We start from the raw sequence: 136850 nt of genomic DNA on the forward strand, positions 1-136850 counted from the left end.
AAAAGGTCAGTCCTACCTCGCAGTCATTTTTTCTAGCATCAGGTTATGTCGAATTCAACTCTAAGTTGCACAAACGTCATTTTTTTAGGAGGCTGGGTTGACTCTGAGCTCAGTGTGATTCGGGCCAATGCTGGCTCACATGGTGACCGCAGCTTGAAACCTCTTCTTGCCAAAATGGACCAGGTGTTCAACCACTGGTCCTAATATTTAACTCTTATTACAACTCCACAAAACTGAGATTAACTACAGCTGTGTCCCCCTGTAAATGTAATCAGCTGTTTGTGATAAAGCGTTGGGTCCAAAACACAAATAGGGGAGGATAAGGGACGGGAGGGATGGTGGTGAGTGTGTCCTCTTCAGATACAGCAGCCAGGTGATACACACTGTGTGCAAAACCCCTGCTGCTACAGCACAGTGGAGGCCCATGTTTATTGATGTGTCTGGCTGCCCCTAAGTTCACAATATGGCTGAGAGAAACAAACACCAATGTACAGAAAGCTCTCGGAGCAAAGAACAGATGAACAAACAAGCAAACAGATTACGGACTGTTGGGTTTACCCTCTCAGATATGTTTTCCTACCAGCTAGGCACATACTGTATGTATAAATATATTTCAACACAGTCTGTTTACCTACAGTTCGTCACTATGGGTAACCATAGTAACTAGTCATTTATTAGTAATGAATATACTTTATATATCTTTCCTTACATCTGGGGCTGTAGCACCCACTGTGGACACTGAGCTTTTGTCCTCTGCAGCAACATTGGGAGTAGTTAATTATTTAATTGGGTGATTTCAATTTAATAAATACATTTGACTCATTTTAAGCCAATGAATAAATAAATACACAGATGAAGGATCCACTGCTTTCCCACCAGACTTCTATTCCTGGCAGTGCAGAGATGGTTTGAAAGGGCGTTTAGACCTTTATGAAGCTAGCACTTATTTACAGAAAATATAAGATCAGTTAGCCTAAATACAAAAATATGAAAAATACAAACTAATACTATTACAAACTATTAAACGTGCCGCGGGTTGTTCTCTGCAGGCTGTCTGAATGCAGTGTACCACTTATTTTTGTTCACCTTATCCACAGTCTTTTTTTCTCATATTGCACAGTTGGAGAGAAGTCGCAGATCAACAGAGACAGCGAGAATAAGACTGGGTTGTGTTTTCAAATAATTTCATTTCATTGAGAAAGTTGCATTGAGCATAGGCTACGTGAGGATTGCTCATTGGAAGATGTGTGTTGAACTTGGCGCTTCTGTCCCTGCGCACTGGAGGCTCTCCCCTCACCACTCCTTTGTGTCTCTGTGCTCAGCAGCAGCGCTCACACCTGAAGTGACAGAAGGGGGGGAGGGGGGGTGACGCTCAGAGAAGCTCAGAGAAGCTGTGATGAAGGCAGCGCACGGTGCTGCTCAGCCTGCTTTCACTGTAAAGCGATTGCGGGGCACATTTGGGGAAAAAGTCAGAAGGAAAATATCCAAAGGGAGGGGGACGCGTGCGTGTGACAGGCTGTGGACGTTTCCATTTACACCAGTCGGGCAGGGAATTGAATCTCTCCATCGGGAGCTGCGTTATTAAAAAATAAATCACTGGCGAGTGGCATTTTCTAACATTGCACGCCTCGTCCGTCGCCTGCGGATCGCCACAGCACCATGCGAGCAGGAGAGACGCGCCCTAGTGTGCCATGCTGAACGACTCTCCGACGCTCCTGCTGGCTCTCACCGCGGTGGCCGGACTTCTCCAGCGATGCCAAGGCTGGAGCGACGAAGACCTCCTCCTGCCGCCCATCAACTCCTCCAACAGGTTCCTGGCCAATCTGGAGGTGGACGTGCGCTTCTCCAAGAGGTCTGTGGAGGAGAGCGAAGCCTCGCCCGACGCCTCCTCGCTGCAGACCCTGTCCCAGTGCAACGTGAGCGTCCAGAGACTCCTGCCCACCTCGCTGGTGGCCCGCTGGGACAGCACCTTCGGCTTCCAGTGTGATGTGCTCATCTACACCACCAACAACCACGGAAGGGCTTTTTTTTCCGCATCGATCAACAGGGCGATCTCGCCTGTCGTCATCGAGCACCTCGGGGTCGCCGGGGGTCAGCAGGAGTTGCGGCTGTGCGTGGGCTGCGGGATGTCCCGGTACCGGAGGTTTGGTCAGGGCAGGTCGAGGGGCCAGCAGACCGGGGATCAGGTCACTTTCTGCTGCGTGGATTTCAGCCTCGACGAGCTGAAGGGCGACAAAAGTTGGAGGCTGAACAGAAAGCCCATCGAGTCGACACTTGTGGCTTGTTTCATGACTTTGGTCATCATTGTGTGGAGTGTTGCTGCTCTCATATGGCCAGTCCCGATCATTGCAGGGTTTCTGCCCAATGGGATGGAGCAGAGGAGACCGAGATAATTGAAATTATCTTTATTATAATTAGCCTGTGCTGCCTATACTATAACTGTAGCCATCCAACTGTTTACCTGAATGAATGGTCGAGGAGCTTTGGAGACATTCTTGATCAAATGCATTAGTTTTTGGGTGTTCTTTAACCCTTATTAGAGCTCCTCCTCATTAGGACAACCAAGGTAAAGTATGATGGATTATACTATCCAATAGTAATCTATACACCAATGTGTTTTGTATTCCCTTGTAGGACTTCCCATAGATTATGTCAGCGCAAACCGTGCAAACTTTTTCTCTTTAAACAGTGTTTGTATAGTTTTTAATCTTTCTAGAAAGTTGTTGCCTTATCCCATGTTTAGGACTTTTGCACTGAAAACTGAACTTTAAAGTGTGCCGTTGCATATGTAACCTATAATTATGTTCAAAGTAAATGTATTAGCCTCCACCCCCCATACGTTCTGAAAAAAGATGTTGTTTCTGATTGACATAGAGAGGGTTTCAATAATTATATTGTTATAGATTTATAATGTCAAGTTCAATATGCGTGCTTATTTGTATTCATGTTCCAACGGTTTCAATGAAAAATAAAATTGATTATAGGCTATATCTCAGATTCTCTCTGACCTGCTCTCTAGCCCAAATCAATGTAGTTATTTCAAGTGAACACAGCATGTGATCCAAATTTCAAAACAGACTTTAAGCTAACACTGTCAAAGACTTTGGAAAATATACACTCAGTTGCCAGTTTATTAGGTACACAAATCTAAATGCAGTCTGACACAACAGTCCTGCAATAAAATCTACCTCTATAATTGGTCATAATGTTCCGTTTTTATTGAAAATGTTTTAGAGAGGTGTTGTGTGATCATTTTGGAGGATGTAGTTTGTGGTGCTGTTGAGCTGTTGAGCTGTAGCTACTGTTGTTCCTATTGTTTCTGGTATGTAGCCTCATTTAAATAAATTGACAAAATAATAGAAACACCTGTCAGTATAACAATTCAATAGGACCACAAGCTGAACCCTTCAAAATGATCAAGTTCATCGTATGGTAACATGGATGAGGTGCAGCTGCCCAAACAAAGGAGCTATTGACACTGATATTTTATTATCTCAATGTTTAAAGGTCCCATGGCATGAAAATTTCACTTTATGAGTTTTTTTAACATTAATATGCGTTCCCCCAGCCTTCCTATGGTCCCCCAGTGGCTAGAAATGGTGATAGGTGTAAACCGAGTCCTGGGTATCCTGCTCTGCCTTTGAGAAAATGAAAGCTCAGATGGGCCAATCTGGAATCTTGCTCCTTATGAGGTTATAAGGAGGAAGGTTACCTCCCCTTTCTCTGCTTTGCCCGCCCAGAGAATTTGGCCCACCCATGAGAGAGAGACATCATGGCTTTCAAACAAGCAAAGTGGCAGTTGGTCAAGGCCACACACCCACCCTCCACCTTGCACCCCCTCTCTCCTCAATAGCTACAGACACAGAAATGGCACATCCTAAGGAAAGTTCATTGTGGGACTGGCTCTAGTGGCTGTAATTCTGCACCAAGGCTGAATTTCGGGAAAGAGACTTCAGATACAGTATTAGGTGACCAGTAAGGTCTATATAAAAGCATCCAAAGAGCACCATGTCATGGGACCTTTAAAAAAGCTCTGGCAATATTACTTAATAGAACTTTAATTACACATTTTGCTAACTTTTGGGTGTTTTTTTTGTCTTAACTGTAGATGTGGAATCATAACCAGTAATTCAATATCAAACCTTTTGACAATGGCCCCTTTCAGAGTGTTAGATTATTAGCAGCATTTCAATTGTTTAGCTGGTTCAGGTAATGTAGTACTGTTTTGTATTTTAATCTACAGCTCATCATTCTGCAAAATGTGTAAAATCTGCATAAGTAAAATATGTCAGGGTTAGGTCATCTCTCTGCCCTCCCCCAAACCCAGTCATGGTCTGTGTAGATAAGGATTTGGAGACTCACCCGTTATCTATTACAAATGGTTGTTTTGGTGTATATGTTGACATTTTCAGACACATGAGTTTCTTTGCCCCCCAGAACTACATACAGTTCCACCACATATAACCTGGCCTTTTCTAATTTTTTAAAAGGAGTTTAAATGTGGTAATTTAACTCTTTCTGGTATCAGTGCATGTTATGTTGCCCAGTCAAAAGAGACTTCATCAGCCTGATCTACCAACAAAACAGTTTGTATCCAGCTGAGCTGAAAAATGTAGTGCATCTAGTTATTATTATTATCTAATACAACAGCCCTGAATAAAGCCTCCCTTCATTTGGGTTGTAGGCTAAGTGGCGCGGACAAAATAACAGAAACCCCTCTCAGTATCAACAGCAGCACAAGTTAAAACCTCCAAAAGGATGATACAGTTGAAACAACATCTCTCTAAAACAGTTTTACATTATAGGCTAACCGTCAATAATGTAAGATTTATTGCTGGACTGTTGTATTCTGCATTATTTTTAGCAGGCTATATTCGCCTGTAATAATCCGACTCTGAAGTGGAGTGTATCATCTCGATAAAGAAACATTAGAAAAACATGTCTTTAATATTTGTACGGGAATCTATTACGAGTTCATGTTGACTTTGACTGGTACTGTATACCACTGGGCTATAGGCTATAATAAAGTATAATATAATAGTAGTAGGCTATATATTTGTTTGGTCTTTCAAACTTTAATTGTATTTTTAATTGTAAATAATTATTTGTCGACATTAATTTGCAGAAATAACTTAACTCTAGTGATTTATTTTTATTTATTTTTTAATCATGGATGTTACAGGCAGTTTTATAATACATCCATAGTTACAACGCATTCACGAGCTTTACCTGCCAAAATGGCCGATTCTCGGCCACGCCTTCACATTACCTGTGCCTGGCAGTACGCACGCACAAAAAGAGGAAGTGGGGGGGTTGTGTCTCATCAACAACTACGAGCTGAACTTCACGTCAACGAGAGGAAAATGTGGCGCATGAAGGTCGCATGTCTGGACGAGAAGCAATGAAATATGCGCAGATCTCCACTGATTTCCCTCCGGATCAAGTAGAAGTTCACTGTAGCACAGCATGTCCTCATCAAGAGTCACGCTTCATCTTTTACTTCTTACATTCGTCCCCTTCGCTGTCACACTATCAGGTAAGTTACAGCTTCATTATTAACCATGATGACGGAAGGCATTATTATTAAGTATTTCAAGGCTGTTGGATGTTGAGAGTTTTTGGGACCTGAATGGCTTTAATGAGTGCATTGGTTAGTTGGGTCAGAGTAAATAAAGTTAGGCAGGAGGATTAAGACGAGGACAAAAATAATAATAAAAAGGCTCTGTGGTCAGTGTGGAGCTTTTGTTGTTGACTGAACTGTTGTTTGTATATATGTGTATATATATATAAAGATAACTAATGCAGTGTAAACCAGGATATATGAAACAACAGAGAGTTGATTCAAGCTGCACATCAGGGGCTGTTGTGTGTGAACATGGCTCTGTTTGTACAGGCCTGATTAGTCATAGAGAGGGAGTGAAGCTAGGCTGTAGGCCTCATCTGTCAACACAGTTGGTCAGTGGGACTTTGTTAACGATAAAAGAAGTAACTTACTTAGCAAGACTTCTTTATATTCTGATTTTCAGTGACATGTAAGCGGTGATTATATTGTGCTATTTTGTGTTATTTAGCACTGGACAGCTGGTGTTTTTAATCACTATTTCTGTCTGTTTTGGTTTTCAAGCCCACAACTCTAATGTTTTCGTTCTCAGTCAGCTGTACACGATCTCAGAAAACAGCAGACAGACACCGTTTGAGACTAGCTGGTGAACATAGTGGAGCATTTAGCAGCTAAAGAGCCAGATATTTCCCTCAGGAGCTGGTAGAGACCAAAAACGGAGCTAAAAGAGAGTGAATATTAGATTCATCATGTGGCCATGAACTCGACTCCAAATGGATACTTATGTTGCTTTCTGTCTGCTGGATGTATAATCGGGCAACCTTTTGCTAACATATTTGCCATATCAACTTTATAAGGTGATAATGTCAGTGTTTACAGCGTGTTCTGCTGTCGCCAAGTGGTCAAGAAATCAAAAATTTCTTTAAAGTATCACGTCAAATAAGTATTAGTTACCAACTACAGTTCAACCCACGAAACTGTTCAGTCTGTTAGTGCCAAATTATTTATTAAATAATGTTATGAAATGAAAAAAGAAAGCTAATCGTATAATCTTTTTAAAGTTGCAAATGTATCACGTTTGAAAAGTAAAATAGATAAAAATCTGTCTATCAACTATTCGATTTATTAATCTGTAAATGAAAGCAGTTTTGGGGCACAGGAGCAGCAGCATGGAGTTCAGTGTTGGTGGAGGTTTTGCTGTTCAGAAAATAGTTAAGAGGATGAATGATGTCTCCTTTACATGTTGCAGCAGGCATGCAATTACTAAATATAAGCAGTCCTTATTTCCTAATTCTTTATTTCCACTTTTCTTATCATGTTACAACTAGGGTGCAGTTTCATTAGTCAGGAGTGTAACAGAAATGTCCCTGTTTTTTGAGACCGCTTTAGTGTGGATGAGTAAAAAGTAAAAACCGAGAGTGGACCGCATGGCCTATCTGCGCCCTCAGGTCTGAGGTTAGGGGAACTCTGAGATGGCCTAATCGCTGGGTCAAGAATGACCGCAACAATTGGGAAAGACTTTCTTCAATGATCAGGGAATCACGTGCTGCTCTATCAGTCAAATCAAAATTAAATTTCCTGTTCGACATTGGTGTGATTTGAAATGCAAATGCTCACACATTTGCATTTATGTTCTTTAGTGTGAGAAAAGATGGTGAACAGAAGAAATGCTAATATCTTATTGTACTGTGTTCTGTAGGGTCGTGTAAAGTGGATCCGAGCAAAATGGAGGGCCTTTCTCTTCACATCAAGAAGTTGAGGCCGGCCTCTGAGTGCAAGATGAAAATAAACTCAGTGTCGAAGGAGAAGATCACAGTCACATCAAGCAGTGAGCTGACTTTTCTGGACTGCCTTCCTGAAGATTTACAAGTCACCGCCACAAAAGTCATAGGTAAATCCAGATTTGAGTGTTAAGTGCAGGCTTTCCTGGGCCTGGAAAATAAGCCTTGAATCATTTGTATAACTCTCCATAATGGATTTATATATCATATCCTAACAGTCAACATTGCTTTATGGAAACGGTGTCCCTCTTAATCTGGATAACTCAGTGTTAACAGTTCTCATAGGTACTATTTCTTGCAAAAACCCTTTTTTTTGTTGTTGTAGTTTTGGTGAGCTTACCCTTTCATGGCTGTAGCTCCTGAAGGCTAATTTCCATTTTGATTCAAACTACCTGTACTTTTATGTCAGAGTGTAGTCAACTCAAAGACTGCCAGAAGACTCCGGCCCCTTTGTCGGTGCCCATTTTGCCGACCTGCCTCCCCGCCCCTCTGAGCAATGTGACCTGGACTCTCCGTCCTCCTCAGTCGGGTTCCGTGGAGCTGACCTCTCCCACTGGGCCCCTCAAGCAATCCCTACCTGGGCAGCAATGCAACGACAGCATCATTATCAAAGTGGTCGGAGACGATGGCTCTACTATCGGACACTTCTGCCATCAGGGAGCCATACAGAATGTCCAAATCCACACCAAGGTGTCTGTCACTGTGTCTGGCATGGGGGGTAAAGCACTAACGGGGCCTTTCAAGCATGTGCTGAATGTTGTTTTAAAAGAGGAGATATCGGGTAAGAAGCAGCTTTAACTTTAGCTTTAAATATTTGAAATGCATGTGTTTCAGTGATATTTAATATTCCTTTCTTTCTAATCATATTCAGAAAGATATATATTCACTGTATCTCCAATGAGAGACACTCCTGTCCTTTTGGCTACTCCTGGTTGGCCAATAGGAATGAAGGCTTACTCCACCGTCTCCTGGATCGTTTCTGTTCCCCCGAAGATGGAGGCTCAACTGATGTTTGTCAACCTCAGCCAGCCAAAGTGCAGCAACCGCCACACTGACATCAGGGTGCACAGAGTCGGGTGCCCAGAGGAGGACTACAGCCGCAGGGAGGACGAGGAGGCCAAGAGTGAGATCACCGTCTCCGATAACTTCTACCTCAACATGTCCAACTGTATGCCTGAACGAGGAGACTTCAGGGTCCTCACCAAGATCACCCTGCAGGAGAGCAAGAGTAAGAGGACAGTTTGTAGGGATACAATTATTACATTATAGTTTTGTGTAAACTGAGAAAAAAATCTTGGTCCAGACTGAAATACCTCAACTAGGACACCCATTCATGTTCCTCAGGATTAATTGTAACAACTTAATTAGTCCTCAAATTAAAATTAATAATGTGTAATTGTCGAATACTCTGGTTGATGACCAAACACTTCAAAGTAATAGCATTCCCATCATCCTTAGCTGAACTTTGTGTTCAGTGCCAATAAGATTAAATTAAATTAAATTAGCATTTGCAGCCTTATTTGCTAGCATGGCTCTAGTCTAGAGTGTTCTTGTTCAATGACTGACATATGCCCAAATATAGTCTCGCATTGCCAGACCTTCCTCCACAGCGCGGAGGAGGAGGGTCTGGGGAGTGTACATAGCATTCCGGGATGGGAGAGAAACATGCTCTGGTTTATTGGCATTTCTTTAAACCATTCACAGTCGTCATGGGTCGCGCTAAGCGCCGTACGGAGCGACAGTGCCTCTGCAAAATAGCCTCGGGAAGGAACTTGTTTTGGTGGAACGTGTACACTTAAAAGTTGTTTTAGTCGTGCAACAGAAAACTCAGATTAGACAGATAGTCTAGCTAGCTGTCTGGATTTACCCTGCAGAGATCTGAGGAGCAGTTCACCATAGTCCTCATAAATCCATCAGAGTTTAGAATGCCAACACAAAGGAAGCCCAGGGCAATGGATATCTGGCCTAATTGAGTGAAATCTGGCGGAATTTCCATCGGCAACGGAGCAATCCCGGAAGTGGAATGTTGTGGATATAGACTATCCTAAATATAACCAAGAAACAGAACTATTACACCCCCCCCCCCCCTTCTTTTTTTGTGAATCATAAGAAGTTAATCAATATTTGTTAATCTTTAGGTTTCAGAAGCTTTTATTTTAGTATTTTAGAGACAATATCAAATTTTCATTACAATTGATTATACACTTAATTTAATGTAGCATACAGTAGGAAGTATTAATGAAGAATTGTATTTGTTTTCTCTCATTTAGACTTTCTGCAGACTACAATCCTGAGTGTGGTGTCTGCTCTGTTGGTCATTTTTGCCGTTGTGCTGGTAGTGGTCTGTGTGGTGATTAGGTAAGTGCAACTGCTTCATGTTTTATTCTTCAGTGTTATAATGTCTGGTATTTTTTAAATTGCTTACTTTAGGTAATATAGTAAAGAAGAAGTGTCTTACTAAACCTCAAACTGCTCTTCATTTAAAATGTTCTTAGTTAACGGGTCAACTGATAGTTTGATGCTGTATATAACTCTAAAGCTCTCATCGTCTTGTCTCTCCTGCCAAACAGGAAGAAGAAGAAGAAGCTGAATCCTGAAGTGTCCATCTACAATCCAAACGGCATCAGCTTCCTGCCAGCACACAACGGCTTCCCCAAAACACGTGAGGACAACGAGTCCCATGTGTACGCCTCCATTGAGGACACGCTGGTCTACACAGACCTGCTGAGACAGGGGGCAGAGATAGGGGTCTACGGAGAGTTTGACACATACCGGCCCTTCACAGGGCAAACAGACTCACATAATCCATTGGTCTCTGAAGACGCTGGTGCAGACAACATGCCAGTCGGGGCTTACCAGCAGTTTCAGGCTCCTCCGCTTCCCATCAGGCCCAAGAGCCACGTCCAACCCCTGGTGGACAATGAGATTTACCAGACTGATAACCAAAGTGAAGAGGAACACTCTCCGGATCTGGGGCCCCGGCTGGAGCCAGAGGGAGGGAACTGAGGAGAAGATAGGATTCAGCTTTGTGCTTTTCTTTTGACCTACTTGAACTTTGAGATATTCATCCCTGGCATCTTTGTGATTACCAGCCTTGCAAGAAGCCTTTGTTTTTTTCTCTTGAGTGTGGTTTTGTACCCAAGCCAGGCGCACAAAATAACCCTGCTGTTACCTTGTTTTATCTCAGATAAAGGCAGTACATAATCATCCTCTTTATACCAGGCTTGCAATTATAAAGAGATCCTGCAATACTTTTAGGCAACGAAAAAAGAATTTTGTGCTTTTGTATTTTTTTTGGACCCATACTTTTATGATACTCAAAACTGGTCTGCTGCTGGTTAAGTGATCTGTTTTTCTGGTCATACAAGGACTTTTTTGTTTTTGTTTTCTATTTGTGTTTAATGATGAATGAAAATCACTAGTCAGAGGCCATATTTCCCTATTTGTTTTAAGGACCAGTCCTTATACACTTGATTGCAATCTGTGAGCAAAAAGTTGCTCACCACCAAACAGTATCTTTGTCAGTATCTGTGTTGGTTGACTGAATTTAATATATTAATTATTAAGATATTAATAACGGGTAGTTTTTAAAAGAGAGACTATGTGAGGAATGTAATTTAACATAAGATGAGTGTGATGAGTGTTCATGAGTTGTAAAGACAGACTCAGTTGTTTGATGTGGGTCAATAAACCAATCTAAAAGGTACATGGTACAGGTCATGGTACAGACCAACTGTTTTCTAAAATTCAACAGGTTATACATTAACTGGGATAGAAAGCAATAACACAGCATATTAAAATCTTTATTTTTTATCTTTGATTTTGACATTGGGCTGACCTACATGAACATGCCAGAATATTAACTTGAATATTAAAATATGATTCCAGTTTTACAGTCAAACTGGTGAAAAAGATAGAATAAATTGTGTTGTTTGTTATGTAAAGCCATGTCGCCTCCTGCCGTCCAGAAAGTGAACAGCAGGAGGGGAACACATTTTAGAGTTGCCATAAATTTGTTCTCACTTCAGAGGAAATAAAGTGTCCGCTGTAAAACAATGCAAAAACTCTCTGAATATGAAGTTATTTTGGTTAGAAAGCCATGTAAAATATAACCATAAACAATTTACAGTCTGATTGACTAAAGGGACATTCCCTCTACTAACATGCTGCTGCCGACATCAGTGGACGTCCAATGGAGACATCCACACATGTTGATCTGAACCCTTCTTTGGGTGAGTAAACAAGTAAGAGTGCCAATACAGAAACTAGGTTTGCTTGATGGAAAAAATTGTGGGTAGGGGTGGAGACACAATAAGTTATTGTAGGAAACCTTTGAAAAGGAAATTTGAAAAGGTTTCATGGTTTTTATGGGAGGGAACGTTGACATTTTCCATTGAAAATAATCCCTGCACACTTTTCCACCTGCACATCCTCCTCTCTGCTTATAATATATATCTTTCTGACTTTGAACGTAGATTATTGAAAGTGGTGACGATGTCATCCTCATTGTACTCGTTATCTTAGTCCTGGCCTTCTTGTTGAAGTTCACCATTTCTTTTGTCCAGTGTTTTTGAGTCTTATTTTGAAAGGAAAACTTTGGCTGGGTGTGACCCTTTTAACCCATTTGGCCCTGTTGTAAAAAAGACAGCAACCTAAAACCAAGAGTTTGTTTTGTTATTACTTTTGGTTGAAACCTTCCTTTTTCATGAGCTGGTACATAACATTTTTTTAAGCAAGCATGTCTTCCTTCTGATAAGCAAATATTCCATTTTATATCTACTGAATTTGTGAGCAAGAAGACAATGAGTACAACAGAGAGGACACGTGTTGATTAACATTTTATAACGTAATATAAGCAGCATAACTTCAGAATAAAGACAGTGCCTCATTAAAGGCACTCATGATGATTGCTCTTCAGTAAAAACGTGTTCTTGCATTGATTAGCAGATGACATAAAATACATGTAACAAAGACAAGCCATCCAGTGGTGTTTACCTTGATGAATACCTAAAATGCTGAAGTGTTTGAGAACACAAGTTTATTGAATGTATGCAAAATGTTTAGCTTATACAATGACATACTGTATCCCAGACCACTGTGTGAGGTCAGTGCACATCTGAATGGCTTGGTCAAGAAAAAGGGAGCTTAAGAAAAGATGATGTACTTATGTTTCAATGCGTTGCATATCTGATACTCTACAAGATTCATTCTTTTCTGCAAGCAGCATTTGATGTTTACATGCATGTTTTTCTGCCCAGATTGATGTTAATGTCAGACAGCAGCCCTCAGACGATATTGAACTCACACACAGAAGCCTTTAGAGCTCGGCAGTTCTCATCAAACCACTTCCCGTTGGCTGTGGTGGAGAGGATGCCACAGTTCTGGCTGCGCCCTCCGTCTGGCTGCAGGGTGATCTCTGTCTCCCAGTTCTTGAAGCGCACGCTGGAGCCTGATTGGTCCACCCACTGGCCTTCGGTCATCATGTCATTGATGCCCAGCCAGATGTGCTCCTCAGGGCTGATGCTCTGACGTACGTAGCTGTAGAGTTGGTCGTTCTCGTCTCCTGTCAGAGGAGTGCTCAGACTGCCTCCCTTGGCGATGCAGTCATCACTGGCGGCGTGGAAGGTCTTCTTCACTGGGTCAGCCAGGAAACACTTGCCGAGGATCTTAGTGCCTCGCAGACAAACTTAGGTGGAAATTAGGAGAAGGTCAGTGTGGCTCAGGTGTTATTGTTGTCTATTTTTGGTTCTCCATCACTGGAAAGCTGTTCAATTCTGTTCTATGTTACACACAGCATGTTGGTACTTTAATGGATTATTGAGCTGTTGGACAGCATTTCTTCTATTGTGATCTATAAACTGAGCAACGCATTCTTTAAAAAAAATGTAATTGTGTGGTATTTATGACACTTTTTGCAGGACAAACCTGCGTGTAAAGCTTGCTGCTCTTTCAGCACATTCAGCTCTTGAACAATGTCAGTAATCTGTTTCTTCAGCTCCTCAATCGCAGCACTGTTTGCAGAGTCTGTTGAAAACAATGTTCAAAAAATGAAGAATTTATTCCAAAGCACAATGCATTCAGTCAGTATTATTGATGAACTCCCAATACAGTAGTTCAGTGGTGTTATTCTCAACACAAATTTAACAAGTAAGGGAATTGTTTTCATTTCCAATGTCAAGTTACAGTAATAGCCTACCTTTCTTGCCATTTCTTTTCGTTGAGGAGGTCTGCTGGAACGTGCGGCATGCCAGCAGGAGAAGGCAAAACATCAAGAAAACTCCTCGAGCATCCATGATACTTGGAGAAATACTTTAAATCCACCGCAAAGAAACTGTTTTGGTGCAACAGCACAAAAGAAGCTCCTCACAGCACTGAGCGCTGGTGACTGTTTTGTTTTACACGCCCAGGGTGGCGGCACAGAGTTGAATGAGGAAATCTTATGTGAGAGAGAACAAATTTTTTACAGATGTTTAACAGACGTTTATGGGACAAGCGTGACTTGAGTTCTGTATGTTTGTAGGTTACTTATAAATTACAGCAGGTCTGTCTGTCTGTCTGTCTGTCTATGTGTGTGTGTGTGTGTGCGTGTGTATGTTTGTGCGTGCGTGGTGTCACATTTATTACATAAACTGAATTTTAATTATTTACATCTTTACGTCTGTGCTATCAAGAGCAACAAACAGGCTACAAACAGGTTGGCCTTTTCATAGTGGCTTGCTCAATGAATTATGGATGAAGGATCTGTTGTGTTTCTGTTTGCTGAGGGCTCCAACAGGCCAGAGGTTGGATGTATTCTTTTATTTTTTTATCCACAGCACTGCATCTGGATCTCCTCAGTGAGCTGGAGGAGGTGCAGCTGACACGTGGCAGAGACTTATATAATGAAGAAACAGTGTTATGAATTTAACATTTGTTAATATTCATCAATCTCTTTTCTGTAAGAGGCTGTTCTTTACCAGAGAGTTTCAGTGACCTCAGGCAGCAACAAGAAAGCTGAATGTCCATGCCTCTAAATGATTAGTGGTCTTACATTTCACTTTCTGAATACACACACACACACACACACACACACACACACACACACACACACACACACACACACACACACACACACACATACCTCACAGCCAAATAACACATTAAAGTGATGCAATGAAAACTCTATTTCCAAACATGAGCAAAAAGACCTGCAAATAACTATAAAAACTGGAGAATAATACATGTTTCACCTTATAATATTCAAAGACAAACAGCTGATTATAAAGACCACCTCCATTTTTGTCATCAATATTTACAGTATTGATACATCTGAATTTAAACCTTGGGAGAAAGCTTTGTTGCTTGCTTTTTTTTAAACGTTTATATCGTTTGGTTGTAGAAAATGAAATAATATAGAGGGATTATTATTATATGTTTCATCATTTCAATGTTTTACTTATCTATAGAATGGGGCTTAAATACAGTTATTGTATTCACTCATTTTGCATTTATATTACTTGTTTTGTGTGAAATTAATAAAATACATTCAACAAAGAGAGTGTGATTCTTTTCAATATATTTGAAACAAAATATTTACAAAACAAATTAACAATGAAGCAGGTTCTAAAAGTAGTCCAGCAGTTTGACATTCATTGAAAATAAGTTATTTATAATGTAAAAAAGTTCAGGCAAAGACCAAAAGGCATGTGTGTACATATACAAGAATACATACAGAGTAACAGGCTGCCCTGTGCGCAGCAGGCACGTCGACGCTCGCGTCCCTGATTCAAAGTTCCAGTCAGCGTCACAAAAGTACAGACAGTGCATGGGTCATAATTAAGTATTCAATCAAATGCATAGTTAGTAAATCAGTTCATTTCAACTCGACCATCAACACTTTATCTTCCACAGAATAATAATGATGTATGTATGCAGTGTGCTGCTGAGATGAAAGCAGATAACACACTTTGCTGCTACATGGAAGGCTGTGTTGAATTATATGATGGTTTTACAATATGTTTATGCACACAGGTTTAAGGTAACTAACTATATTATTTATTTATTATCATTACATTATGTTCTATGTGTCTGTATCCCGTCCCTTTCTGCTTCTCTGATCTGCCTCATGTGCTGCTGTGATACATATTGATGTCTCTGTGTACGCTTTACAGTTTTGATGCTTGAAAAGCTCTTTTTATAATCCTCTATTACTGCAACTTTAACGTGCTTTGTGCATTTGTTCATTGCTCAGTGAATAGTTAAGCACTTCAGATAAATACAAAGCCCTTTGCATTGTAGCTCGGCTATTACTTCTAACCAACAAGCAGAGCTCAGTTTCCAAACAGTTCAGCTTCTATCGCGGTATATATATATATATATATATATATATATATATATATATATATATATATATATATATATATATATAAGAAAGATACCCCATATATATATATATATATATATATATGGGGTATCTTTCTTATATCATTTATCATACTTAAGATACTTTTTCACAGTGCAGGGAAATTAAAAAACATTGAAAATAAGTCAAAACTCACAGGAACACAGGGTTTGCAAAATCACAATGCTCAACACAAAATAAATACAACTAAATTAAGAAACGAATACAGAAAAAGATACATCTTGAGGTAAAAACATGCAGGAATAAATTAAGTGTGCTTCATGTCTGCAAAAAATACAATGAGTCCTCTTCATCTTGTTGCCATGGTAAACCATCTGAAGCCTCTGCAGCGTGTTGGGCACCGTCCCTCTGGTCTACGTTGGGCAAAGCACTTTAATAACAGTAGAGATGAATATTAGCAGAGTTGAGTGTGCAGGGATGAAGCCTCAGCATGAAGATCAGTACAAATTGCAAAGTAGGAGATAAAGAAAGGAAAAACAAATGGGGAAAAAAAATATCAAAATTTTGGCACACCCGTTAGTGCTGATGACAAACATATTTCTAAAGTAGGGTGAGTCAGTGAGGATAAATACTTTCACTCTTAGCAGTGCTAGATGACTAATGATCATAAAACTGTGTTTAATGTTAACTGCAGGGTAAATAGTGCTTTAACGTGTATGGCAGTGAGTCACTGTCAGTGAGAGGGATCAACCATGCTGCAGACAGTTACCGTGTGGGAGAGGGGGTGTAAAGTGAAAAGGAAAACATCAGGGTCAGACTGCACTACAATTCAGTGGTAGAGAGGGGGCGCTCTCCCAGTTTGAATGGCCACAACCACAACAGTGCACATCACATGTGAAACAAACCTCTCTTTCCATCGCTCACACCAGAGCTAGTGAGCGCAAGGCAGCGACAAGTTAGATCATAAGAAGTAGAGAAAGAAGACGTGAAAGAATGAAAACAGAACATGTGTAGGACACCAACGAGATCAAAGATAGAGCGCCAATGTTTTAGCAGGAGGCACTGCTATAATACAGACCGTGCAATGCAGTGCCGAATTGTAATAACTGTTCTGAGAGCTCTTCTTGTTCATTGTTGATGCATTTAAAAGACCTGCTCTAAACTGCAATACCAAGCAACGGCAATGTAACTTCACCAAATGTGACTTGATTGTCGATATCAAGAATGTTTCGAGATGTTTTTATTTTTTTAGAATGAACTGAAACTCTTGACTGAGATGTAGGAAACAAAATCTAAACAACTACATAATGTGATAAGATGGCCAACAGTAATGTGAAGCATAAATGACTTAGAGTAAATGTAAAACCGCGGCTGTGGTTCTTTAACTTGCGGCAGTCACAATTGATCAGTCATTGATCCTTTGGTTTCTGTGAAACATCATTTACAGTGCAGACACACTACCAACATATCACACCAGCAACTTCTAGTGTGTTAAAAAAAAAGACAAAGAAAAAAAAAAAAGGAGAAAAGCTCACCTTTGAGAATATAGTCTGTTAAGAGACTGGGCACCTTGTCACTGTCGTCTCTCATAGCTTGTAGGACTGCAAGGCAGCAGAAACAGAGGAGTGAATGGATCAATCACAGTCACTAAAATTCAAGTGCTGCTGGTGCAGATGAAGAAACATACTCTTAGTCAGGATCTGGAGGTCCTCAAGCGACGGAGGGTGTCCCTTTTTCTCATAGGGGATGACTGTGGTCAAATACTGTAAACCGACATGAAGACAGGGAGAGAGAAAGATAGCTGAGATAAATAGTTCTGTGGGATGATATTCCTGTAAAAGTGTGTATTTTCAGTGCAGAAAACAGGAAGATAAGGTTCAGCAGCGGAGAGAGAAATACAAAGTAAACCTGTCTTTCACTGCACCCGCTTCCAAAGGTTTGCCGGAAGCTGTTCTGAATGACAGAGGAGATTCCCTCCATGCTGAAGCGCTGAGGAGGAAGGAAGTAAAGTGGAGAAGCATAAGACGAGAGGGGTGACCAAAGATGGGAAAATATTCCAGGGAAATACAGTTTGTTGGAAAGCAAATACAGCAAGAAATGCAAACAAACAGCGGAAAAGAAAAATCTTAATGGTCCCATGACATGGTGCTCTTTGGATGCTTTTATATAGACCTTAGTGGTCCCCTAATACTATATCTGAAGTCTCTTTCCCGAAATTCAGCCTTGGTGCAGAATTAAGCCACTAGAGCCAGTCCCACAATGAGCTTTCCTTAGTATGTGCCATTTCTGTGTCTGTAGCTATTGAGGAGGAGAGAGGGGGGGGCAAGGTGGAGGGTGGGGGTGTGGCCTTGACCAACTGCCACTTTGCTCGTTTGAAAGCCATGATGTCTCTTTCTCATGGGTGGGTTAAATTCTCTGGGTGGGCAAAGCAGAGAAAGGGGAGGTAACCTTCCTCCTTATAACCTCATAAGGAGCAGATTCCAGATCGGCCCATCTGAGCTTTCATTTTCTCAAAGGCAGAGCAGGATACCCAGGGCTCGGTTTACACCTATCGCCATTTCTAGCCACTGGGGGACCATAGGCAGACTGGGGGAACGCATATTAATGTTAAAAAAACTCATAAAGTGACATTTTCATGCCATGGGACCTTTAAGATGGAAAAAAAAAAGAAAAGTGAAACAATAAAAGCACTCACTGATCCGAGCGTCTTCTCCGTGTGGCCCTGCGACGTCCCGGCTCCACCTTTAAGCTTCTTCTTCTTCTTGAGCAGCTCTCGGTGCTCCTTCTGTCGGTTCTGTACATCAATGAGCGCTGAGATGAAGCTGTTCTTCACCTCTTTCTCAAAGTCCAGCTCATCCCTGAGAGCCAACTGCTGCACCAGCTCCTCTGAGAACCTCCTGATGATCGTCTCCGTCTCCTCCAGACGTTCATTCAGCTCGGCAACACTCAGGGACCTCACCCCTGGACCACCCACCCACACACACACACACACACACACACACACACACACACACACACACACACACACACACACACACACACACACACACACACACACACACACACACACACACACACACACACACACACACACACACACACACACACAAAACACAGCTGTTACTGATGTTATTGATCCTTGATTCATCAGTTATTACACATGGACCGATCAAGGGTTGCAGGGTAACTTATGACACCATACAATCATGAGTCCATTGCCCATTGATAACATTAAAGGTTTGCATTATTTGAGATGTATTTATGTCAACAAATCCTATTAAAAGACCAAAGCCAGCGATGCGTTATTAGTCCTTCTCTCAATAATTTCCCTCCCTGGTCTGTTGCTCTCAGTCCATTCATTCCTACTGAAAACATAAACCGTCAAACACGGATCATGAATATTTAGTTTCATTAAAAAAAAACAGCTGGGCACTGTAGTTTTTATTAAATGTTATTTAAACAGAAGTAAATAACGTATTTGTTGTGGACTATTTTTAGCCGTGGATTTATACACAAATGGTGCTGAAGTTAGTATTTATGTCAGCAGGATGGTATGTGTCTGTGTGGGATTGAGTCAAGACAAACTACAGTGCCCAGGCTCATTGTAATAAATGAACCTGTTCCCTGGTGCAATGGTGTGGCTCATTGTAACAATAGGAGCTAATTGGTTGCCAATAATAAAACTATACCACTAGGGTTATGCTATAAATTTAATGAACTTGTACTGAAGCTCACACTGGTTTGCACCTCACTTTTTATGCATTCTCAAAGTTACAAGACACATATAAGAGAATGCATCATGATATTGATACTGTACCACTGACAAAAGTGAAGCAAAGAATCTTAAGAGAATGTATCATAATTTCAAAAAGACTGCAATATACTGCTTATTTGTCCCACCCCAAATCCTTATTAGACACTAACTCGACTCATAGCTGGGGCTCCGGGTGGACCACTGGACGTCCAGGGAGAGCATCGAGAGGTCCGACTGAGAGGGATTGTGCCCTGCCTCCATGTCGGGGGAGTCCTGCATCATCTCCTCTATCTCCTCGATAACCTGCGCAGAGCACCAACACACACATCAGAGAGGCAGCACTCGAAATAACCTAGCAAACATCAGTTATGTTGTGGGAAACACAGAGTGATTTCAGCCCATGTTAAGCTGCTGCCCTGCATTCATAGACTTGATACTGTTTGGCTACATCTGGAATTAAGAACACCTGAGGTTGATGTTGACATGTCACTTACCTGCTCTGCTGTGAAAAGGGGCTCCTCTGCGAGGCAGGAGACGATGATGGAGTGCATGTCCAGCTGCTCCCTCAGCTCCTCATCGTCCGACAGCTCTGCCGTGACATCAGTCTTTCTCTAGCCAGGAACAGAGCAGGGGGAGGGAATTTAATCAAAGCTAAACCCTGGCACAATAAATATTTGAGATTTGCGAGATGAACGGAAAAGAGATTTGGGGAAGGAGGGGGGCTGGGGTTGAAGGGAAAGTGGGACAGAGAAGGGATGGGAGGGGTAGAGTCACGCACAGGCTTCTCCTCCAGGTTGAATGTGGGGATGTGGAGGGAGCACGTTCGAGACTGTTTCCAATCCACCGGCATCACACGGCCATAGTTACTGGTCAAAACCTTCCAGATTCTGTGGAGGACCAAACAACATTTCAGTCCAAAATATAAATGATCGTGAAATGATTTAAGTTTTGTTTACTCTTCATATTACTCAGCCTGTAAAAGCAGTCTGGAGAGAGTCCAAGAAAGTAACCCTGAGACTTCAGAAACTAAAGGCATGCAGAGTTTGAGAGACATTTATCAGGCAGAGAAAGTCTAACAAAAGGTGCTATTTAATTGCATTTATTTATTTTGACGCATACTAGTCAGGATATCTTATTCAATAGCAACACTTAATATTCAGACCTGGTTTAATAACAACAATTTATGGAAAACAAACCTATTCTAGCCAGGGCACTGGTAGTGACTCTATATACAAAGACACCAAAAAAATATTTTCAGACATCACATCCACAAATGTCACAATCAGATTAAACTGTTTTGATGCAGAGGTTGAGTGTAATCCTCAACAGAATTTATTAAGTTGAAAATGTCATAGATGATGACATTTGAAGGCATCACAGAAGCCCAGAAGTGCAGCATGGTGTCTCCTGATGGAAAACTGAACTTATGTTTAGTGCCAGTTTTTTTCACACTGTTTATTACTAAAACGCATTAAATGTCTTTGGAATGGCAATGTGCTGATATGAAAAAATCAAAAAAAAAAAATCAAATATATATATATATATATATATATATATATATATATATGTATCATTAAATTTTAATTTCTCACCACTTTCCTGATTACTGAAATGATTAATAGATTATAAAACATAGTTGCAGATTAATTTCTTGTGATCAACTAATCGATTAATCTAGAGCTGCAAAGATTAATCGATTAGTTGTCAACTTTTAAATTAATCGCAAACTATTTTGATAATTGATTAGTCGGTTTGAGTAATTTTAAAAAAAATTTAAAATTCTTTGATTGCAGCTTGTTAAATGTGAATATTTTCTAGTTTCTTCTCTCCTCTGTGACAGTAAACCGAATATCTTTGAGTTGTGGACAAGACATTTGAGGACGGCATCTTGGGCTTTTGGGAAACATTGATCCGCATTTTTTACCATTTTCTTACATTTTAGAGACCAAACAACTAATTGATTAATGGAGAAAATAATCAACAGATTAATCGATTATGACAATAATTGTTAGTTGCAGCCCTAGATTAATCAACTTTAGCTCTAAATAATCATCATATAGGGTATTTTTGCAATACCAATAGCCTATTCATGAAGATTTATGATACAATATAAAACAAACACAAATACAGCCTACAATAAAAGTGATCATAGAAAACACAAGTGCAATCAAATAAGTAGCCTATCGGCTGCAAAAGCAAAAACATAACTTCAGTCCACTCATATCGACCAATATCTGTTTTTAAAAGCCATTTATACTATGCCGATATGAGTGCGCCTAGTGTGTGTGTGTGTGTGTGTGTGTGTGTGTGTGTGTGTACATTTCCAGTCTGTTATTTTAGTGGCAAAGCAGATCTATGTTCTGAGTTTTGATGGCTTGACAAAAGATGGTGGCAGTGTCACTGTAGCCTATAGCCCCATCACATCCTCAACATGATTTCACCATTTCGAAGAATCATTCCTGATCTAGGAAATTAAATGTCCCATTTAAGATAACATTTGTAGGATTTTTTGTTAGATAAAGGCTTAACATCTAGGCTATATTATTAAAAACAACTAGCCTGCCTGCGGACAGGCCGGAAACAAAAACACTCACTCGTCTTTCTCCAGCAGCGAGTCCTCGGTTATCACATTCACAAGAGCGATGCTGTCCGTCTTGGCGTTGAAATTTCGGAAGCACACGGATAACTTCTCGTCAAAATCGTTCACTAGGTCCTCCATGGACCTGAAAGCGACGGTTTCCCCCAGGGAGGAGCTGCTATCTCGCAGCTCCGGGATATCATCATCATCATCGTCCAGGAGAAGCTGCGGTGCTGCTTCCCCCGCGGCGGAGGCTACAGTACGGCCCTTCTGCGGCAGCAGCCTCTGGCCTGAAACCATGCTCAAATCACCCAAGATCGGCCAGTCGTCGTCGAAATGTGCGATAGGTGCAGCCATAGCCCGGACCAGCCTAATAGCCCCGGGTTAACGATGGATGTGTCGTGGGACTGGCAGGCCTCAGCATCCTCTCTGAATACCCGCTCGCTTCCCACAGCGAGCGATGCTGACCCGGACAGTTAGCCTAGGCTATGGCTGCACCGCACCGGGCCGACTAGTGGCTACAAGTAACCAAACCAGAGCACCATGATAGCATGGTGACCGCTATATTCAGACTTAATGAGCGTTTGGATATCAAGATACGTTTTCAAAAGCACATAAAAACATACTACATAAACATTATTCATTTCATCAGTTGGTCCCATTGTATTTAATATTTTTTCTTCTTGTTTTTTCTTATTCATGCAAAAAAAAAAACGAAATAAGTTCATGTGTGGTGTCGCAGGCCTGCAAGCCATGTGTAGGCTACATAACTGATGAATGAAGGATAAAAAAAACAACAGCTTTGTTTTCTGTGTCTGTGTGTGTGTATGTGTGTGTGTGTATGTGTGTGTGACACAAACAAACCGAGAGATGACAGCGACCTTCTGCGGATGAAACAGGAAGTACCCAGCCATCACGTCATTCTACAATATCAGCTGCACGCTGCACGCTCTGCGTTGCTAATAACAACGGACTCCAAACAAACTGGAAAAAAAAACCTCGGGTCACCCTATGAAGAGGCGCCGCCTGTTAATATTCGAGCTAGTTTGGGATATTTATTCTTCTAGTTCACTTGCAGTGCCTAACCTGACTCAGGTAAAATGAGCTCACCTTTGTCGATGCTGAAGAAAACGAGGCGCGCTCCACTGCAGGGCCCTCTGGATGACCAACGGTAGGTTATGGTTATATTCACTGGGAACCATCCAAGTGCTATAGCTCATACAGGAAACATTCTATACATTCAACATGTCTTTGACCCGCAGGGGCAGACAAAGCGTGCCTTTCAGGAGGAATCTGTTCAAAGGTAGGTTTCTAGTCCAATCTTATACTAAACATATACTGCACTGACAAGTCACTGGAACAGCACTCATCACCAGTGGAGGAAGCTGATCCTTTACTTAAACTTAAAGCACTAATAGCACACTGTGAAAAAATAAGTAAATTAAAGTAATTCTAATAAAATAAAAATAAGGAAATATAAATAAGGAAACCAATGTAAGGTATCAAAAGTAAATTTGTGATACAGTATATCATCACATTATTGTTATTCATGCATCAATGTGTAAATAGCATTTTACTGTTGTTGTTGGCTGAGGTGGAGCCATTTTTTTTACAATTTTATATGAAGCTGCAACTTATGATTATTTTAATTATGGGTTATATATATAAAATGATAAGAAAAAAGCTCTTATTGGTGGATTGAATAAGGTCTTCATATGTTTTGTTTGTACTATACGTTACATTCCACTACTGGTTACACTACTCTGACAAACAGATTTTTGACTTTCACATTTTGGGATATTTTTCTGCCAGAATTTCAGGCTACATTGGCTGATGATGATAATGATGATGATGATGATGAATCCTCTGATCTAAATCCTCCCCTGACATCTCACACTCCAGCTAATGATGCCGCCACTTCAAAGTCAAAAGCCCCTTTGAAGAAAGGTATGAGGAAATACAAAGTTTTTGTAAATTCCAAGCCAAGTATATCTTCTTTTATTTATTGGTACACAAACTGAATCTTTTAGCTTACTATATATATATATATATATATATATATATATATATATATATATATATATATATATATATTTAAGAGGGCAATGTATGTTTTCACGTACTTTAAGACCCTGATATTTAGGTGCTCCACCAAGCGACTTTGAGCTAATGTCTGCCATGATGCAGCGATTGAGCCTGCTGGAGAAAACAGTGAAGAGCCAAGCACAGGAGATCAAGCGCAAGGTGAAAACACAGCAAAATACAAAACAAACATCTTTCAAACATGTCAAACTCACTTTAAATGTCTTCTTAAAGGATACAAGGATTTCTGTCTTGGAGAAAAAACAGATACTTCTGAATACATCAGGTAACATCTACAGATATTTGTTTTGGATTTAGATTTCATTTCTAAATAAATGAGTTAGATTTTTGACTACATGTGGGCTGTGTGTGGATTTAGAGAGTACCCACGATCTGAGTGGCAGAGACGGCCTTAAAAGAAGGTGCCAACAACTGCAGAATCAAGTGCGTGAAATGGATGTAAGTTGACTTAATAAAACATTTGATTAACATGTGATTACACCATACTGAATTCTACTGATCCCTACCTTGCAGAGCTTTCTGAATGACTATGGTTTGATCTGGGTGGGAGACGGGGAGAGCAGTGACTCTGCTGAAAGGGAGCAGCCACGTAACTTAGAGAGAGGCCTCTGGCAGCCAGGTAGTTTCCATCTGCCGTCATTTTTACAGGCTTCTGAAACATTTACCTTTTCAAAGAGCAATAATATCGTCGTAACATCTACCTAAAATGATACTTAACATGTTGGGTATCTTTATTTTGCAAGATGGCTCTGTGATCAGGAGCTTCCACATGAACTTTGACCTGGTGCTGCAGAGGATCAAGGAGCTGAACATCCTGGCAGGGGAGGGAGAGTGTTTTGTGCAGTCGACAGCCACTAGGGGACAGTTGGCAAAAAAGGATCTTATTCAACTGAGTCTCTATAGCAACGGCATTGTCATGTTTGACGGTCCTTTCCGCTCTTATCAGGAGCACAGCACCCAGGTGAGCTTACTAACTAAAGTTGCACTGGAATGAATGTAATACTTGAACCATGGATTCTTTGGTGGCTCAAATCCTCTTTCTTTGGTCTTTGCAGCGGTGCATGCAAGATCTGATGGACGGGTATTTTCCATCTGAGCTTCAAGAAAGATTTCCAGATGGTGTGCCTTTTGAGGTGTGTGTCTATTTGTCTGTGAGCAAATGTATGTATGTGCAACTTTGCTAATTCGTAGACATTTTTTGTGCAGGTTCATGACAGACGAGATGAGGACTTCATCGTACCGTGGAATAAGTTTCCTGGCGAAGGACAGGCTGTTCGTGGGAAGAAAGATGAATCATTAAATGCCGTCAGCTCTCCATTACCTGGTCTGTTCTGCAAAACGTCACACCGATACAACCAGAAGTCGGACTTGAGATGGAACTCTTCATTGTTATTCTTGTGTTTTCTTTTGGTCATAGGCAAGAAGTTGAGCATGGATCGGTTCCTGAGCAGGTTACCAAAGGTGGTGGTGAAGGCTGGTCGTGTGATTGATATCAGGGACTCAGTGAGGGCTGCCCTGCTGGTGAGCAGCAAGCAGAGAGGATCCACCTCATTCCAAGAACACCTACTTAGCATAAGCATTTGTACCCACAGGTCTCGTGTGTTTAGCAGATGATCACTATAGTTCACTATCTCGTCTGTGCTGTGCTGAATGTACACTTACCACTTACTTAAGTATGCTTCTTATTATCTAACAAGTACTTTCACTAGGATTCATCTGATGCCCGGAGAAGCAACTCAGTGATCCTCATAGACACGCCGGCACTGCAAGTGATAAAAAAGAGGTATTACATTTTTTTGTCATCAATTATGCAAGCACACGGATTCTTTTTTACATACCATCAATTGTGATACACAATTTCTTGCCTAAACTGACGGAGGATACTTTAAAGATACAAAATAGGCCGGGATGAATTTTGCGTAAACTATCAAATGATGCACAGATCTAGAATATTTCCATTTGATCTAAAGGTAGGGCCATCATGCAAAAATATTGAATCTTGGGTTTACACTCAGTGCAAGATACAAGACATTCAGTATATAGCCTACGGTGCTGTCAACCCGTGTTCAAATCACCATCCATCATGTAGAAATTACAAGGAAAACGGGGTTTATGGGGTTAAAGGAATTACTAAATCCAAGAACACACTACATGATGTAAAGGCTGATTAAATACGGATTTGGCCGCAGCGGCTGATTGTCAAGATTACTTTATGCACTGGTCGGAAAAAATAGGGCAGGTCACCATGGACAGCCAGCACTCGGTAGCTTGTGATAGGGATCTGGGATCTCCTAAAGGAGCAGTTATTATATTATGTTCTGAATGTTAGGCCTTTCCCACTGCAGCTGGGTTACACTCTATGTAATGAATATTATATTGGTTTACTGTCACTAGACTGCAGACGATCAGCCCTGACAGGCCTTCGTCTACCTGTGATGTCATCACACTCAAGATGAAGTCAGAAGATGGGAATCATACTTACATTCTGAAAATGTTCTCCTCAGAAACATTCGGCCACCTGCGGCAACATCTGGACAAACACAGGTGAGACAACGTCCTCCTGCACTGACTAAGTATCTTTCGGTTAGCTTCGGTCTTTACAATATGTGACACTGCTTGCTTGCATTACAGAGGGGGTGGTCTCCCTGGTTACGACATCATCAGTGCTTACCCACGGTGCTGCTACGATGATGACCGCCAGACGTTCCAGTCATGTGGACTAACGACTAATGCTACTCTGCTGCTGCGAAAGAAGCAACAATAAAATGAACTTTTTATAAAAAATGTTAGGCATCAGCCTTCTTCCCAGCACACATTTTGACTCGTCATAGTAGGAAAAGCACAGCGGTAACTAATATCCGGCATGCACAATACCAGGACCCTGACCCCCCATTATATGCCTGGGATCATTTTTATGTTACGTAACATGAGGGCAGGGATTGCTGTGCCTCTAAAAAACGGAGTTGGTGGTCCACCGTGACTGAATGAATGTAACCGATAGCGGAAACACTACATTTTATAACGAGGTGGTCATGGTCATGGTCGATACCCGATTGGCTTAATAAGATACATTTTACGGCCGATACCAATCCGGCCTATCGAGTCGCTGCATCCCAAGCTATTGAAAGCTAGTACTCGTGGTTTTCTGCACAGAAGGGATGAATATACTGTCTATCAAAATTAAATAAACAAATTAAAACAAAATGTTGAAAATCTTTATTTCTAAAATATGCAAATACAAACAAAGACAAAAAGTATGAAAATATAAACATCTTTTTCCCTTTCGCAAAACATTTGAGATGTTAAGGCATGCGGAGCCTGACTTTTCCAAAGATAAATCTTGTGCCATTTCATTTAAAAAAAAAAAAAAAAAAAAAAGGTCCCATGAAAGAAAAAATGGCTTGAAAAAAAACAAAAAACAAAGACATTGTTGCATATATTTATATTAAAATCCCTTTATCTTCCTATGTGTATCACCTATTTAATATAGTATTTTTTTAAATGGCTTATCCTGCACTCGGGGCAAACAAAACTCCATTCAGTACAATGTGATTGGGGATTTTGGGGTGATCCAGCCAACCCCTCCCATCTTCATCACGTCTGATTAAAACATGTTCCTCTTCTCCCTGAAGAAGGTGAATCTTTCCTATCACGTCCCATCAGCCCCAACATCTTATTGAATATGAAACGCATCAAACCACAGGAGAAAATTACAATCTGAAAGCCACTTCATGGGACCTTTACATGTTTACTCAAAACAAATTAGCACATTATTACAGCAAACCATTAGGAGGCTTTCCCAACGAGTTGTCAACGCAAACAATAAGAAATAAATAATACTAAAAGATTAATACTGTTTTTTAGTCTTAAATGTATCAAACAGTTAACCACTCTGTCGAATGAGAGTCTTCCGTTATCAACCTGAAATGTACAGTAAAACTGACGTTATTTATCGACACGGAGCAGATTCTACAAAGATCTCCCAGACTGAAGAGTTTCAACTCGCTTCATTAATCTACCAGGAACAAAAACAGTGTAGGGGCCTCCACACGCTCTGTGATGTGGCCCAAAGGTTTCCGTTACATTCAGAGTCAGGGAATGTATTGACTATCCCACTGGTTGATACGCTGAGAGAAAGGTCATATTGGAAGAGTCAGCTGCAAACAGCCCTTTGTGGTCGGTCTAAAAGTAATTTAGCATTGTGGTTGCAAACGTGACAGAAAGGCACATGTCGGTATTCATTCAGAACAAGGCCTGCAGCAGAGAGAAGCAGTCACAAACATTCACAGACCTGCACAACTGCTTCGACCAGAGTTTCTTTGGTAGTCAAACTGTTGTAGGCCTGTTGGTGTGTGTAGCTGATTTGGTATTGGAACCCTTCAGTATCAAGTCTTATACCTCACAGCAGAGTCTCATGTTACAGTTCACCATTTTAAATAATGGCATGTTAGTAACAGGTTAAAATTGTTTCAGTTGATTGTCAACCACCTCTTGTATAATTCCCCTCGAGAGGGAAATTAAAAACGAAATAAATTATATTTGTGGGACTTCTACACAAATAGTTATCTAAAGTTGAACAAAAACTATAAGACTGTTTGGTAATTGACAGTATTCATGTCATTAATAAAAAAATAAACACACACACACACACACACTTGTTGCTTAAGGATCAAGTATTAGAGGTAAGTTATTTTCCGTTAGCCCCTGGACTGAAATAGATGAACTCAGCAGGGGGCTCTGAGCTACAGGCAGGCTCGAGAATCAACGTACAGTCAGTCGAGAGAAGTAGAAGCTAAACCATTTGGGCTTTCCTCTGTCCTCGTTTTAAGAAAAATTGCCAGTCCTCTTTCTGACATTCAGTAACTAGTCATGAAAGACAAGCCCATTTTAGATGCTGCAGAGGTGAAGTGGGGCTTTCACAAGGTTCCTCCATCACCTGGTTGGCAGGGTTACTGGGTGATGCAGTTTTCTCCCATGTCCTGCGCGTACCGGTCCAGTATTACGTTGCGTAGTTCCTCAACATCCCGACGGAGCTGTTGCACTTCAACCAGCTTCTTCTGCAGCACCTCTGGACTCATCCAGTCCTCATCCGGCTCTGCCACTGGTGGGGGAGCTGGAAAACCAAAAGGTGACATGACACCTTAATATCTCACAACACTATTACCTGAAGCCATTTATAAACACTGAAAGAGTCAAATTGAGGCAGTGCTTACATGTGAGGCCAAGCAGCAGGGAGAGGTTGGGGTCCTGGCCCTGAGCTCTCTGGGTCAGAATGCTGCACAGGGAGCGCAGGTCACGGAGGCAGGAGGCGATCTCTACATGGAGGCTCTGTGTGAGACGAGCCCCAGCTGGCTGGAGGGTAGAGGAGGCCTGGGTAGTGCCCCTCTGCTCTGGATCACTCATTCGCTCCTGCAGGGTCAGATTCTGCTCCATCAGCTCCTGGTTCTGGGCCGACAGCTGAAACACAGCAGTCAGGATCAGAATGATCCAGTCAAAGTGTCAGGCACTTTGCGAACAGGTTTACTAAGGATTCACCGGTTCCCTGCATACACACCACATTAAGACACATTTGTTTTTTTTGGATTAGTCTTCTGTCTCACCTCCTTCAAGGCTGTGTGGAGCTCTAACACGTTCTGCTCTTTGGCCAACACATCTTCTCTGAGAGCCTGAGAGCTGCTCTCTTCCTGAGATATCTGCTCCTCCAAAGCCTGCAGACACAAACAATCAATAACTCACATGTTGTTAGGAGACTATAAACAAATCATTTAGAATCATTGTGAAGAGATAAAAACCTGGATCTGGGAGCCAAGCTGTTCCATCATTCGGTGCTGCTTCTCAATGACCTGCAAAGAGAAGAGCTAAAGTTTAAAACAACATAATGCAAAAGTCAAGTCCTACTCCTTTCATTTTTAAGATCAAATTACATCAGTCTTTCCCCACGCTGTTCTGTAGGACTGGGAGGTCTTGACCCAAGCTTCATGGAAATAGTCCCAGAGAGAGACAGAGAGAGAGACAGAGAGAGAGACAGAGAGACAGAGAGAGAGAGAGAGAGAGAGAGAGAGAGAGAGAGAGAGAGACTCACTGACGTGGCAAATTGTGAATAGGCCTTTGAGGACTTACGAGTTTGTGTGCATGTGTGTGTTTGCGACTAGAAGCATTTACTTTTCTGCACACAGCAGCACAGAAAGCATGGTAAACATTACAGAGAAGACATCAACAGAGTAGCTACACTCCAAAACAAGCTTTAACCACAACATACAGACACATACTTCCAGAGAAATGAACACTTCCACGGTTTAAACTGCACCCACACACACTTCCGCTGAGCTTACTTAGCTAGATCGACTTTTTGAAGCAGAAGTCATGTGCTTTGGGGTCAAGCATATACACAGTAAAACTACGACAAATAATAGACCTTTTTGTGTCTCTGCTGTTCCTCTCTCAAGGCATTGTTCTCTATTCGGAGCTTCTCCATATCCAGGGAAGGCAGCCTTGCTCCATCCTCAAGCCCCTGCTGTACCCGCTGCTGCATACTGATGAAGACAAACATAAGAAGGCACATTATGCAGAGTTATTATTGTTTGAATTAACATGCCCACTGAAAAGATGTGACATTGTTGTCGGAGTGTGTGTACTCACTCAGTAATGGTGGTCAGCAACTCTCTCTCCCTGCGTTTCTGATCTTCCAGCTGTGCGTCTTTTTCCCGTAGTTGTGAGCATGTCGTCTCTAGACGGACCTCCGCTTCTCGTACCTTCTCTTGTAGCTGAGCCGCCTGCTGTTCAGCCTCTACTAGCTGATACAAAAAAAAAAAATAAAAAAAATAAAAACTTGTCCATGTAAAGCCGAACAGACCCAATAAAAATGGATTAAACGTAAGCGGAACTGTCCTGACCTGCTTGTTCTGGCTCTGGTAGTCCTCCAGGGTGGGCAGGTCAGCTAGATAGCGCTCCAGAGTCTCAATGCGCTGCTGGTTCTCTCTCTTTAGCTCCGTCTCCTTCTGACACTTCTTCTTCAGGTTGTTGATGTGCTTGTCTCGACTGCGGATCTGCACAAATAGGCAAATGTGGTGAGTGGGATAACATGCTCAAAAAGTAACAAGTAATAGGCGAGGTATTAAACGCATTCATAACTCAAGGGGAGAATGTGTGGCAATCTGTTCCTGCAAACAGGAGTGAACTTGTGCTTCGCTTGCTTGCGGCACTGTACTGTATGTTAGGAAGATGTGTGAGTCAAGCACAAACCCTCTCTTCCTGTTTCTTCATCTCCTCGGCGTGTCTCTCACAGGTGTCCTTCAGGCTGTCAGTTAGTCGGCGTGTCTCAGCCTCGACTGCCCCCAGTCTGCGCTCTGCCTCCGCTTTCTCCATGACAACACAGTCGGTGCGCTCAGTAAACTGCGCCCTCAGGAACGCATTCTCCCTCTGAGCCTCCTGTAAAGCCACCGTGCGTTACTACAGTTTCAATGAAGGTTCTTGATGGCAAATAGTTTGTAAGGAGGATGAGAGTGTGACACAGGGATCTAAGCGTTTTGGTTGTGAGAGGAGCTAGTGCTGGTCTTCACTAACCTGTAGCCTCAGCATACACATGTCCCCATAAGAAGCTCCTCGACCCAGGAGGGCTCCATGGACTTGCAGCTCGCTTTCTCTCAGACGCTGCTCCAACTGGGTCATATGCTGCTTTTGTCTGCATCACGACCCGGTACAACCATCGTCAACACAAGAAAAACAAAGTCAGCAACATTGTGGGAAAAGCACTGTATAGCCACCGGGGTTAGGGGACAAACATACATATTTAAATACTAAATTTATCTCCCACAATATTAAATCCTTTAAAAACAGAATAAAATTGTACAATACCACAGTATCAAGTCAAGATGAAGTGGATCACAAAGAATCATTATTATCATCATCAAATAGTGATACAAACATTCCCTTACCCTTCCCTTCACAGAATGTCAGAAACACTTGCCTCTCTATAATGAGCTCCTTCTCTTTTAGCAGACTCTCACTGGCTTTGACCAGAGTGTCCCATTTGCCAGAGTCTGAGTGAACGGGTGTCGAGTATAGAGATGGGTACTGACCCACTCCTGCACTCATCAACTGTAACAAAAAGACAAACCACATGTGACAGTTAGGGCTGCATCATGTGGTGGCGCTGACATGCAGCGGAGAGATGCAAAGATTTATATTGATTGTGTACTGCTGACATTTTATCTCAGCACAGTATAGATGTATAGAGAAATAGTGTATAGTGCACGTGATACATGTGTTGACACATAACTCTGAAAACAGTCACAAAACATAATGCAAACAGTTTAGGAATCACCGCTAGCTTCGCTTAGCCGGACACCAGATCAAATTATTCTCATACCACAGCAGTCATCTGACAACAGAGTAACAGATATGTTGTCAATAACAACAACAACATGGTCAATTTTAGGGCTGCAACGTACAATTATTTTCATAATCAATTTATCTGTTGATTATTTTCTCGATTAATCTCTAAAACGTCAGAAAATGGTGAAAAATGTGGATCAGTGTTTCCCAAAAGCACAAGATGACATCCTCAAATGTCTTGTTTTGTCCACATCTCAAAGATATTCGGTTTACTGTCACAGAGGAGAGAAGAAACTAGAAAATATTCACATTTAACAAGCTGCAATCAAAGAATTTTAACTTTTGTCTTAAAACAAATTACTCAAACCGACTAATCGCTTATCAAAGTAGTTGGCGATTAATTTAAAAGTTGACAACTAATCGATTAATCTTTACAGCTCTAGTTCAAACAGCTATAACAAAAGAGAAAAAAACACTTGAGTATCAAGCAGTGCAGATCTCTCTTTTAGAATAGTAATTCCACCTCTACAGTCTTTTTTCCCAACACTGAAAGAATGGCTAAATGCCGCTGTATTCGGGTGCCCTGTAGAATACATTCAGCACTAGGATTAATTAAATCTATGAATGCTCCCCTCAAATCTTTAACAGCCAATCATTTAGTTTATAAGACAATGTTTGAATAATCATCATGACTAAAACTTGCAAGAAGTTCCACAATTACTTCATACAGTAAAACCCCACATGGGTCCAATCAGATTTTGCATTAAAATATTAAAGTTAAAGTGTTAAAGTGTCAGCACACAAGGAAGTCACTCCAGAGTGGTAGTCAGTCAGCATTTGCCACGGAGGGGGGACATTGTAAACACTTTTTTTTTTTCCCTCTTTTTGTTTTCTTTTTACAGACTGCAAAAGGAAAGCTGTAGTATTGATCAAGCATAGGATTTTCTAAATTAAAACATGTAATGAAATGTCACTTCTTTTTTTTTCTCTTCTTTTTTTTAAACCTGACAAAACACACCAGAAAACCCTGTGAAGTTCTTGTGATTTTGCTGATCGACTTGACAATTCCTGCCATAAAATAGGACAGGCCTTCCGTATGGCTTCAGGCTTTATTTAGTGGAACGTTATTTTTTTCAGCGTTGACAGAAACTAGATTCCTGGCCAGATTTCAATGTCCACAAACAACCGACTGCCCCACATGTCCACCCCAATGGTCTTTACATCATCATGGGGTTTTCCTCAGAGAAAAACAAGTTTGTTTTGCCACCCAGTGGAGATAGTGAGAAAAGGTGACACTAAAGTCTACTATGATCCAAAAATAAACAAATAAAAAAAATAAAAAAACTCTACATCCCCAGGTTTGTGTTTCTTTACCTTTTTCTATATAGGATAAATGCTTACCTGCATTTGTTCCAGTTGCAGGCGTAAACTCTCCAGTTGCTGCTTATGTTGCTGTTGCTGCCAACTGGACAGTTCACCACATCTGTCCTGCCGCAATGGCTCATAACCCTTGGAGCCTGCATGCTCCCTCAGCAGAGCTTGTGTCTGCAGGCTGAGAGGGTTTGCATAGACTCCAGAGGATGCGGCCGCACCAGGCTGACTGCCCCTCTGATTAGAGGTTTCTGCCGTGCCAGGAAACCCAGGCCTAGCTTCAGGCAGAACCTTAAAGCTGTGCTCCATGCTTCCTCTGTAGGCCTCAGACACACAGTCTGGGGTGTCTCTAATCCCAGTCATTTGTAATCGGAGTCTGACATCAGGACATAACCCCCCCAACAGGGCTGACTGATTTAGCGTAGGCTCCACAGCAGGAGTGTCAAACCTCTGGCCCTCATCCATCCGTGTGAGATCCGAGGGGAAAAGCGAGTGGTCCAGCCCATTGACAAGACTGCGGTAGCGGCTCAGGCAGTCTGGCTTTGGCCCCACGTGATCGCCTCCCACACCAGCCTGAGCATCCAGGTTGGGCGAAGACGCCGATTTGGAGAGGGAGGAAGACTTCGATGTGGAGCCACTTGTGGTTCTAGAGCCAGAGGAAGACCTGTGACCCTCAACAGAGGACAGGGAGTCCTCCTGGACACATGACTGGGGCTTAGAGGCCGGGGCTCCGGCCGTGGATGGCATGACATGTGCAGTGGGTATGGGGATCTGACTGCGGATGGGCTGGAAAGGGGGGCTGCTGCTGGAACTGCAGAAATCTTTAAAGAGTAAAAAGAGGAGTCATTCGAAATTACATTGTTATTCTCCTACTGTTCAATATACAGATTGTTAAATTAGTGCAGAATAACTAGAACACTACTGCAGGCCATTTTCTCTATTTTCAGTCAGTGATGTAAAGTAGATGCAGCAGGGTTTATGGGTGGCCTACTTTGATGATGAGGTGTCACCACTGAAAGAATTAACTGGCTCAGACTGACTCAACCCAGGGAATAGGCTTATAATAGACTTAAACCAACGCGCAGAATAAAAGCTCTGTATTACATGATTAACTAAAACATATGTTGCTGTAAAGCATTGATAAAGCTTGTGTTAGTTGACATGCCACCAAGTGTACATGTAAAACAATAATAATCCAGTTAACTGAATATAGTCTCTTTTCAAGTAGCATAAACTCTTGTAATTATTCCCTTAACAACAAACAAAGAGAAGCACAAAATCCACTCCATTAAAACATGCACAAACATGTTAACGGTTTTCATCTGGAAACCTCAGAGATCACATTATGCTTAAGAAGAACTTCAGGAACGCAGCTAAGATCACCACAACTAACCTACAGACATCTCCACAAGCCCCAACACACATCAAAGTTACAGAACTCTGATTTCAACAGCATTACAAACCTGAAAGACCTGTTGAAGTCTGGAAACCTGGCATTCACCTGAACGCAACAAACATGTTATTAGCTGTGGCATGTTTTCTACAGCTGAACTCAGGTGAGCTCAGCTGCAGAACGCTTTAAATCAAAACAAAAGTCTGTCCTCTGCATTTCTGGACAAATCAACCTATGAAGCCAAGACTGACAGCAGCGCAGAAGGCAGGCCCTTTGCCCAAAACTGTATTGTCCTCGAACAGCCAAACCAGCCTGTACCAAGCTCTGAGCAAACGCACACAAACAGGCATACACAGGAAAGGTTAGGGGTATTTATAGGCCACCTCTCATGTTACAGGGTGAACTGTGGGTGCCGCTTATTTAAGCACCTTGCCTCCTCCCACTGACACACACACACACACACACACACACACACACACACACACACACACACACACACACACACACACACACACACACACACACACACACACACACACACACACACACACACACACACACACACACACACACACACACACACACACACACACACACACACACACACACAATACTATTAGTATTATACTATTACTTCTAAAAGGCAAGAATATTCTAAAATCAACAACAAGCTTTTTAGAAGGTGAAACATAAAAGAAGCCTCCAGGCTCCACTGATTCATGACTGGCTAGAACAAGTCAAAACTACTCTATAAGAAGAACATTTGCTCAAGGTTTGCTGAACAGACATTGCTGCCTATAATTATTTCTATGTATATAACATAACAAATACAGGCAGCTTTAAAAAGAGAAAATGGTTTAAACACTCAGCAACTAAACTTTAAAAAAAAAAAAAAAAAAAAAAACAATGTTCCATTCTTATTTTTTAATAAAATGCCTGGTTCTATTCTAATACTGTTAAAAAAAAAAAAAAAAGGGTTTAATTTACACCCAAAAATACAATATACACTATTATCTACAACAGGTCATTATTGTGTCTAAATGTGGGGCTAATTGTCATGTTGCTAGGCACGGCTGTCAGTTTAAGTGCCAGGACAAAGCTGTACAAGCAAGCACCAGCAGCATGCTCAACAGTGAGATCTATAGTTACATTTATAAAAAAAAGAAAAAAGGTCAAATAAAGACAACAGCTATAAAGGAAATGTATCCAAAAAAATCACACATGTACAGGGTTGGAAAGAAATCATGCAAACCTAAGAATTGATGAATATAAGGAATCTAATGAGGAGCTGGGCTACAATTTGCTTGAATGCAGCTTTAATCCTTCTAGGAATGTTGTCTTACAAGCTCAATGAGCAGTGTGCTCAGGGCTTGTAAAATAACACTCAACACCTCAAGATTAAGCATGTTCAGTTATTTGGAAGATGTAGAAGATGTGTGTCTACTAACCATACTAGCAGTTCTCTACACCTTCCCTTTCAGGTTTAGACCTGGTAACTGGAAGCACTAAAATACAAATCAATGCATGCAGTGTGCATAAAATAGACTAATAAAAGTGTAGAAAATGGACCCATACACATTTGTTCAGAGGGATTATGGGTACTGCTGCTGACACCCACACATCCACTACGATGTTTAACAATTGGCAAAAGACATTATGCGTTAAACGTATCCTTAGGACTACCTAAAGCTAGGTTTATGGTAGCCGCGGTGTTCCCGACGCAAGTGCGCACGCCATAAAACGGTCGTTTCTAGCGCGGTGTCGCGGTGCGTGGTTGTACACCTCTGAATTTTTTTAACTACGTGCGCTGTGCTTTCAGTTTAACATGGTCGGCTGGGAAGAGCAGGTTCGCCTCTGCGAACATCTGTGCGATTCTTTATGTACACACCACAGAGTCAAACCGCCTTAAATATGTGGTCAAAGAGAAACACCACACTGGGAAAAGAAGAAACCTTTTGTTGCAGAGTGTGGGAAAAAAGAGATTATTTGTTTAAAAAAAAAAAAAAACAGCTTTATGGAAAGAGTGTTCATAACAGTGTTACAGTCAGACATTCATTTCGATTTGGAGATAAAGGACAGTCACGTTAATGATTAGAGTAGATAATTGTAATGTTTCATGGTACGTCGGTGTTGACATGGATGTGTTTACTACTGTTGCAAGGCAGCCTGCTTTCCTTAACTTCAGCTCTCTACTTCTTGCTTATTCACAAATTATTTTGTTTGAGTGTACTACAACGAACAATGCGCTAAGCATAAACGTCTCTGTGCATGCTCGTAGCGTGCGCGCCATCTACGGAGTCCCGCGCGGGGTGTCGCACGCGAGTATATCTGACGCTTAAGGGAAGCAAACACACATAGATGTAACTCGATGTAAGGAACCCATTGACCGGTTTGCAGTTTTTATGACTAGTTTCCAACTGGCAGCCCTGCCCTAAATACCAGCTTTGTGAAGTGCAAACCTTACAGTGTTGTTATACTTCTGATGTTTTTTCAGTCTATTATTTTGTAGCGTTTCCTGATGCACAGGGGACCAACCACCCCAGCTGACCAGCCATTACATGGAACCTTTGTGATGCTATGTTGTTTTTTCCACTCGTTGTACATAGTGTATCAGTGTATAAATATTGTACATATACGCACACCTTCCAGTGAGATTTCACATTTTCTCCAGTGGGATATTCCCATTTAAATCATGAGAATAATATAATAAATAAATAAAAAAATAAAAATAAAAAAAACTTGTTGACTAGCATGACATTTCATCCCACAGGCAAGGTCCAGTTTCCATTTAGCCGTCCAGTCGTGGCATCCCAACACCCCATCCTCCCAATTAGCCATAACACCAGAGTAGTGCAGCAGAGCCTTGGGGCATTTTTGGCTGGGACTTTAATCTACCTCTTCAAATCTCCTGAGCACCCACAGTGGATCATGAACATTTTTCTCACTCTATAAATAGCCTAAGAAACACCAACACAAATGTGAAGACAAAGTCTTTTCAGCCTCGGCACAAAGAAGGGGTTGTGGTTGAGTCTAAGGGTCTGTGTGGCTTCTCACCAAATTCTACATTATATGACTTTCAAGCTAACACAAATGGGGGAAGAAAAAAAAGGTATAGAAGTTTAATGACAAACAACTATGCTGTAGAACATGGATCTCCTGTAAAGTGCACGTATGCAGCTGACAAGAAGCACCCACCTCTGGCTGTATAGAGGGCAAACTAGAGCTCCATCACTAATAGACAGTCTTCAAAACAAAGTTACACAATACATGCTACAGGAAGAACAAGCAAACCTAATCACCTTCTGTGCTGTCAGATGCCGAGGTGCCAAGACCAGTGTCCCCGCTGTCCGATGTTCCAGGTCGGCAGCCAAACCGGCTTTGGAACTTCTCTGACACAGCTGGTGTCTGCCACTCCATGTCAGCAAACCGAGCTAATGTATATTTGTGAAACAGGACAATGGCAACAGAAGAGTACGTCAACACATGCAGAACTGACTGACACACAGTATGCATTTTGACATCAGGGTGTCAACTTACCCACTAGTTTGGATTCAATATATCTGTGTGAAGTTGTCATTCCATACAAGACAATGTCACCTGATTGAGATGAGGAAAAATGACACTTTCATACAGTACAGACACTTTAAAAATATATTTCAAGGTTGTTTACACAACTAACTTGAAAATGATCACTGGCCAAATTCTTGGAATACCTTAGTGTAGGGGAGTTATATAGTTATACAACTGAAAACCTATTCTTAAGGTTTAGTTAAGTTAACTGGGAAAACAGAGACAGAGGCTGGTAACTAGGGCTTTGTGATTAGACATAGGCTGGTAACTAGGGCTTTGTGATGAACCAGAGACTGAGATATCCTCTAAACAAAAGCTCCTTTCTTGCATACTGTATCTATGTAGGGCTGTGCAATTAATCGAAATTTAATCGTGATTATGATTTTGGATCCCAATGATCACAAAAACAGAATAATTGAGAAAACAATTATTTAGTTCATTACGTTTTGCAAGTAAACTTATTTTCTCTTGTGTTCTGAATGAAAAAATAAAGTTTAAATAGGAAAAGTATTAAAGAAAAGTTCACAGTTCAGTGTTTTGTTTTTTTTACTGTTGATTCATTTAACTTTTTCCAATGTTTTTTAAGTTCAATAATTGCAACATCTTTCCAGAAGTCAACCAGTAATCGTGTTAAATTATCGTGATTTCAATATTGACCGAAATAATCGTGATTATATTTCTTTCCATAATCGAGCAGCCCTATATCTATGTATATTATGAACTGAACGTCCATAGCCTAAACAGCCGTTAGCTACCGACTGATTTCCTCACCTATCAAACTCATCTGCCCCTCAACAACCTGGACAGACTGTTCTGGGTAGCAACAGAAATAACATGAGCACATGTCTTTGGTTTACATAATGTGTTACGCAAACATTTATATCCCTAAGAGGCTACAGGAAGGTGTACGCGTGGTAACGTTAAGCAAATATAATGCTTGTTGATGGATACAAGCAGCGAGAGGCAGCCTGGTTGCTGCAAACTAATCCTCTTAACTAGCTAATTCATAAAGGAAATGACTGCTAACACTTAACCAGCCAAGGCGGGCTATCAGCTAAACGTCACTAATTGCTAAATTGAATACATTACAACGTTATACTACCTTGCTAGCTAAATGCGAGCATCATAGCCGTTTAGGCTGTTTTAAAGCGACAGCTTCTTTATGATATCCTCGTCACAAAGTTCAATTTTATTATACTGTTAAGGTTACGCATTGCACCGTTGACAATTGTAACGTTAGCTAATCCATGACAAATCCGTTTCCGTCTAACAAGCTAGCTAGCAGCACAACGTTGCCGACTGCTTAGCTACTGAACATTAACGTAACAAATCTCTGTTAGCTTTCGTGCTTACATTACTGTAGCTGGGCTAGCTGTATGCGCTGAAAAAATTTTTATTTTACCTTTTGTTTCACATGAACACAGAACGCAGTAACAAATCTCGGTTTGAGGCTGGCAACCGAAGACGAATCTGTACCATCCGCTGCTGCTGCTGTTGTTCCAGTTCCGCTAGGCAACTGAACGGTTCCCTCTGATGGCAGACGACCCATCAAAGTCACAATGGCAGCTTGTTTAACATCACAGCGCCGCCCGTTCAACAGTGACGCTTTATGTCTGAGAAACCGTTTGCGGATTTCCTGCCTGCAATATATATGCGCCCGCTCCGCAGTGGTTGCATTTGCAGACTACAAGCCCAAAAACTAGTGTAGTGGTGTTCGTTACTCTTCTTGAAATGTTGCTGCCGATGCATTAAAGAGATGACTAGGTTCATTCTGCCATAAGACCAAAAACACTACAGTAACACAAAACAAACGAACCTAACAAAGATGCATTGAGTTGGCTAGAATAACCTAGAAAATAAGGCTTTCGCAAGGGTTCAAATGTTTTAAAACATATTAAACTGTTTTAAATCAGACTACGAACGGGTAAATGGTATATAGGTAAATGATGTATGGTTAAATGCAAAAATATGTGTAATTTCCATTGCAGAGGCGGAGCAATACTACATACATGGTAAAACATATTCCGGTTACCGGTAATTTAAAACACTTCTGCTTTTCGCTTCGAATGAAGTTATAACACCAAACAGAACAGCTTTGGATGACAAAGAAGTGAAAATAACACAAATGCTGACATCGGGTTGTAGTAGGAAGTTGGCACATCGAGGAACATTTGAAACACCTACAGCGCTATTGTGCCAGTCAGGATATTTTGCAGTTGAAGAAATACAATTAGGCTACTTGCAACATCTGTTTCATTCTGTCTTTTCTTGGTATAATGAAAATGAATTATACACAACAATTAACTAAGAACGATCCATATGCTTTTAAGGTTCTGCCTGATTTTTTAGTAAAACACTAAATCACCCTTGTAAGGCCATTTGATAAGTGTGAGAATCCAACAGTTTCTGTAGTACTCTGAGTACTACTACGTATATGCAGGACACATTTAGTATTTAATATCACAGTAGTCCAAAATGTTTGACTCATTCATGAGAAAAGGTACGCCTTAGAAAACTTTTTTTTTACCATAAGTAATAAAGAATATATGAATTCTGCCTGTTCTTATAATACATCTTTATCTGCCAAAACATTTATCTCAGCATATTCAATGCATCTTTACATAGCCTACTAATGCTGCCACTATGGTCGGATCAGACCTTTGATCTACATCCCTTGTTCATCTGTCTGGACGCATGTATGCCGTATGCATTTCTTCTTTCTTATTCTCAGTGACCAGTAGGCCTAAAGCTAACTGTCTCACTTTATTCTTTATTAAAAGTTAAAGTAAAAAACAACTGGTAATTAGCATGTTTCTGGATGAGACAGATGCATTATTATTTATTATCACATAAAACACAGTTTGGACTGTAAAGTTATTTTTTGCTGCTGAATTGCTTTTTTGTGCTTTAGTATGAATTGTTGCTTAGCTCTGATACAGGGAGAATGCTTTTATTCTGAAATAAACATGGACCGGAAATGATTGATCTGTTTTCGCGAAACAAACATGCGTATGCTCAGTGGGAGGAGGATTGTGTTCATGTCAGAGAAGGTATTAGCGAGAATCCTGTCAACAAACTCACAAAGAGTGTGATTTCTCACGTTTATTAAATGGACATTTCTTGACAGAAGCCTTTTTAGTTCAAGGAAACCGGTGAGATTTCTTAAGCAGTCCTGTATTACAATTAAAGCGTTGCAAATATTAACGTTAACGTTACCTGAAGTGGACGTTTTGTTTAGCTAGCAAGGTAAGGCAAATACGCTAACCAGCTAACGTTACTTGGTAAACGGCAGGTCTCTTAAAGGCCCGATGCATAATGTTAGGTGGCTAACGATTCTTGCAGGCTAACAATGCATTAATGTTTAAATAATTGTCAGTGTTTTTGCGAAACAGCCGATTATAATACTGACAGAGCTGCATAGCTAACATTTCATAGTTAGCTAATACCTTGTTGCTCGTTGACGGAAACAAACCCACTGTGGATGGCACTGAAGGCAGCAAAGTCTGTAGACCAGCAAATCTTTAATGACATTCTTATGTTTCAGAATATAATAAGTGAATAGTTAAAATTGCTGATCAATTGTCCTTACCGTTGCTCTATAACTGGCATTAAACCAACGTAAAATCACACCCTTGTGATTTTGTCCTTCCTGTGTTTTCTACCATAGCATAATGTTTTCATCGTCTTTACAGCTTATTATCGAGGGAAACAGCGTAAATGTCATCTGAGCGCTGACTCCTGGAACCTCCAGCCCAGACCCTAATTTATGTTTCGTGGTGAGGCCATGACTTCTGTCAACATCACCAGAGACATCCTGCACCGGCAGATCAGAGTGAGTAAAAACAAATGGCAGAGCATCCTGTGAGCTATCTTGATAGGGCTAACCAGAAAAGATTCCTCAACCAAATGTTATTTTTATTTTTTTTAAATTTTGTTTTGATCCTTTCTTATGTACAAAAATCTGATTCATGTCTTCAGGACAAGAGAGCATCAGGCTTCCAAAGGGTCTATCATGTGACTGACCCTTTCATCAAAAGACTTGGACTGGAGGCTGAGCTTCAGGTCAGTGACAGCAAGTGTGTGTGTGTGTGTGTGGGTGTGCGTGTAGAAGGAAAGAGTTGGGGGAACAAAAGTGAAAGAGAAATATTTCTGTGTATTATCATATATTCTTACAGTTTATACTGTCTGTCTTAACAGGGCCATACTGGCTGTGTGAACTGTTTGGAATGGAATGAACGAGGAGAGTAAGTATTATATATTTCACTTTATGTACAATTATAGTCTCCGATCTGGGATCACTAGCTGCTTTACATCACCATATAACTATAATCTTATCCTTAGGTACATTGTACACACTGCATGTACCATGAAGGCCTATTATGGCTGGGTTATATGTCCAAATAAAAATTAGTATTCCGTTCTACATGCCAAAAATGATACAACAGGCCCATCATGTCTCACTACTCTTTTATGAGATTGGTATGCCTCCAAAAATGTCTCTTTAAGCAATTATTTATTTGCCTCACACTTGACACCTTCAGTGCTCAAGGAGGCATTGATTTAAATTACCAAAATAAACAACTTCAGTTTGGGTTGAAATTGGCAAGAAAACCCCACCAGCAATGGATCCAGCACGTTTAAAATCCTGTTGTATTAGACTGAACGGCTAACCCCAAGGTCTATAGGTTATAACTGTATACAGTGAGTCCTCTATTGCACATCTTAACACGTTTCACAGTATACGATTTTAAATGGCATTAGTAGTAAAGGGCCTAAACAAATGTTGCTTGACTTGTCCTGGTAATTCTTTTTGTTGTCAGTTTACTGGCCTCTGGCTCAGATGATCAACATGCCATCATCTGGGATCCATTCAAACACAAGAAGCTTACAACTATGCACACAGGTCATGCAGCAAATATATTCTCTGTAAAGGTAAGGAGGACTGATTGTAAGATGGATGCATTAAATGGCAGGAGGGAAAGTGGGCTGATATAATTTACAGTGGCTTCATTTAAGTACACATTGAGAATCTAGTCATAATGTGCTTAAAATGTAAAATTCTGGAAGTCATATGCAAAAATGCACTGCTGGTAAGACACTTTGCTCTGCCTCACCTCCCCCTTTATTAACAAATGTCCTTGATTAAACAAAAACACTTCCAGTACATTAGGTGGCACTGTTGGCCATGTAATGAGTGACTTGTTTGATTGAAAACCATCTTTGTACACGTTTGACTATGCTGAGGCTGTTCAAGGCACAGTTTTATTGCAGTTTCCACATAAAAATCACAACAGGGGCCAACTAATGTAGCTTCATGACTAAAAGCTTGGGAATGAGGTCAGATACTGTAGGGAGAATGTTACAGTGTAAGATCATGTAGAGGTGGCGTTTAAAGCCATGAATCAGACTGATTCATTGCATAGAAAGGGGCAGTGTTGTAGTCGAGTCACCAACTGTCGAGTCCGAGTCGAGTCTCGAGTCCCCAGTGTTCAAGTCCAAGTCACCAAAGAGTCAAGCCACCATTACCTGAGTTTAAGTCCAAGTCAAGTCTCGAGGTGTGTGTGTGTGTGTGTGTGTGTGTGTGTGTGTGTGTGTGTGTGTGTGTGTGTGTGTGTGTGTGTGTGTGTGTGTGTGTGTGTGTGTGTGTGTGTTTGTGTTGAATGTCAAGACTGCCTACATTTCTCCACTCTGACACCTTTAAAGAGCTGATATACTAATAATACATTAAACAAAAATGACACCACTGTCACGATTGCAAAGGGAGTTTATTTACTGGCTTTTTCGAAACAACATTTAGCGGTGCTCTTTCCAGCATTGGATGTAAAATTCCTGTAGGCGAACTTCATGATCCGGGGTGCATCTCTCTGCATTTTCCAAATGTGAACTTGTAGTAAGGAGCACGCGAATCATGCACTACAGTTACATATATCAATATAAATTCCTTTGTTAAGAGAGTAGTGAAAGTAAGAGCGAGAATTTGCAGCGGTGGTGATTGCGCAGTGGATATTACACATGCCTTTGGTGTGGGTGACCTGGGTTCGAATCCCACTGCGATCCATCAACCAATGTGTCCAAGCAAGACACTTAATCCCTAGTTGTTCCAGAGGCGTGTGACCTCTGACATATATAGCAATTGTAAGTCGCTTTAGATAAAAGCGTCAGGTAAATAAAGTGTAATGTAATGAGAATGCAGCGTTAAGTGAGGGACATCAGTGAGTGTGTTGTTGGTAGCGGTGTCCGACTTAGAAGCGTATGTGTGGCTGTGAGGAAAAAGCGACGATGTAAAGTGAGTTAACAGTTAACAATAAACAAGAAGCTTCTCAAGACATCTTTTGTTAATACTGTCGGTGAAGTAAAGGGTGTTACCCCCAAAAGAACATCAGTCCTGGATGGAACGTCTCCCCAGCTGCTTCCCGGACGGTTTTGGAGCCCGAAACAGGAAAAGTGTAACATCTTATATCAAATTTGTATAACCTATTTAGTCAGGCACTTCATCCAACATCTGAGTCCTTTTTCATGAATGCTCAAGTCCGATTTTATATATCCTCAAGTCCGAGTCCCAAGTACAAGTCATCAGTCTGCGAGTCCAAGTCAAGTCACAAGTCCAGAGAACAGAGACTTGAGTCGGACTCGAGTACTCCATCACTGGAAAAGGGAATATCAATGGATTGTCGTTTAAGTACTCTGTGTCAACACTTTAGTAATCCCTTGATCTACTGGCAATAATCAGATCACAATGTGTTTGAAAAAGAAGCCATTGTAAAACATTGTGTCTATACTTAATCGATTAATTCTGGTGTTTTTGTGTGTCCATACAGTTCCTCCCTCACTCCGGGGACAGAATTTTGATAACGGGTGCAGCCGACACAAAGGTCCATGTGCATGACCTGACGGTGAAGGAAACCATCCATATGTTTTCTGATCATACCAACAGAGTCAAACGCATCGCCACAGCACCCATGTGGCCCAACACCTTCTGGAGTGCTGCGGAGGATGGCATCATCAGGTTAGAATACAATCCCCTTCTCACCTCAATCCTTCTGTGTAGTCAAATGTAGAGGTGCAACGATGAATCGATTAGTTGTCAACCATTAAATTAATCGCCAACTATTTTGATAATCGATTATTCAGTTTGAGTCATTTTTTATATATATACAAAACAAGACATTTGAGGACATCATCTTAGGCTTTGGGAAACACTGATCCACATTTTTCACCATGTTTTGACATTTTTATAGATCAAACAACTAATCGATAAATCGAGAAAATAATCGACTGATTAATCGACTATGAAAATAATCGTTAGTTGCAGCCCTAGTCAAAAGATACCCCACGCCTAATGTTGCTACAGGTGATGTGTCTGTTTTCTCCTTGTTATTTGCAGACAGTATGACTTGAGGGAGAGCAGTAAGCGCTCCGAGGTGCTTATTGACCTGACGGAGTTCTGTGGTCAGCTGGTTGAGGCCAAGTGTCTAGCTGTCAACCCACGGGACAACAACTACATGGCAGTGGGAGCCAATGGGCCTTTTGTTCGCCTCTATGACATCAGGATGATTAACAACTACAGGTTGGTTTAGTTTTTGATGTCATTCTATATAATAATTATTCCACAACCATTCAAAAGTAGTACATTCCCCATTTTTTTTTTTTTCGTTACACAGGAAATCTATGACTCAGAGCACATCAGCAGCTGTGCACACATTCTGTGAAAGACAGAAGCCCATCCCAGACGGAGCTGGGCAGTATTATGTTGCAGGTGCATATGTAGTTGAATTGTCTGGTATCAAATTTATGTAATGGGCACATTTGTGTTGTAATTATATAGTAATGACATCAGGAAATGTGCAGGTTGAAAGTGACTGTGAAGGATGTGGTTGAATAACATTACCTTCTGTTTGAATGCTCCAGGGCACCTGCCAGTGAAACTCCCAGACTACAATAATCGCCTGAGGGTTCTGGTGGCCACCTATGTCACCTTCAGTCCTGATGGCACTGAACTACTAGTTAACATGGGTGGTGAACAGGTAATGCTTCCTAGAATACAGGGAATGTTGAGAGTTATTCATTTGTTTCTGTGTTTAAACATTTACTTTATTTTTTTTTATGATTATGGTTCTTCTAGGTGTATCTGTTTGACTTGACATTTAAACAGAGGCCGTACACCTTCTTGCTGCCAAAAAAGTGCCAGTCAGCAACAGGTAGGTCTGACGTCATATATTTTATTAACAAAAGATCTTGAATGGTGCCTCATAAAGGTACATAAAGTACCATATCTCTAGATGTATTGGTGGTTTCTGAAACTTTGGCTTCCCAGGAGATGTACAGAACGGAAAGACAACCAATGGCGTCTCCAATGGAATTCTCTTGCCGACCAGCCATATTCGATTTGCTGGAAGCAAGATGCGCTCTAGGTTTGTTTTCTCACCCTGTCAGTGATTGTTTTTTCCTACACAGACTTCTTAAAGGTCCCATATTGTAAAAACCAAGATTTCCATGTCTTTTATATTTATAAAGCAGGTCAAGGTGCTAAATAAATACTGTGAAAGTATCAAAACGCTCAATCCACACAGCCCGCATTCAGAAACGGGGGTTTAATCGAGCCATCAGGACATTGGTACGGTAGTGTTGTCAATGTCTCAATACCATACATAGGTAGAAAGTGCTGCTGCAGTGCTGTTACAGGCATTCCCCGGCTGCAGTGATGGTGCAGAGCCTTAAAGAGATAGGCACCAAAACGGAGCGTTTCAGACAGCGAATGAATACAGGGGTACGTTCAATCGCAAAATGGTGTGCTTCAATTGCGGGTTTAACGCCAGGTTTCCTGGGAATGGTTTGTGTGTGTGTGTGTGTGTGTGTGTGTGTGTGTGTGTGTGTGTGTGTGTGTGTGTGTGTGTGTGTGTTCTCTCGTTGATTGGTGGGTGTGTCAGAGATGTTTTCCAATCAGCAGCCTTCTGTATGAACTCGTGGTAATAAAAAGGCAGTACGCTTGGGCACACAGCAGGGTGTTCAACGCATCCCTGTTTCAGTTCAAGTAAACGTTTTGCTACGTTTTGTCAGGGCTGAACATGCCCCTGGTATATTCAGACAGACCATATGAGAAAAAGGAAGTAGTTTTTTGAACATCAAAGCATGTAAACATGTCCTAGAAGAAACACAAAATAAACAAGTATGAAAATACTATGAGATCTTTAAAGGTTTGAGCATGTACACACTTGAGTTATGTTTTCCTTTGCTCTATTTATTTTAGTTCTTCTGAGCTCCCTGCTCACTTGGAGATGTTAAAGCAACAAGCTAATGATGCATTTGCACGTCAGCAGTGGACGCAGGCCATTCAGCTGTACAGTTTAGGCATTCATCATGCCAGCTGCAACGCCATGCTGTATGGGAACCGGGCAGCAGCATACATGAAGCGCAAGTGGTAGGCCTCATTGTATCACTGCACAGACACCATCATCTTCTCCTGAATGCTATAAAAGCAGTCATCAAGTGGTAGTTAACGTGTGATTCACAGGGATGGAGACCATTATGATGCTCTCAGGGACTGCCTGAAGGCTCTGACTCTAAACCCTGGTCATCTGAAGGCTCATTTTAGGCTGGCACGGTGTCTGTTTGAGCTGAAGTATGTGTCCGAAGCTCTGGAGTGTCTTGATGATTTCAAAGGAAAGTTTCCAGAGCAGGCGCACAGTAGTGCCTGCGATTCCTTGGATAAAGATATCAAGGCTGCACTCTTCACCAAGACCGAAACAGGTAGAAAAGAGTGAACTAGTACTTCTGATTTGCAGCAGCTCCCATTTGTTAAATAAGTATGTAGACAGTTTGATCTTGAAATGAACACACAAACCACACTGCCACTGGATAATGTCTGTACTTACAAAGTATGTATATGTTCAGTTGGGAGAATGAAACCGAGAATTTTATACAAGCTAAAACAAATCCGGCTTAGACACTGGTACTATAAGTCAACAGCTGTGTTGAATATGTGTAACTATGCATATAAATGTTAGCTTTCCATTTCAAGAGTAAGTAAGACAGCCTTTGTTTATTTGTAAATGTATCGAAGTGACTCTGCGTTAATACGTTTATTTTGTTCCCCTCACCAGCAGAAGATAAGAAGGCCAACAGCTCCATTCGATTCCACTCATTCAGTCGGAAGGAGTCCATCCCTGAAGATGAGTTGGTGCTGAGAGAGCGCAGCTTTGACTACAAGCACAGATACTGTGGTCACTGCAACACCACCACTGATATCAAAGAGGCCAACTTCTTTGGGAGGTCAGTAGATCTCACTCCCAGCCTGCCGAGGCCTCACTAGGGGGCAGTCACGAGCTGTGTAGCGCAAGACTAGTTTTTTGGTTTTGTGATGGGGCAAAAGTCAAACATTTCTTATGAAGTTTAAAATATCTCCTTTAAAATCATGAAGACAATGTAATACAGTGCCCGTTTAATTGTATATCAGAATGCCCTGCTGAGTAACCGTTCACATCAGAAGTGAGAAATGTTTCACACATTAAACAGTCTTTTGTTCTGTGAAAGAAGTTCAATGTAAAACAGTTGCAAAATTTTGTGATAGATACTAAATACGCCATGTCCCAAGAACATGGTCTGAGTGGTTTCCTTTTCTCTACAGCAAAGGCCAATACATTGTCAGCGGCTCAGATGACGGCTCCTTCTTTATCTGGGAAAAGGAGACCACTAATCTGGTGAGGATCCTGCAGGGGGATGAGTCCATAGTCAACTGCCTGCAGCCACACCCCAGCTACTGCTTCTTGGCTACGAGTGGTATTGACCCAGTGGTTCGATTATGGAACCCCAGACCAGAGGTAAACAACTGAAAGTTCTGTGTATTAATATATACATTTTGTCATATTTTGACAGAAGTTGCGGTTAGTGTGTGTCATGGTTTCCAAAATCTTACTGATTTTAAAATTGTATTGATTGGTCATATGGGAACAGTTCAATATTTGTTTGTGTTTTTTTCTTTTATTTTACTGAGCCACTGTCACTCAAAATGTCAGCTCAGTTCATTTGATGTACAAAAAAAGAACCATTACAGCTGATTGTGTATCCCTTTCTCATGATACAGACAGAGACTGAGAACGGGCGAGTGGTGGAGGACATGGAGAGTGCTGCTCAGGCGAACCAGCGGCGTATGAACGCTGATCCGCTGGAGGTAATGCTGCTCAACATGGGCTATCGCATCACAGGCCTGCGTGGCGTCGGCCTGCATGGCGTCGGCCCGGATGGCTCAGATGACGAAGACAGCTCAGAGGGACAAGTACAGTGTCGGCCAAGCTAAACAAACTGTCAGCCATTCTAGAGAATGGATGTAGGAAGCAAAGCACTCTCCCAGCTCCTGTTTGAATTTTAATTCCCCCTCTCCCCCCTAATCTGACAGAAACATTGAGTGAATGTCTTGTCACATCTCTGCACTATGCATCGCCCTCCCCCGTCCAAAGAGAGGACTGGTGGAGACCACTTTGGGGAGAGGAATTCACGGAGGGTGGAGAAGACACCCACCTCGCCCCCTTCAAAGCACCAACCTCAGCCTCTCCCTCCACCCAGTGGTGACAGGGGGACATCTTTTGAGGAGAGCACCTTCCACATCACTCCCAAGTTTCTCACGAAGGAGGAGGAGTTCAGCACTTATCCTTCCTCAGGTTTATGTTGGAGAGACACACAACACGTAGAAGGAGAAGCCTGCGCTCTGATGACCTATTTTCAGGTCAGTCAGGTCACACAGTCGCAGTGACTTCCATGGAGGATCGGATCACAGACAAGAAGACGGTGCTTTGTTGCATCTCCTGTCTGCTCTACAGTTGGAGCTAAGAGTCTTAGTGCCCGCTCATCTCAGAAAGGCTGCACACCCAAGTCATTCATTCTGAGTTAGACTTGGTCATATTTTCAGTTGGGGTTTTGATCACAGGAAGCCTAGAATTAATTGTCACTCTCCAAGTTGTGAAAGTTGTACTGTTGCTCCAATGAAATGTATTTATAAGCTTTTTTTTTTTTAGTTTATAACTGTCAGAAAATAAAAAAACAAGTGGTTTCTTCTGCCAAAGGTTGTCATTTCAATGGCCTAGGATTAATGTCTGTTTTCTTTATTTCATTGAAACATAATTTTGGCATACTGTTCTCAATTTAGTTAAGAGGTTTTACTACAATAGATTGTTGACAAGATCAACAACATATTAGAGAAACATTTGTGTTAAAAAGAAAAAGAAAAATGTAATTTAATCTTTGGATATAAATTAAATCCCATTGAATGCAAATGTCATTTGGCATGAAATGTCAGTGTGAAACTTCTGTTGGGTATAAGTGGGACACAGATGATAATATTTGTTTTTTGGCAACTGGGTGCTTTTGGTGGCGATAGGTTTCCTTCCTACTAGCCGAGTGGCTCTAGCACTATTCCTCTGCTGCAGTCAGGTGTTCAGTCCTGATTGCATGATGCATCTCTGACTATATTTGTGGGCAAAAAATGACACAGAGCCATCTTATCTGTTGCTAATAGAACAGCTCATTGGGTCTCCTATGCCCCCATATAGGGTAAATGTAAAGCAATCAGTCCTCATTAACAAAATGCAACACTCTGCTTCCATGTATTTTATTTTGTTCATTCATTTGAGATACTATGTTTTCTTTGAGGAATATATAATAACCTTTGTTGCAAACAAAGTAAAGAATAAAATTATTGAACATATCTGTATTCTCTTGTTTTTGTTCTTTAAATGGTAACACTAATGATGAATTGTCCTTTTAGTGTAACCGTTACACAACATATACAGCTGTACTGACACCTACACATTACTAACTAGGCTGGGAAGATATACTGTAGGTGAGGCTAAGGTATGAACTCTGATATCCTGCTCATTCATCAGTGTCTGCTCTACTTCCTGCTTTTGCTGACCGTTGGGCAACACATATGAGGACAGTACATCACAAGCATGAGTAGTAGGGAGAATCTCATGCCCCATATACTGTAGAGTAATGAGAAAACTAGCAATTTGTAGATGTTTGAATAATGTCGATATAAACAGCACATTCAACATTATAAAGTAGCAATTTATACTGTAAAATAGCATAAAATGTCTATCTTTCCTGTTTTATCTGTCTCTATTTTACCTTAACGCGCATCATGGAGTATTATCCCTGTACATTGCACATATTCTATATATTGTGAGGTTTTGCACATCATATGTTGCACATTCTGCAATAAACTGTACAGCTTGCTCATTCTAAAACAGTTATATTGTACATATTTGTTACAGTATTTCTTTAGTATTTTTTAGTATCTTTTTTCACATTTTTATTTTAAGTTTCTATTTATGTTCTTGACTGTTGCCTTTATTTTTGTAATTATCATTCTCATACAACAAGCTGGCCTAATAAGAAATACTTGAAGACTAAATACAATTTACAAAAGAAAAAAAAGAAAAAATAATATTTTTGTTTTGGTAGAAACTTTGACGACTGGAACCCCGCAGTACTTCTTAAACCGGATTAAATCACGGTAAGCAAACACAGTCGACGCACAAATACAAATGAACGGTGTTGCGTAATGACCGACAGTCGGTTGGTTGGTTCACGACTGCGCGCTTCCGCTCCCACGTCGCCTGGCGCCTGTACGTCACTGTCATCTCATGTCACTCCAGGCTGTGATGGCGGAGGTGGACGAAACCGACATAATTATGAACTACCACGGAGATTTCTTAAAAAGCGACAGAAAAAACAGTCGCTACCCGTACTGCATTGTCTGGACACCTATTCCAATTTTATCGTAAGAAGCTAACACATGTCGTGTTTCTTGCTAGCTTAGCTAGCGTGTAATGTTACAGCAGGTTGTTATTTTGCTAACGTCAGATAAAATGATCGAAGCAGTTGTAGGCTATGTTAGCTGCTGACTGTCATGTATTTCCTTTTAGTAAATGACTGCATTGAATGTACTCTATTGTATGTATTCTGATACTCAATCAACGTATCGATGTAGGTAATGTTGTCTTCTGGGTGCATCCTGCAGGTGGGTGTTCCCCTTCATTGGTCACATGGGTATATGCACCTCTGCTGGAATCATACGAGATTTTGCAGGCTCCTACTTTGTCTCGGTAAATATTACCTTAATTCCTTTTACTCAAAATACATGTATTTTTCAGCTAGAAAAGGTAGTTTCACCTCAGTTTACTTCATTGTAATGGCTTGAATTGTTAATAAATGGGAGTTGCAAGCAGAGCTAAATTCCACAATAACTTCAACAAGCATAAATTCATTTGTATGATTCATTAAATTGTTTAAAATTTGACTTATCTTTTTCAGGAAGACAACATGGGCTTTGGTAGACCAACCAAGTAAGTTCATTAATCAAAATAATGTGTTTTAATAGTATTTCAGACTTAATCATACACATTTAATTGCAATATTTGATGCCTTGATAATGTTTTTATATTTTTCTTATTTGTATTGTGTGAGTGTGTATATGAAAGTTAGTATTGTTTTAGAGGCTGCACAAGCAAATTTCGTTGTATGGTTCTGCTGCACAATGACAATTAAAGTATATTTTATTCTTAAATGAATACATTAATTGCTAACTAAAATTGTAGGTATTGGAAGCTTGATGTGGATAAAGTGTGTGGCAATGGTGCTGCTACATGGGACAAAGCAGTGAATGACGCATCTGAGGAATACAAATGCAGGCCGGTAAGACGATGTTTAGGATTTTTGTTAAACATATTTCCACATTGTAATTCATATAGTAATAACTACTTTTTCTGTTTTGTTGAAGCACAATCTGTGCTTAGATAACTGCCATTCCCACGTCGCCATGGCCCTCAACCTTATGCACTACGACAACAGCACATCTTGGAACATGCTGAAACTCTGTGTGCTGTCTTTTGTTCGTGGGAAACATGTGAGGTAAATATTTTAGCCTCATTAGGGCCATTTGTGTTACCATGAAAAAAACATGGTAAGACACAGAAACATATACTGTAGAACCAACCACACTTCCAGGTTAGCATCTTGGGTTAATACAATAAAGATAGAGGGATCTTCTTTTCCCATTATGACTTAAATTAGCATGCAGTGCACCACATTGGGCAGTAATATTTGAACACCATGTCATTTATAAAGCAACAATTACTTTTGTTAACATTTATCAGACACTATTTGGGTTAAATGTCTTTGTCGAGGACACTTGTACGTGGACAGAAGCAGCCTGGGATTGAACTACCAACCCTGATGGTTAATCCACACTGTGATCTAGTTACAGCTGAAAACATGTCTGTTTGTGCTGTTTGCTACATCACATGGGATAATTCAGATCAAATCAATTTTATTTATATTGCCCAAAATCACAAATTTGCCTCAAACTGCTTAACAATCTGTACAACCTTCAATCCTTAGAGCCCAGGATGGATAGGGACATTTTAATGGGAAAAAAGATACAGGCGGGATTATTTATCCAGGACAGACAGACACGCAGTAGTTGTCGTATGCACTGAGAAGACAGAAGAGGCAGTAGTAGCATCACATGTTAGCAGTGGGAAAATATGGTTGCTAACAGTTGTGGGCTTAACACAACTGAAACATGTTCATAACTAACGTGTACACAGTCTTTTTAAATTGCTTTGCTGCTAGACGCTTGTGAGCATTAGGAGACATATAGCCCAGAGAACCCCCGTTGTTATTCTCCGCTGACCGACATAGAGACACCACAGTTTGTGCTGCCTCTGCACATACGCTTCCACGGCACAGGAGTCTTTTAAACAGGAAGGGAGTCGTGTAATTCATCACTGACGGCAGCGCTCCACTCTGTGTCACCACGGAAGGTCACCTGCGCCGGCTGGGTGGAAAGGACAGTAGGAACCACGCTGGGCCGGGGTGTGTTCAGGAGGAGGGAGAGAGGGGCTGTGGGCCTCTGGGACACAGCACACCTCGCGCGTCTGTCTAAAATACACAAGCGAGGGTGTTTTACCCTCTCTGCCACACGCACTCTATATATCCAGGTGTTAAAGACTACTCTAACACACATTACCCTCTCTGTATCCTTCAGTTTCGCAGCTTTCCTCAAGACCTGGCTGCCGTTTTTCATGCTGTGCGGAGTCCTCGGCACGTTCATCCTAACATTCAACCTACATTAGTGGAGCGAGCAGTCCAACGGGATGACTCACAGACTCATGCTTATGCTTTACACATTGTCATTGGCTGTTGACGTGAATGACGGTGGTGTGTTTTGACGGGACGTTTGTTTGTACAAAGAATTCCACATGAGGGATTTCATTGTATGTTAGTGATCTAGTTTCTAGAAGGGTGTTTATGGGCAAAGCCTAGCTGTTTATGTGTAGTTTTGAAATCAATATTATGTTTTAACGGTAAAGATCTTTTTTTTTCCAAAATATTTATGATTTAGTAAGGTGAGTAAGCTACGGTGTCTTCAAAATTCACCTTTACTTTTTTTCACACAGTGGGCTCTGTGTTTTGCTCGTATTATAAGAGTGTTGCACCACAGTTGGAGCAATACTGTTGAATCCAGAGATGTACTTTTTCATGAATGGCAGTGATGAATGTGTTTCCGGACTGGCTAATGTACATTTCAGTGATGAATCACTACAAAAATGGATCACGTAATCTTAATGCTGAAAGTATTCATCAATTATTTGTCTAAGAGATATGAGCCGCTACCAAAGATAAAAATTATCTAGGACCCACGTGGGGAAAAAAAGTGGTATTGTGCTGTAAAAAAATGCCCTCCTCCCTTTTTAATCCTCTTTCCTCTTTTATATAAAGACAATGTGTAAGGTGTTTACTTTAACGTGAGTGTATTCTTTGCTTCTCTCCAGACAAAATGCTTTGTAACGGTTCATCCTCATGCTGGAATGTTACATAAAATTATCTTTATTTTATTGATTTGTTTTCTTATGCTAAGAGTGTTCTTTATTACTGTATCTTTCTATCAGTTTGATATTTCTGTTTCTGTAACTGTTTCTGTTGGATGTGCTGTATACAAAGCCTTTTAAGTCTCCCCTGGCAGACTGTGGTGTAGGTCACTGGCTGTCGATGCCCTAACCGTCCTCTGTACCTTTAAGGGAACGACATACCTTTTTCATCCACCAGATTCTGCTGATATGAACTACCATCAACCTTTATATCCAGAGTGGAGCACATGAGGAGGGGCTGATGCTGGAGCACACTTTGCCGCCTCTGCAGCATTTGATTAGTTAGTAGAACAAAAGCTGTGTTTAGAATTTGATTCGTTAATTTTACGTGTAATTAAGTTGTTCCTGCTTTTAATTCAATTCATATTTTTTTTAAATCTTTATTTTTAATTGAATATAATTTAGAGATGTGTGCTTTTGCAGTCCGTGTGTTTTTGGGAATCATTCTCTGTGCACCGTACCAGTGCTTGGAGTGTCCTTTTGGCTGTGAGTGTTTTGCCGTCACTCGCACAGTAAAATGTGTTTCTAAGGATTTGCTCACGGTGCCTCAAAGTATTCCAGGATATGCAAAGACTGTCATCATCACAGGGAATAATATACACCGGATTGGACCACATTCCTTTACAGAGCTGGAGAATGTCACCAACATCGTTTTAAGCAATAATAGGTGAGAATGTCAGTGTTTATTTATTTTTGTTTTATTCATGTATATTGAGCCATATTTGGATAATATGACTACCTTTCTTGAAGTGTATCAAATAAATAATGTTAATAATGTGGTTTGTATTGCTTTACTTTGACAGTTTTTTTTTGTTTTTTTTAGATGTGAGTTGTCTCCAAGCATGAAAATAATACAAAATGTCTCAGGACAAATGTTACAGTGTTAGTCATCTTCACAGGATTACAGAGATGTCATCTGACAGCTTCTCTGCTCTCATCAACCTGCGCTTTCTGGACCTCAGTGAGAACCAGCTGGCCCTCATCCATCCACAAGCTCTCAGCATACCCGGCAGTCCCCTTCAGGAGCTCAACCTCAGCCGCTCGCTGCACAATTTCACCGCCCTGACAGACCTTACCACGGCTCTGCGCTGGGGTGGCCTCAGTGGGCTCCTCTGCCTCGACCTCTCTGGGAACCAGCTCACCCTGCTGCCCCCAGGGATGTTCTCCCACCTTCCCGACCTGCAGCAGCTCCTCCTCGCCAACAACTCTCTGATGGCTGTCTACAGTGGAACCTTCTCTGGTATGAGCCATCTGGAGATGCTGGACCTTACACACAATGCCTTCATGACATTCAGTGCTGATGCTCTACAAGAGCTGAAGAAGCTCGGGAACATCCGGATCCTTCTTGGAGACAACCCTTACACCTGCTCCTGTGAGATCAGAAACTTTGTGGCCTGGCTGAATGAATCAAGAGCTCAGGTAGATGTGGATGCTGTAAGGTGTGCCTCACCAAGAGGGTTCAGTGACACCTGGCTGAGAGGACTCGGTGACCATGCCCTCGGATGCGTTGTTCCAGTACAAGCAGAGGTGACTGACCTCACCCTGCAGACATCCTATGTCTTCCTAGGGCTGGTGCTGGGGTTTGTGGGCATGGTCTTTCTCTTTGTTCTCTACCTGAATCGCAAAGGTATGAAGAAGTGGATCATTGAAATGAGAGATGCGTGTCAGGACGTTCTGGAGGGATATCACTACAGATATGAGATTGACTCAGACCCTCGGCTGGGGCACATCTCTGCAAATAACGGAGGCAGCATGGCACAAGGGCATTTAGGATTAGCTCTGTCACAGCAGCTGCAAAGTGACACCTGTATTGTGCAGCTTCCTACAGACACACAGGTTAAACAGCTGACAACCTCTTCACCTGTGAAGCTATGATCTTTTAATGAAGCTAGAATAATTTAAAGCAGATGTAGATGTGAGATGCTACTAGATTTACAATTCATGTTTTTGAGCTTCCTGTACATACTGCAGTTATTACTTTTAAATCTTACAAAGTGCTTTCGTGTTTTCGAGGCACTTGTATCTGTATATTTACCTTAATGTTGTGTGTTTATTATACATTTTATAAAAACAATACAAAGGCTACATTGAAAGCATACTCTCATTTTCTGTCAACTTAGTTTTTTGGTATTAGTATCATGATTTTAAATATCTTAACATACTGCAAAAGACCAGAAAAATAAATGATATAGATGGTAGCTCAATGGCATGACAAATGTACAGTATATTGACTTAAGAAACTGTAATCCATAGACACCCAGTAAATTGTATAAGTACTACGATTAATCCTTGAAGTTCAGTTAATCTTTGTTGTGGTAGAATTCATAATGTGACCTGTATTCCAATATTAAAAGGAATAGATATTCAATCTACTGTATGATATGAAATAGTATTTGCATTAATTATAAATAAAATAAACTTTTGATGTACTTAATTTTTTTGTGCCCCTGTTTTATTATGACTGCAGTGAAACCATGCTACACAGACTCATTTTTCTCCAGGTGAGGTGGCCCTACTATTTCAGTTCAAAGAGTGGGTGATTAAGTGTTTCCATAGAGGAAAAATAGGGCAGAATGAAAGATATTGCTTGGTAAAACACCTGCTGGCTCTGCAGCTGTGCACCTCTGTGTGCATGTCAGACCTACCGTGTGGGTGTGTGTGTGTCTGTGTGTGTTCACAGCATGTGTGTGCATATATGAAAAAGGCCATTTGTCACAATGTAAAGTGAAGAATTTCACCATCAGTTATGTTGCATCACATGGTACTCAATTACAATCTGACAAAAGATCTTAAGTTTCCCTTTTTTTATCAGATTTGCAACCATTTTCTTTTTCTTTTCCATCTTTTTCTTTTGTTTTTTATTCACTGGTCCTCTTTTTGTTTTCTTTTATTGTCCTTCCCTCCTCTTTCCTTCTTCAGTGCTCTTATATCCGCCCTAACATGACGTCACGACTCACCTGTGGGTGGGTGTAGGATCTGGGATTAGCTGTAGCCACAGTTAATAGCCAAACATTGGAAACACAAGACTAACACGAGACTAAGTTTTCCCCAAAAAAAAGGAGACGACGCGAGTGAGCCGAGTTGCGTTGTTCGGTTGAGGCATCCGACTTCAGGTTGGCAAAGTTTGGTGTTTCTTGGAAGTCACCTGGAAATCTGTGGGCGGTCAAAATCTGTCTTTCTTTCTCTGTTTGAAGCGCTAGCAGAAGTTTTCTCTGTGAGACTTCCGCGGTTTGCTCGCCGAACAAGTTATCTGGGATAAAAGACAACCACAAGCGTTTCCTCTTATGCGGTAAGTGAACGTTGTATAAGTCAACTTAAAAACGGTTAAATGTTGAATGAGTTTGGTCTGAACTGTTTTTCTGCACATGTAGAACAAACATGCTCCAAGAGCGCGACGAAATGGGTCAAATTATTATCAGGCCAGCAATCAATGCACTCCGTTTTATTTACATTCTCAGAATTTCCGGGAGGTTGCTCTACTGGCAGCTAGTGTTAACAACGTAACTCTTTAATTCAGGCTACTTTAATATGTCATGGTGCGTTTAATGCTGCGAGCATGTGATGCAACACAAGAGGAGGTATACACCTGGTTATTATTTCTAAACATGCTTCTTCCACACCAGGTCCCAGGTATTCTGAGCCATGCCTGGCCACAGCACAGGGGCTCCCCAGGCGTCCTGCCACCACAAACACCACAGCTCCAGAGCAGGAAAGTACAGAGCGGCTCGGACTATATCCAAGGAGAGCACGGCCAGTCAAGACTCCTACAAGGATCCTCGTGGGGAGCATCTACATGAGCACCACGCTGACCACTTACGGTACTCAGAATGCAAGAATGGTCGCAGCAGAGGCCACCCGCGTAATGGCACGGGTCGGGGCTCTGAGACTATAGGATTTATTCCTGGCTCCGCAGACAGTACGCCTACCAGCAGACGTGCCTGTGGCTCCTGCGCCTCCATGGGTTGGAGTGGCTGTAAGGCTCTTATCTGCTGTGTTCTGACCTGTGGATTTTATGGCAGCCGAGAGCCCTGCCTGCCTGTTAATGAGAGCTCCACAGACCATCCTCCTAAAGCAGGCAGTGAGCCACACCCTCCTAATGGCATAGCTGTGACCAGCCCCACTTGTGGCATGCCTTTGGAGTCCAGCAAGTCTACCAAAGCCTCGAAGTTGACGAGTGACAGCTTCCGCTACCCAGATGTGCGCATCGCAGGTCAGACGGTAAGGTATACGGTTGCTGCCCCCAAACGAACCCGTACACCCGGCAAGGGGGAAAGCCAGCGGCCTATCAGCAACACCAGCCTGTTATCCCGTGAGGACTATGACTTAGATGACCTGGGTGACACAGGCACAGACATTGACTCTCTTATCACCAAGAAGCTGCTGGAGCTTTACGCCCTGCACCAGATTGACCAGCTGGCCAAGTGCACCTCTGACTCCTCTTTCTCCCGCAAGACCAACGAGATCAGCGAGCTCATTTACAGCATTGCTCAGGACTACAACCTGGAGGAGCAGGAGGCAGAGTGCAAGCTGGTGCACGGAGTCATCCGCATCAGCACGCGAAAGGGCAAGAGAAACAAGAGCCATCCGTCTACCGGACAGCGTACTAATGGGAGGAGTGATGGGACTCTCCCTGACAGTGGCAACGAGACCATGACCAACACTTTCATGAGCAGTGACTGTAAGAATGTTATGCGACAATTACCATTAACGTTTACTGCTGTATTAATAATAAGAAGAATAAGAAGAAGAATAAGATACATCATGACAACTTTTTTCACCACCATCTGGCTGCAACATACCAAATATACCAATCATCTGACCTGTTTTCCCTGAAAGACTCAGTATCTGTTGGCACGCTGTTTTTGTTTGGCTCATAGTTTTTAAGCCCTAATACAGCAGGCAATGACCTCACAATAATTGGTTAATCTGAGACAAGTTGATACAGGTACACGCTGTCTCGTTAAACATATTGCACAATAGCCGAGATGACCGGATTAGTTCTATAATGAGAGTGCATTAATGTCTGCCAGTCTGTTGAAGCTCCTTGTCTACCTTGCGCTCATTTTGTCTTTTCATCCACCTCCACAGTTCCAGAGGTGAAAGTGTCGGAGCAAACGCCGTCAGATGAGCTGGCGAGGAAAATGAGACATTACAGCGGGAGAAGTGAGTACATTGTGGGATACATTTACAGTAGGTCTTCCTTTTGGGTTGATGTAAATGCACGTGAGAGGAATTAAGAGTTGCATTAGATAGATGACTAGAATCAGTCAGCACCAGAGTGTACAAGCGTGTGAGTAGTGGTTAGATATATTGCACATTTTATTAATAATTGTACACATTGTGCTGATGGAGATACTGTCTTCATTTGTCCTGGTCATTGAGGTATAATTATACTACCCCGGTGAATCAGTGTGTGGGGCTCAGGTCTTTCCAGTCCATTGTACCTGCTGCAGCTGCAGGCATTTTCTCACATCCTCTCTACCTTCCAGTAAAATACCACTCTTTAACCAGTGAAAGCCCCACATTCCTGCCCTTTTCTTTGCATATTACAATCCCTCGCTCATTAGCTGCCTCCTCCCCCTCATCTGCCACCTTACACCCATCTATCAATCTGCCTCATTCTCCCCTCCAGCTCAGCGGTCATTCTACACCACCTGCCAGAGCAGCAGATCGAGTACCATTAAATATATGCCACATAATGTCCCATGGTTTATTAGGTAATTTTAGCGAACAACTTGGGTTACATATGGATTGTTGAGCAGCAGCCTCTTTTCTGATTTTGTTGTTCTGCGGAGAGCCAGTTAAAAGGACGGGGTGTCCTGTTGCATGTCTTTGAATGAGGGTACACCACATTGTGTGTCCACAACTTTCACTATGTGGCCTGTGAATGTGTCAGTGTCCCGGTTAAACTTTTGTGTCTCATTGGGTCAAATTAATGGAACTATATAAACCTATAAAGTATATTTTAAGATGTACATCAGTCTTAAAAAGGTTGCCCTTTAGACAACAGTTCTGTTGTTGCAGCTGCCAACTAAGAAATCTGTAATTCTACGCTTATAATGTGCGTCAAAGATGAAAAACAAATGTGATCGCTTCACAAATGTATTGTCATCACCTTATAACAGCACAGAATAAGACAGATAGCTGCACTAGCATCAAAAGAAGTATTCTAAATTCTGGAAACAATGTGATTTGTACTGAAAATAGGTTAAATGATTTCTTACTTATTTGTAGAAAATAAAATCTACTCAACAAAGCCCAGTAAACTACATACAAATCAGGGAATCTGAATTATTCTGTCAAATGTTGAGCTTTTAGTCTTCGTGTTGCAGTTTCCCAGTTTAACCCCGTTTCCTCAGGCTGTCTGCCCCCGCCAGCACATTCCTGTTTTACCTGTATGAGGTGTCATGCAAAAGCTCAATGTTTCACAACTAGCATACCACAGGCTAGGGCAAATCAAGAGGGCTTGTTCTATATCAAATCTAGCCTTCAGATTAAAAGTAAACTCAGACTTTTTTAGGATATCTTCCACTTACTTTTGTGCGTGAAAAATGGCTGAGTTTAAGTAAACTTTTTAATGCATCTGTGTGATTTATAGTTTCTCAGATTAAACATGTAACTTGCACTATTTTCCATAAGAGGGAGACAAAGTACATAGTATCATGCTTAGCATGTGTGGTCATAATAAAAACATTAAAGTGTGGGGGGGTACTTTCCTAACCATATTCCTCAGTTTGTCTATCTTTGTGTAAAGTGGTACATTTTTCACATGATTATGAAGCGATATGAAACACTGACCGTTAACTCAGGTTTCAACACAATCTGGTAAAACAAGAAGAACACAGTGTGCATGAATCAGATGTGGTTTCTTAGAAAGAGTTGTGTGTCCACAACTTTCATTATGTGGCCTGTGAATGTTTCAGTGTCCCGGTTAAACTTTTGTCTCTCACAATTACATTACATGTCATTTAGCTGACGCTTTTAGCCAAAGTAACTTACAATTGCTATATATGTCAGAGGTGGCACACCTCTGGAGCAAATATGGGTTAAGTGTCTTGCTCAGGGACATATTGTTTGATGTATCGTAGTGGGAATTGAACCCAGATCTCCCACACCAAAGGCATGTATCCTATCCACTGTGCCATCACCACCCCACATTTGTGCATGAAATGTGTTTTCAGTGCATTAAATAAAGTTCCTTCTCTCACAGCTTACTCCTCCAGCACCACCACGCCCTACCATGACACCGAAACGGACTCCTCAGGCGCTCCTCTTCTTCTCTGAAGGGGGACACAGACACACAAGTACCTGAACTGACAAGTGATGTAGCCAACTAGATGGACAATGTTACCCTCCTGCTGTCATTTTTGTTGTTGTTGCTGTTACTGAGTGGAGCACCTTTTACCCTGGGGTAGTGGAACTTCTGCTCTTAAGTGGTCTCGCTAATATTTGCTATTGGAGTGTCCTTTAAATTCATGGACCTTTTTTTTATTTTTTATATATATATATATATATATATATATATATATATATATATATATATATATATATATATATATATATATATATATATATATATATATATATATATATATATATATATATCTCTCCAGCAAATGACCCACGGAGGAAACAATTCTTTTTTTTTTTTTACACAGGGAAAGCCAATGCCGTTTTTTTTGTGTATTTCTATGCCGTGTTTCAAGTTGTTTTCAGAAAATAAAACATGACTACACTCCATACAATCTTAGCAGTCAGGCCAGAGGATAGAGACTAATGGTAGAACGTAACCGTTCTCATTCTTGTCTGTGATTGTTTATGCAAGCCATTGTGCATGTACCGTATCTAATGTATGTATGCATGGGCTTATTAACTCCTGCCAGTTAGACTCCTCGAAAGCATGTTTTTACCTGAAAGCTGCATTGTTAAGCCATATTTTGATGTACATATTTTTATGTCAATGTTACTGTGGTTCTTTTTAACCATGTGTGGCATCTGGCCACAGTTCTTTTTTTATTCACAGATCAGTCTTGTTTTTAACTAAATAAAAATCTCCATGCTTGTTTATGCCTTTTCATGTGCATGCAAGAAAATATCTTTATGGTGTTTAAGTAATCTATTTCTCATTTTAACTTACAGAAAATGGGTAATAATGCTTGATGCTGGCAGAGCTTTGTGCCAACCTTTTTGTTCTCTCCAGACAAGCCAATATAATCTATTCATGCAGCTCCATGTGTTTTGTAGTTATTTTCTCTGATATATCAACAAGTCTGTCCTTCACAAGGTTTTCTAATGCTGTGTTTTTAGCCTGCTTTCTTCTTTATCTCTTTGGATTATTGTTGTCAAGCTCATCTCCCTGAGGTCACTGTGTTGTACCAGGCAGACTTTTTCCGCCCTCTGCAAAAGAAAGAACTCGTTTGGCTGGTTCTGACAAAAAGGAAATAGAATCCTTGGCTTTGTCTTTGTCATGTATTGCAAAGGGAAGAAGCAGTGCACAAAATCAGTCTTATCCTGAACATTGGGTCAAATTAATGGAACTATATAAACTTATAATGTATATTTTAAGATGTACATCAGTCTTAAAAAGTTTGCCCTTTAGACAACCGTTCTGTTGTTGCAGCTGCCAACTAAGAAATCTGTAATTCTACGCTTATAATGTGCATCAAAGATGAAAAACAAATGTGAGCTCTTCACAAATGTATTGTCATCACCTTATAACAGCACAGAATAAGACAGATAGCTGCACTAGCATCAAAAGAAGTATTCTAAATTCTGGAAACAATGTGATTTGTACTGAAAATAGGTTAAATGATTTCTTACTTATTTGTAGAAAAAAATCTACTTTTAATTTTAAAATAGTAAAACAGTAAGACAGTAAGTAAAAAAAATAAATAAAAAACAGTTTAACCCTGTTTCCTCAGGCTGTCTGCCCCCGCCAGCACATTCCTGTTTTACCTGTATGAGGTGTCATGCAAAAGCTCAATGTTTCACAACTAGCATACCACAGGCTAGGGCAAATCAAGAGGGCTTGTTCTATATCAAATCTAGCCTTCAGATTAAAAGTAAACTCAGACTTTTTTAGGATACTTGATTTCTTCCACTTTTGTGTATGAAAAATGGCTCAGTTTAAGTTAACTTTTTAATGTGTCAGTGTTGATTATAGTTTCTCAGATTAAACATGTAACTTGCACTGTTTTCCATAAGAGGGAGACAAAGTACATAGTGTCATGCTTAGCATGTGTGGTCATAATAAAAACATTAAAGGGGGGGGGTTCTTTCTTTCTAACCATATTCCTCAGATTGTCTATCTTTGTGTAAAGTGGTAAATTTTTCACATGATTATGAAGCGATATGAAACACTGACAGTTAACTTACACAATCTGGTGAAACAAGAAGAACACAGTGTGCATGAATCAGATGTAGTTTCTTAGAAAGAGTTGTGTGCAATACTACGATGACTCGACAGACTGATGTCTTACTGGGTTAAAATGGGTTCGACTCTGACCTGCGGCCCTTTGCTGCATGTCATTCCCCCTCTCTCTCCCCTTTCATGTCTTCGGCTGTCCTGTCAAATGAAGGCCTAAAAATGCCCAAAAATAAACAGTGTTTGCCTTAAATTTTGAAGTTGCCTCAAAATTAGAGGAAGAAACTCACATTTATGTATGCATTATTGAAGCTACACTACATATTCAGCTATTGAAAGAACTTTTGAAACCTATAATCACCAATATTTTTAGTGTTTTGAGATACCTCTTGATTCAGTTTGTACACATTTCCAGAGAATTCACTCTGACACATTTGCTATCTTTGGAAACCCTGGCGTCTTGACAAGAATTTTAAATAATGGGGCTTGAGCAATACTTGGCTGCACAATGTGTTAGTAATAATGGACCTGTCTGGGGCGACCTTTAGCTCACCCAGGTACAGTAGAGCACCCCTTTGCTGCCTATCATCCCCTCTCTCTCCTCACATTCCTGTCATCTATAGAGGCAATAAAAGCACTAAAAAAAAAGATGGACCTGTCAAATGTAGGAATGAGTGTCTGTTAGGTAATACCTGGTACATAAAAATTGTGGCTTACTGTGAGTCTTTTTAAAAGATTGAGACAACTTTACTATTACGTTCATGTACAAAAATATATTTATTTGAAATGTTCTGTCTTATTTGCAGCATTGAAGCAAACAGAAAAGATCTCCAACATAAGCTACAACTGTGGGTACAGGCTGTCTTTATGTGGAAATTCAAATCTTTCCACTTCAGCGGATAAAAGATTTTCAGACGAGCCTAAAGTGACCTGAGCTTCAGTGTAAATATAAGTAACTCATAGTGTTCACCAATTCACATTCTTTTTGTTGGCTATCGCAAGAGCAGTCCACTGTCAGGAATTCCCTCATCTCATGAGGACACACTGCTTGGGTTGGTCAACAAAAAGGTCTGCATCACCACCATTAAAAACATTGGATTCAACTTTCTCCAGGACAGTTACATGAAGTCCTCCTAGCCTGTACTATCTGCAGAAGAGCATGTCAACCAACAGCTCCAGCAGATCCGCCTGGCCTATCACGGGCCGGAAGAAGAGTTCAGTGATGAGGCTGGGTGTGATGCTCTGCAGCATGGAGGCTGTGAGGAGGATTCGAGCAAAGCGCTCCTGGTGCCCTGGGTGAAGGAGCTGGACCACCTCGCTGAGGGCATGCTGAGCCTCCTGTTGCAAGCCTTCAACAAACAGAGCTGCCTTTAAATCTGGGACATCTGTTGAATTTAAAGACAAGAAATTAGATACTGTATGATGCAGTTTTTGCAGTGTTCTTTCAGCAGTGATTCAAAATTTACTCCTGAGAGTTAAGTGTTTTTATTTATTTATGACAGACAACATCAGATAAATCCATACCTGGATTAAATAGTGTGGTCCCTTTGAGATATGCATATTCCTTTGGACTCAAATCCAAACTCCAAAACTTTTTGAGGCAGGACTTGAGTTTGCTGGCACCGGCCATGGTGGGCTGCTCCCTCTCCATCTCAGGGCTCTGCTGACGATTTAGGAGAATCTTTTTCAGCATGCTGTCCGCAGGTGTGTCCATCACCTCAAAGTCCACATGCTCCTGGGCCAGACCCAAGATGAAGAGCGGTGCCCAGCAGCTTTTAAGAAGTGCAAACTGGTCATTTGATGGCATCTGGTTAAACGCAGGTAAGTTCTTCATGAAATGGACAGTTTTAACCAGAACTGCTGACGTTTCTTTGCAGATCTCAGATGGCCTTTTCAAGCATACTGTCCGTCGCAGCTCACAGGTGCATCCATGAGTTATGGAATTGTAGTTGAAGCAGTTTTGGCTTGGTTTGCTGTTATCCATTTGGCTCAGGATGTTGTAGAGGATAGGATTCGAAAGCCTGTCGCTGTTAGCTGCACAGTGGCACCCGTTATCCATTTTTAAAGGTTGTAGAGATCTATATAGTTAAATGTAAGAGACCTCTCACAGTATGGGCTCTGCAGGAGCTTGCGAATACTGCTGCTGCTTCCTCCAGTGTCCCCGTATTTATGAGGCCAACCCACCCATCTAAGTGGACCTTGACTTGTCAATACACTCTCTGTGAAAAACAACCATGAGCTCTGCCAGGTGACTGATGGAATAACCCTGGGAAACCGATAAGCTTTTCTCAATGAAAAGGAGCTGGAGGAGTAACGCCTTGATATCAAGAGGGTTGGGCCTTATCTCGTAGCTGGTGTCATTAACCCAGGCAGTACCAAGCTACCAAGGACTGCTGAGGTTATCAGCCCCACACCGTGTCCCTACACCTGGAGAACTAGAAAGGAACGAAAGTAGATCAGGGTCATTGACCTATAAGTTAAATCCATGAGGTGTAGCAACTACATTTATCTCATTGTAATCCTGGAACAGGAATGGGATTTTTTTTAACCTAATTTGGTGGTATAAAACTGCCCAACCAATGATTTTAGAAATGCTACTGATACTAACATAATTGAAGATTTTACCTGATTTACAATAAAAAATAATGCATCAAGGTTATTACAATTTATGCTGAAGGGGACATGAGTGTGTGTCCCAAATTTAATGTCAGTTCACCCAATAGTGTTTGAGACATTTCACAAAAAAACACAACCTCATTGTGGTACTAAAATAAATGTCAGTGGATCCCAAAAATTAGTAGGATTTATCCTCTGGGGAACATGAGTGTCTGTACAAAATCTCATGGAATCCATCCAATAGTTGTTGGGATATTTCCGACTGGACCAAAGTGGTAGAAAAACGTATGTACAGTATGTACTATAAAAACTAAAGTAAAAATGGAGTGGCTGGCTGGCTGATAAACAGATTGACATCACTGAAGATTGTCCGTTTAGTTATAAAAACCCAGTGCTTTGGCAGGTCCTCAGTTGCGTTTATGTTATATTTCTCACAGTGAGACAGATAGAGCTGTTTTTATTCTGAAACAATAAAAGTTGGCCAAGAAAATTTAAGGAAGTCCAGTTTATGGCATCTGTAACAGGCGGTACAATGTTCCACTTGGCATTTAAATGTGTTTACCCTAATTTTCCCCGTGCCTGGCACAGAGGCTGGAGACTGATAAGCTAATTGCTTTATTGTTGTCACAAATAAACAAACTTCTCATTTTCAATGACAGGATCCTATGGATAATTAACCAACTAACAATGTTCACCACATTATATAGTGATAGCAAGGTAACATACACTAGTCTACTGGTCAAAAGTTTTAGAACACCCCAATTTTTCTAGTTTTTTATTGAAATTTTGGCAGTTCAAGTCCAATGAATAGCTTGAAATGGTACAAAGGTTAAGTGGTGAACTGCCTGAGGTTAAAAAAAAGTAAGGTTACCCAAAACTGAAAAATAATGTACATTTCAGAATTTTACAAAAAGGCCTTTTTCAGGGAACAAGAAATGGGTAAACAACGTAGCTGTTCTGCACCAATGGAGGTTGATCAAGCTTTGAAAGTTGGTGCTACCAATTACCACAGGTGTTCCAACTTGTCTGGATTACTTCAACCCCTCTGTTTGTATAAAAGTATTGTTGGAACACACTGTGGTACCATACCCTCGTGAGCATTATATGAACAGTATTGTACTGCAGAAAGTAGTGTGTTGCCATAAAAATGGCGGGAAAAAGGCAATTAACAATGGAAGAGAGACAGACCATCATAACACTTAAGAATGTTGATCTTTCCTACAGAGAGATTGCAAAGAAAGTCAAGGTGTCAGTGAGTACAGTATTCTTCACCATCAAAAGGCACTTAGAAACTGGGGGAAACTCTGACAGGAAGAGGTCTGGCAGACCCAAAGCCACAACAGAATCAGAAGACAAGTTTCTGAGAGTCAACAGCTTGCGTGATAGGCGGCTCACAGGAAAACAGCTTCAAGCACAGCTTAATAGTGGTCGTAATAAGCAAGTCTCAGTTTCAACTGTAAAGAGAAGACTTCAAGCTGCAGGTTTGATAGGTTGAGTTGCAGCAAGAAAGCCATTGCTAAGATGTCAGAATAAGAAAAAGAGATTTGCCATTGTCAATGGACTACTCAAGACTGGAAGAAGGTGCTATGGACTGATGAATCAAAATTTGAAATCTTCGGTTCATCACGCAGGATTTTTGTATGCCGTCGATCAGGAGAAAGGATGGTTTCTCAGTGTGTGACATCAACTATCAGACATGGAGGAGGAAGCATGATGGTCTGGGGCTGTTTTGCTGGATCCAGGGTCTGTGATTTGTACGGAGTGAAAGGCACCCTGAACCAAAACGGCTACCACAGCATTTTGCAGCACCATGCAGTACCCTCTGGTATGCGCCTAGTTGGTCAGGGGTTCATCCTACAGCAAGATAATGACCCAAAACATAAGTCCAAGCTATGCCAGAACTAGGCCTACCTTAGGAAAAAAAAACAAGATGGTAAGCTTAAAAACATGGAGTAGCCAGCACAGTCACCAGACTTAAACCCCATTGAGCTGGTTTGAGATGAACTGGACAGAAAAGTGAAAGCAAAGCAACCTATAAGTGCCACACATTTATGGGAACTTCTGCAACAGAGTTGGGAAGAACTTTCTGAAGAATATTTGATTTCCATTGTAGAAAGAATGCCACAAGTGTGTTCAGCTGTTATATCTGCTAAAAGGAACTACTTTGATGAGTCAAAAATGTAGAATACATTTTGGTTTATAAATTGATTCCATGATTTTTTTTTTACTTAAATTGTTCATTTGTTCTATTATTTCATTTCAGAGTACAATAAGACATTGAACTGCATGAATTTCAATAAAAACCTGGAAAAATTGGCGTGTTCTAAAACTTTTGACCAGTAGTGTATATGTGATGTCATATGTATATATTATGCTCTTTACTTCTGTGGGGACACCTTGCTGCACAAGCCAAGAAGCATGAAACCATCATCATGGAAGTTCTAGAGGAAGATCTGAACCACAGAGCACTGTGGTGCCAAGGTCAGTTGATACAGTGAATGACTGCAATATAAAGATTACAAGCCAGACACTACTGGCAGCACCAGTCACCGAGTGTTTGTTTTCCTTCATCAGTCTCTTTACTCATCCCTTCAAAGAATACTCCATAGGTTTCATAGCCTCATTTTCACAAGGAGTGATCTCATTGTGATATACTACAGCGATTATTCATGTGAGGCGTGACATGTCTAAATCATAATGGGCCTCTCAGCTTCGAATACATGATGAAACACATTATGTTATCTTGGAGAATGTGATCCTTTCAGCAATGTGACCTGTAATGCACTCAGAAAGCCCTCAGCCTGCTTCATGGAGCAGCCTGACAGTTGTAAATGCTTGCGATAAGGCTCGTGTTTATAGAGGTTAGGAGCAGGCAGAGACGGACACGGAGGACAGACTCTTATCTCCTCCAAGACAGTAAAAATAAAATGGCCTTCATATTCTTCTATAAGTGGAATAACTGCTGTATTCCGAGATCAAGCAAGTGAAACAGTCTGATGAAACATGATGTAAGGCCGGCTCATAAAGAATGTCCAAGCCTTTTTTTTTTTAACTAAAATACAAAAATGTGTAAAGACACTTGACTGTAAGCATTAACAAGTTAAGACTGTAATAACAAATAATAGGACAGCTATTTTGAAAGAGAATTGTGTCAACATATCCACCGAACACAGTTTGATTTTCTGGTAAGGTCTTGCCATTAATTTTAACTTTTGCTTTTCCTCTGGCTTTAGTTTTCCCAGGTCATTGAACTCAGTGCGTGATGAACACCGTGTCTGGACCATGACAACTGACCTTGACCTACTGCTAATACAGCAGAGGTTCATCTGCCAAGGTCATTACCCCAAAGGTGACGGCTATTCTTACACCGTGGCGGTCATTTCAATCCTCAGGAAAAATTATTTATCCTGGAATTTGAAATTGAGTGAATTCACTTCACATGTATACATGCAGTTCTTTCTTTTCTCTTCCCTCTCACTATGAAAATAATATAAACTTAGCACAAAAAGTAAGGAAATTTGTGTTTGGTAATATTTCTCAGTGGTAACAAAGCTTTTTGGCAATAGGCCTACATCTTATGGAAAGCCTGTTTAGCTCCCTTTCAAATGGTGCCCCATTTGTAAGGAACATGCATTTGTGGGATGAGCAGCAGTGCTGAGTGCTATGTGCAGAGGCGGAGTGGCAATCGGGAGAGTAGGGACTTTTCTCGGTGGGCCGGATCAGTGGCATAGCCCTGGTCGGCTTATAACGTAGGCCTATAACACCTCTTTTTTTCCTCGTCGCGTTTGAAAGTCTATCGGTAATGTTAACAGACAGTGTGTGAGTCTAATAATGGAAAGCCAAAAAAGAAAAGGGAAAGGTGGTGCTGAGAAGCAGAGGCAACGTCAGCCCCCTAATGTATGAATTAATGTACATCATTGAGGTGAATAATTGTCATATGCACATTTAAGGAGGTTTCTTCCCCAACAAAAGACACAAAAGAGGAGGGAGGAGTAAATTATGCCTAGGCTACATGTGTGCTGACTCAGATGTAATTAGAAAAGTCGATCTACAGGAAAATAAATTGAAAGACACAGAATGTCTGAGAGCCTTAATGCAATATATTCCATTATGTTTTAATATTTTTAATTATCCCCCATGTAGAAATAGGTTCCACAAAAATTCACCTGAATGCAGGAAATTAAGTGTTTAATGCCCCGCATCATTAGTCGCCACACATATCTGGAAACAAAACCTTGGCCTTTGGGTTGCCAGGCCAGTTATGATTAGGCCAAATGTTGGTACCAACTAACATCTACAAACTGCGGGTGGTCTACGAAATTTCCCGGTAGATTTTTTGGTCCCACTCCGCCCCTGAGTATGTGGGTTGCGCCCATGAAAAATTTGCCAAATCTTCTCTGCCATTGCCAAAAAGGTTATTTTGCTGTTGCTAGTGACACTTTTTTTGAGCTTCTGTACCCCCAGGTGCTGCCAATCAGGTGCCTGATTTAGAGATGAGATTCTGCAACCAGTGGCAATCCCATATCCCCAGTCTGGGACCGAACTCTATCCTCCAAGATAACAACGCTCGCCCCCACAGGGCGGGTTTATCAGAGACTAGCCTACCTCCAGAACGTGGGAGTGGATGGGATGGAATGGCCTGCCAGCAGTCCTGACCTCAACCCCATTGAACACTTGTGTGATCAGCTTGGGCGTGCTGATCGTGCCAGAGTGACCAACACAACCACGTTGGCTGACTTGCGACAAATGCTGGTTGAAGAATGGGATGCCATCCCACAGCCAGTGTTCATGAACTCGTTCACATTTTGAACGAACGTGAACTGAACGTGTAGGCCTACTGTATTACTGCCTGATGAACGTTACTGTGAACTCGTTCATTCTGGTGTCTGTGAACGGCCAGCTCTCTGTTTAGGTGAAAACCCGGCTTAACAGGCCTTAATATGTAGTGGAAAAAATAAACAATCTGGCAACACCAGCCACCAGTGTCGCACCGCCGCATGCGTCATCAAAACAAAAAGCAGCATGGAGGCGCCAATGCGGAGGCGTCGTATGATCATTTAAACGAGTTTTATGACAAGGTGAGGATGGGAAAAATCTTACATTTCTGTGCAAACTTTGCCCGCTGGCTTTCAAAAAGAAAATCCGCACTTCAGTCACATCCACAGCAAACCTGAAACGGCACATTGAACTGATTGGATATGTCTGTGGTTCTATATGGGCTATGGCAGTAATTTTGAAAAATAATAGCTCGCAGCAACATATGGAAAAAAAGAACTATGAACCAGTTCATTTTTGGAACTGTGAACTTAGTTCAAAATTTTGAAGTAGCCTATGAACTATGAACTGAACTAGTTGATTTTAAAATTTGTGAACTGAACTTTGAACCCAACACTGCCCAAAGCAGTGTGTGACCAGGCTGGTGACCAGCATGAGGAGGAGGTGCCAGGCTGTTGTGGCTGTGTATGGTTCTTCCACACGCTAGGCTTCTGTTTGTGAAATGAATAAATTGTTAAATTGCCAATATGTCTTGTTCCTTCAAACTCCAATCCAATCCAATCCACCAAACACCAAACGAGTCAATGGCAGAATAAGCTGTTTGGCATTGGCAGAGAAGATTTGGCAATTTTTTCATGGGCGCAACCCACATACTCAGCGCTGCTGTTCATCCCACAAATGCACGTTCCTTACAAATGGGACACCATTTGAAAGGGAACTAAACTGGCTTTCCAACGGTATAATATTTATCATATATATACATATATACACCATATCTTTATCTTTATTTTATAAAAGTCCCAAAGGCCAAAAACTCTAGTGCAATAACCTGATTGGTGTCTTTTGTGACAAGGTGTCTTAGTATTACTGGTATATCTACTTTTTCAGGCTCACTATTATTATTAATAATAATTATATTAATATTATAAACCTAAAAGCAAATCGAATTTCTGACTCATCTCTAAACATGTCTGTGATCATCTGTAATTTCCAAACATATATGATGAGGATTAGCATTTCACAAGCCAGGATGGTCATGACTAATGCACAATAAGTGTGTAATTCTGTGTAAAGTGATGTCAGAGTCCAGACACCCAGGTCTAGTTTTACTGCCTGCTACTATCAAAACACTATGATAAAAGCTGAGGTGAAGGCCAGAGCTAGAGTCAGCCTCTGGGTTAATGAACTCTGACTAAATGCATTTCTTGGTTTACTCAAGGGTGCAACTTTGGTTTGAGAAGTGGGGGACACACAAAAGAGGGGGTCTGGGGGTCCTCTGCCAGAATTTTTTTTTATTTGAATCCCATTTCCTGCATTTCTACATACATTTATAGGAACTATGGTGATACAGAATCCAGGAAATAATTAAGTTGACCAAAATTAAATTCTGTCAGAAAGAATAGTACTAAACTATGTATAAGACAAATATGTCTTACTTCCTTTATTGCTTAAAATAGTGGCCAATTACCAAGACTTATAAATAAAATAATATCAAAATTTGAAATTTGAAAGTGGGGGGTGGGGGGAGACACAAACAGGATTTTGAAAAGTGGGCGGGACATGTCCCCCATGTCCCCAGTGTAAATTACGCCCTAGGATTTACTCTCTGAAAGAGTTTAAAAAGAATGTAATGTAAAAGACTTTACTATTTTTTTTAAAAGACAACATTTTGTTGATTGCCCTATTCAGTAAGGTTAAACAGTCTCATTCTTATTGCTGCATTTTTGCATAAATCAAAAATAGATATGTAAAGTTAAAAATGGAGCCACAATGCTGTCTTTTAACCTTCATTTGAATCACATGGCTTCATTCCGCCTTTTACCATTTTAATGTTATCAAGGATGCAGAAGTGATAACTATCAATGTTATGCTCCGTGAGCTCGTTATTATTTTATGTTAATTGTTTTGTAAATCCCCCTAGCTGTCTGAGAAGAGGGATCTCTCTTAAAATGCCCGTACTGAACGTATTTATTTTTTAGCTTGGGTTGGCTCTGACACCACTGACTGTAAAGCTGTAAAGCCTACTGAGGCATGCCAAAGAGTATAGAAGTACCTATTACTAGTACTTCTTTTTTTTTTTTTTTATTTGCAAAACTTTACAAACATGTTATACAATATTTGAACAATTCGGCATCATATACATAAATAATCATTTCCATCCAGGGAACAACACAACCTTATTGATAAAGTAGACTAAAAGATAAATAGCAATACAATTAAAATATATATATGTAAAATGGGCACTTAATACATAATGGAGAAAAAAAACTACATAGAAAACAATATAAAGGCAATATGAAAAGGAATGAAGGCTATATAATCACATTTCCTTGAAAAAAATCTTGAAGTAGATCAGCTATTTAAATAGTTTTATTTTATTTTTTTTCCAAAAAACTTTATTTAACAAATTCAGGCCATTACAGTTTTCGTTTGACAATTAATACATGGAGTACTAAAACCAGACTAGGCATCCAACTATAACAATGATAGTTTTATTACTAGTACTTCTTTTGGGTATGCGTTTTCTAACGTCTCAGGAAGCGGAACTGACGTAATTTCTGAAAGCCCTTCCGATGACGTTTTCTGTCCAGGAAAAAAAAAAAACAATCATGGCGGACGCTGAAGCCGTAGCTCCGGTGTATTTGGCAATTAGTAACATTCCTGTTGCCTTTCACTCCGCTGACCTGAGAAATTATTTCAGTCAGTTCATAGAAAGTGGCGGGTTTCAGTGTTTTCACTACCGACATCGACCGGAGGTTCTTAGGGAGTCCGAAGTGTCCGAAAACACCGTGTGTGGTGACGGTGAGGAGGGTAGCTCCAAATCTTCGGAGACTGACCAAGGGACAGAAAACAGCTCCGCGAAGAAGCAGCAAGCGCTGAAGTCCTGCTGTTGTATCGCCTCACTTCATGCTAAAGATGCCGACAGATTCGTCAGGATGTATGCGGGGAATCACTGGATTGACTCGAAGGGGAACTGGCTGTCTAGACGTTGTGTTATTAAAAGAGTAAAGGTTTCACAGGACAAAGGTTAGTGAAACATTATATATGTGCTTCTCAAAATGTAGGCCTACTTGCTTTTAATTGAACTGTCAGTCGACCTAACGGGGATTGGGGGACAGAGAGGTCACTCCTGGTTTGGGCACTCCACCGATTTCATAATCGCGTCATATTAGGGTCCAAAGTTAACTTTTTTGTCCACCAGTCAAATGGATAGTGATCGTTCAAATTTGACCAGCCACTCAATAGATTACCATTGTTTTTTTGGCTGGTGATGAATGAAGCAAATCTACCAGCCACTTACATATTTAACAGCGTGTGGCAAATAGATGCTGCTAATTTTGGACCCTGCATCATATTTTTCCTTGAAAACTTAAAGTGACTTGAATTAATGATTAAATTAATTATCAGTGTTGCAGTTGTGCAATTTTCAATCAGGACACAAACTGATTCATAGACTAATTTCTAGGGCTGTTCTCGATTGAAGAAATTCTTAGTCGACTAACACTCATTCAATTGTATCGACTAATAGTTAATAGTTGATTTAATCGACAGATCTGTAAATCTGAGTTTCTCCGCAAAGAGTCATGCAAAAGCACCACTTTAATTCTTGTGTTTACCAGAAATGTGCTCGTACGTTTCTTGGAAAGAAGTAATTCAGCATGAAAAAAGCATAAAACCTGACTTATTGACTAAAGAAATCTAAGTTGACTAAGACCAAAACGACCGATTAGTAGACTAATCAACTAAGAGGGAGCAGCCCTTCTAATTTCTAAGGCACAACTTCGTCTAAATGAAAATGTCTCGGTTAGATAAAGAGTGTAGGAATGATGTAATCTACATCATGGCCTCTTCATGTAGGTGTTACTGCTGCTAATTACTGGAAATGTGTTTTCTTTGTATGTTGTTTAATTGGGACCTTAAGTGTTATTGCAGTTTGTACATCTAATTGCTTTTTTTTTTTTTTATTCTTTCAGATGATGGGTCATTCCCCTATAAATCAAAGTACGAGCAGCGGCACCGGGTGTCCTTAACAGAATGTTTCACAGAGGCTGACCTCAAAAGTTTATCCGAGCTGAATCCACCAGCTCTGATGCAGAATGGGAATGTGGGCACACCGGTGAAAGTGTTCCTACAGCTCATCCAATCCTGCCGACTGCCTCCGCGCCTCATCCGGAAGTTAGGCCTCACTTTCCCCAAGACCAGCTCGAATCGCCGTTACGGCAATGTACCTTTCCAGTATAAGGACAGTTGGACACTTCCAGCCACAGAAGAGACTATATTAACAGCTGCTGGACATGAAATATCAGGACCGGGAACTTTGACTGCTCCACTTTGGCGGCTAGCTGATCACACAGAAACAACAGAGACTGATGAGCCACAGAAAGAAGAGGAGGAGGATGCACAGTCAAATGCAGATGATGTGGGTTTAAATGCATTCATATTCATTAGTATGTCAAATTGCATCTGTAGGCTGCGATATAGGGCTGGCTGAATTGTCATCATCATCCTTTCACTGTGGTTTGACAATTATTCCTCCTTTTGGTTGTAGGATGATGACTACTGTGAGGAGTGGGAGCGCCATGAGGCTTTGCATGATGATGTAACGAGCCAGGAGCGAAGCAAAGAGAGGCTGTTCGAAGAGGAGATTGAGTTGAAGTGGGAGAAGGGCGGCTCAGGCCTGGTGTTCTACACTGACGCCCAGTACTGGCACAAGGAAGAAGGAGGTATGCAACAAAAACATTAATTATACAGTTTTCAACACTTAACAGAAGAAGCTCTTCATATATACCTCTTGAAGTATTTAATCTTCTTTTTTAAAAAAAAAAAAAAAAAAAAAAAAAAAAGGAAAAAAAAAAAAATTTTTTTTTTTTTTAAAAAAATTTTTTTTTTTAAAAAAAAAAAAAAATTTTTTTTTTTTTTAAAAAAAAAATTGGTGAAAAATGTCGATCAGTGTTTGCCAAAACCCAAGATGACGTCCTCAAATGTCTTGTTTTGTCCACAGCTCAAAGATATTCAGTTTACTGTCACAGAGGAGTGAAGAATCCAGAAAATATTCACATTTAAGAAGCTGTAATCAGAGAATGTTCTATAGTTGACAGCTAATCGATTTAATTGATTAATCTTTGGAACTCTAATCATCATCATCATCATATCTAATTAATGATAGCCACATTAGCCAGAATGGTTATGGAAACTGAAACGATCATTTCTAGCTGGTGTTCTTTACTTGGAATCTGACAACGTGCTGTAATTGTTGTGTATTATTAAATTAAACAGCTAAATTCCACTCTGCAATTACAATTATCGGCATTAAAAGACAAATGTTGATTAGAATTAGTTTTGATCTAAATTTATTCAAAGCACATTTATATGCTTTTTTATCACTATTATTACTTTAAATTAAGTGTATTTGCTTGATGAAATATCAATTACATTTATGTCTCCTGTCTTTTTTTTAGATTTTGATGAACAAACGGCAGACGACTGGGATGTTGACATGAGCGTTTACTACGATAAAGGTATCTCTAGTTTGTTTTACATCCTTGATTACCTTGATTGACGAAGGGAACCGAACTGTAAACTATCACTGCAGGATCAGTTTTTTATTTTTTATTTTTTAACCCAACTATTCCTCTCATAGATGGAGGTGACATGGATGCCCGTGACTATGTCCGAATGCGATATGAAAAAAGGCTGAGGGTGGGTCTTGAAGATAGATCTGGACACAGTCAGTCTATTGGCAGCTTTGAGAGGTTCACAAAGGTAAGGAGGTAGCCTATCATTTGACTCCATCTTTTCTACCATAGCCTATATGAGCAATCTTCTAATGTTTTTTCTTTTTAGGGTTTTGGTCGTCGTTTGATGGAAAAGCAGGGCTGGAAGGATGGTGAAGGGTTAGGACACAGTCAGATTGGGATTCCTGACGCCCTTGAGAGTGAGGGCCAACATCCCAATTGTAAAAGAGGCTTTGGGTACGTATGAACACGAAAACGGAATCAACAAAATATAACTGCTTGTATGTTTTACTATGCGAGTGAGTGGACACTGTTTTTAGTGCTCTCCTGATGCTAATGTATTTTGTTTCTGCAGGTATCATGGAGATAAATTGCTCTTACATCCTGTAAAAAAGGCCAGGACAGATTTTCATATAACTACGGTGTATGATAAACCCAAAGACATCGATGGAGGGGACACCTTGCTGAGACGTCAACCAAACACTAGTATGAAGTACAGAGGCTGGCAGCCAGGTGGCAGCATTGGACCACGACGATGACTTCAAATTAAATGTTTCTTATTCATAGATTTTTTGTTACTCACATATTTGTCTCACTGTGTTATTAAAACATTTCAAATTGCTGACTCACTATCCCAAAAAAACTTGTCTTCCTATGTTAAAGCAATGCATATTTGTATGGGTACTGTAATTAATGTATTAATGACGTCACGTAAGATGAAATACTATATAAAGTACTATCACAGAAATTATTGTAGTGCTCATAGAAATAAAATTCTATTTTGGTGGTAGTGCCCCGTCAAATGAAAAGCATGCTTTTATTTTGATATCTCGGTAACGTGACCCGGATGTAATTTAGAGTAGCTTTAGCCAGTTAGCTAGTAGAAATTGTTGTACGCATGCAAACATAACAGCGGCAGACGGTAATTATTCATCAGTACTTATTACATTTACAAATAAAGGTCCACAATGTGGTAAAAGAAAATGTAGCTAACTCAGTTAGACGTATTTTATGGTTAGCTACAGATAAACTTTTAATTGACAGTTAACAGAAGTTTTATTTATTAACTTAACATTAACGTTACCCGAGTGTATTGATCACTAACGTTATGTTTAGCTATAACGTTGTACTTATCTACTCCTGCCTATTTAACTATTGAGGTTTTGGTGTAGTATGAAATTAATTGTTGAAAAGGCTGAAGCTGCCTCCATCCTCTACATGCTGATATCTGACACCGACTGACTAATGTGACCCTGCCAGGTATCAACCTGGATGCTGATGTGGCCCCTCTGACGTCCTGGTCCCATCTAATCAGCTCTCCAGTCCCCGCGGCACTGAAACCATGTCCAGCCAGACCGGAGTGACGCCCTCCCTGCGCTTCGGCCAGGTGGTCATTGGACCCCCAGGCTCTGGAAAAACCACTTACTGTCAAGGAATGCAGGAGTTCCTTACTCGCATGGGGCGCAAGGTGGTCGTGGTGAACATGGACCCTGCCAACGAACAACTACCGTATTCCTGTGCGGTGGATATCTCAGAGCTGGTCACTCTGGACGACGTCATGGAGGGTTTGAAGCTTGGGCCCAACGGTGGGCTCCTCTACTGTATGGAGTATGTTGAAGCAAATCTGGACTGGTTAGAAAACAAGCTGAAACAGCACAGTGACTGTTATTTCTTGTTTGACTGTCCTGGACAAGTGGAGCTCTACACCCACCAAAGTTCAGTAAAGAATATATTCTCACAGCTGGCCAAGTGGAATTTCAGGGTGAGCGTCTTAAACATTCAGGGATGGGAATGATGTTATGTCCACTGAGCCTTGATGCTTTGTCTATTCAGTCATCATGTATGTACACTATTAACATAATGTAGATCTTAGGTCTTATGGCACTATGACTGAGTGTTTCTCGCTTCTTTAAGCTCACAGCAGTGCACCTTGTGGACTCGCACTACTGCGCTGACCCAGCCAAGTTCATCTCTGTGCTGTGTACCTCCCTGTCCACCATGCTGCATGTGGAGCTTCCACACGTCAACATCCTCTCCAAGATGGACTTGATTGAGCAGTATGGCAAGCTGGGTAAGTTAAGAGCTGTCGGTTTTACCTCAAACAAATCAAATGATACCCCAGTCAAAAAAATATTACATATAAAGACAGAGGATTTTTACTTCTGTTTCTCAGGAATACACTGTATATTAACTTATTCAGAAATTGATTTATGTATGTATTTTACTCGTAATTTAATTTACCATGAAAAAAGAAATAACATTTTATTCCTGTGTGTATTCTTGTACAGCCTTCAACCTCGACTTCTACACAGAAGTCATGGACCTGACCTATCTTCTCGATCATCTGGCTGCAGACCCCTTTTTTAAAAAATTCCACCGTCTAAATGTAAAGTTGGCAGAGGTCATACAAGATTACAGCCTCGTCTCCTTTGTGCCTCTCAATGTACAGGTATCGCTGTTTGCAGTTTTTAAATCATTTCTTGTTACATATTTCAAAGAATGACCCTCAGGCTTAATAGATTTTATAGTGATGGTGGTACATGCCAGCCAATAGGACCTAATGTTGCTATAATTCCACTGAAATATGCTGCAGTAAAATAAAGGGGAATCACTGGTTTCCTAAAAAGGGATTAGGTGGCTTAAGCTAATATGGAGGCTACATGTACATGGCTGTCATCAACCTTCTGTATTTAAATGAATAGAATTAATGAAATTTAATTCATATAAGTTGTATGGTGCACCAGTAGTTATTTCAGGAATGTAATGTAACATATTTTCACTAACAGCTCAGGTTGTGTGCATGCTCTGCGGCTATTTTGTAACACAGAAAAAGAAAAACATTGCTCTCTATCTGACCAGGCTTTGGGTGTTGTTGCTACAGGAAAGTTAACACAAAGCTACTGTACTGTATATTGCAGTTAGCTACACACAAAGCTCACTTAAAAAATAAATAAATAGGTTATTGCTCAGTGAATACCAAATGTCAAGTCTGCTTTGAGCTTAATCCAAAATCAAACTTGGCATATATACAGAAATGAAGCCTTGAAGGCTCAGTTTCTGCGTGGTACAGAATAACTGACTGAAAGATTATAAGTGCTTTTTCAGAGCAATACATTTTTACTTATAAAGACTAGAGATTAACCATGTATTGACTGAAAGCAATTTTGACACCAAATATGAATTTGTCTCATGCTATATATTTATTTTCTGTGGAATGATGTGAGGACACAGAGATGTTTAGTGGACAGCGTAATAATAATTCCTTCATTTTATTCTTACAGATGGGTCTTGAAAGGGTTTAGTACCTACAAAACATCCATAGAACTGGCCCAAACATGTTAAAATCCAACATTAATTCACCTGTGCAAAAATGGCTTCCTTCCAAGACTTTCTAAAAAATCACTTGTGGCATATTTCTTCGATCCAACAGGTAAATCATAAATCTTTTTTAGCATTTGAAATCGAGCACTGGATCAATTTTCTGCAGATGGATTGGACTGTTAAAATGGAGTGGGCTGTCTGCACACTATATTAGTTCCCTGGCATTATTTTTTCATGGAGACTGATGTGATCCTGTGTGTACAGAGACAGGAGTCTAGACCACTGTGCCATTACTGCATATGGGACTAGTCATTTCTACACATGACGGGTTGGCACTCTTTTCTCCATCATGGTGAAAGCGCAGCCTTGATGCATGTCTGTGCTTTCTACCCCCTTCACGTTAAACAGCCACTGGTTACCATGGTTACCAGTGGTACTTAAACACAGCAAATTTCAAAGGCACAAAACACGTTTAAACCCTGAGAAGGACATCGGAGTAAGTTTGGGATTTGATCGCTTTGCATGTGTAGCTTATCTCGAAATACTAAACCTTGATAACCTCCAAGGCTGAACAGGCTGCACTGCCACATTTCCAAGAGAGTTTCAAAATCTTTGTGATTCTGCCTGTATGCTGCTCATGCAAAAGATCTGCCCGGTAGGAAAAAATGAGTAGGAAAAGAGAATGAGGACATTTGAAACAAATCAAATCTAACACTGGCTTGTGATGTGATTTTATGCTGATTCAGATCAGAAACCAGAAATACAATGACCTTTTTAAACAGCATATTATCGGGGTTTCAGTGAGAGTTTTTTTCAGCCAATATTTAGCAACTAAGTGGTTTTGAGTGAATTTCTACAGGGGAAACCACCTGATCTCAAATGCTTCTCTTTTCTGTGTCCAGGACAGAGAGAGCATGATTCAGGTCTTACGAGCAGTGGACAAAGCCAACGGCTACTGCTTTGGAGACCTAGAGGAGAGGAATCTGCAGGCCATGATGTCAGCTGCTGTGGGGGCAGACTTCCAGTTTGACTCGTATCCTTTTTCTAGTCACGATAGTGACTAACTGTGACTCATCTGGTTTGAAATCTAACCTTAAGATTTACTGGAGGTAGCTGAAGACTGAATACCCTGGTGTTTATAATGACTTTGGATGAATTATGTTAAAATTAACCTGATTCTTGCAATATACAATTTAAAATGTGTTTATTTTTACATGTTTTCCTTAACAGTACTCCAGTACTCTTGGAGTGCAAGAGCGGTATGTTGAAACCAGCGGAAAGACTGTGGAGGAGGAAATGCTGGATCTGTAAATTGAAAAGCCCAAATAACAGGACAAAACTGGTTGCCTTTTTAGCATCACTATACCAGGGGAGTCTTGGCAACATCCATCTCACTTGGCCTGAATTCTGAGCCTCTCTACAAACGCAGTGGAGAGATAGGAACTAAATTTGGGCGCTGAAGATGCTTCAAGGTTGCACCACACCTCATAAAAATCACGATGAGGATGACTGAAGGGAGTAAATGCAGAGCTTTTCTTCAGTTATTGTTGTGAGTGGTGTGATTTTTGTATTTTTTGCAAGGAAATCTTCAATAAATGTCAATACATTTTCTTAAAATGTATTAAATGTAAGGGCCCTCATTTAGGTTTTGTTTTGTTAGATGTGGATTGTTCCATATTTTTGTGAACACTCAGGTAAAATGTCCATGGGTAAATCATATTCATACTGAAACAATAAAGTAACTGCAATTAATATAAACATTGTGTTGTGTCTTCTACGGGAAATAATTAACTGAAAATAAGACTCAATATGGTACTCCCTGCTGCTGATTTTAGATTATTGGTGCAATACATTAAGTCACTAAAGAGTGTCCTGTGTTTTAATTGGAGAAGTGTGGCAAAGATTATACAGGAGACTTGGTATTTCCTCACTACCCTCCTGCCAATGTGCATACTGTATATTAGTGAGGAGTACGTCTGACAAGAACATACAGAGAACAGACAGCGTATTTCCCATGAAATGCAGTGGACTATAATGGAACCTGACAATCGGCAGTCCCTTTAGAGATGCAAATGCATTTTTGAGTGTGTGTGTGTGTGTGTGTGTGTGTGTGTGTGTGCGCGCGCGCGCGCGGGCGTGCAGTGGATGGGTAAATATTAACATGAGCAATACATATTTTATGGTTAGAACACATTGTAACATTCTTATCCGTTGGTCAAACAGAACCAACCAATTTGATTCCTAAGTTTTAAGAAGTATTTGGGTGTCTGAACAAATACTATGTATAGTATAGACGATACTGCTATGTTTTTAATATTATGACAGAATACATTTGCAGAGCTTTCTGTTAAGTACAAATGGGTATTGTGCAACATGCTGGGTAAAATCCAATAAATCTATAGAAATCATGGGATATTTATAGTAATAACATAACTGCATAATGTCCATGAAGCAATTTTTAACAAAGACGAGGTGAATCAAAAACATCGCCAAGACATCAGAAGTAGTCATGACTTTGACCAAAAGCGAGTCCTTGTATGTTAAGCCTTTTGTCCAGCAGATGGCACATGAGCTTGCAAATCCTCGTCCCAGATCCACAAAGGTCTGCTCCAACTTTTCCCCACAGCCAGAGCAGAAAAATTAAGTCAGGCGGGGAGAGGAAGCTACATTAAATCTGTTTCTGCACAACTGGCCCTGTGTCTGGTCTTTGGGATGGAAGACCCTCTGTCTTTCTAAAAGCAACTAAAACTCTCTTTTTAACTCGGAGGAGATGACTTGTCCCACCCCTGCTGTTGTACTATTTCATTACTGTAAAACCCAGTTTAAAACCCAACATCCGCATTACAAATGTATACATCCAACATTAAAACTTAAAGTCTAGACAGCCCCCATACACACATATTATTAAACACGAGGCTTCGTGTGACTGCATGTACTTCTCATGCATCGTTGTACTCAGTCTAAAATAAAATGTGATCCACTTTGCGAGCTCGCACTGATGTGGGAAATCACATTAACCCTATGTGGTATGATGTGGCTGTGAAATTATATGTGCCTGCAAAGCTCTCTGCTCTCCGTGCATTAGGGGGTGTGTCAGGCAGAATGTTAAATTGTGTTCCGATGTTTGTACATGTGATCAAGTATGCCTTTTCACTGGTACTTCCTGCCCCCCCCCATAAGCCCCCTAGAGGTAGATGTATGCGTGTGTGTGTGTGTGTGTTTGTGTGCAAGCGTATGTGAGAGGGAGAGACAGTTTCTGTGTGTGTGTGTGGGTGTGTGTGTGTGTGTGTGCGCGTGTGTGTGTCGAGAAAAGAAACCGAAAGGCAATCTCGTCCTACACCCTATACACCCACAATCTGAATTTTAATCAATACCCAATCGAACTATTAAACGCCTCGTAAACCTAAACATACATTTTCATTTCATTCTTTTAAATAAAAAACTCCCTTATCCTAGCACGTACACTTCTCATTTTCAACCCCTTGTCAATGCTGTGTGCACGCATCGCACACACCCTGTGCGTTTTGTTTATGCCAAATATGTCTGCTTCATTTGACCAATGAGAGGAGGGGGACACATGCTCCATTTTTCTAATTGTTGGGAGACTTTGAAACTGTTCATGCATCCTCTGTCTGGTAGATAAGGTTTGGTGTTTTTTTTTTTTTTTCTTCTGTACGGCGTAGGGTGAGAGAGAGCTGGAGCCTGTGTGTGTGCACCCATCCCCCCACACTCAGCAGAGGAGTGTTTCTGCTGGAGTGAGAGACAGACAGAGAGGAGAGGGGGTGGTAGAGGAGAGCAGAGCAGGCAGGCAGGCAGGCAGGGGAGGGAATAAGAGGGAATGTGCATTGGTAGTCTCGTTTGCTGCAAGGCTTCCTCCTTCTACTCTGGAAAAACCTGTGTGTTGCCTTTGCTTGCCTAAATACCACTTCGAAACACTGGTGGGAATTAACTAAAAACAACTGTGTCCAAAGTCAGATTTCTGAGCTGATATGTATAAATATGACTATTACTACTCCTTTTTTCCCCCAAGTAAGTGTGAATGTGTTCAAGCTAGGCTAAATACTAAATGTACTGGTTTCTGTATATCTTACAGTGTGTGCATTACAGCTTTTTACACTTGCAGCTGTGACATTCACATCTGTGCAAACACGTATGTACTTGAAAAATTATTTATTTCATCAATTAATTAGTCCCCCCCCCACCCCCACCCCCCCGGCACTGAGCACTCATGCAATTTACCATGCATATGAATATGTTTTGTAATACATAACCTCATCGTCGGTTGTTTAAAACTATACAGTACTTATATGTTGGTAACACAAGTTGTGTGGACATTAGACTCTCATCACTCTTCATGTGGAGAAAATATTCCATCTATGGGGGGGAAAGACAATGTGACTGTAAGAAGAAGTCCAGTCCGCATTGGGGCTTCCAGTCCATGTTTTGCAGCCATCTGTGCGGCTCAGTAAAATGGCTGTATCTAGCAGAGCCTCGTGTTGGTTGGGTTTGCTCCCTGCCTCTACCCGGGCTCAGTAACACAACTCCCACAACAATTTCTGTCGCTTTTTTAACGCATTGTATGGAGCGTCCATCATATTTCTAACCCATTTACGGAACCGGAACCGGGATGGCAGCCGGATTCGGTCCGGTATAAGGGGTGGGAATGAATCGGCACAAGGATAAATGGTTATAAACAATTATTTATATTCAATGCTAGCTTTTGATTGTGACTGACTCGCCGAGAGAGGGAGAGAGAGGTGGGGGGGTATATCATGGCCGCTCAGGTCGCCAGCGCCGCCACTCTTAACACTAGCCCGCCTTCCGAACTCAAAAAACCGGATCGAGACAACAAGGAGGAGTCGGTACCGGGGGAGAAGCAGTCCGACAAAAAGCAGCCGGGCTTGGACAGCGGATCGCCGGGCCGGGGAGATCTGCAGGACGGGGCCGACGGTGGAAATGCAGGGGGAGGAGGGGAACCTGAGATGAAGAACGGGAATGGGAACCCGCCCAGGGCTAACAATAATAACCAGAATGACTCTGTCGGACCGGAGGGAAATAACCATCCCGGGTTGGTGCATCACCACGGCACGGCGTTTCCTCCACCTTCGTACGGATATAGTCAGCACTACGGTCGGGCCCCTTTTCATCAACATGGCGGACAACAAAGCCCTGGCATGGCAGCTGCTGCGGGTCCGGTCGTGCAGTCGAGCAACATGATGGACCCGTATCAACCTAATTCACACGAGCATGGCTTTTCAAACCACCAGTTTAACAATTACAACCCATTCCCGAACAGGACTCCATATCCCGGCCAGGCATACGCCATGAACTCCCCTCGCAGTACCCAGGCGCCGACAGCTGGGGGGCAGCCAGCTAACGTTAAGCAGCAGCCACCAGCGGGAGGACCCACGGCGATGGCTGGATCTTACAGTAACCAGAGATATAATATTGGAAACCCACAACCTACATCCACACCGACACTCAACAAGCTCCTAACCTCCCCCAGCGCAACGCGGGGTTATCCAAACTACCCGTCTAACGACTACAGTAGCCAAGAAGGAGCTAATAAGGGACCAGCAGACATGGGCAGTAGCGGTCTGTATGGAGGGAGCAATCCGGGTTGGCAACAAAGAAGCCATCACCCGTCGCCTATGAGCCCGGGAAGTGCCGGGCAGCCGCTAGTTAGGAACCAGGTAAAGTCACATTATTACAGGCATATGATGTGAGCTTTAGCACGTCTCCTTCCCTCCTCTTAGCTAGTTCACAACGTAGCAGGCCAGCCATTGTCTGCTACTAGTTCGCAAAGACTCTAAAATGGCTGCCTCTCATGTGTTTTTTCCTTTTACACTAGGTCGTTAAGTAATTGTTTTTAATATATCGATACAGGTTTGTATCAATACAAGAGTGCCGCTTGAAGAAAATATAAGTTGTTGAAACGATGTAAGGACGTTGAGAGAGCCAAGAAGGCCCGACTTTGAAAAGGGGCGAAAATGCTCACCGAAGAGCAGCGGCTCGTTTTTTCTCTGATAGCTTCTCTACGCGTGTTATACTTTGAATTTACTATGTATTATGTTATAAAGGTGTCTAATTATGCGGGTTTATATACAGTAACTTGTTCACACACACATTAGTTTGTGATAGTTGCTTATACAGTCACGTTAAATGTTTTTCTGCCCGATAAGATGTAATTTTGTGGCTACGACGGAAGGAATGTGTTGCATGCCGAATCAGCCTTTCACGGTTAGTTAAATGGCTCGTGTAGGTTCAGTTTAAATCACTTACAATGTCATGTAAGATGTCAGGGGAGGATGTACATTATTACATTTTGATTATATATTTTATAAAATGAATTTCCATGTGCTGAAAAGCTACTGAGCTTCCCATGCATGTTGTCTGTAAACAGTCAGCTCAGCCATATGAGTGAGTGCCTGCAGCCTGCAGATTGCAGTTTGCACTGGGATTTGAATTGTGGAGGTAAAATCCTGCTGTCAAAGCCAGGAGATAGTTGGTCTTTGGTTGACATGCTAGCTGAAATCTGATTGGCTCCTCATCCGCTGCTCATGGCCATTTCTAATTACATGTGCTGCAAGGCAACAGTTGCTGATAAGAACACGCAGCATTTATTCATTACAGGGTCACCAGAGGTATTGCTGTTTCACTCCTCTTCTCTGCTCTACTTTCAACAAAACGTGTAGTGTTGGAGCACTTGGGACATGGATAATATATGGTTTTATATTTTTGATTTTGATCTTTTGGCAAACAGCGGTAAAAACCTTATTAGCTGTTAGTTCTAACATGCATGCAGCATGGTTTATCATCAAAGAACCAGTCCTGTCCTATACTTTGTAGCTTGATTGCTAGTTTATGAACATGTATGTTCAACTGCACCCTGCTTTATTGTGTGATAGGTAGTGTCTATGTTTACATACCACCTTATTTGTAATCTTTGGTGTTACCTAGATAAACAAATTATTAACTGATAAACATCTCTGTGTTATAACTCATTACACAGTAGCAAAAGGCAAATTTGACCCCTGCCTGTGAGGATATGTGTGTGTGTTTGTACTGTAAGTGAGCGTGTTGCTGCTGTATCTGGCATGCTACAGAAGTTTGACTGTGTGACTGCAAAGAATTCCCCCCAATCCTCCCCCCAAGCCAATCAGAAGGCAGTCCACCATCTCTCACTGGCCAAGGGAGTTTCCTCTCGGTCTTATGCAGATTAGCCATGTGCTGCTCTTATTTATTTCACTTCATTATCTTGGATCGGAAAAATGTCACATAAGGCATTTAGCATGCTATTTGTAAAGGACCATTGTTAAGCCGAGGACACTCCTCTCAGCAAAGTTCACATGTGGGAATTCACTTCATGTAATGGAAGGTGATACTTTAAGTTTTCTAGTGGATAATCTTTCGTTGAAATTTTCTTAAAATTCCCAACCTTTCGATGCTAAATATTTTTGGTGGAGGTGAGATATTAATTGGATCATGTTGTGCTTTTTTTTTTTCAATCTCTCCTGCTGTTGTGAAGGTAGTACTTGGTTCATTTCTGGTGTCATTCATCCAGAGCCAAACTGCCTTCTCGGGGACTACTTGGACCAGGCTCAAAACAGGAGCACAGCTGGGATATGTTTAAGATTGGGCAACCTGCCCTCCATTCGAAAGTAGATATATATAGCTCTGTTGACTTCTGAAACTATGGCAAACTGAGGTGGAAAAAAAAAATCTGGGTAATGACCGTGGGAAATAAGGTGAAAAAAGCACAATTTCCTCATTCTTCGAAGTTTGTTTTTACACTTTTAGTTCTGCGAAAGTTACACATCGCAGCAAAGTATTTTATGGACACACTGTGATGGTCAATTAACTTGTATAAGAATAAGGACGACAGCATGTAAGATGTAGCACTTTCTGTTTAAATTTATCCTATGCACTTTTGTTGTTGACTTAATGTATTTTCTCATGTTCTTACCATGCCCAGCCACCTGGTCCTATTGACCCAATGGCAAAAATGAGAGGTCAGCCATACGGAGCAGGCAGTCCATATAATCAGCAGGCGCCGCAGGGGCCTCCCACAGGTCCACAACAGGGGCCCGGTTACCCTGGCCAGGGTTATGGCCCTCCAGGTCCTCAGCGATTCCCAGTGGGAATGCAAGGACGTACCCCTGGAAGCATGGGTAGCATGTCGTATGGTCCACAGGTATTTCACATGATTTATCTTCTTCAGAAATAAGTTCTGTGTCTTAATTCTCTCAGTATCATTGCTTTTCCCCCCCGTCGTTTTTCAAGTCTTATGTGTTTGTGTACTCTGTGTAGATGGGATCTTATGGACAGCAGGGACCAGGAGGCTATGGCTCTCAGGGCCAGGCACCATATTACAGCCAACCTGGCCAGGCTCCTCACCCAAGCCAGCAGCAAACCCCCTACTCCCAGCCCCCATCAGTGCAACCGGGTGGCCAGACACCTTACCCAGGGCAAACCCACCCTCCACCGACGTCTGCTCCACACAACCAGGGAGCACAACCCTATCCGCAGCCCCACATGCCCCCACAGTCCCAGGGGCAACTGCCAGGCCCATCCCAAGGGCCTCCACAGTCTCAGCCCCCTTATTCCCAAACCTCAGCCCCACAATCTGGCCAGTCTCTCTACGCCCAGCAGCAGGGTCCTCCCAATCAGGCCCCACAGCCGCCAAGTTCCCAGGAACCCGCTGGACCACAGGGCCAGTCCAACTACCCAGGAGCCACACAGGGGCCTCAGCAGCCCCCCTCGCAGCAACAGCAGGCACAGTCTCAGCCTCCACAGCAGCCACCGGGACACAGCCAACACCCACAGGGCCAGCCTGCAGCGTACCCGCAGAACCCCCAGCAGCCGCCGCAGCAGCAAGCACAACAGTCACCTTATCAGCGCTTTCCTCCTCCACAACAGCAGGTACTACCCTCGGTCTAGGATCATAGTCATCATACTTAATTATCTTACGGTGTTCACATGCATGCTTTCCTGTAACTCTTGCAGTATACATAAGCATGTGTTCTGATGTCTTTAAGGAGGTATCCCAGGACTCATTTCAGTCGAGCGCCCCTCCATCCACCCAGCCTAAAACTGGCCCAGAGGACAGTCAAGGCCGCCCCTCCAGCCTTCCGGTCAGTTTTGCTTTTCATCCTCGTGTAAGCAGGCTAGTTTCTATTTGTGTCTTGTAGTTTTTATTACATAGGACATATTCATTTGACTACTTAGAACTACAACTATATGACAATATGAGGCTTATTACATTTAATATTCCTGCATGTTGGTGTTGCTGTGTTTTCCGTCCCTTGATGATTTTAGACTTTGTGTGCTTCTGCTGCGCGTTAGTGGTTGTTGAGTTTAAATGGGTAAATCTAAGATGAATACAAGTGAGCTTGTTTGTGTATTGAAATCACATGGCAAGGCTGCTGCTACATGCTGACTCAGCTCGCATCCTACAAACCTCAGTAACCATGACAACCCCTGGCACTAATGCACACTTTTTTTTTTCTTTGAAAAAGATAAATAAGGACGTGTGTGTGCGTGCCAGGCGTAGCTATACAGAGAAGGAATTGCAAGTTAAGAATTTAAGAAGTGCATGCTAATACAACAGTCGGCGTATTAAATAAACATTACAGTACTATAAAATCGTATGCTTCATCTGTAAAAAAGAAAGAAAAAATACAGCCTGTGTCAAAATGGATAAGAGCTGAATCTTCTGAAGTTGTAAATTGTAATTTTCATTTTTTCTTTAATATACCATGTTTGTTGACTCTACTTCTGCTTTTCCTGTACGTGTTTTCAGGACCTGTCAGGGTCCATTGATGACCTGCCTACAGGTGCAGAGGGTGCCCTGAGTCCCGGTGTGAGCACGTCAGGTGTGTCGAGCAGCCAGGGTGAGCAGAGTAACCAGGCCCAGTCGCCCTTCTCTCCTCACACGTCTCCCCACCTGCCAGGCATCCGAGGGCCTTCACCTTCGCCAGCTGGCTCCCCTGCCAGCGCTAGCACACCCCGCACAGGACCGCTGTCACCCGCCAACATGCCAGGTAGGCTGATCCCTCACACACTGAAATGAGACATATGATCAGTAGCACAATTTTGACAACTTTTATGTGTTGATTTTGCATTGCAAGAGACAAATGCACCTCATAGCAACCTAAATTCTATCATTACATTCTCAAATTCGGTCTACATATTTGATGGAGAGCACTAACAAGAACCAAACTTTTAAGTGTCTTTACATTAGAAGAACATAGTTCCACACACTGACGATAGCATGCACTCTCTTTTTAAAACTTTTTTTGAAGCTATAATGCAAATACCAATACCATTTGTGTTGCTTGGTTTTCTTATTGGCGTAACTACATTTCTCAAATGCTATCTTGCAAAGGGTTGATATTGTGACATGCTTTCATGTTTCATGTCATGCCACCCACAAAATTGATAGCCATTTTTTTTAATAAAAAGCCAAATGCAGATTTAGAACAGAGAAATACTACTTAACTTTGTACTCAAAATGGTGCCTGGCAAGGAGCTAATGGTATACACATTCTTTAGCGAGAATTTTAGAATGGAAATCAGCATCGGAATAACCATGGTAGCTACATTATAACCCCAATGGCTTGAAACTTTTTTTTTTTAAGCTTGCAGTAAATTAACTTAAATACTATTGTTTAGTGACCCAGATGCCTCCCAGGCCATCAAGTGTGCAGTCAGATGGAAGTCTACACCCTGCAATGAGCCAGTCTCCTATGGCCCAGGACAGAGGTATGCTGCAGTCTAAACGCAAAGTGGTCATGGATTAATATGTCAAGAGTTTTTGCCATAGCATCGGAGTCTGAGCATGGTCTCCTTCCTCTGCCCTCTTTCAGGGTTTATGCAGAGAAACCCTCAGATGCCTTATGGCTCCCCCCAGTCAGCCTCTGCACTGTCGCCACGCCAGTCTTCAGGGGGACAGATGCATCCTGGGATGGGCCCATATCAGCAGAACAACTCCATGGGTGGCTATGGACAGCAGGGAGGACAATATGGCCCCCAAGGTGTGAACTTTCAAATTGTCTCTTGATGGTTCTACTTGAAGAAAGAGCTTTATTTAGTTTTGAAATTATGTCCTGATGTATTAAAAAGATGAATTGTAAAATGGCCTTTAGAGGTGGAATTTATAAGGCTTAAGTTGTATTTTCTAAAGGTTTTCCACTTAATTTACCATCTATTCATAAAGTTTTCTCATGTGCATTTCCCATTAGACAAACCTATGGAATATATCTCCCCTGCCTCATAGGAATACCATGCTATCGGTGGTCCCTCCCTCTGACTCCGTTGCAGCTATTTATAGCTGTGAAGCAGAGAGTCAGCTGACTTAGCAGAGCCTCCTGTCAGTAGAGCTGAGACTGTGACGAAGGCTTGTTGCTCAGGGTGCATAGCTCTCTCTGCTAGCACACTGTAGGGAAAAATGTCTGCCTCACACAGCTCTTAAGGAAAATACTCTGTCATGGCTATAACAATTACATTTTAATGTTGAACACAAATAAACTTCTCAGCGATTTTTACAGACCAGTATACAAAAACGGCCAAGGGATTTCTTTACCTGATTATGTTTCTTTATAATGTCATCCTTAGGTTATCCCCGTCAACCGGGCTACGGCAACATGCCCAACGCAAACTACACTGGGCCAGGCATAGGTCCAATGAACTCCATGGCAGGACAGGGTGCGGGGCCGCCATATTCTGGCATGCCCCCAGGAAGGATGCCTCCTAATCAAATGGGGGCACGTCCCTACGGCCCCAATATGGGTCCAAATATGGGGCCCAACATGGGTCCAAACATCCCTCCTAACATGGGCAACATGCCACCCCAGGTAGGCTCAGGAATGTGTCCTCCTCCAGGCATGAACAGAAAGCCCCAGGACCCCGCAGCCATGCAGCACCCTGCCACCAACTCCATGCACAACAGGTTGGTTTATGATCGATCCTCAAGTGCCGACCTTTATTTCTTTCACACACGACTTCAGATTGTCTTCTCACTTATGCTTAAATATGAGGTACCTGTACCATACTTTGTCACTTTTATGAATACAAGATGCTCTTTTATTTTCCGTTCTGTCCAGGATGCCTGGTTACCCCAACATGTCTCCAGCCATGATAGGCTCCGGCCCACCCTATGGCCCTCCCATGAACAACATGCCTGGAATGATGAACACTCAAGGTGGATCACCTTATCCTATGGGGCCAAACATGGCCAATAACTCAAGTGGTATGTTTACGTAGAGATGACTGCACCTGTTATTCTCTTTTTGGTGGCAATTTTAACAGCTAATTGCAATCCCCATCATTGTGTCTAGGTATGGCCCCCAGTCCAGAGGTGAACAATAAGATGAATAACAAAGTAGATGGGAGTGGAACGCCCAAGCCAGAGCCCAAATCTAAGGTGACCTGTCCAGTACATATTGTAACAGTATTTTTGAAATACTTCGAAAGTCGAAGGTCTTCTGTTCATGCATCTGTAAAAGTTGCACTGTTTAAAAAAAAAAAATAATAATAATAATCTCTCTCTCTCTCTCTTTATATCTCTTTATATCTTTTTCTCTTGCACAATACAGAAGTCCAACTCTTCCACCACAACCAATGAAAAGATAACCCGTCTGTATGAGTTAGGACCAGAGCCGGAAAGGAAGATGTGGGTGGACCGTTATTTGGCCTTCATTGAAGAGAAAGCCATGGGCATGACCAACCTGCCCGCTGTAGGACGCAAACCGCTCGACCTCTTCCGTCTGTATATGTCAGTCAAAGAGATCGGAAGCATGGCACAGGTTAATGTGGCATTTATATACAATAATAAAATGAGTTCATGTATTGCCTGCCCCCAATTGTAATCTCTATTCTAAATATTTCTTCTTTGTGCGTCTCCCAGGTGAGTAAGAATAAGAAATGGCGTGATCTGGCCACTTCCCTGAATGTGGGCACATCCAGCAGTGCTGCCAGTTCTTTGAAGAAACAGTACATCCAGTGTCTGTACGCCTTTGAGTGCAAAATTGAGCGTGGTGAGGACCCTCCTCCTGAGATTTTTACAGACAACAAAAAGAACCAAGCTGCTAAGGTCCAGCCACCCTCTCCAGGTTAGAGCCGTAGTCAAGCCGTCTTTTCAAATGACCGTGTGTTTCAGTGCAGTTCCAATTCAGTTACCCACATTCATGCACTTTAAAACCAACCAACGTACATAACTTGCAGTGTTTGAGTGTCATTAAAGTCATGTATCGTGTCTGTCTGCTCCTCTCTTATTTCGAACTGAAGCGTCCCTCTGCTCCACAGCTGGGTCAGGCTCTCTGCAGGGTCCTCAGACACCCCAGTCCACCAGCAGCTCCATGGCTGAAGGGGGGGACCTGAAACCTCCCACCCCAGCCTCCACTCCTCATACCCAGATGCCCCCCATGCCACCGGGGTCCAGGTGACTGTTGTTAAACACCTCTGACCTTTTGGCCAATTGATTCTAGGCTGTAAAATACATTTTGATTAGAAAAACTAATTTATTTTTCTTTTCTTCTGTCCCTCCCACTTATCTCCTCATTTCCCCTCCCCCTTCACCCCTGCTTCTCTCTAGGAGCAGCGTTAACCTGCAGGACCCCTTCTCTGAAGGAAGTGACCCTGCTTTCCCCAGGAAGAACATGACGCCCAACTCTGCCTATCAGGCTGGCATGAACACACCAGACATGCAAGGGCGCATGGGCACCTACGAACCCAACAAGGACCCCTTTGGTAACATGCGGAAAGGTGGGCACACTGAATTGACAAGAGCGGAATGGATCATGTTGTTCTAAAAACTAATGTACTTACGAAATTACCTGTTCAGTTAATCTGATTCTTAATGGGCTTTAATTCTGAATGCATTTCCAGTCGGGGAGCACTTTCTACCTGCTAACCAGGGCCCGAACAGCGGGGTGGGTGACCAACAGCAGCAGCAACCGCCGCAGCAGCAACAGCAGCAGCCTCCGTTTAACAGAGGACCGCCTGGGGCCATGGGCACAATGCCAATGGGGCCCAGACAGCAGTTTCCCTATGGACCAGGCTACGACAGGAGGTAAGAATCATTGAACGGAAGATGGCATTTTCAAGGTCATTGAACATTAGTGAAAATAACCGGCAGCTTTTTTTATGTTCAGTCACACCACATAAAAGTTCCTGTGCAGGTCAGGAAAGGTATCTCTAAGGCTGAATTGGTTTATTTTAATGTCAGGAAATGCATTCAGGCTCTTACACATTCAACTGTGCTTTGAGTGGATGATGTACTGTCAGGCATGGACAAGGTTTTGTTAATGGAAACCAGAACCAAATACTAACTTCAAATTCAGTCAGGCACATCTGAAAAATGTTGCGATGTTGTGAAGAAAAGATGAGGCTGGACTGTGCATCATGTTGCTTTCATGTCTCTGCCCATCCTGTGAGTCCACTTTACTCTATATTGTTTGTATTGTTCCATTTGACTTTGTAATGTTGCTCACTGACATGAGGGCATTTATGTTTTTGTGATAGTGTCATGTGCTGAATTTGTGCTGCTCAGAATTATAAATAAATCGCAGCCAAAGCATTTAGATTTTTTTTGAGCTTCTAACATAATTTGTATTCTGTGTGTAGCAAAATATGCAGAGAAAAAAACTTACCATGTGTATTGTTCTGGTTTTCTCAGATCGGAGCAAGGAATGGGCCCAGAGGGCAACATGGGATCCGGTGTTCCTCAGCCAAACCCTATGATACCTGCCAATGCCGACACTGGGATGTATTCGCCAAACCGCTTCCCACCACAGCAGCCACGGTCAGTGCACTTATTTGTGAAGTTTCTTGGGTTTAAAGCTACGGTCAATGGAAACTACTAATTCTTCATATAAGATATTCATATCTATCATTGCTTTCAGTTCTTCAGTGGTGTCAAAAGACAGCCATTTCATTCTGTTGTACAATGATGTTGGACACAATGTATTTTAACATTATTTCAATGTTATCTTGACAAATTAACATTCATTAATTAACATTAGAATTTTGTCTCTTTGAATCTTCACAGCTCTTTGGTTTGGGCTTGTTGTATGTGATGTGAGCACATTTATGTTGATTTGAAATGTGTGAATCCCTTTTTTAATTATTTATTAATATTTACCAACTAGTAAGCAGTACAGGTATTTATATTCAGCATTCACATTTTGCCTTTTATATTAAATTTTATTATAGATTGAACAAAAAGTAACTTGGGATGTCTTGATGACAAATTCAAAACCGAGCCAAAATGTTGACTGTGTGTAGGACAGTGGGCCATGACTTAATCCAGTGAGTTAAGACATGCATAATATTTTCATGATCAAACTGAGGGTGCATAATGTTTGCAGGCATGATTCCTATGGTAATCAGTATCCTGGACAAGGAACGCCCCCTACAGGCTCCTACCCCAATCAGCAGCCTGGAATGTACCCACAACAACAACAACAGGTCATTGATCCATCTGCACTACACTAACTAACTATGCTCAATACACTTTTTTTTTTTTTTTTTTTTGGTTTAGTGTAAATTTTTGTCTTTGAGTGAGCTGCTATCATATATTAGATTTTGTCTTGAAGAGGCAACTGTTCTGAACCCATGTTTTGAACTGAAATGGTGTGAAATTCTCTCTCTCTCTCTCTCTCTCTCTCTCTCTCTCTCTTCTCTCTCTCTGTCTCTGTCTCTGTCTCTGTCTGAACTTTTTGATGTGTAGAGTTACAAGCGTCCTGTGGAAGGGGGTTATCCTCCATCAAAACGCCATGAGACGGAGTACAGTGGGCCCTTCCATGGTGGACAACAACAACCACCACCACCGCAGCAACAGCCCGGAGGTACCTCTGCACCCTCTTCAGGACAGCAGGAGTACAATCAGTACAGCGGCAGTGGACCCTACCCCGGCTCTGATCGCCGTCCACCTGGCCCAGGCAATCAGTTTCCCTTTCCTTTTGGTCGTGAACGTATGCCGGTAGCGACGGGGCCCAACTCTCAGCCCAACATGCCCCCTCAGATGATGCAGTCAGGCCCTGAGGGACCTCAGGGAGGTATGTGGCAGGGACCGCGAGACATGAACTATCAGAACTACCCCAACCGGCAGGGTGGCCCCGGGGGCCCACCCCAGGGACCCGGCTACCCTGGCATGAACCGCTCAGAGGAGATGATGTCATCAGAACAGCGCATGAATCATGATGGACAGTGGGGGGGGCAGATGGGCCCGCGGCAGCCTCCTTATGGTCCAGCAGGGCCTGGCCAACCTATGCCTCGTTCAGTACAGCCCAACTACCAGCCCCTTCAGGGTGTGCAGAACCACATTCCACAGGTGTCCAGCCCGGCCTCCATGCCCCGCCCCATGGATAGCAGGACATCGCCTAGTAAATCTCCCTATATGCACGGAGTAATGAAGATGCAGAAGGCTGGCCCTCCAGTGCCTGCGTCTCACATAGTGCCCCCTCCGGTGCAGTCGCCTCTAATAAGGCGAGACATGCCTTTTCCCCCGGGCTCTATAGAAGCTTCACATCCTGTCCTGAAACCACGTCGGAGACTCACGGTGAAAGATATCGGTATGACTAAAGATTATGAATATTGAACTTCTTTGTTATTGACATCACTGCCTAATGCTGCTTAGTCCAGCTATATTGTTCTCAATTGTTTCTTACAGTGTACCAATTGTGTTTTTTGTCTTGGCTTTTTAGGAACCCCCGAGGCCTGGAGAGTTATGATGTCATTAAAGTCTGGTTTATTGGCTGAGAGTACGTGGGCCTTAGATACCATCAACATTCTCCTGTATGATGACAACAGTATTTCTACCTTTGATCTCAACACGGTGAGACACTGAGCCCTTAATGATGGTTTATAACTGCACTCTATGCGTAGTGATCATGTCTAATATGTTCTATATCTATGTTCTTTCTTCAGTTGCCTGGCCTACTAGAGTTGGTGGTTGAGTATTTCAGACGCTGCCTCATTGAAATCTTTGGTATTCTTCGGGAGTATGAGGTGGGAGACCCTGGCCAGAGGACACTACTTGATCCTGATGCCTTGAAAGAAGCCTGGGACAGCGCAGAAGAAGAGGAACAACGGGCTGAGGACATGGAACAAGAGGAAGGAGAGGACGAAGAAGAGGAGGAACGAGAAACTGAGGGGCCAGCTCGTGTGAAGGAGGAGGAGCAGCAGCAGCAGTGCTCGGAGTCTCTGGGTCGAGAGGAGAAAACCGAAGATGAGGAGCGGAAGAACAAGGGTTCTTCATCTGAACAGACGGGCTCATTGCAGTCCTTAGCTGCCAATGAAAGACCCAAACAAGCCAGCAAGTTTGACAAGTTTCCTCTAAAGGTGGTACGGAAGAAGGATCCATTTGCGACTGGCAAGTCAAATAATCACGGCAAACTGCAAGAGTTTGACAGTGGGTTACTTCATTGGAGCGCTGGAGGCGGAGACTCAACAGACCACATCCAGACTCACTTTGAACCACGCAAAGACTTCTTGGAACCACGAGAACGAGTATATGTGCCCTCAAGTTTGCTGAAGCGACGAGTCCCAGAAGAAGTGTCACTGGAAAATTGTTTGCCAGCTGAGGAAGAGAAAAGCAAGAATCAAGATGAAGAAGAAATGCCAAAGGAGACCGCTTTCTCAGAGAAGGCCAGCTCCTCACTCAGCATTGAGGAGGAGAGGAAAATGGATTCTGAGACAAAGACAGTTGAGAAAGTTGCTAAAAGTCACCAGGAGAATAATAGACCTATTCCTTTCCCCGGCAGTGTTTTAACCCAGCAGGCACAGCAGACTGGCACCATCCTGGAGGATGAGCCTCACAGTAAGGACGAGGGGCCGCTCGTTGCACTGGCTAACTGGCAGGATTCTTTAGCCCGCCGCTGCATTTGCGTCTCCAATATAATCCGCAGCCTCTCCTTTGTGCCAGGCAATGACCACGAGATGTCCAAACATCCAGGGCTACTGCTGCTACTGGGACGCCTGATCCTGCTCCACCACAGGCACCCTGAGCGCAAACAAGCTCCGCTCACCTACGAGAAAGATGAGGACTCGGACGAGGGAATGGGCCAAAGGGATGAATGGTGGTGGGATTGCTTGGAGCTCCTGAGGGAGAACACACTGGTCACTTTGGCGAACATCTCAGGCCAACTGGACCTCTCTATTTACCCAGAGAGCATCTGCTTGCCTCTGTTGGACGGTCTTCTCCACTGGGCTGTCTGCCCATCAGCAGAGGCCCAGGACCCCTTCCCCACCCTCGGCCCCCACAGTGCTTTGTCACCTCAGAGACTGGTCCTGGAGACGCTAAGCAAGCTAAGCATTCAAGATAACAATGTGGACCTCATCTTGGCCACTCCGCCATTCAGTCGGTTGGAGAAGCTATATGGGAACCTTGTGCGGCTAATCGGAGACAGGAAGGTTGCGGTCTGCAGGGAGATGGCCGTGGTCCTACTGGCCAACCTGGCCCAGGGTGATACTGTGGCAGCCAGAGCAATCGCTGTTCAGAAAGGCAGTGTGGGCAACCTGCTGGGCTTCCTAGAGGATAGTCTGGCTGCCACACAGCTTCAGCAGAGCCAGAGCTCTCTACTACACCTACAGGGGATGCACTTCGAGCCCACAAGCCCGGACATGATGCGGCGAGCTGCCCGGGCTCTGCACGCCTTAGCCAAGGTGGAGGAGAACCACTCAGAGTTCACACTACAAGAGTCCCGACTCCTCGACCTTTCAGTGTCTCCCCTAATGAACTCGCTGGTTTCTCATGTTATCTGTGATGTACTCTTTTTGATTGGCCAGTCATGACAGCTGTAGGGAGCCGGGGCTCCACTTTTTGGGGTTTTTATCCCTAATCCCCTCTTCCCTGGAAACCTGGCTTGTGTGTGTAACAGGGCAAGGAAAGTTCAAGTGACTGTCTTTAATTTATGAAAATCCTTCGGACTCCATTCTCTGAGCCCTCCCCAGGCCGTCCTTGCTCGAGGAGGGTCATCACTGAGCTGTGGTGGATTACAAACCAGAGAGAGGCCCACAAAGTGACACTACTTGCAACATGAATGGCAACTGGATGACACAGAGCAGAGCACCACGGTTGGGAAACTGTTCTGCACTTGGGGGGGAAAGTACTTTTTAATAAAGATAAATAAATGAATAAATAAATAAATAGCTGAAAAACAAAAACTGTAACCAAAGTTGCTGTCTCGTTTACAGTGAGTTTGGGAGACACAGTGTGCCCTAGCTCTCCCCTCGAGGGCACAATGAGTCTGTAACTGGTTGACGTTCAGAGGTGAAGCAGACTGACAAGTGGCCTACTGGTTATAGTTGCTGTAGTTGGATTTTCACCAGTCAGCCCGACAGTAGACTAAGTGCTGTCAATAGACACCTTCACCGGGGAGGCCTGTGCAGTGTGCAGTAGATTGTAGGACATTTTCTGTACCGTACTGCTCTTGAGTGTAAGCATTCTGTAACACACGGTTCACACAGAAGCAGAAGATGCAGCTCTTTAGAGTTTTGAGGTCATTTTAGTTTGGTGTTAAACAAAATGGCTTTCTTCCCCAAAGTATCAAGAACCTACAACACCCTTACCTCCTCTTATCCCTTGATTGTATGAATACCCTTATGAAAAGAAATCGCCTCTTAGGACTGGTTTTCAACTTCAAATACAGCTTTGCTGTGGTGTATATATAATGTTGTACATTACACTTCCTTTCTCTGTGTGTCTCTGTCTGTGTCACTATTCTCACACTTGTTCGTGGTGAGGGATTGAGGCTGACATTAGTTTGGTCTGTGACCTCCAGTCCCTGCTGATTTAGACCCACGCCTCTGGTCTCTCCACAGCGCCGTAGTACAGCAGACACGACTCAAACCTGTTATATCCTGGTACAACAAAATAAACTAGATGAAGTACACATTTGACAATTTTTCTTCAGTCATGGATTCTGCATATTTGTATTTCAGACTATGTAGCTAAGACAACATGTAAATTCCTCCCTTTCCCTTTTTTGGCTCAATGAATATCATTTATTCAGTATGAAATCTTTATACTATATGTTCCACGTGGTAAGAATAAATGTACATTAAATCTTCGTAAGCTGTTTGATGGTTTTGTTCTTTTGGATTAGTGACCTCTTCTGGACAAACAATTAAAACTAATGTGTGAATTCACACAAAATCGGGTTCAAAAGAATTTCTGAAATACATGCTTCTGCACCTCAGTGCTCAGGAAACATGGTCTTTATTGGTTGACTCAACTGTTGACATGGGAATGCATTGGCTATATTACCGTTTAGTGAGTCATTAACACTACATGACATAAAGCCTGAAGGAGGGGACCGCACACGGGCTCTCTCTGAATGAACTTAATATTTAACCAAACAGCATTATGCTAGATTAAATCAACATTTTAGCGTATACCTTAATCATGAGCCAAACAGAAACAGTGGGTAAAAAACCACTTAGTGTTCATTTTAATATACATCAGATATCAGAGGAACAAGAAAATCACTATTATAAACAGATTTTATGAGCGTACTTAAAAGGCATGTGTAAGAAGATTTACCATACATTCAAGCCAATCAAATGTATTACACTACAAAGACAGGAAACAATCTCACATGTTTTGAATGAAGGATAACCTACTTGCACCCATAGACCGTATATAAGCTTGCACCACTTGAAAAACCAGTCCATTAGGCGGTTTCGCGCTCCGCCTGCTGGAGAGAATAAATATTTCACTCTTCACGTGACCAAAAGAGAGCAAGAGACACGACCATAGACTATAAAAGGACACGACCTTATTTTTTTGAAAGTATATGGACACGACGTTACCAAAAAGCTGATTATAACTGGTTATAAAACGTAAGTCAATAAAGGCTAAACTATCATTGGTATTATTTTTGCTACACTTATGCTATTAAAACATAAATCATTGTGCATGTAGCACAAACTATATGGGTTCTCCCCCATCTGGGCTCACCTTTATTTTGAAATTAGTTTGATTACACCGGAAGTGAAAAGTCCCGTTCGAAACGAAGCAGAGCTGCTGCAGTATTGAGGATGTGAGGACAAAGAATGCAACTGAGAAAACCCGAAAACAAACGCTGATTGACGACGGGTATCGGTCTAATAAAATTAGTGTTTACCTTCACCTAAATTTATAAAACCAATGAAAACGCGAAACTTTCAGAATCTCGTTCGCCGAGTTATGTTGTCCTAAGCTAGCTATGTTTTATAGACAATATGACGAATCCAGCAGTGACTGTCTCGTAGCAGCGACAATGCTCAGGCCTGTCATAACCGGCTTTTTCGGATTTTCTCCGTCACATCAATGACTATGGATGTCAGAGCAGTTCTGGAGTTTGCCACAGTTACCAGGGGTCTGTCGTTGTTTTTGCAGGTACGTTTTAACCAAGTTGGACGTGAATGTCACAATATGCTAATCTCGTTTCACCATTTTATAGCTATAATGTTTATCAACAGTTAACCCTCATTTCCTCTGATGTTGAAGTCACCTTGGCAATTGTGTTTCTGTGGGGTAAAGTTAGCTAATGAGTGGTGCTCAGGGAAGTACTGTACACCTATGTGCTTTGTTTCTCTGGACAGATTTATTTGAATGTTAAATATGTCTCCTCAGGCTGTCTTCAATGCTGTCATCCCTGACCATGATGCTGATGCGTTCAGACCCCCACGGACAGAGGAGCCTCTGTACTTGGACTCCGCAGTGGAGTGGTTGCTGGGTGGCCTCTCTCACTGGGATGCCGAGCACTTCCTCTTCATTGCAGAGAGAGGATACCTTTATGAGCACAACTTTGCTTTCTTCCCCCTTTTTCCCATCATCCTCCGAGGGCTGGCCGAGACGCTGCTGTGGCCCCTGAGCAGCTGGCTGAGTGTGCGGGGGCGTTTGCTGGTGGCTGTGGCTCTGGGGAACAGTGCCCTCTTCCTGCTGAGTGTGGTCGCCTTGTACGCGCTCAGTAGGATAGTTCTTCAGGACAGGCGTCTTGCTCTGCTCTCCAGCCTGCTGTACTGCATCACACCTGCCAATGTTTTCATGACCGCTGGATACTCCGAGAGCCTGTTTGCTGCGCTCACATTTGGTGGTCTGTTCCTCCTGGAGAAAGGATTCACCTTCCGAGCCTGCCTGGCTCTCAGTATAGCCACTGCAGCACGATCTAATGGACTTGTTAACATAGGGTTTCTACTCTATCTTCCATCACTGCACGCTATTTCCCAAATTCGTGTGTATCGAACAACGACAAAAGGCCACAGTAAAGTCTTCCATTATATCTGGGCCATCATCCGTCTCCTGCTTACCTCCCTCTTGGGAACTGCAATTATTGCCCTTCCCTTCTTTGCTTTCCAGTACTATGGGTATAGGACGTTTTGCACACCATCGGTCTCCTTGGAACGGATCCCCCCTGCTCTTCTGTCGCTGGCTGAACTAAAGGGCTACCGGGTTCCAGATGAAAATGGTCCACCGCCCCTCTGGTGCATGAGACCTCTCCCCCTGCTTTATTCTCATATCCAGGATGTTTATTGGGATGTAGGCTTCCTCCGCTACTTTGAGCTAAAGCAGATACCAAACTTTATTCTGGCTCTACCTATGGCTACCCTCGGCATAATGGCAGCATATGCATATTTTCAAGCCAATCCAGAACTGTGTCTGAGACTCGGGCTTTGGGAGACAGATGCAAATAAACGACTTGACAAACCTACACCAGGATTGTTCAATCCCAGAGTGTTCGTGTATGTTGTACATTCAACAGTACTTCTGGCGTTTGGAACGTTGTGCATGCATGTGCAGGTAAGTCAGTGATATAATCACCTTCTTGTGGAATGTTTTAATATGTCTGGGTGTGAGGAACAACTGTTGATTTCCACTCATTCCCATTTTTAATCTGCATTTCTAGGTTCTAACCAGATTCATGGCCTCCTCGACTCCCGTGCCCTTCTGGATAAGTGCACACCTGCTTCTCCTCAATGAACCACTTCTTCATCGAAGAAAGACCTCAAATCCCAATGTACAGCTACAGACACATTCCAGGAATGGATGCAAGCACACACCTCAAAACCCCATCATTGCACTTCTGCCACACTTTAAAACCTGTTCTCCTACCACACAGAGCGTCCTGGGATACTTCCTCTCTTACTGGGTGCTGGGCCTGGCACTGCATTGTAACTTCTTGCCATGGACATGACTTAAGCTTTAAATGCAATATCTCTATTAAGGACTGGGCTATACATCATGTTTAGATCTCACACACACACACTTTACAGTACATCAACAGACCATTTTTGTTTTGGCACTAATTGTTGAAAATGAACTCAATAACTTCAATTTGGGTAAATAAATGCAATGCAAAAAAAGTAAAAGTACTTATTATATTTATGTTGCCCTGTCCTACATTGAACTTATTGACATGCCTACATTTTTGATGCAGATTTATTCATGCAATAGTCAACTAATTTGACTTGGATTTTTAACAGTTAGAGAACAAACTCAAATGTACAATACTCCTTGAAACTTTATTGAACACTGTTTAACTGTAAATATTGGGGAAGATTATGCTTGTACTTGAAAATGAAAACTTTTTGTTTCTTACTGAGGTCCTGCTGAAGCATAACATTTTATTTACTCTACTTTAATATTGCATGTTTTCGAAGAATTATTCCAAGTTATAGTTTGGGATTTTTGAATGTGAATGAAAAAAAAAATAAAGATTTTGTTGCTGTTTAAGGGTCCTAAATTTAGTTTTATTTTCATGTAGAAGTAATCCTTTTTTTGAGGCATTAATGTAAAACTGCTATATTGTGTTTTGTTGTAAAGAACATTGGCTACCAAAGTTGCACTGGAAAGTTTACCCTTGAATTAAATATTAAACTAAATGTGATAAATCTAAAACACGTGTATGTATGTAAACTGTTTTTGTTATCTTCCTTCATGGTTTGTTTTACTGCACAGACTCAAGTTATCTCTGATGCTTGCAGACATATCTTTAAAACCACTAGAGGTTGCTGTTACTCTTAAAACTATTGAGTGCACCATCTAACCTCATCCAAAAAACACAAAATTTAACTGAAGCCCTCTGTGATTTGCAGTTTCCATGTAGTCAAAGCAAGAGTTTTGACAAAAACTGATACAATATGTGTATTCGTCAATGACAAAGAAAAAATAACTGGAATAGTTACCACTCAGGGTGTTTCTCTGGGGAACAATGCAATACATTTAAGATTTTATAGCATGATATCGTTTGGCCTGTATAAAATGTTTTGAATATTAACAATTATCCCTGGGTCATAGGCTAAAAAAAAAATAAGAGCCTAAGTAGTGGCTATAATTGCACATCCATTACACATAGTCTAATTAATTAGATTGTGCTATGACAAACAACTCAATCAACTAGTCTTCTTAGCAGAACAATGTTGGAAACACACTGAATAATGTCACCGCTATGAACACAGAACACTGGCCTTGGAGTCAAACAGTGAGAATATCGCCTGTTAATTATCACAGGTCCAGAAAGCACTCAGCATGATAACAAGGGCAGTCTCAGCAGCTAATGGTTGCTTGGTAGAAAGTTGGGCTTATTAAAGGCTCTGGAGAATTAATCCATGCAGAGACACAAACGTTCAGACTGTAGATCTCACTTTACAGTTATGAAAAAAGATGACAAGAGTATTTAAATATCTAAAACACATCTTGACTAGCACCCAACAAATGTAATTATGGATATCCAAAATTGGCTTTATGAATAGTAAAAAAGCAATTTCAGATATCTACAATTATAATTAGGACCAGAAGCAATGCAATTGCAGAGATCCATAAACGTATTGTGGATATCTGGGTAGATAGAACATAAAAAGGCGTCCTTATCCATAATAGCATTTCTCCTATAGTCAAAATTATAGTATCACTAGAGGTATCTGCAATTCTTACTAGTAGAAAATGTATTTCAAGATATCTACAACTATATTTATCCTAGTCAAAATTCCACTTAATACATATCTGAAATATGGATATCTGGAATTAAAATTAGGACTAGTAACAATTGGACTGTATATATCTGAAATTGGAGTAATTGAATTCTATTGCAGATATATTGATTCTGGATAGGAATAATGTTATTGTGGGTATCTGAAATGTTCTTTTTGACAACTAGGAAAAATATAATTAGGGGTTTCTGCAATAGCCTACATATCCAGTCTAGCTATTACATGTTAAAACTTGCACTTTTTAAGGATTTAAAATAGGCCTATTTAACATTTTGTTTTGACTTATACAATCAAAGTTATAGATAGCCTATCTTGAAATACAATTACTACAGTAAGATTTGTATTGTGAATATATTTAATTCCGACTAGTGAGAATATCATTTTGACTAAGAACAGTGCTATTATGGATATCTAAATTGTGATTACAGATATAAGTGTGGTTCGATTAAGTGTTAAAACATAGATATAAAGAGGTTAAAACGGCTTGCTGTTAGGCAGCATACGTCAACATCCACCTCGTGACGTACATTGGCTGACGGCAACAAAAAAAAGGAAATGTGTAGCTAACGTTACTGCCGCAAGGAGCTTGAGCCGATGCTCGTCCGTTGGTGTCGGATATTTGATAATAGGCTATTAATATAACAAAAGGAGTACTAATATTTATGAATGGCTTTAATTTAACTAGCTACCAAAGATGGTAGTTAACCTTGAGTCTACTCGGGAACTGATTCAGCTCGTAAAACAGTGCTAAAGAGAAGAATGCCTTTGCTGGTTCGCTAGCTAGCTAGCGTTAGCTAGCTTTCAGGATGTGCAGCTGAACGCTAACCGAACAGGCTAAATATCAACGTACAATGACTGCTTCTTGAGAGTACAGTCTCTCGAAAACGCTGCGAGAAAGGAGTGTTTTGTGTGTGCCTTTAGCTACCTCCGAACAGCGTCGATACTGTTTACATGATGAAGAACTGCGAGTACCAGCAGATTGACCCGCGGGCGCTGTCGGTGTCGCCCTCGTCCGCACAGAACCACACCGAGAAGAAAGTGCAGCGGTCGCGGAGGAAATGGGAAGTGTTCCCAGGAAAGAACAGGTTTTTCTGCGATGGACGGATCATCCTGGCCAGACAGAGCGGTGTCCTTCCTCTGACACTGGGCCTTATTGTTGTCACGTGTGGCCTTTTCTTTGCATTCGAGTGAGTAACTAGAAATGGCCTTCTTTCCAGTGAAAACTGAATGCTACATGAAATGTCTTTTCTGATGTGCACAATTGTTTCTTGTATTATACAGTGTTTTGTGACAACATATTTAGGGATTAAAGTGTTTTTAAATACAGGTCAGACTGGAACAAACGTATCGTTTTCTTTTACAGTTGCCCATTCCTGGTAGAGCATCTGACCGTCTTTATACCTGTGATTGGTGGGGTGCTTTGTGTGTTTGTGCTCCTCTCCCTGCTGAGAACCAGCTTTACAGACCCAGGCATCTTACCTAGGGCCACCCCAGATGAAGCAGCAGACATAGAGAAGCAGATAGGTAAGACACACCCTGGAGTTGTGTACTTGCTGTGGGACAGATGGGGTAAAAGAGCTTTGCCATATGGGGAATCTCTGAAGGATGTGTTTGTTGTTGAACTACATACCAAGACCTAAGCAGCTTACTGTATCATGGCTGAAGAGTACAAAAGCCTGACATAGCTTTATTTGTGTTTTTATTTATTCCTTATTCTACAGTTTGAGTGCTTATTGGGTGAACTACTTTGATCAAATGTGCAAGTCTCATTACATCTCTCCCCTTGTACATTTCTATTTCAAGATACCTCAGGATCCTCTACGTATCGCCCCCCTCCGCGAACCAAGGAGATCCTCATCAACCAGCAGGTGGTAAAGCTCAAATACTGCTTCACTTGTAAAATGTTCCGCCCTCCTCGGACCTCCCACTGCAGCCTGTGTGACAACTGTGTGGGTAAGGATGTGGTGGGAAGTTACCACATATTCCAGCTGCACTAATTAAACTTAACAACTTAATGTCATTGCCAAGAAGAACATACCATACTGCTTGGCTGGCAGGTTTCCATTAGTTGTCTTCATGCAGCGCACCTTCCAATGTTAATCCACTGATCTGTGTCTTGAATGTACAATGCTGAAATATAATAAAATCAAAAAGATACAACTAGAAAACCATACTCTTACCTCTTAGACATAAAGTGGGTGGCCTTAAAAGCATTAGGTCATCATTTGGCAAGACAGAGTAAACTGGTCTTTGCAGGTTGAGACTTCAGAGAGCCTCTTTTGGCAGCCTGAAAGGTCTGTCCTGTTAATGGATAGGTTCACTTTTTATTTTTTTTGTTTGGAAACATTCCTCACATGTATGTAAATATGTATTGTTTGTGCTTGCTGTAATAATTTCTCCTCTCTATGTTGGTTGTTTAAAAGATCACTTCCTAACCTGCTTCCAATGGAACAAATGCTGACAAAATCCGAAGACCTCGTTCAGTGCAAAAAAACTGAAGCCAGTATGATGCTTCAGCACTCTGGGTTAATCAAACCCAGTATGTTTCTTACAAAATTAAAGTAGTTTTAGTACAAAGTTCCATCTTTGTGTTTCCACCAACAGTGTTTACTTGCTGGCCTGTGGTGGAGGGATAATAACACAGAGAGAATTTCGTACTTACGGTCTTTAACTTTGGAAGATGCCCACTTTTAGTCAAACTCAGACTCCTGAAGCCTCACTGGTAATATTAGCTATACTGTGGAATCTGTTTTTGCACAGAACGAGAACTGTGGATTTTTTCCCCCAATCGCTTACATTAGAAATGCATTAGGAAGGAATCTTTTCTTTTTTTAATGGGCCAGTATGAACAGGAGGAACGATTACAGCAAGAACAAACTGTTTTAATAATCACATGGACACCTGTGGACACCTGTGTTTGTGAACCAATTCTTTAACTGGAACAGGACAAACCTAATTTGATGAAATGGCCATATTAATTCCAGTTTAGGAGTGATTGTGTTTTATAATTAATTTAATATAGGTTAGGTATTAAGCCTTACTACTATTATACTTTACAACTACTATAAACATGCCTCTCTAATCTTTATGTATACTGTTTTTTCACCCTCAGAACGATTTGATCACCACTGCCCGTGGGTGGGGAACTGTGTGGGCAAACGCAATTACCGCTTTTTCTACAGCTTCATCATCTCTCTGTCTTTTCTGACATCTTTTATATTTGGCTGTGTCATCACGCACCTTACCCTGCGTAAGTATTCTCTCAACGTATAAAGACACAAATGCTCTCCGTAGTTGTGTGACGTTCCTGTCATGTTATTAAGAACCACTTTAAGATTTCTTTTGTTTCTTTTCAGGTTCTCAAGAAGGTAAAAACCTTGTTCAAGCCATTCAAGAGAGCCCTGCCAGATATCCTTTTGTACATCCCAAATGTTCACACAATCAACCTGTTTATGAGATCTTTTTAAATTTGCTACTATTTTGTGTCAAGAAATAACACAAGTTGACTGTTGACAAGGCATTTCCTGCTGCTCCTCAGCCTAAACCCACGTCTAATAGGATCAGAGAGTTAGCGTCCAGCAAAACAGTACTTTTAGGCAGATGGCTTTCCAGGAGAGGGTTTGCTGCCTCATGTTCTCATGAGATGATGTTAGTGGCTAGACAAATATAGACAGCATGACTACAAAGTGGTTTGATTTGTTATTCACAGACAGGGTGTGGGTTAATATCCTCAAGGTGTGCAGGATTTGCATGACATTATATCATCTTATTGGAGTCTGTGTATGTGTGTGTTTTGTCTTTCTGAATTCAGACAGTACTATTGTAGAGGTACTTGTAACTTACTTGAGTAATTCCTTTTTTCTTTTACATCTGATATTCTAATATTGGAAAAATGAACTGCAGTGATATGAAGTGGTTGTAGGGCTGGGCAGTATATTATTATATTATCCATATACGAGACTAGATATTGTCTTAAATTTTGGATATGGTGATATGACACAAGTGTTGTCTTTTCATGGTTTTACAGGCTGCATTACTTTACTACATATTAAGTGGTGTAATGTTCTAAATTGACCAGACTGTTGTAGCTGTTCTGTTATTTGCCTTTACCCACTTAGTCGTTATATCCACATTATTGATGATTATTTATCTAAAATCTCAGTGTACATTTTTTGTGAAAGCACCAAAAGTCAACCCTACAATATCGACATTGATGTATTTGGTCCAAAATATTGTGATATTTGATTTTCTCCGTATCGCCCAGCTCTAAGCGGTTGTGTGTTATTTGTGGTACGATGGCTTCAGAATTCATATTAATATCGCCCATGTGTTATGTGAAGTTTGTTGATATAGAAATATTTGCAACTAATTGATTCTATGCTACGTCTTAATATTGACAATATTGATAACTAGTTTTATATTAGTAAGGCATGACATTGAGACATAAGATGTTGTGCTTTGTGCAGAAAGAAAACATTCCACAGTCTGTTATCTTGACAGATTTGTAGACCGATTTTTAATCATTAGCTTTAATTGCCATCTGTCTTAAATAATTATTTGTAATTGTGATATTATCATACCTTGACTCTTCCTTGTGCACTGTGGTGGAGTTGGTGATTTGTTTCTTCTCCATCTGGTCTATTATGGGCCTCTCAGGCTTCCATACGTACTTAGTAGCCTCCAACCTCACAACAAATGAAGACGTAAGTACTCGTGCCCGTATATGGTATGATTCAGTTCTTGATTGTTAAAATTGACTTTATCCACCAACTGACAGCTTACTTTATGTATTCACTGTGCAGATAAAGGGCTCCTGGTCAAGTAAAAGGTGTGCAGAGGATTCTGGGAACCCGTACAGTTACAACAGTATTATAACCAACTGCTGTGCGACGTTATGTGGCCCCATGCCCCCAAGGTGAGTAAAGATGTCCCCATCCCACAAGCCAGTGTTTCTCAAATGGGGTACGTGTACCCCTAGGGGTACTCTAGAGTACTGCAGGGGGTATGTGAGATTTTTGCAAAATGCTAATTAAAAAAATATGTGATTCATATTTCATAAAATTATTATAATGCATACCTGCAAACTAGTCACTTTTCTGTTTTGAATGGGAAAATGTCATCCAACTGAATCGTGTAGATCTGTTATCTACCGGACCGAATAGCAATGCGGATTTCTGTACCTTATTTAGGTGCCAATTAAATGCCTGCGCTTTCTCTCTGAGGCAACTGAAACATCGCTGCACAGGACCCTAGTTAACACTACACCTGACAGCAGGTAACGTTAGCCTACCGTTAGCTAGCAGCTGAAGTAAACACGGTAAAAATGCTGACAGCTAAACGGTGTAAAAGTGTGACTGTATTTCACTGGAGAGGATTCTCAGACCAGACTGTAGCTGCTGTTGTCTGAAAAACAACACAAACTCAGCCCTTCTGAGTTTGCAGGTCTGAAAATACAATAATGAATACATTTAGTGATGATTTGAAATAAAGCATTCTAATGGTTTTTTTTTTTGTTGTTTGTTGAAAATGCTTCATGTACATTGATGACCGTTACAGTGACAATACATGTAGAGTCCATGTTAGTGCATCCTAACACAATCCTCTCTTCTCTAGTCTGATTGACAGAAGAGGTTTCCTGCCTTTTGATGAAGCAATCCCTGCTGCTTCGGCCTCGGAGATGGAGCTGCCTCGCTTCGCAGCCAAGAATGACGCACACATGGTAGGATGAACCAGCGTGTGGTCCCTCCCAAGTCCTGACTGTCCCATAGCTCCTGTGGTGGTGTTGTTGTTGTTGTTGTTGTTGTTGTTAGGCTGACCCTGTGTGCCTTCTCCACTCTGTGTCCACTCCTTCATCCTCCAGACTTCCAGCCTCACTCCCACAAGTAGAGTTGCCGACATGTAGTACTTTGAATCTGTGCCCAGTGTTATGAAAGTTGTGCATTTAATACGTAATGTTTAATTGTGAATGGACTTTTGGGCAGTCTCTGATTGGACCTGAACAACATTACTAGGGCTCAGCTTACGATGGCTTGGAACTGACACGCAATATAAAGACAAATATCCACAGTAGAAATGACTAAGCTAGCTCAATTCATACGACTGAAGAGTATCACCATGCAGCCTGCACTGCTGTGTCACTTGTTTGAGCTTGAGAACAAAATGTCTCGGAAGCCACTTGTAAAACAGTTTGGCATCATTGGGTAGTTAAAAATGCGAGAAAGTTTGTTTATTTATATATATATATATATATATATATATATATGCATACATACATGCATGCATACATGCATACATACATGCATACATGCATGCACGCGTCAGTATGTGCTGTGGGACAGTGAATACGTTCATTGTTGCACCTTTGTGATATTTGACTTGTATTTATGTTTGCTTACACTTTCAATTCAACATGTTGCTGTATCTACCTCCTTTGTTACTGTACTACTGGGTTTGCTTGTATGTTGTTGTGAAGGTGTATTTACACAAAGGACTTCGTTTCTGCTTTTTACTATAACATGCAGATGGTTTTAGATCATATTTGATTTATCAGCACTTTATCACAATTCATTTGTCATTCAATATGGTCAGCATATCAAAGGTCTTAGATATATTATTAGCTATATTGCTTTAATTTAATTAAAACCTTTAATTTTTTCTATTTTCACTGACTATTTTAATTTACCTTAAGTGTTTTTTTTGTGGTAAAAAAAAATTATTTTTTTTTTTTTTTTTTTTTGTTTTTTTTTTTTGTTTTTTCATCTCACTCTAAAAAAAAAATTCTATTTTTTTTTCAAGTCTTCATGTTGCTGAATGCAGATTTTAAGATGTTTTGAGAAAAGTTATTTTTGTGTTTCATTTTTTATTTTTATTTCTGTAGGTATTGATACATATGGGTTTTATTATGAACATTTGTTTCATATGCCTGTAACGTCATTGCTAGATGAAAGATCTGACACTCAGTGTTGTACTATATCCATTCCACCCTGCTAGGAGGAGAACTGTCAGGATTTTGCTTTGTCCTGCACAGCCTGAAGGGCACTGCTGCATGTAGACGGTTGATGGTAAGAGTAGGGGTGAACGTTAAACCAATCACAACATCTCGCTTGCCATTCACTGTCTTTTTTCATAACCTAGTTTGTATTAAGGTTTGAAATCGCTGTCATCTTACCAGTTATTTCTTTTTCTTTTTTTTTTGCATAAACACAGTTGGGGCAGATCCTGTGATTGTGTAGTGATGGTGTGGACTGGTGCACTGCCTCACTTGTGAATGGGCATGCTTCACTACCATTCATTTTCATCTTATTAACATTCGCTCACTCACTCGGTATGGGATGGAGGTTGTGTTTGAAGGCTAATGGACTTACTCTTGTCCTCTCGTAGTTAGATAAGAGTTATTTTACTCGTGCGTCAGGCGTTATTGTGCATGCATGGTGTCGCAAGCAAATGCAAGTCTGCATAAACTTTATCTCCCTTTCCACTTTTATCAGAGCCAGAAGAAACGGAAAGAAGCAGCTTCTACACAGCAATTCTGTCTTTACCTGTGCACTGTCTGCATCTAACACTTCTTTCATGCTTCTCCATTGACAATGCTGCCATCAGTACTATCATCTCTTTCACTGTGCTTGATCTAACTAATCATTTGAAACACTTTGCCAGAATTTTCTATATGTGTTTGTGCTGCAGCTCAGCCTTTCATAACACAAACTGACGATGTGGCTCATTTTCCCTTTTCCTCTCCACACAGTGCACGCAGAGCACCAAGGATGTGTTGGAGAGGGTGGTTCACTCTTTCGACTCTCATGGCCTGTGCCCCCCTGGAACCCCTAAGACCACCCCTCTGGGCCTGGAGGTTTCCAGCATGGCAGCACCTTCCACGGAACATTCACCCTCCGCTGGCTGCTCAGGCCAGCACGCCCTCCAGCCTGTGGCCGCTCCTTGCCCCCCATTCAGCAGGAGCAGCAAAAGGAGAGACTCGCTGCACTCCTTCAACCCAGCCTTCCGCCTGGCTTCTCCCTCCCCGCCGCTGAGCCGCACCACCTCGATCTTAGACGATGCAACCGACGTGGGCTTCATCCCACTACCCTGAGTCCACCCAGTAACCAGAAGAGAACAGGAGGAGTCGTAGTGCACTCAACGCCACTCCGTATCACTGGCTACAAAGGACCTTTTCATAGTGGTGGTCACGCTGTGTGTTGCTGTTTGATATCTCAAGATGTCATTCTGATAAGTTGATTAAGCGTTACCTGGAGGCTTTTTATGTTCTGTGAGTTTTATCAACAGTGTCCTACTATACTACACGTATGTGTCCTTCAGGATGAACGTAAATCTTAGTAATACTTGGAAGCACAAAAGAGAGATATTTTTTTAACACCTTTTTACTAAGACACCCAGAACATGCCTCCACACCTTCCACAGAACCTCAAGCCATGCGTCACAGCCGCAGCGTTTAAGTTCCTGCTAATATATTATGCAACCAAGTCTTCAAATCTGGGAATAATTACCATATGAGTGTGGATGCAGGAAGTACAGAAATAGATTTACTGAACTGGCATGCACTGAATAGTGAGCCATTTCAGGGTTGTCAACTCAAAAGTTGGCCTTATGTCATATCCTGTCACTTCCTGTCATACATCATCCAGTGTCATCAGGTGGATCAGTTTGACAGGATTCAGATGAATGAGCAATCAGAGTTTAAGGAAGGTGCAGTTTTTAAATGTTTGCATATCGAGGTCTTTGCTGTAATTTGTAATCGGTTGTGCATGTCTTGTGTATCAGATGCTCTTCTAGGCTAAATGGCAAACTTCTTTTCTTTTTGTGAAGTGTATCACTTAGATACTAAGACTATCACTGAAAGATGATACTTAGAACAGGTAAAACTGAGTGAATTTGTTCAGATATTGTTCATGTATGACTGGATACTGATGATGAAATAGCTCCTCCACATAGTTTATAATAACTCGACGTTGTTGCTTCATCTAATTTGTTGGATGTCAAAACAAAGTATTTACTGTTATACAAAATCAAATTTGCTGTTGCCCACCAAGACTTGGGTTGCAGTATTGTTCTCTGACGCACTGTCTCCTATTAATGTAATCTACTAGGACGCTTTCAGTACGAGGGAGCATCTGTTTTTTTCTTTGCCTCGGGGCACATCGACCATACGTTGCCTGTCATGAGTGTGTTGGTGGTTACAGCACAGACTCGACATATGGACTGTTTCAGCGAGAGTAATGTTTCAGGAATGTTGATGAGGTCTCTTCATGCTCATTTTCATGGCTGTGACCTTTTGCTCTTTTTACAGCATGACACTTAATCTGTGATGGAGTATACTGTAGTAACAGTAAATAGCAGGGGGTAGTTTGTGCCACTAGGGGGCAGCATGTGAATGAGGATTACAGCCCAGTCGAAGGACAATTTAGTAACATGAAAACCACTAGAAGAAAGGCCTTTTGATGTTTGTATTTATTTTTTGTAATTGAGCATTGAAGTTGGTTATAGTTGCGAAGATTCACGTTGCCATAGTCAGTGGGTCGTTCATCTATCAGTCTGCATCGAGACCCATAGGTTTGTGTAGACATTTACAAGCAGTGCTTGTATGAACAAAGTTTGTTTGTATTTTGTAGGATGTAACAGTGGAACTGTAACATTTGGTCAATAAAAAAGTGATCACATTTTGTTGAAGTGGGATTTTAGTTTTTGTTTTTTTTCTTTTTGGATTTCCACAAATAACAGACTTACCATGCAACAGCTTACTCATCGCATAGCAAAACCTTTATTTTAACTACAACGACTTTAAACCGATGTATGTGTCAAACTATAATGTAGTACAACCAGTGATGTTTGGCTTCATCCATTCTGACAGCCTCTTCATGGAAACAACGAAGAGATGCATGTTGACAGATGATCAGACAAGCAACGATCCAGCAATGAAAAGGGTCTGCAGTGAGGACAGCAGCTGGCAGACCTGAATTTCTTCATGATGAAGCTACATTTAGATGATGGGGTAACCAAACTTTCAGTTCCATGTACTGGCTATGTACAGTATATTATTCACCAAAAGGCAATAAAACTAAATAAGAGTCTGTAAAAAGAAATCCGCCCTGAGAAGTCTTTTGGACTGGGAGATTTTTTTTTCCCTTGAAGGTAGCAACACAAAATAAAATGTCATCACAGTGTGGTGAATCGTTTCCTTGGCATTGCTGACGACATGATGTTTATTCTGTGGTCAGGGTTATACTTTTTAGGAAGCTGTTCTGCCTGTAATTATTGAAATTGAAAAATGGAGAAAAATAGCCTGAAGGCCAGTGATCACAACGGATGGACCATGGCAGCTGAGGTTAGAGTCTGACTGCACTCAGCTGTCACTTCAGTGTGCAGAAAAGTGAGAATGTTGCTTTAAGGTCCTCCAGAATCACTTTTTTTTCCGAAGGGGTGTCTGTATGTGGCAGCTGGTGTCTCCTGTATGCTGGATTCACCTTCCAAGTAGGATGCTTTGAATGTACAAGTACAATTGTATGTTTTGGTATTATCTTCTAAATGCAAAACAAGAAACTTAAAATAAAGAATAACTGTATTTGGATTGGACGCAATTTCAGTGTATTTATTTAACTTTATAATACTTTAAAAAATAATCGTATTACAATTTTGACAGTTTTTAGAAGGGTCGACAGATGAGACATGTAGTAATATATACAGTAACAAAAAGATGTGTGAAGAAACTAGTGCTAAAGCTCTGGCTGGATTCGGACAAAGGATGTCCTTGTTGCACAACAAAACATATGTGTCGTAAGATATGATTTTCTTAATGGATTTCTTAAGATTTGTATGTATCTATTACATCATTTCATTTCAAAAGACTCTTTGCTGCTGAGGCAAGTCAATATAGCAACCTGTATATCTTAAGCTAACATAAAACAGATGGTCAGACTTTTGGCTCAATCTCGCAGAAGGGAAAAGCCAAAGCATCACTGCCTCAGCAGCTGTGTTGCATTTTGACCCCATCCCTCCATTGCCTAGAAGACAAAAAATTGATTGTGGAAGAAGAACAATCTGAAGATGAATTTAAGTTAACAACACCAGCAAAGGAACCAGGTCATCAGTGTGTAGTGGGTTTGTTTCTCAGCAGTGTTGACATATGGATATTTGAGTCCTTGCTGGCTGCAGGTGATTATCCGCTCGCTGGAGTGTATCATGCTCTTTAAACCCAACTGGTGTGGCACAGAGACACAGAAGGCCACCCAGTCAGATTTCAGAATAAGAGGATGTATTTACAATTAATCAAAAAGGTGACTATATTTTACATCATAGAAGGGGCAGACAGACTCTTCAATATAAGTGGATTTTTTTATGTATGAGGGCTAAGCTTCTCTTTTTAGTAGATACGTGCCATTATATAGACTCGGCCCAGACTTTATTGTCTAATGGGACACTTTTACTTGGCTGCTTCCTTCTCTTTTCTTGAAATGCACGAGCAGCAAAGTGACCGAACAGCTGGGAAAGCCACCTCTTTCACTTAAAACTAATACATTCCAGCTCTTCTTAGAAATAATGCACTACCAATTTACCCTCTGGCTGTAATCCACTCAGTGATTCATTGAGCTCGTTCCTCTTCAGCAAGCCACGTTTGGCCCTGCTGTCATGTGTGCAGCCCATGGGGTGCAGCCGTGTGTCACACTCTCACAAGTCTTTTCCTCATCGCTCACTGAGCCTGACCAGAGCTGAAGTGAAGCACCTCTGTGAACAAAACAGGTGACTCACAGTCAGGGCCGCTGTCAACATCACTTGCTGCTGTGAATTTGAGAGCTAAAAGTGTGTCTCTGTGCTGGGCAGTGAAGCTGGATATAATTAACCCTGTACTGAGCAGAACCAACCAGCTGCCAGCAGGGATAGTTTGTTGCCACTGCCAGTGAAACATGAAACAAGTGGATCCTTAAAATTTCTCAATCCTGGATGTTGAATTGTAACAAAACTTAACTACATACTTGTGTTTTCCTAAAAGTGGATTTATGCAACAAAGGATGTCTTTGACCTCCTAACAAGGCAGATCCACAGTTTGCAACTCATGCATCCTTGCTGACACTAAATGCAATATAGATTTCCTCGTGGGCACGCCTGTGTGTGGAGTTTGGTCAGTACTTAACCATGTGCTTGTGTGCTGCTTTTCCGGGAAAGTCTCTGGGTGTAACAGTGTCTGTGTGAACACATGAAAAAGCCCTGAAAGCATTTCAGCACATTAGGCTTATGTAGATCAGTGCAGTGTCATTCATTGGTTAGTTTGTGTATTAAGTTTGTTGACCGATCCAATTTGTTTAAAGATCGCAGAAGAGTCGGTGCACGGTTACAGAACTGACTGTACAGCTAACTGTACATAGGTTATCAAAGGTCAGTGAGATAATTGTTTTGCAACACAGTATTACTATTGTTGCACATAAGAGTCTTGATCTTGATATGTACTGTAGGTCTTGATTAAGACCCTTTATCTTCCAAATAATTATTAAAAACAATTTCCACTTTTCCAAGATACAATATCTGCAATATTTAGTTTTTTTAATTCACTGTGCAGATTAGATAAGTAAAAAGACGTGACATATCCCCGGTTCTTGCAGTGGAAAAACGCCGGCTGTGTGTGGTGAGGTGGAAAGAGCTCCCCATGGAAACCTGAATATGTGGCATGGAGCTGGATTAGTGTACCAGGGTACCACAGGGTGAGACCTTATCACAGCAGCCGTTATCATGCCGACTGTTGGATAAGGCCTCAATCAATCCGCTGATAAATGCTTTGGTTGCTGAAGGATCATTTGCCAGCATATAAATCATCACTGTTTTTGTTTTCAAAACAACAGTATCTTGAGTCCAGAATGATTTTAAAAATAAATATTCCGATGATCGCTTATCACGTCCACACATCACCTTAACTGTAAAACATGAAAGAAACATCCGTTAGAAAGAAACATCTTCTGCAACAGACAGAAATGCATCAATGTTCACATTTCTCTGTAACATTAACCATGTCAACATTCACCAGTATCTATCACTCACACTCACACCATGACAGTCTGATAGCATAGGAATCATATTAAGCACAATTTTATCATTTTTAAACATAGAAATGTGTGATCCTTAGTAGAATTGTTGGGCAAAAACTACTACAAGAGTCAGTGAAAATGACTCTTGAAAAGAAATACAACTTTAAATACCTTTTGATTAAAATTGATCACTTTTTATGTTACTTATGATGCTTTTAGAAAATCTACAATAAGCACATAGGATACAATGCATTGTTATATGGTAAATGAAACCACCCAAAAGTATGTAAACATTTCAAATTAACGCTACTGCAGCTATCTGCTGATAATACTTCTGTACTTTTGCTGAAGTTAACTTTTAATGCTGGACGTTACTTCTGTAATATTTATAGTGTAGTATTAATTTAAGTAAAATATCAGAATATTTATTCCCCCACTGGCTTTAATATTATTAGGTATCATGTTAGTGTATGGATCTTTAGGCAACCATACTGTAGAAACACATACATTGTAGTAATGGGGTTATGTACAGATGATTGTTGTGCAATATAGGCCGCTGATATTCATGTCCTTGGTCTATTTTATGAAGCAACGACAATAAAGTGAGAAAGGTTAGGAGGCGGTGCATGGTGACGGACAGGTAGATTTTGAATGCTGAGTAACTGAAAGGGCATGACCAGACATATTCCCAACATGCTTGACTTACAGCAAAGGCCACAGTGCAGCTTTACGAGGAAATAACGGGTTAAATGCTCCACATCACTTATCTTGTTTACCTATGTTACTTAAAAGGACGTTATGTAAAGGGGAGAAAGATAGCAAAGAAAGACACAGAGAGAGAAATGTGTTTTATATTATTAAAAGACAAGTTTTTTTAATTGCACAGTAAAATGTTTGACACTGTGGGGTGTATGTCGAGTGGCCTGTTGAGCCCCTCTTGCTGCAGTATGTAACTCAGAGAAGCTTTTGGCCATGTGTGCAACATGCCTGCCTCGTGCCTGCTTTCAGTTACAGCACTACATAAATCTCGACCCTTCACCAGAAAACCCATCCCGGATCTTTCAGAACTATGGAAACCAGGACTGGTTTGTTTTTGTTCAACAGCTTTTTTCGCTATCGAAATTCCCAACCACCTGCCATTTGAAACTCTGATCATGATTAATCTAATAAGTGTACTTTGTTCTTTTGATATCATAAAGTTGTTTTGTAGCTCTTGGAACATCCAGCTGGCTCTCTCTGACCTGCTGCATGATGGGATGCACTTTTGACCGATCCCATAATCCTTCCAGGAGGAGTATTTAAGAAATCTGGAGGATGATCTGAGAAATGTGCTGCTAACATATTTTTTTTATTAGGGGCTTATTTGGACAAAGGTTTTAACCTAACTGACGGAGTCTGCTGTTTTCAGAGCAGTATCAGTTACATGGTTTGATCATGACCTGTTTACCAGACATCGCCTGAGGGAACTGCTCCATATCTCTGCTGTGAACCCCAAAGGTGTCCACTGAATTGACACAATCGCTCCCGACATGTTACACTCTTTATCGCCCCTCGGGCTGAGTTATTCTCTCAGCTACTGGATGGGGGGCGTGGAGCAGAATTTCTGGGAATGAAATCAGAGCTCGCTGCTAAATTGGGGTTCCCTCTCACTTCTGGTAAATGCTCCAGAGAGGGGAAAGAGCCAGTTCTCTTCTCTGTTAACATTTAAAAAAAAAAAAAGAAAAACGTCCACACCAGGCACATGTGTTGAGAAAATTACAGAACATGTTTATTTTATAAGCTTTTATGGTTACATTTTGTTGACTCAGCAGTATCTGCACATTGTAGAAAGCTGTCAGCTTGTTTCTATGTCCCTGTAGTGTAGTTGGTAGCATTTGATCAGGGGAGAATAATACATGAGTGAAAACCCACAGGGAACCATTCATCTATCAACAGCAACGCTGAGAAGTGAAGCAAACTGGGATTTATTTTCTTTTTGCGTAGTATTTGACATTGTAATATGCAACAGGGACCCTACATGTCCTATTGGAGTGAGTGTTGGACTGTTGCACAACATGATTGAAGCTCCAGTTAAGGAAGCTTATCCAAGTTAGGATGTCCCAGACACCGAGGAGGTAATGGTGTGTTATTACCAGGGCCATACCTTCCTCTCTTCTACACGTGCTCCTCTACAGTATAAGCAGGAATAGGTCACGTGTGAGATATTCATTGCTTAGCTGAGAGTTTGAGGAAAAGAAAGAAAAATATATTCAGTATAGATGCAGGAGAAAATGTGTGCACGACTTCCCCAGTTCTCAGTTCCACATCACATGAGCTGAGAATTTATTGGGGAAATAAAAAGATTGAATCGCACTTCTTATCTTTCCCTGTTGTGAACCTTTGTAGTTTATATATCCATGTTTCTATAATGTATTTTGTGTTCTTTCACGCAGCTTCAGTCTCAAACCTTTTTTTATTTCCCTATTCACCGATTCAAAGAGTAAAGTGAGCAGAGCCTTACATAGTACGTAGCCTTTCACTGTATTTGAGCCTTGAGCTTCAGAGTGCTTCAACTATAAAATAACCTCTCTTAATTAGAGATACTGCCACAGCTGTGGCATAACTATGGGCCTGGGATCCTGTAGAAAATGCTAGAAAATAATGCCACAGCTTTCAGTGTTGAGTAAATTAATAAAAAAATAAAAAAACTCACCTATAACATAAAACCATTTCCAAAATGACTCATTGGATCATGTTTATTATCAAAACCAGTCTTAACATACCAGCAATCTTTGGGAAATACTGTATAATCACTAATCACACATCTAAAATCAGGTTTGGGCCACAACAAGGCAACATAAGTCATAATTTGATTTCAGTCCAACGATAGGAACAGAGATTAGAACAGATCAACATAAAATAATGTGTCTGTATGTGAATAATGTATATAAATATAATATCATGTATATAAATACGTTTTTTTTTTCATTTCAGTGTGCAAGTGTGGACAGAGCAGAGAGCTGATGTATAATGCCACTTGAATCTTTAGTGTATTTTGGTGTGTGTGTGTGTGTTTTTCTCCAGGAGCACTACTGTAATCAATCAAGCAGGCAGCGGAGGGAGTCTGACGTCAGAAGCGCAGCTGCTTGCGTAACCTTGCTCTGCTGTCCCATAGATTTGTCTTCCAAAACAATCTGGAAAAGTAAACCCAACCACTCTTATCATCACACGCTCTCTCTAGCATGTATAGCCCCCGGGGCTCAGCCTGACTGGTCAACTCAACCTGGTTGTATATAAACAGGTTATCTGCTGCCATGGCAGACTGAGCCTAAAAAGCAACCCTAATAGAATCATATAGAATCTACTTATTCATTCACAAAATGAAAGTAGATTTTCAAAATTAAACATGCAGTGTAATGTCTGGCATGCAATGGAATAGCAGCAGCTGCATCACTGTTTTAGCTTTGTCAATACTGTCTACAGTTAGATATGGTGCCCACTCTAATAATAGCAAACAGTTGGTCTTTTAGTATAACATGTCCACAGAAGAAAGATGAGGGAAGTCTTCTTGGAGAAATAATTCACTTAGATTGTGTTGGGCCCTGACAGACTAGTAAGAAAAGAGCTTCACAAGTCATCCTGTGTGACAGACGGAGCATTATCTGTCTTCCCACGATTGATCATTGTGACACTTGCTTGCTGTTTGCCAACATCGATTTTCAGCCAAGTTTTTACAACACTATGTCACAGCACTTGAGAGAAAAGCCTGTTCCCCTGCATTGTTCCTCTTTGTGTCGCTGCCACTGAGGCAAAGACAGATAGAAATATCTGACAACAACCGAAATGATCTGCCTTTGAGTTAAAGTCTTCAACGGATTTTCATTGATGGTCTTCTATATCATGTAGTCAAGACTACCAGATTGTTTCGTAATGTTTGATCATGGTGGAACATACACCTATCTAATGCATTATTTGTTAAAGGTGTGTTTAAATACTGGCTATTTCACCACGCCTACTAGACTCACAGTCACAGTTGTCATGGCTTCAGCAGGATGTCAATTTAGGGATAAACAGAGGATCCAGTGACTGACATGAATTAACAAAATGTGAAATACACAAAGCAGTGAACACATTTCATTTTTTCTGAAAGTTGTGTTTTGTTTTTGCATGAATGAATTGACTTCAGATCCGATTGACTCCCTCTGACATGAGGCTGTCAGGGAACCTGAGAATGTCAAGTGGCCTGACATTTTATCTCCTGTCATTGTTCTCTCATTCCCAAGTGTTTCACATTCAGGTAAATGCTGGTTCTGCTCCCAGGATGCACAGCTGCCACATGGGGGGTTATTTATAGTGAGATGACGCACACATCACATCGGCACCAGGCAGGATCCTCAGCTGGAGAGGTCTCTGCCCAGCTGCCCGACAACCGCTGATGCGGTTTCCGGGGAAACAGGATTATGTTGACATCATAGCATTTAAAGTGATCTTCTGTGTTGACCAAATCCACGGTATGTCCACGACCCCGACCTCTCAAAGCTTTGTGAGACTCTGTCAATTTCCAGCTGTGTGTTGTGGACAACAGTGTGAACTAAATACCCACACACACGTGTAGGGAGAATGATGTGCGTGCCTGAGTGCGCAAGGGTGTGTCCGCCTATCTGTTTTATTGTATGCATCACTAAAACCCCACACAGATCAATCATGAAATGAACTTTACTCACTTGTAAACATTTAACATGCGCACTAACATGCTGCTTAGACATGTATGAGTTGTTAGGGATCTTAAAAAAGATGACATATGTGGGTCATTTTAAAAGAGGAAATTACTGAATTGTATTGTTCCCTGGCAAATTACATAGGCTACTGGCAGAATCTTCTGAAAGAGTCATGTCTGTTATTGTGAGTAATGTTGATGTGACCACAGTCCACTCCTGTAAGAATGATGCAGAGAAGACTGAGAGATTTGGGAAATTCAGAAGTGTCAAATAAACTGAAGGACACTGGATGGACCATTACATACAGTATTAGGCATATAAACTGATATATATTCTGTTAAGACTAGAGGAATGTGTCTGTATCTGCACCAAAACCAATAAAAAAACACTCTGCTCCAAAGGCAGAGTGGAAAGAAGTGGCAGTATGTTATCTAATAGTGTAAATGGAAAGCTTAAAGGGCATCACAGGTTATCAAAGCCTTTTCATGAACCCCAGCATAATCATGAGCAAATTGAAATTATAATTGTTCGTGTGGTTGTAGCCTTTAATTTTCCAATGGCTGAATAAACAAGAAAGTCAAAGGTAAGGCCGCTACACTTTGAATATGGGCATCTATTAAAAATGATAAGGAACTATTAAGATGTATGATCAGCAAGCAACATTTTAAAGGTCAAATAGCCTCCTATCATCGTTTAAATACTCTGAGGTTATCAAACAGCTTTTGGATTTCAGTGAAATAGATGATAGATTTACAGAAAGTTTTATGGAGTCTGTTTTATGTATTCTTTTAAATTATGAACATAACAGTGAAACTAGAAGATCCCATGCATTTGTATTGTCTTGTTTATTTTACAGTATGTTTTATTGGGCATAATACAGGAGTTTTTTTCTCTCCAATGTTGGCGTGGATCAGAAGCCTATACTGCCCGTTAAAGCCAAAATGTAGGCTGGTTAGGCTAACTAGCCTACATATTTTGTCAAAATTGAGGTAAGACCAGAAAAGGACTTTTGATATGTGTTTTACATATAAACATACTATGCTATAAAAGAAAGATGCAAAACAGCATGTTAAATGTGCAAGTACTACAAAACAGATGTCAAAAACAAACTGCAGGGACTCCCCCTAGACTAATCCTAGCAGGCGAGATAGCCTTTGGTAAAGATAATTTACCCAGTTTTTCCTGTTTCATGCATAAATAGATACATTTTGAAGCTCCAACATATTAAACGTACAATATGTAACTTTCTGCTGCTAGGGGTCTCTCAACCAAAACAATGGACGGTAAAACTGGACTTTTGATGATGTTGGGAAGTTGCGTGGAATTATGGGAGTTTTCAGTGTTAAACTTTGCTGCCAGTTAGAATGCATCAGTTCACGGACGAGTTTACCCATTCAAGTTTATTCACGTTACGTTTAGTAACGTTTATTCGTGTTATTCTAATAAAATAGCTGCAGTTTCCCCAACATAATTATGTTTTTCTTGATTAGATTTGTATTTGTAGCTGACCAGTTAGCTAGTGAGCCAGCAAGCTAACCGTAGCCAGCAGCTAAAACAAAAAATATTTCACATATCAATGTCACCTTTTGGATGGTTTCAACACCGGGGCGGACGGGGTTTATTGTAACGCTAGCTAGCTACTAAACGAGGCTGAGAGACAGGTGTGGGTGGGGATTGTCGGGGGAATCTCCGCGACAGCGAGGACGTTCGATGCCGGTTGTGCAGCAGCAGAACATCTCCCAGCTGCCCGGAATTATCTCCCCTTCACTTTTCAGTAATCTTAACTTTTCGTTTTGGTGCTTAACTCACCTTTTGTCTGGTTAATTTAGCTAACCGTAAAGACAGCTAAACGCGAAGGGGGGAGAAATTCGGCAGGGAGGAGATTTTCGGCACATACACCGGTAGCGCTATGGAGATGTAGCTAGCTAACGCGATGACCGCTGTTGTGACTCGGTGCTGGGTCTGATATGGTCCGTTTCCCGACGTTTCATTAAACTGCCATTAGCGTCGTAAGCACCAGGCACTGGAGATAAGTTCTGGCCGGGGGGTTGCTATAATGAAAGTAGCTGGCTGATAGCTGACTGGTGGCTAACAATAGCTAGCTAGCTATATGTCCCGGGGCTGTTGTCAGCTTTCATCCCGACTGAGTCTCTCTGCGCCGGGGGAATGAGGCATTCAGACCGGGGTGTACTAGCTAGCTGGCTAAATTAGCATTAGATTAATCGTCTATCTATACAGCTAACGTTACTAGCTAGTGAAGTTATTATATATCGAAACAGTCATACTAAAAGTAACTTTATTAGCGTGTTGAACAATGTTGTAATGTTACCCACATAGCATTAGCATTAACATTAGCTACTTGTCAACTAGCACATTGTAGTAACGTTAAGCTGGTATCGATATTGAACTTTCAAAATAAATAAGGTCTCTGTTGTATTACTGTGATACAAAGTGAGATGTAATTAATCACAAAATTAATGGCAAAATTAATGGCCAAAATTAATGGCAAAAAAAGCAGTATTACGGTTACAAGTATTTTTTTTCTGTGACATTGTATGATTTACAATTACTCCTGAACGTATCATCTTCTGACGGAAGTTAGAGTAACTACACAGTGAAAGGTTATATGACGCCACTTACGGGCGACTAAAGGAAACGTCCCGTGTCTGAAAATAAAATAACAGATTTCTCTGGGTTTGACATTTGGTGGAAACATTTGGGATAGTGTAAGAACACAACTCATAAAAATATATATTAACATAGGTATGGTCGTTTTTAGACATTTTAAAGCAGAAACGTTACATATTGTACCTTTAAGTTGAGTGTTTTATACCACATGAAGAATACAGTAGATAAATCTAATCATAATGGAGATAAAAAAGTAGCATGAGATAAGCTAGTCCTGCTAACAGCTAACTAGCTTATCAGGCTAACAGTAACTGTTGTCGCTGCAGCTTTTAACTCTTGTGGAATTCATGTGATTTCATGTGGTTAAGCTAGTTTTAATCACATATTTAAACATATTTGATTAACGATTAATTAGTTCAAAGCTGAAAGCTGACGAGACTTTAGATTTTTCACTATCTACAGTAAATTTATTTTATGTTAAGTCTGTGATAGTAATTAATAATCAGCATAAAAGGGAATACAATTTACAATTTCCTATACAGTTTGGCTAAGAGCCTTCAAACTCTGTCTCTTAGACAAAAGCAGTGATAGGGACTGTACACAGACTGAATAGTAGGAGGTAGGCCTATGTGCTATAGTTTTCTTTTAAATATTAAATTGGGTTTTGCACATAATCTATATATAATTCTCATTCCTTTTAAACATCATATATATATTAAAATTATTAATTGTATGTACAGTATTAATTAAATGAATGTTCATCATGTAATGTGTTATTTACTGTAACTATGTCAGTTGTGGACCCCAGGAAGATTAGATGATTGCCATGGCATCCTCTAATGGGGGTCCTTTAAATAGACAGATAAATACACTTAAGGAAAGGGCCATGTATGCATTATGCTCTGTTTATGATGATATTGTATAAAGGGGAAACAGGAAAATAAGTTAGAAAAGTAAGTTGACACAACAAATAAGGGAATAGGAAATGCAGAAAAAAAACATACTTCTGCTAAACAAAATTATACAACTGGTGGCTTGTCACTGGAAAGTTACTAGGTTGAGTTTTCTGGATAATCTTGCTTAGACAAAGTAACTTGTAGCTGCTGTTGAAGTGCCCTCCAGCAAGGCCTTTTTCTCCTGCTTTGGAGAGCTTATCTTTGTCTCTGTGTTTCTATCTATGCTCATGGAGTGTAGGATCTTAAAGCAGGGCGTTGCAGGAAAATAAAACATCCTGCATGCTCTGCAAACGTTCCCTGGTCAAATAAAGAAATACTAGGAGGGAAAGTAGGCTATTGTGTTTGCGCAACTGTTATCTGGTCCGTCATTTTTACTTATCTGACATAAATCACCAAATAAACCATTAATAAACGCTCATTTCTAATGGTGTTGCAGCTTTAAATCAAAAGATCATTAGATTATAAGGCTTGTTTGAGGGAAAACCCTGTCTGCATGCAGCCTGCACCATGAGCAGAGCAGAGGGGGAGGAGGCTATCAAATGCGTCACATGAAGGCTGTTCTCTGCAGACAGGGCGTCATAATCAATGACCAAACACAGCAGCCAATCACAGGGCGCATGCTAATAAGGAGGTTTTAAACCCTCTGATGAATAGGCTCTTTGCAGACTGACCGGATTTTAGCGGCACTCACCGGAGGAAACGACTGAACCCACTCTCTGACTCAACTAAGTTTTTCTACTCTTCACCACTACATTACTGATCGGAGCTCCTCACCGCTGACATCCACAGGAATATCTCTCTTGTGTTGAAGAGATAAGAGCTCAGTTGAGAGAAAGCGCTGATTCACATTCTGCAGATTAGTATTTTTTTTTTTGTGCAAGTTAACATCGCCATGTCTTGCGGTGATGTGTCGGATCAGAGTCGGCGGTTCTGTGTGTTGTCTTGGGATCAGGTGCAGCGCTTAGACTCGATCCTGGGGGAGGCTGTCCCCATCCACGGCCGAGGAAACTTCCCGACTCTGTCCGTGCAACCACGGCAAATTGTTCAGGTAGGCTACTAATAACACATTCACCTACACACTTGTGCATTCCAACATGTTTACTTATTTATTAGTTGCAGATTTAAGTTTGAGTTTTTTTTGTTTTGTTTTTTAGAGTTGGTTAGAATCACATATTTAAATGCATAAAATGAAATTGAATAGGCATTAGGCTGCAGCTGGCTATCCTTCAGGTGGGTAGTTAACTCCTATATCATCTCACTGTGAGATGTCTCACCAGGGGAATGGAATATTAAAATAAATCTGTACTTTATTTGTCTGGAACGCCCTTGTAAACCTCTCTAGGACTCCTGGTTGTCTCCAAATCTAAAAACCAAGGATATAACCTATAGTTCTTTGGATCCTTCCTTGCTTAATTATATTCCCATGACCCATTAGGCTACATCATCATTTTGTCTGGTCAGTTTCCTCTTTTTGGGGCAAGCTTGATTTTTGATAACTAATTTCTTCCCAGCACTGCTGTGTATTCCTTCAGTGATTATTCTCTCAAAAATATATGCAGGCAAACTATTCTGTATATCTTAATGACTAAAGTGAAGTAGTTAAACATTTCAACACAGCAGAATGAAAAAAATTAAAAGGTATTCTTCCTTCAGATTTGACAAACAGACTGGGGGACAACGGTGAGGAATATGTGGTTACAACTCCCCTGGTTTGATGGAAAATGTATACAGATACGTGCCAAAGTCCCTCCACATTTCCAGCCACCTATAGGCTACATTGTGGCTGGATCACATTTCACTTCTCCTGAGGTGTCCCTACATAGTTGGCTATGCATTATAGTGCAAGTTAAATGCCATGATAGAATTTCAGAATGAACATAGTGGATTCCTAAATTGAGTCAAGAAATGTCTTTTAAAATCTCTTTTTCCCTATTTCATTTCATTTACACATTGACATATTTAAGATGAGCTCAACAAGCCTGGGAAGCCCAGGGCTTCATGCTTGTGGTTGGAGAAAGATGAATGCTCCATTGAGCGTGCAGGAGGCTTAAATGCAGGTTTGAGCCCCAAATGTGGGGACTGTGTTTCCCCTGGATTTGTGAAAACCCCATATAATTTTATTTAGCTCAAATCTGCCATCTGCCACATCAATTTATTTCGTGGTTGGCTGAACATCAGTGAATCTCCTGTCATAACAACCTAAAACGAAGCTATTTAGCCTAAATGTTTATTTTATGGGTTTTGTGCGTCTTCTGTTATGCACCACAGGAGGCATGACTGAGAGTGTAGAACTTTGTCCTGCTGCAGTTTTAGAGCGATAGACAGCCTGCTAACGTCCACTGCAGCATCATGAAGCTAGAGTCCAAGGAGTTACAGGGCTGTAACTGTAGATCTAAGATAACAACACTCTCTGTTCTTAACAGCTTGACAGTTTATGAGTGAGACACTGTACTTTACAGCTCCTTGCACTTTTGCAACTTTTATTAATTTTAAAGTGAGACAGACTTGACAAGATTTGTAAAGCCAGCAGAGGCTTAACCACTCGCTTTCAGTCAAGTATGTATGACTACCTGTAATCGGAGGGCAGAGGAAGGAAAGGTGTCAAGTGTAGAGCTGACCCTGAATTTGGCTCTGACTGCGCTGACATATCAGGCCGACCACAGAAGCACACAACTATCACAATATTATTGCTTCTGATTAGATTTTGATTACATAACACAATAACTGTCAAGTTATGCAATTATCAATTTGTTCCTTTACACACTCTTGTCTGCCTTCAAATGTTTGTTTGTCTGTAATCTGACCCAGTATGTATAAATAGAGCCAGCTTGTTATCTGATCACCATGGGAGAGAGAGTTACCAGACACTAATCTGACAGGTCAGTGCCACTAGGGAGATTTAGGATTGTGCGCGAGTGTGTAACAACCCATTTGTGCTGCAGGTTTTACGGTTTGAATCGTAAGCAATTATTTGCTTAGTGGAAATGCTTGTGGAGCCCGAGTCTGTGAGACGTTTATCTTTTTTTTGGAGAACAGTGGTTTTATGGCACAAGTGGATTGTCATTTCCCTTCAGGCAAAGAAGCTGAATCTATGTTTGATGTCTTATTTCAGACATAATTTGCTCGCGGTGATGTTGGCACACCCTGTCCAGCTGTAGCTCATCCTTCTCCAATGTGGCCGCACTGAGGCGAGACAGTTTAGACATCTCGCAGGTCACTGGGACAGAGGAAGGGAAAAGCTGCTGACCCTTAATGACCTGAGGTTGTGACGTTTAGCCTGAAGCAAGTTTTTGCACACTGGTGTTCACTCTCTTGGTTGCAGGTCATTATTCTAAATCTTATCACTGTGTTTGTGATCAGATAAGATAATCTGACCCAGTGGGAGATGGACACACACTCTGCTGCTCATTGTTTGTGCTCTTCAGGTTTCATTCAGACTAAGGCTGATGATGATGATGATGATGATGATGATGATGATGAAATGGACTTTTGTGAGCAGCGGTATTGATCTTGCCTTCACAAGCTATTGATTTCCACTAGGCCCATGTGGAGCTTATTTGGAGTGTGTGTGTGTGTGTGTGTGTGTGTGTGTGTGTGTGTGTGTGTGTGTGTGTGTGTGTGTGTGTGTGTGTGTGTGTGTGTGTGTGTGTGTGTGTGTGTGTGTGTGTGTGGTGTGTGTGTGTGTGTGTGTGTGTGTGTGTGTGTTTTGTGTGTGTTGTGTGTGTGTGTGTGTGTGTGTGTGTGTGTGTGTGTGTGTGTGTGTGTGTGTGTGTGTGTGTGTGTGTGTGTGTGTGTGTGTGTGTGTGATAATTTCTTTGACTCATTTTATAAAAGAGAACCTGTGTAAATGAATGTATATCATTAATGACATGCTCTGTCTCGTCCCTGTCCTGTCCAGGTGGTGCGGGCGAGGCTGGAGGAGAGGGGTGTGTGCGTTAAGGACGTGAGGCTGAACGGCTCGGCTGCCAGCTATGTGCTCCATCAGGATACTGGGTTGGGCTATAAGGACCTTGACCTGATCTTTGGCGTATCTCTGAAAGATGATCAGGCTTTCCGTCTGGTGAAGGACGTTGTGCTGGACTGCCTGTTTGACTTCTTGCCAGCCGGGGTCTCTAGGGAGCGCATCACGGCACTGACTCTCAAAGAGGCCTATGTACAGAAACTGGTGAAAGTCTGTAATGACACGGACCGCTGGAGCCTCATCTCGCTGTCCAACAACACAGGAAAGAATGTGGAGTTAAAATTTGTGGACTCTTTACGGCGGCAGTTCGAATTCAGCGTGGACTCCTTCCAGATTTGCCTCGATTCTTTGCTCTTATTTGACCGCTGCTCCGAGACGCCCATGTCTGAGAGCTTTCACCCCACTGTGATCGGAGAGAGTGTGTATGGGGACTTCAAGGAGGCCATGGAGCACCTGTGCCAGAGGACCATAGCTACACGCAGCCCGGAAGAAATCAGAGGGGGCGGCTTATTGAAGTACTGCCACCTGCTGGTGCGAGGGTTCACACCCTCCTCTGAAGCGGACATGAAGCACATGCAGCGCTACATGTGCTCGCGTTTCTTCATTGACTTCTCTGACATAAGAGAACAGCAGAGGAAACTGGAAGCCTACCTGCAAAACCACTTTGCTGGCATGGAGCACAAACGGTACGAGTGCCTGATGACTCTTCACGAAGTAGTGAACGAGAGCACCGTGTGTCTGATGGGCCACGAGCGGCGCCAGACGCTCAGCCTCATCTCCATGCTGGCGCTGAAGGTGCTGGCTGAGCAGAACGCCATCCCCACTGTAACTAATGTCACGTGTTACTACCAGCCAGCTCCGTACGTGCAGGACATCAACTTCAGTAATTACTATATTGCACATGTGCAGCCGCCGCAGGTTTCACCGTGCAGTAATTCATATCGGACGTGGCTGCCCTGTAGCTGAACTGGCTGTGGGAAGAGCAGAAGTGTCTCAACCGCTCTTTATCTTTTCAAAGGAAGGGGACTGGGAAAAAAAAGAAAAAAGAAACCTATTTTTGCCAAATGTGACTTGACTAAAACAATCCTGTGCTGCTGTACATCTGATTGAGCCAACGCATACATTTTTCTCACTTGTATTGTCTTGCAAAACATCTGTAAGATTGCTGGTCATTTCTGAGATGTAGTAGTATTAAAATCTTTATTAAGCTTTTATATATGTCAAAAATACATTTTTATGGAAACACACATTGAAGCTGGTGTTATTTTCATACTCTGGCTTTATTTTCTTTTTTAATTACATACTGGACCAAAGATGTATTTGTTGTTCAGAAAGGGAATGTTGTTATGATTCCAAGTGCCTAAAATGAACCATGAAAAACATCTGTAAAATGAGAACTGTGCATTCAGTGTTTTCTAGATTACTCTGTCTCTCTTTTCAGGAACAGAAGCATTCATTTTTGTGAGATTAAAAAAAGGAAAAACTACAGTTTTTTGTATGGTGGTTATTTTATTTTAACCGTTGCCTACAATGATTGGTGATCTTTTAATCTTCGGTTCTAAGGGCTGCAGTTAGTTTAAACTGGTAATTATCGGAACTGCTTCCCCATTCACACAGTCGACTTGTATGTTCTCACGTGGCCGTCATAAACGGCAGGTTTTTTGTAGCTTTGACTCACACTTTTGTCCTATCTTGCTATGGATGCATGGGATGGATGAGAGGTAGTTTATCCTACACTTTGATAAGCTGATGACAACAAGGTGGCCCATTTCCAGTAATGAGGCCCATTGAAATGCATATACTGATGGCCGGAGTGAGTTGCATTTGTTAAACTGGGGCTGAGGATCCATTACAATCTGAGGACATGAACCATAAGGAGGCTTTTCTAAAGCACAATGGCTTCTCTCTCCTCTGTGATACTAAATCTTTTTAACAAAGACTGGCCTGTTCTCCCACCCATGTTACCATTGGAAACCCAGCCCTGTTTGCTTGACTAGATTCCATATCCATGTCATTTCGTCTGAGTCAAAATCAAAAATCTTTACAGGCATAGCTAGAATGGTAAAGTTTGTTAAAAGACCGGATGGTTGAAACAACACAGCTCAGATTATTAGCAGACCTCGGATCTTCACAAGCCTTGCTAGTTACATTTGGGCCAATATTTACATCCGCTCTACAAAGTGAGAATAAAAAAAAATACTTTTCCACATTCAACTCTAACTAGTTATTTAAGTTGGGTGTGAAAGACCATATTAGAAATGCGATGTAATTGAAGTCTTTATATACACTGCGTTATCTTTTGTATAAATATGTTAAATACAGAGTTAGTTGGAACAGTCAGTAATGTAGGACTGTCAATGTTTCTAATATGACATTCTTTCACTCTGTGTTATATTATCTTGCACTCTTGCACTTGCATTCCTATGGAATAATACTTATTTTGTGGTAATGTGATTAAACAAAGCTTTATTTGGAATATGCATAACCCTTTTCCCCCTTCTCTCTCTCTCTGCACACAAGCCAGTCATCAAGCCATTACCTCCTTCCTTCAAGAACCTGCACCGACAGCCACTCCCCACTGGATCGTTGTGCCATTCACGTTTTGTCAATGTGCCCCGCTTCCAGCTCAACTCAGTCACTTTGCTTGCCTGTCTAGTTATAGTCCAGTTAGCTTGTTCACCTGCCTAACACCTGTTCTCCTTGTCTCTAGGATTACTTGCCTGCTTGGCCGCCTCACCAGTCCACCAAGCCCGCCAGCCACCTCAGGATTCCTTTAGCCAAGCCTACTCCCGGATTACTTCCCCTCTGCCAGCCAACATCTCACCTGCTTAACACAATAAAAGACTTTGTGACAAATTAAAGGGGCACTCCACCAATTGTACATACAAATATTTAGTTTAATTGCCATATGGAGTGCTACTCAGTTTACAGAAACCGTTGTGTGATGTCCTCTGTGGCTCTAAAGGAGCTTTCTTAAGTCTGAGATAATTTGTTTGTAATTTTGAACCTCAGTTTGAGACTAAAAATTCTTAACAAGATGCTTTTGTTGCAAACTGATGGCATTATTTTCTTTATACGACTCCTGTGAGTCCCCAACTTCACGAGAGTGCAATACTAAATCAGTGGAGCAACTTTTTAATCAATTTACCAAAACCACCCAACAGTGAACATGAGGTTTTTGGAGCACCTCGGCATCCACTTGCACAGCTTGTTTACGTTTACAAGTTGAAGCAACTTTTTAATCTACAGTACAGTACAGTTATAGTTAGTGCTTGAAGATTTAGATTTATACAAAATAATAAGTGCTCTAATGGCCCCAGGGAGTCCTCTATATTTGTAACTTTTTGAGTGTATAATTGATAAGCTGCTTCATTTCTTTCTGCTGAACAACAGCTTCCTAATGGGCTTTTCCAATTGACCAGCCTCCACTGAGCCTTATAGTTTATGGAAACTTACAGCAATTATCTTTTATTCATTGACTACATCTGTAGTTGGTTTATTTTTATTTGATTAGGACAATGCACATGTAAATGCACCAGTGTTAGCCAGTTTTCAACTGTAGTCCTAGTAGTAATAAGAGGATGTTGCTTCAACAAATGATAAAAAATGTTTGGAGAACATTGAAATATTATGTGAGCTGTGGGGCACAATTCAGCATTAAACATACTGGAAATGATTTCTTGCTGGTTTGAGGCCAACATTTTAAATCCAACATCCTGGTAATCTGTCATGATCTATGGCTCTGCTTGTTTTGGCACAATATCCAAGTGTTATGTGCCGTTGTTCCTTTTGTGCTGCGTGTGTTTTTCAAGTGTTTAGCATCTCAGGGTGTCCTTGTATAGCCTTCTTATAATGTTTACACATAAGTTGAGCTGAAATATAATATTTTTATGGTCAATATTAATTCTTAGGACTGGTGCATTTAAGACATACAAGATAGCTTTACTGCAACCCTGATCTCATATTTAAAAACACCAGTATGAATAAAGAAATGTTTTCACTTCATTGCTGATAGATTTAACAGAAAAACAAGTAGAAGTAGAACAGATACAGTTGATTCAATTTTTTTTATCAACTACCATGTCTAGAGGACAGGTAGGAATTGTATCCCTGGGATGATAGTGTAAGATTTCTCAGACATCTAATTTGGGCTTTAATTTGGAGAGTATGTGTGTGGGCTGAGGTTCTGTGCACACGTCTGTGTGAAAACAGGGTGATGACAGGACAGAGACGCAGTAATGACAGAGATTTCACAATTTCTTGCCACAACACAAATCAAACTCACCCTGTCCTGGTATCTGTGCTATTACCTCTTTTGAAAAAGGGTTTATTCACCCAAGGGAGCGATTATGATGTCCCACTTACCCATTATCCATGGGGCGCTTGTCACTTTGCGCCTCTGTTTGGTGCATACTTTCTATCTATGTTGTCTCCCCTGATGCAAGACCAACTGTTAAGACTCAATACAGCTCACACTGTTCTGAGTCAGGAAATGGAGATGTTTTAAATTAAGCTGTACTTGGGGAGCACATGACTTTGTGGATGTGACATCATCCTGAGGGTGCAAAGGGAAAACACATGTCTTAGCTGGACTAAATGATTGGAGCAAGCTGACATTGCAGCTACAGCTGGAGGCGATGTGTGTGTCGTCGTCTGTGTGTTGCTGTGTTGCCGGGGTACGGCACTGAGAAATGTCCACATGTTCTTCATGAGTCAAAAGAGTCCAAACAACTGTGGCATAGCTATCTCCAGGTGTATTATGGTATATAGAGGAAACCCACACTTATAAACCATGAAGCCTGCAGCCATGAGTGCTATAAATCACAAGTTGCTGTTGTCAGGTAAAAACCTTGTATCTCCAAAATGT

The 136850-nt window shown here is 41.3% G+C and overlaps 17 protein-coding genes and 1 long non-coding RNA gene across 37 annotated transcripts; 14 read left to right on the plus strand and 4 right to left on the minus strand.

The window, feature by feature from the left end:
• Positions 1 to 1376: 1376 nt before the first annotated feature.
• On the plus strand, positions 1377 to 3007 carry LOC120561781 (transmembrane protein 158). Its single transcript, XM_039805008.1, has one exon. The coding sequence runs from the start codon at positions 1692 to 1694 to the stop codon at positions 2391 to 2393; it is 702 nt and encodes a 233-aa protein (XP_039660942.1). The 5' UTR covers positions 1377 to 1691; the 3' UTR covers positions 2394 to 3007.
• Positions 3008 to 5295: 2288 nt separating this feature from the next.
• On the plus strand, positions 5296 to 11397 carry cdcp1a (CUB domain containing protein 1a). The gene is made up of 6 exons (XM_039805007.1): positions 5296 to 5536; positions 7260 to 7451; positions 7751 to 8122; positions 8213 to 8569; positions 9612 to 9699; positions 9912 to 11397. The coding sequence occupies exons 1-6, from the start codon at positions 5467 to 5469 to the stop codon at positions 10345 to 10347; spliced, it is 1515 nt and encodes a 504-aa protein (XP_039660941.1). The 5' UTR covers positions 5296 to 5466; the 3' UTR covers positions 10348 to 11397.
• Positions 11398 to 12164: 767 nt separating this feature from the next.
• Positions 12165 to 13884, minus strand: clec3ba (C-type lectin domain family 3, member Ba). The gene is made up of 3 exons (XM_039805010.1): positions 13538 to 13884; positions 13267 to 13365; positions 12165 to 13027 (listed from the first exon to the last, which is right to left on the minus strand). Exons 1-3 carry the CDS (start codon positions 13632 to 13634, stop codon positions 12627 to 12629), a joined length of 597 nt encoding a protein of 198 aa, XP_039660944.1. The 5' UTR covers positions 13635 to 13884; the 3' UTR covers positions 12165 to 12626.
• Positions 13885 to 15793: 1909 nt separating this feature from the next.
• On the minus strand, positions 15794 to 22701 carry fez2 (fasciculation and elongation protein zeta 2). Of its 3 annotated transcripts, XM_039805022.1 has the most exons (10): positions 22031 to 22701; positions 20215 to 20323; positions 19931 to 20047; positions 19607 to 19739; positions 18378 to 18643; positions 17591 to 17671; positions 17370 to 17445; positions 17218 to 17283; positions 16588 to 16613; positions 15794 to 16112 (listed from the first exon to the last, which is right to left on the minus strand). In XM_039805022.1, exons 1-9 carry the CDS (start codon positions 22369 to 22371, stop codon positions 16603 to 16605), a joined length of 1200 nt encoding a protein of 399 aa, XP_039660956.1. In that variant the 5' UTR covers positions 22372 to 22701; the 3' UTR covers positions 15794 to 16112; positions 16588 to 16602. The 3 variants fall into 3 exon arrangements, with proteins under 3 accessions (XP_039660956.1, XP_039660954.1, XP_039660955.1); XM_039805020.1 differs by lacking the exon at positions 16588 to 16613; XM_039805021.1 differs by having other exon boundaries at positions 15794 to 16613.
• A 144-nt stretch (positions 22702 to 22845) lies between these two features.
• ubxn11 (UBX domain protein 11) lies at positions 22846 to 27321 on the plus strand. 7 transcript variants are annotated; one of them, XM_039805015.1, is made up of 14 exons: positions 22849 to 23185; positions 23277 to 23317; positions 23827 to 23961; positions 24158 to 24258; positions 24331 to 24382; positions 24476 to 24555; positions 24631 to 24736; positions 24861 to 25078; positions 25173 to 25250; positions 25324 to 25441; positions 25535 to 25638; positions 25827 to 25900; positions 26512 to 26661; positions 26749 to 27321. In XM_039805015.1, exons 1-14 carry the CDS (start codon positions 23115 to 23117, stop codon positions 26879 to 26881), a joined length of 1461 nt encoding a protein of 486 aa, XP_039660949.1. In that variant the 5' UTR covers positions 22849 to 23114; the 3' UTR covers positions 26882 to 27321. The 7 variants fall into 7 exon arrangements, 6 of the variants coding, with proteins under 6 accessions (XP_039660951.1, XP_039660947.1, XP_039660948.1 ...); XM_039805016.1 differs by having other exon boundaries at positions 24476 to 24540; XM_039805017.1 differs by having other exon boundaries at positions 22846 to 23185; positions 24158 to 24382; positions 26622 to 26661.
• Positions 27322 to 28848: 1527 nt separating this feature from the next.
• Positions 28849 to 40379, minus strand: cep85 (centrosomal protein 85). 2 transcript variants are annotated; one of them, XM_039805011.1, is made up of 14 exons: positions 40188 to 40379; positions 38753 to 38812; positions 38515 to 38646; positions 33853 to 34643; positions 32084 to 32214; positions 31681 to 31798; positions 31360 to 31545; positions 31011 to 31163; positions 30757 to 30911; positions 30533 to 30650; positions 29910 to 29960; positions 29718 to 29825; positions 29331 to 29574; positions 28849 to 29230 (listed from the first exon to the last, which is right to left on the minus strand). In XM_039805011.1, the coding sequence occupies exons 2-14, from the start codon at positions 38790 to 38792 to the stop codon at positions 29067 to 29069; spliced, it is 2391 nt and encodes a 796-aa protein (XP_039660945.1). In that variant the 5' UTR covers positions 38793 to 38812; positions 40188 to 40379; the 3' UTR covers positions 28849 to 29066. The 2 variants fall into 2 exon arrangements, with proteins under 2 accessions (XP_039660945.1, XP_039660946.1); XM_039805012.1 differs by lacking the exons at positions 38515 to 38646; positions 38753 to 38812; positions 40188 to 40379 and adding an exon at positions 35286 to 35642.
• Positions 40380 to 41770: 1391 nt separating this feature from the next.
• Positions 41771 to 51056, plus strand: wdtc1 (WD and tetratricopeptide repeats 1). 4 transcript variants are annotated; one of them, XM_039806738.1, is made up of 16 exons: positions 41771 to 41835; positions 42478 to 42617; positions 42764 to 42847; positions 42983 to 43029; positions 43606 to 43717; positions 45604 to 45791; positions 46170 to 46352; positions 46447 to 46541; positions 46694 to 46809; positions 46908 to 46983; positions 47100 to 47196; positions 48033 to 48203; positions 48297 to 48532; positions 48886 to 49054; positions 49410 to 49602; positions 49866 to 51056. In XM_039806738.1, the coding sequence occupies exons 2-16, from the start codon at positions 42552 to 42554 to the stop codon at positions 50076 to 50078; spliced, it is 2046 nt and encodes a 681-aa protein (XP_039662672.1). In that variant the 5' UTR covers positions 41771 to 41835; positions 42478 to 42551; the 3' UTR covers positions 50079 to 51056. The 4 variants fall into 4 exon arrangements, with proteins under 4 accessions (XP_039662672.1, XP_039662671.1, XP_039662670.1 ...); XM_039806737.1 differs by having other exon boundaries at positions 41787 to 42031; XM_039806736.1 differs by having other exon boundaries at positions 41787 to 41937.
• Positions 51057 to 52368: 1312 nt separating this feature from the next.
• LOC120562051 (transmembrane protein 222-like) lies at positions 52369 to 55677 on the plus strand. The gene is made up of 6 exons (XM_039805492.1): positions 52369 to 52559; positions 52800 to 52884; positions 53093 to 53124; positions 53377 to 53473; positions 53559 to 53689; positions 54828 to 55677. The coding sequence occupies exons 1-6, from the start codon at positions 52423 to 52425 to the stop codon at positions 54913 to 54915; spliced, it is 570 nt and encodes a 189-aa protein (XP_039661426.1). The 5' UTR covers positions 52369 to 52422; the 3' UTR covers positions 54916 to 55677.
• Positions 55678 to 55798: 121 nt separating this feature from the next.
• LOC120562050 (trophoblast glycoprotein-like) lies at positions 55799 to 58144 on the plus strand. Of its 2 annotated transcripts, none has more exons than XM_039805489.1 (2): positions 55799 to 56377; positions 56610 to 57750. In XM_039805489.1, the coding sequence occupies exons 1-2, from the start codon at positions 56118 to 56120 to the stop codon at positions 57583 to 57585; spliced, it is 1236 nt and encodes a 411-aa protein (XP_039661423.1). In that variant the 5' UTR covers positions 55799 to 56117; the 3' UTR covers positions 57586 to 57750. The 2 variants fall into 2 exon arrangements, with proteins under 2 accessions (XP_039661423.1, XP_039661425.1); XM_039805491.1 differs by having other exon boundaries at positions 56278 to 56377; positions 56534 to 58144.
• Positions 58145 to 58646: 502 nt separating this feature from the next.
• On the plus strand, positions 58647 to 63936 carry kdf1a (keratinocyte differentiation factor 1a). Of its 2 annotated transcripts, XM_039805494.1 has the most exons (5): positions 58647 to 58823; positions 58905 to 58999; positions 59334 to 60388; positions 60799 to 60873; positions 62921 to 63936. In XM_039805494.1, the coding sequence occupies exons 3-5, from the start codon at positions 59353 to 59355 to the stop codon at positions 62992 to 62994; spliced, it is 1185 nt and encodes a 394-aa protein (XP_039661428.1). In that variant the 5' UTR covers positions 58647 to 58823; positions 58905 to 58999; positions 59334 to 59352; the 3' UTR covers positions 62995 to 63936. The 2 variants fall into 2 exon arrangements, with proteins under 2 accessions (XP_039661428.1, XP_039661427.1); XM_039805493.1 differs by having other exon boundaries at positions 58647 to 58999.
• A 711-nt stretch (positions 63937 to 64647) lies between these two features.
• nr0b2a (nuclear receptor subfamily 0, group B, member 2a) lies at positions 64648 to 67255 on the minus strand. The gene is made up of 2 exons (XM_039805495.1): positions 66599 to 67255; positions 64648 to 66459 (listed from the first exon to the last, which is right to left on the minus strand). The coding sequence occupies exons 1-2, from the start codon at positions 67131 to 67133 to the stop codon at positions 66218 to 66220; spliced, it is 777 nt and encodes a 258-aa protein (XP_039661429.1). The 5' UTR covers positions 67134 to 67255; the 3' UTR covers positions 64648 to 66217.
• Positions 66792 to 71124, plus strand: LOC120562054. The gene is made up of 3 exons (XR_005639682.1): positions 66792 to 66895; positions 70100 to 70171; positions 70924 to 71124. It is a non-coding gene; the product is annotated as an uncharacterized LOC120562054 (long non-coding RNA).
• A 4134-nt stretch (positions 71125 to 75258) lies between these two features.
• gpatch3 (G patch domain containing 3) lies at positions 75259 to 79063 on the plus strand. The gene is made up of 7 exons (XM_039805496.1): positions 75259 to 75712; positions 76660 to 77105; positions 77235 to 77409; positions 78145 to 78204; positions 78327 to 78448; positions 78530 to 78657; positions 78776 to 79063. The coding sequence occupies exons 1-7, from the start codon at positions 75259 to 75261 to the stop codon at positions 78957 to 78959; spliced, it is 1569 nt and encodes a 522-aa protein (XP_039661430.1). The 3' UTR covers positions 78960 to 79063.
• A 166-nt stretch (positions 79064 to 79229) lies between these two features.
• gpn2 (GPN-loop GTPase 2) lies at positions 79230 to 83499 on the plus strand. The gene is made up of 6 exons (XM_039805497.1): positions 79230 to 79342; positions 79681 to 80182; positions 80335 to 80491; positions 80709 to 80869; positions 82644 to 82774; positions 82980 to 83499. The coding sequence occupies exons 2-6, from the start codon at positions 79763 to 79765 to the stop codon at positions 83050 to 83052; spliced, it is 942 nt and encodes a 313-aa protein (XP_039661431.1). The 5' UTR covers positions 79230 to 79342; positions 79681 to 79762; the 3' UTR covers positions 83053 to 83499.
• A 2707-nt stretch (positions 83500 to 86206) lies between these two features.
• arid1aa (AT rich interactive domain 1Aa (SWI-like)) lies at positions 86207 to 101814 on the plus strand. Of its 5 annotated transcripts, none has more exons than XM_039805498.1 (20): positions 86207 to 87434; positions 89717 to 89935; positions 90052 to 90663; positions 90780 to 90899; positions 91544 to 91784; positions 92416 to 92505; positions 92610 to 92777; positions 93358 to 93691; positions 93846 to 93991; positions 94080 to 94165; positions 94338 to 94547; positions 94649 to 94853; positions 95029 to 95182; positions 95336 to 95505; positions 95629 to 95812; positions 96419 to 96544; positions 97110 to 97209; positions 97472 to 98315; positions 98448 to 98578; positions 98671 to 101814. In XM_039805498.1, exons 1-20 carry the CDS (start codon positions 86514 to 86516, stop codon positions 100534 to 100536), a joined length of 6927 nt encoding a protein of 2308 aa, XP_039661432.1. In that variant the 5' UTR covers positions 86207 to 86513; the 3' UTR covers positions 100537 to 101814. The 5 variants fall into 5 exon arrangements, with proteins under 5 accessions (XP_039661432.1, XP_039661433.1, XP_039661434.1 ...); XM_039805499.1 differs by having other exon boundaries at positions 95342 to 95505; XM_039805500.1 differs by having other exon boundaries at positions 95047 to 95182.
• Positions 101815 to 102732: 918 nt separating this feature from the next.
• pigv (phosphatidylinositol glycan anchor biosynthesis, class V) lies at positions 102733 to 105625 on the plus strand. Its single transcript, XM_039805504.1, has 3 exons — positions 102733 to 103123; positions 103361 to 104527; positions 104634 to 105625. Exons 1-3 carry the CDS (start codon positions 103055 to 103057, stop codon positions 104919 to 104921), a joined length of 1524 nt encoding a protein of 507 aa, XP_039661438.1. The 5' UTR covers positions 102733 to 103054; the 3' UTR covers positions 104922 to 105625.
• Positions 105626 to 107259: 1634 nt separating this feature from the next.
• On the plus strand, positions 107260 to 116397 carry zdhhc18a (zinc finger DHHC-type palmitoyltransferase 18a). 2 transcript variants are annotated; one of them, XM_039805506.1, is made up of 10 exons: positions 107260 to 107903; positions 108080 to 108240; positions 108520 to 108669; positions 109829 to 109966; positions 110073 to 110124; positions 111317 to 111419; positions 111519 to 111631; positions 112330 to 112435; positions 113707 to 113777; positions 114461 to 114575. In XM_039805506.1, exons 1-9 carry the CDS (start codon positions 107668 to 107670, stop codon positions 113746 to 113748), a joined length of 1101 nt encoding a protein of 366 aa, XP_039661440.1. In that variant the 5' UTR covers positions 107260 to 107667; the 3' UTR covers positions 113749 to 113777; positions 114461 to 114575. The 2 variants fall into 2 exon arrangements, with proteins under 2 accessions (XP_039661440.1, XP_039661439.1); XM_039805505.1 differs by lacking the exon at positions 113707 to 113777 and having other exon boundaries at positions 114461 to 116397.
• A 12278-nt stretch (positions 116398 to 128675) lies between these two features.
• On the plus strand, positions 128676 to 133469 carry tent5ba (terminal nucleotidyltransferase 5ba). Its single transcript, XM_039805507.1, has 2 exons — positions 128676 to 129070; positions 131921 to 133469. The coding sequence occupies exons 1-2, from the start codon at positions 128915 to 128917 to the stop codon at positions 132947 to 132949; spliced, it is 1185 nt and encodes a 394-aa protein (XP_039661441.1). The 5' UTR covers positions 128676 to 128914; the 3' UTR covers positions 132950 to 133469.
• The last annotated feature ends 3381 nt before the right edge of the window (positions 133470 to 136850 follow it).

The sequence above is a fragment of the Perca fluviatilis genome, chromosome 7 (genome assembly GCF_010015445.1).
Source record: "Perca fluviatilis chromosome 7, GENO_Pfluv_1.0, whole genome shotgun sequence".
Lineage (NCBI taxonomy): Eukaryota > Metazoa > Chordata > Actinopteri > Perciformes > Percidae > Perca > Perca fluviatilis.

Coding starts and splice junctions, on each gene's coding strand:
- LOC120561781 (XM_039805008.1), top strand. CDS start 1,692: ATGCTGAACGACTCTCCGACGCTCCTGCTGGCTCTCACCGCGGTGGCC.
- cdcp1a (XM_039805007.1), top strand. CDS start 5,467: ATGTCCTCATCAAGAGTCACGCTTCATCTTTTACTTCTTACATTCGTC. Junction 7,452..7,750: donor CACCGCCACAAAAGTCATAG/GTAAATCCAGAT, acceptor CTTTTATGTCAG/AGTGTAGTCAACTCAAAGAC. Junction 8,570..9,611: donor CACCCTGCAGGAGAGCAAGA/GTAAGAGGACAG, acceptor TCTCTCATTTAG/ACTTTCTGCAGACTACAATC.
- clec3ba (XM_039805010.1), bottom strand. CDS start 13,634: ATGGATGCTCGAGGAGTTTTCTTGATGTTTTGCCTTCTCCTGCTGGCA. Junction 13,366..13,537: donor GAAAAGAAATGGCAAGAAAG/GTAGGCTATTAC, acceptor TGTTTTCAACAG/ACTCTGCAAACAGTGCTGCG. Junction 13,028..13,266: donor GCAGCAAGCTTTACACGCAG/GTTTGTCCTGCA, acceptor TTTCCACCTAAG/TTTGTCTGCGAGGCACTAAG.
- fez2 (XM_039805020.1), bottom strand. CDS start 22,371: ATGGCTGCACCTATCGCACATTTCGACGACGACTGGCCGATCTTGGGT. Junction 18,644..19,606: donor GAGCCCCAGCTATGAGTCGA/GTTAGTGTCTAA, acceptor TGGGTGGTCCAG/GGGTGAGGTCCCTGAGTGTT. Junction 17,284..17,369: donor CCTCCAGATCCTGACTAAGA/GTATGTTTCTTC, acceptor GCTGCCTTGCAG/TCCTACAAGCTATGAGAGAC.
- ubxn11 (XM_039805013.1), top strand. CDS start 23,115: ATGAGCTCACCTTTGTCGATGCTGAAGAAAACGAGGCGCGCTCCACTG. Junction 23,186..23,276: donor GGCCCTCTGGATGACCAACG/GTAGGTTATGGT, acceptor TTTGACCCGCAG/GGGCAGACAAAGCGTGCCTT. Junction 25,639..25,826: donor CAGTGAGGGCTGCCCTGCTG/GTGAGCAGCAAG, acceptor TACTTTCACTAG/GATTCATCTGATGCCCGGAG.
- cep85 (XM_039805011.1), bottom strand. CDS start 38,792: ATGACAACTTCACACAGATATATTGAATCCAAACTAGTGG. Junction 38,647..38,752: donor TATTGAATCCAAACTAGTGG/GTAAGTTGACAC, acceptor AATATACATTAG/CTCGGTTTGCTGACATGGAG. Junction 29,575..29,717: donor TCCACACAGCCTTGAAGGAG/GTGAGACAGAAG, acceptor GCTGTGTTTCAG/CTGTCGGCCCAGAACCAGGA.
- wdtc1 (XM_039806738.1), top strand. CDS start 42,552: ATGTTTCGTGGTGAGGCCATGACTTCTGTCAACATCACCAGAGACATC. Junction 42,618..42,763: donor TCCTGCACCGGCAGATCAGA/GTGAGTAAAAAC, acceptor TCATGTCTTCAG/GACAAGAGAGCATCAGGCTT. Junction 46,984..47,099: donor AAAGTGCCAGTCAGCAACAG/GTAGGTCTGACG, acceptor TTGGCTTCCCAG/GAGATGTACAGAACGGAAAG.
- LOC120562051 (XM_039805492.1), top strand. CDS start 52,423: ATGTCACTCCAGGCTGTGATGGCGGAGGTGGACGAAACCGACATAATT. Junction 52,885..53,092: donor CAGGCTCCTACTTTGTCTCG/GTAAATATTACC, acceptor TATCTTTTTCAG/GAAGACAACATGGGCTTTGG. Junction 53,690..54,827: donor GTTCGTGGGAAACATGTGAG/GTAAATATTTTA, acceptor TGTATCCTTCAG/TTTCGCAGCTTTCCTCAAGA.
- LOC120562050 (XM_039805489.1), top strand. CDS start 56,118: ATGTGTGCTTTTGCAGTCCGTGTGTTTTTGGGAATCATTCTCTGTGCA. Junction 56,378..56,609: donor ATCGTTTTAAGCAATAATAG/GTGAGAATGTCA, acceptor TCATCTTCACAG/GATTACAGAGATGTCATCTG.
- kdf1a (XM_039805493.1), top strand. CDS start 59,353: ATGCCTGGCCACAGCACAGGGGCTCCCCAGGCGTCCTGCCACCACAAA. Junction 60,389..60,798: donor CACTTTCATGAGCAGTGACT/GTAAGAATGTTA, acceptor CCACCTCCACAG/TTCCAGAGGTGAAAGTGTCG. Junction 60,874..62,920: donor GAGACATTACAGCGGGAGAA/GTGAGTACATTG, acceptor CTTCTCTCACAG/CTTACTCCTCCAGCACCACC.
- nr0b2a (XM_039805495.1), bottom strand. CDS start 67,133: ATGGATAACGGGTGCCACTGTGCAGCTAACAGCGACAGGCTTTCGAAT. Junction 66,460..66,598: donor GACCACACTATTTAATCCAG/GTATGGATTTAT, acceptor TAAATTCAACAG/ATGTCCCAGATTTAAAGGCA.
- gpatch3 (XM_039805496.1), top strand. CDS start 75,259: ATGACGTTTTCTGTCCAGGAAAAAAAAAAAACAATCATGGCGGACGCT. Junction 77,410..78,144: donor CTGGCACAAGGAAGAAGGAG/GTATGCAACAAA, acceptor TCTTTTTTTTAG/ATTTTGATGAACAAACGGCA. Junction 78,658..78,775: donor AATTGTAAAAGAGGCTTTGG/GTACGTATGAAC, acceptor TTGTTTCTGCAG/GTATCATGGAGATAAATTGC.
- gpn2 (XM_039805497.1), top strand. CDS start 79,763: ATGTCCAGCCAGACCGGAGTGACGCCCTCCCTGCGCTTCGGCCAGGTG. Junction 80,183..80,334: donor TGGCCAAGTGGAATTTCAGG/GTGAGCGTCTTA, acceptor CGCTTCTTTAAG/CTCACAGCAGTGCACCTTGT. Junction 82,775..82,979: donor GCAGACTTCCAGTTTGACTC/GTATCCTTTTTC, acceptor ACAGTACTCCAG/TACTCTTGGAGTGCAAGAGC.
- arid1aa (XM_039805498.1), top strand. CDS start 86,514: ATGGCCGCTCAGGTCGCCAGCGCCGCCACTCTTAACACTAGCCCGCCT. Junction 94,854..95,028: donor GGTCCAGCCACCCTCTCCAG/GTTAGAGCCGTA, acceptor TTCGAACTGAAG/CGTCCCTCTGCTCCACAGCT. Junction 95,183..95,335: donor CCCATGCCACCGGGGTCCAG/GTGACTGTTGTT, acceptor GCTTCTCTCTAG/GAGCAGCGTTAACCTGCAGG.
- pigv (XM_039805504.1), top strand. CDS start 103,055: ATGACTATGGATGTCAGAGCAGTTCTGGAGTTTGCCACAGTTACCAGG. Junction 103,124..103,360: donor GTCTGTCGTTGTTTTTGCAG/GTACGTTTTAAC, acceptor ATGTCTCCTCAG/GCTGTCTTCAATGCTGTCAT. Junction 104,528..104,633: donor CGTTGTGCATGCATGTGCAG/GTAAGTCAGTGA, acceptor CTGCATTTCTAG/GTTCTAACCAGATTCATGGC.
- zdhhc18a (XM_039805505.1), top strand. CDS start 107,668: ATGATGAAGAACTGCGAGTACCAGCAGATTGACCCGCGGGCGCTGTCG. Junction 110,125..111,316: donor ATTCAAGAGAGCCCTGCCAG/ATATCCTTTTGT, acceptor TTCCTTGTGCAC/TGTGGTGGAGTTGGTGATTT. Junction 111,632..112,329: donor TGTGGCCCCATGCCCCCAAG/GTGAGTAAAGAT, acceptor TCTCTTCTCTAG/TCTGATTGACAGAAGAGGTT.
- tent5ba (XM_039805507.1), top strand. CDS start 128,915: ATGTCTTGCGGTGATGTGTCGGATCAGAGTCGGCGGTTCTGTGTGTTG. Junction 129,071..131,920: donor AACCACGGCAAATTGTTCAG/GTAGGCTACTAA, acceptor TGTCCTGTCCAG/GTGGTGCGGGCGAGGCTGGA.